The following is a 144179-nucleotide window of genomic DNA, read 5'->3' as shown; positions in this document are numbered from 1 at the left end:
ACTGCGCCCTCTGCTGCCAGGAAGTGGAAGTACACCAGTGTTGAGCAGGCGCCACATGCACGACCACACCATGTCGTTTTAACTTCCACTGGGAACATTAGTCCTCTGGACTCAAAATATACATCCTCCTTTGTTTTCTTTTTTTCTTTTTGTTGTTGTACAAAGTTATCGTTTCATATTTCTTTAAACCAAATTGTGTTTATGCATTTCCACACCACATCAGAGGCCTCATATCGTTGCATACCAGCCGTCAGAGGCCTTCGTTAACCCTTCTGCACAATCATGTGTGACTTGATGACACTGAGGGCTGTGTTCAAGCATCCAAAACAAAATACTCACCTAAGGCCGGAGAGGCCTCGCCACGACCTGAGTATCAGAACTGAAGTGTCTTATCATCCGTCCATCCTCATCCGCTAAACCCGGGGTCGGGTCTCGGGGTCGGGTCTCGGGGTCGGGCTGACCCGACTTCCCTCTCACCCGCAACACCTTCCAGCTCATTCTGGGGGTCCCGAGGCGTTCCCAGGCCAGCTGGGAGATATAATCCCTCCAGTTTCTTATCATTATTATTTATAATAGGGCAGTAGGCCCAGTTGATATTAAACTGGCTCCCAAGCCCCATCTGGCGGTTAACATCAGTACTGCAGCCACAGTCATACATATTATATATGGCTCCCAATATATCTATATATCATAATGAACATAATAGTCATATTTAACAACATTGACCAGAGACATATATATATATATATATATATATATATATATATACAGAGAGAGAGAACTATACCAGCCTTTGTATTATTATTTATTTATTTCATTATTATTTATGATTATATATTATTATAAAATGGATATACTGTATATATATGATAATGACCATAAAAGTCATGTACAATTAACTAATTATATTAAGCAGAAGCATATTTATTTTTTGTATCCCAATATATATAAATATATATAACATATTATATGGCTCCCAATATATCTATGTATCATACTGACCATAATTTGCATATTTAACTAATTAATTATATTGACCAGAGGCATATATATATATATATATATGAATACAATATCTTTATATGTAAAAAGATGCATACATTCCTTATGTATCTTGTGTATATACATATTTTGCTCATACAGATGAAGTTATAATAAGCAACGCTGTTCGACCTGACCCGAAAAACAGTACGGCACGATTCAAATATTACACATATTCAAATTTAAATATTTTTAATGTATTATATATCTCCCGCTATATATATATTGGAAGCAATATAATTTTTGTAATCTTTAAAAAAAATCTTTTTTATTAATTTTACAAACACATACAGGAATGAAGAGTAACACCACCCCCAAGAAGTTTGGCTGTGCAGAACATTAGCGTCAGTTGTTTGGAGGCTAACTGTGACACGCTGTATACAAACATACAAACAATAAACAACCACGCCTTAAAGTACATTTGAATATAGTAGGAACTAAGATGTGGAAACAGGCATACTTAACTACATACCCATTTAAAATAAAATACAAAATGAGAAAGAAGGGGTGGAGGGGGGTGGAGGAGGAGGGGGCGTCTCCTAGTTCACTATAGTTCTCTGTTGGATTGCAGCGTTGTTCAAATAGTTAATAAAAGTTTTCCAGTTCTCTTCAAAGGATTCACTGCAGTGCAAATCTGATTTATTCCCCTATTATATGATTTAGGATGCAATATCATTTTTTTATTATATTATATAATATATAATATACAAAGATATATATATATACATTATTTTGTTGTATTATTATATATGGCTCCAAATATATATATATATATTATAGTCATAAATAATAAACTAATTATCATTTTTATAGAGGCATGCTATAACACGTTTCCTTATTAAATAAATATGACTATTCTATTGCCCATGCCAGATTTGTATTTATTTATTTATTTTAAATACAGTAATGATGGATTCATCACGATTTTAAAACATGTATTCTTTCTTTTGTTCAGATGAGACATATCTATATATATAATACCTATTATGATCATTTTGTTGGTAGTCTTCACTTCACCAGTGAAGAATCACACTGAGACTTCCTCACCTCAGTTTCTCAGCAGTTACGTCACCAAAGATGTCGTAAAGCTGCACCGCTTGTCTTTGACCGCTAGATGGCGGCATTTTTTAAGTTTCATTCAGCCAAAGACCAACAGTCCTGACTTCTTCAGTCCTTTATGAATGTATTCATTGATATTGAATTACCATTGTGCATATTCTAATCATGAGTAGAATCGTGATAGCTATAGGATGACAGTATGGAAACATGCAACACATTGTTTGTCACACTCTTTCATGTGTTTATTAAAGTGTTTAACTCCTCCACACACAATGATAATAAGACAGTGATATTCACAATGTTGTACACAAATCAAAAATATCATGTTTGATATACTTAATAAAATTGAGGCTACTTTTTCATAAATTTATGAGTTACCTAATTTTTTGTATTCACAAGTTAAGTCAAACTAATTTGTGTCCAGTCAACTTAATTTTGAAAGTCAATTCAATGTAAATTTGCAATCACATATAAGTTTAATTAAATTACTAAATTAAGTTGACTTTACTTGAAAGTCAAGTCACGGAATTAGAAAAATGTAGTACAATTTACTTGCGAATATTAGTCGACTTAACCTACTAAATTAAGTTTGATATCCATCAGCATTACATCAAGTTTTCTCAATCATTAGATTTAAATATGCAAATAGCTCTTAGAGAATTGTGGAGAAATCCAGAAGTAGTCAAATAAAACCTAAATCTGTATTTTGGATATTTTCTTTGCACCAGTCTGAGCGAAGACAATATCTCTGATTGGAAGACTTTTAACTCTCTTACTGCTGTGATGTTCCAAAATGAGGTCATGAATCAAGAAATATTTTTTCACCACAGCCGGGATGTTGAACGATGAATGGCTCCATCTGTTTAGGCGGCATTGACACCTCTGACTTTTTATCTATCTTTCTTCAGCGAAATGTTACCGTCGAGGAAAGCTTTTGGCAATTTAAAAACTGTTCTGTAACAGGCAGATGCCAACCACGTCATATATTAATATTTATTTCTTTAATTACATTCAGTTAAGGTGCGTTCACACCAAAAGCGAAACTATTTTTTCACGCGACTGAATCCCATGAAAAGTCAACGTACAGACGCGTGTGGCTGCGATAGACGCGATATTTTCCCGGGCGGCGCGTTTAGGGCGTTTGTGGCGACGCGATGTGGGCGACGCGTTTCCAGCGGCGCAGTTTTCGCCCCGAGTTGAAATATTTCCACTTTGAGGCGGTCATCTCGCAACTCGGGCCAATCAGCTCTTGAGTTCCGCTCTCGCAGCTGGAAGCGGAAGTCTTTCAGACGTAACAGTAACTTCATCGGTGAAAGTGACCGAGCTGAGTGAGCCTACGGGTGATGTCATGAACCCAAACACGAGGGCGTTAGTGTGTGGGATGTCCACGACAAATATAAAGCAGAACTAGTGGTTAGTTATTCTGGTGGATGAAGGAGATGATAACGGTCTTTACGGAGACGAGACACGGAGATAAGCCCCGCCCCTCGCGGAGCGTCTCGACGCTCATGGTGAGAACACGGTGAATGGTCGAGCGAGTAAACTCACGCGTTTTGGGCGACGCGAAAAATAGTTTTGCTTTTGGTGTGAACGCACCTTTACTCTCCCAGGTTTATAGCTCGTTTCTCTACCATTCTTCAGCACCAGTGGTGAAATATGTCAATATATTTTGCCGTGGACCCCATCGTACAGTAGAATACTAACATGTGTGCAGTAGTGCGTATGGATCAGTACCAGTGGTGGATAAAGTACCCAAAAGTCATACTTGAGTAAAAGTAAAGATACTTGACGGGAAAATTACTCAAGTAAAAGTAAAAGTCACCTATGAGAATACTACTTGAGTAAAAGTATTAAAGTATCCGATTTTTTTTGTACTTAAGTATCAAAAGTAATTTTCTGATATTAAATGTACTTAAGTATTGAAAGCAAATGTAAAAGTAAATGCTGTTAATAAAAAAAACAAAGGGTAAGAATTTTGAGAATTATGAAGTTTATTTGTTTGGGTGCTGTGGCCGCCATGAACAAGGAGTATGAGCTCGGATGAACTTAGCAATATATGAATACTATGAAATTACTAAAATATAAAAACACGATTAACACAGAAAAAAGCAGAACCAAAAGTAACAACCAGAATCATCACTTTAAAGTGAAAAATGTCTTGTTCATCTTCAAAAGAAGTTGATTTTCAAAATGGACAGATTTCAGTGTCGCTCTTCTTGGACTGAAGACAGTCCTGCGATGCTGAAGAGCCGTTCACCTGGTGCAGGTAGAGTGTGTCTAGCTTCACAGGCCCTGATGCAGGTAGAGTGTGTCTAGCTTCACAGGCCCTGATGGTGCAGGTAGAGTGTGTCTAGCTTCACAGGCCCTGATGCAGGTAGAGTGTGTCTAGCTTCACAGGCCCTGATGGTGCAGGTAGAGTGTGTCTAGCTTCACAGGCCCTGATGGTGCAGGTAGAGTGTGTCTAGCTTCACAGGCCCTGATGGTGCAGGTAGAGTGTGTCTAGCTTCACAGGCCCTGGTGCAGGTAGAGGTGTCAGCTTCACAGGCCCTGATGCAGGTAGAGTGTGTCTAGCTTCACAGGCCCTGATGCAGGTAGAGTGTGTCTAGCTTCACAGGCCCTGATGGTGCAGGTAGAGTGTGTCTAGCTTCACAGGCCCTGGTGCAGGTAGAGTGTGTCTAGCTTCACAGGCCCTGGTGCAGGTAGAGTGTGTCTAGCTTCACAGGCCCTGATGCAGGTAGAGTGTGTCTAGCTTCACAGGCCCTGATGCAGGTAGAGTGTGTCTAGCTTCACAGGCCCTGGTGCAGGTAGAGTGTGTCTAGCTTCACAGGCCCTGGTGCAGGTAGAGTGTGTCTAGCTTCACAGGCCCTGATGGTGCAGGTAGAGTGTGTCTAGCTTCACAGGCCCTGATGGTGCAGGTAGAGTGTGTCTAGCTTCACAGGCCCTGATGGTGCAGGTAGAGTGTGTCTAGCTTCACAGGCCCTGGTGCAGGTAGAGTGTGTCTAGCTTCACAGGCCCTGATGGTGCAGGTAGAGTGTGTCTAGCTTCACAGGCCCTGATGGTGCAGGTAGAGTGTGTCTAGCTTCTCAGGCCCTGATGGTGCAGGTAGAGTGTGTCTAGCTTCACAGGCCCTGATGGTGCAGGTAGAGTGTGTCTTCAGCAAAATCCACAGTGTCAATTCAACACCAATAGAGTTAAATTCAACACTTTGAAAGTGTCTATATTGGTCCACCCCATTTTGAGTTAAAACTACACTTTTAAAAGTGTTAAAAGATCAACACTGTGATAGAGTTGAAGCAACTCTCTCAATAGTTGACATTTAACACCAGTCAACACAGGCCAGTGTTGAATTTACACAACACTAGTGTGCAGTGTCATAATTTAACACTATCTGTATATTGTTTTAACACCGACTAGAGTTGCTGAGCTATGTAACACTATAGGGGATTTAAAATTAAACTCTGTATTTTACTCTTGTAGTTGATTTATATATATATATTTTAACACTGTCGGGAGTTATAATCCTCAATGCTATATATGGTACAATTTTACTTTGGAATTCAGTATACTCCTAGTATTTAATTACAAAGAAGAAAATCAATACAAAAGTTTGTTCAAATAAAATTGTATTTTCAAGCCCACCACAAACATAGCATTACAATAACATTTCTTAAATGGCAGCCTCAATAGTACAGGTCACACAAAACAATAGCACGGGTCACACAACATGGCACAATGTATATTTTTCATCCATCTCATTAGATAACTGTTTATCATAGGGTCTATAATAAATCAACTCATCAATAGAAACAACATAAAATGAATCATCCTCTCCTTGATACAATAAGCACTGAAGTGACAGTGACAGTATTTGTTGAAACAGTGTCCCGTGCAAACGAATAAGGTGTTTCTTGAACCCTGAATAAGTGCAAAATAATATAAAACATTCCGCTGTCCACATTTCAAACGTAATGTCTTTCCTGGATATAAACCATGGTAAAATCTCAAATGCTTACAAAGCAACATAGAACTTCTGTGGTGTAACTTGCAGATAAAACAAATCAACATATTTGCATCCAAGGATGTCGTCACCTCAGATACTTGTGTTCAGCAGTCTTGCTCTGAGCTCCTTCACACGAGGACTTTCCTTGGTACTTCCCACATCAATGTTGAACACAGTTGTTTGGATGAATGTGTAGAAGCTGTTAAGGGATTCGTGGTAGTGAACACTGAAGATGAAGTGGGCCTTAAAGAGTTCATCGAAAGCTGCCAGGGACGTCTGAGCCTTGCAAGGGATGGCCTTGTGGTCAACGATGACATAGAATCTTTGGATGTTGTTCTTCTCTTCACCGACACACAGGAGGATGGGTTGTCCTGGTTCCAAACTCTCAAGGAAGGTCTCAACACTGGCGCCAATCTGGAAAAAACAGAAGCATGAGGAACTATTTTAATGGCCCACTACATTACTAAAAACATATGTGCCTCTTCACAAAAAGAGGCATTGAATACAACTAAATAAAGAAGCATATTAAAACATTGCATACCCTCAAATATCTCACAACAAGTTTGATTGCTTGATGCGAGCTAATTTTAGGACTCTTCTTGGGTCCTTTTGCAGTAGGGGGAAGTAGGTGAACCAGCAGTAGGATGCTTGACAGGTCACTGTCCCAGCCTAGGGGGAAACCAGAAGAAAGTAGAAGATTTAACAAAGACTTACATGTGAAAATAAATATATCCACATTATGCTCAGACAAGATTTCTGAATCAGGCAAGTAAATTAATGTTTTAAAAAGATAATGAGCGATGCTTACCAGACACATCTGAGGAGTGATGCCCAGACAACAAAAATGTATCTTGCTCTTTGGTCCAGCTTGATAGGTACAGGTGGTTGAGCATCTCCGAGATAGAACTGCAGTGTCGCGCTGGACTGTCTTTATCCTTCAGGCCAAATAACCAGATCCACTGTCAGCATCATAGAAGTGCTCCTAAAAAATTCGAGAAGAAAGAACAAAACTAAACATAACTGATGGGTCACAGCCAAACAAGGCAAATTCAGAATAACCTCCCTGCATACTTTGGAGTATAAGCCATTCATTTACAAACTTACATATCCATTTGTTGATTAAGGATCCCCCAGGTAAGGAAATAGAGTGGTAGTGCCAAGAGCGTATTTTGTTCGCACATAGGTTGGTGGGATCCTCCTTTAAAAAGTAGAAAAACATATTATTTTTCAAACTTTAAAATTGTAAAATGTCAAACTAAAATTATTATTATTATCAAGAAGAAAGCAAAAAAGACAGACATCTCTAAAGTAAACTATATTAATGCAAACAAATGATTTGTGTTATCATGATAACTATTAGTCTTTTTGTTTACAATTCCCGTGGCTTCTTTTGCACTGATCATACATTCGCCCGGTTTTCCCATTGGCTAATTAATTTGTATAACTTAATTGCTTTAATATTTTTGCTCCAGAAATGAGATTATATTTTATATATATCATTTAATAATGTGACAGGGTTCTGTAACAACTGCATCTTATGCTATGAAGAAAAAATAGATTTAAGGTGGGCACCAGTGAACATAAAATGCTTACCCATGAACTTCAATCATGTCAGCCACCAGTAGGTTTATCATATGTCGCCGGGTACCATCCGTCAATGTCTTTGTTTTGTCATATTCATGCAACACTTTTACTCCCCCTGGCTTGGACTGAAGAACATCTCTCACCATCTAAAAATAAAAAGAATCAGACAATAAGTTATCATGTTAACCTTTACGGCAACAAGAGCACTGCTCGTTTGGACAATGTCTTTGGGTTTCAGTTTTATTAACAAATGTAATGTGCTATATACCGCTTCAGCTGATTCCCTATCGTCGTGGGTCCTTTTCCTCCCACCATCGTTCTCAAGAGTTATTGTTGCATCAGATGAATCAGAAGGCACAGAGGATACAGTGTCTGACACATTCGACTCAAAAGAAATTTCTGCTTGATCTGGTTGAAGCACAACTGCAAGACAGTTCAAAGAAATACACACAAAAAATTGGTTATACTGTCACAACTCTACAATACTAGTCAGAAAAACAGCTCACAGTACATTACAGTTCATGATCCTCATTTTTCCCTAACAAAGCTAAATCTTACCTCCAGACTTTTCTGTGGACACATTGACAGTAAGGTCCCCTGCTTGTAAGAGTTCCTCAAACACATCTGCATCCACCTCTGTCCCTGATTGATCCGTCAAGTGCAAGTCTGTCTGTAGAGGAAGACCTAACTTTCCTATTACTGAGAGAATATCAGATTTAGAAAAATGGTCCTTTGTAAACTTCTATTGACACTTTTATTATTATAATGTCTGAGCAGTGTGCAGAATATGTGATATAAATTCCCCATCATACACCAATTGTCCATTTTGACTTGCTCACAAGACATAACAATTGGTCAACATAATAAAAAAACAATTGATAGGCGAGGCAACCAAACATTACTTAAATTAATATAAAAAGACACTAACATGAACTGACATTCAAGCAAATAATTTGTTTACTCCAAACAGATACAGCTGTGTAATAAACAAGTAATACCAACCTCTCAATAAATGTATTGTAGTCTTCATAGCCTGCTTCAGTTTCTGCCACCTTAACATACTTCTGACTTGAACCAAATCTCACCTTGACCAGCATATTGTCCTACAAAGAAAGAAAAAAACATTCATGAAATGTCTAAAACTCATGTTTTGTTTTCCCCTTGCCTTTTCTATGCCACCTGGCGTCGACAGTGTACAACTAAATCAAATTAATGTGCATCATACTTGTGTGACTAATAATTTTAAGTCACTTAAGTGAACGATGGGAGAGCTGGGCGCTCCATGCAGTCGCAGAAGTCAAGGCGCTGCCACTCTCCCAAAGTTTTCAATAGCGGCTCTGTTAAGCGCTTTACCCGACGAACGTGTCCCGAGGTCGGCCGCGAAACCGCCAGGTTACCCGCCCGTTATGGAGGACATTTTTTAGATTTTCAACCCGCCCAAAGTGATCGAAATTCGGACCCCAGACTTGGGCAAACCACGCCGAATCATGGAGCCACGGATAATCTTTAATTCGACTGGAGGAAGTTTTCCTTAAGCGGGTCCATAAATCGCTGAACCCGACGAAAGCGGGTCGCGCATTCTCCAGGTCAGGACATTTTTGGAGTATGAAAGGGGCTTAAAAGAGCCTGAGCCTGACCTTCTGTTTAGTTAACTATGTGTCGGCCAGAACAGCAAGCTTGCACATCTCTTTACGTCTCCATTGTGCAGACATGTTTGTCCAAAGCATGTTTTAATTACTTTACTCCTTCTGACATTTGCATTTTTCCGGTCACGCATTATATCGATACACACAAATGCTAGCACAAGTTCTTGACTGTACAGGCTAGCTTAGAACGTTAGCCACATGGCAGCCCTACCCACAGACATCGACACACGGACATACAAAATAACTTAAATTGCAAGTAGATAATGTCCACATGATAATACATTGACTTTCCATGTATTTCAAATAACTTCAGTTTAAATTTGAACCAAAACTAAGAAAGTGCAAAGAGCAGAGTGGAAACGTGGCTTACCCCGAAAAGTCCCGACACTAAGAGGAAGTAAAGCTAACGGAACAGTGAGATAAATGCAGTCAAAATAAAATGCTCTTGACATTTCACGACAACCCCCACACATTTCTCTTTATTTAAAAGTGTCTAACCTTAATATGAAGCCCAATAGACTTGTTTAAATAATTTAATTAACACATGTGGGCGAAATGGCAGTAATAAACGAAAAGAAAAGAAAATAGTGGACAACATAGGATAATTGTTAACCTGCCTTCAAAATAAATGTCTGTGCTCTACCATTACAGAATTCTTTTTAAAAATTACAATTACGGTTCATAATATAACGTGATTGCAACGTGTGTTGATTATTCTAATTTCTTAATGAGAAAAAATATCACTATTCATCCTACTTGGCTAACATCACAGTCTTTGGCTAGCTAAACATTCTTTTTTATGCTATTCGGTTAGCTAAACATGCTGAGCTGGATAGCTAGCTAATGTTAGCTAACCATCAAGGATATACCTTTTCCAACGTTAATGTTACCTGTAGAAATACACACTGAAATACACACTAGGGTAGAACATTTAATGAAGAGACATATGCGGAGACATACTTACACAGGTATCATCCTAGTCACAGTTGGAATGATGTCTGAACATGTCCAGTCCACAGAAAAGAGTCTTAAGGTGTTTGTCTGGCTGCGTCAAACAATCTCCCGCCTCTTTCAAACATGCAGCCTTCTGGGGGATGGGTAACACTAGCTGTAGTGTAAAATCAACACTGTAGAGTTGTTTGCCGATTATGCCATTTGACTCCCTGTATTAACACCAACTCATTTTGAACAATAACTCTCTTGGAGTTGATTAACACTAAACCTGAGTTGAAATAACTCTATATTTTAACACTCAACCCTAACACTGAACATCCAACACTTTCGATTTTGCTGTGTAGCTTCACAGGCCGTGGTGGTGCAGGTAGAGTGTGTCTAGCTTCACAGGCCCTGATGGTGCAGGTAGAGTGTGTCTAGCTTCACAGGCCGTGGTGGTGCAGGTAGAGTGTGTCTAGCTTCACAGGCCCTGATGGTGCAGGTAGAGTGTGTCTAGCTTCACAGGCCCTGATGGTGCAGGTAGAGTGTGTCTAGCTTCACAGGCCCTGATGCACAGGCCCTGATGCAGGTAGAGTGTGTCTAGCTTCACAGACAGCAGCACACAGTTGGGAAGCATTTCAGCAAGTCAACGTGATCCACGTCTCCATCCAGCTGTTTGCTGCTGTCATGCGCTTGAGATGACGAAGAAGAAGTCCTCTTCATCAGATGAACTGGACCTGGTGGCATCACCTAGCTGCAGGGAGGGTTCTTCCCAGTGGCGGTGCGTCCATAGAGGGCGCTAGGGCGCCTCCCCTCTTAAAATTGTGATGAAAAAAAAAAGAAGAAACAAAAAAATACATCCTGTCAAAAAACATTATATGCCTGTGGCAGCTGTGTCTGATTTGGCCTCGGCTGCTGGTGCTTGGCAATCAGTCAGCAGCCGAGGCCGCCCTTATAAAAGCTCCCACTTGAGAGTGGAGGGTGAGGTGAGCAGAGGCGCGTGTTTTGCGATCTGCTCGGTGTCATTGTGTGTGCAATAAATATGTCCGTGAACAAAACCTCTTGCTGCCTGGCGGATCCTTGGTGCTGGTGGGGGAAACCCACGGGTAGTGGCAGTAGACCTGGTACAATGCCAAATCATTTAAAGAGTAAATATACCGTGTTGACGCGCTAAATGTGTGTGGGAGACCGTCAGCCTGTCAACAACCACTTAAGTTAATGTGAAAAAATATATATCGCCATTATCACGGAGAGAAGCCCCTCCCCTTTTACGGGACACCGGCCAAACGTATGTGTGCGGCAGCGAGAAAACATTTCAGTCGTTTCGGCAAGGACGGCTTCTCATTGGCGGATGAAACGTGAATCTTGGGGCACAAAAATGTGCGCTCATTGGCCAATGACATCGTTTTATTATTTCACGTGACTGGACTATTCGGCAGATCAGAGACCGGTATCGTTCCCTCAGCCCAGAGAGCTCCACGGAGCTACGGGAGCAGGTAGCTAACGGAGCTGTCAGCTGGAGGCTCAGTGAGTAATGCACTGTTTAGTTTCTCCTGTCTGTTGTTCCAAAGTCCTGGGACTGAAACTCTCTGGACTACAACGGGGGGAGGGATCTAAAGAGCTGCAGACAAGTGTAAAGCACGAATCTTGCCGCAGTTATCTAGCTAAGAGCATGGAGCTAACTAGCTAACAGCCTGAAGCTAACCCTGTTTGTAGAGCAGCAGAAGGAGACCGAACTGGCATCGAAAACACAACGAAGAAGTTCTGAAAAACAGACACATTCCCTCCAGAATAATGAAACAGGCTCATCACAGATATGATTGACTTTAACCAGAGAGTTATGGAGAAGTTTGACCACTTTAAAGAGAGGAGGCTACTTTTCTTTACACGTAGTGGGTCTGCTCTGTCACCCAATGTAACATGTGATCTCTTTCTGACTCTATTCTGCTCTGAACCTCTTTCATGTGAGGGTGAAACTCTTTTATTTTGCAAACCTCTGAAACCCAACCCAATGTTTCTTAAAGCTGCTCTGAACCTCTCATACCCAAAGTTACAGTGTGTTGATAGTTGTTATTGGACAGTGTTGAGCACGCTGTGTTCTTGAAATAAAGCTTTGTTTTTTACAATATTCTACTCAAAACCTCTTTTCTTCTCATTGAGTGCTATTTAAACTGCGCCCCCCCCCCCCCAAAAAAATTTCACCAGCCGCCACTGGTTCTTCCATGTGCTGCTTGATTCCTGAAATAAAGTGAGAGTATTATAGACATGATAGAATTAATAACACTTCCTAACATGTCATGACCCCAACCAACAGTTTTGTACAAAATAGTTTGTTTTAATTTGAGGTTCATACATTTAGTTTCATGCGCTGTCCGTGCATCCAGAGTTGATTTGTGAATATGTACTTGTATCTCTGTAGTTAAACACAACAACAGTCCCAAATCAATATCGTCGCCATTACTGGACCGTCACTCTTATAATATTAATGCAAATAATGATAATAATGCTGTAATGATTAGCATTATATTATAGCCAAGACGACTCAAATCAACAAATTCTCACAACTGTCAACACTTCTTCAGCTCATTAACTCGCTAGAGATCCGTCTGCTGCACTCACGCTAATTGTCTCATTAATTGACGATAGCTAGCGAACGGTAGCCTAACATACAACATGCGTAGGACAATCAGACACCTGCCTCTCCTCTCCTGCCAAAGATATAACTTACTCCAATCCTGAGGACAACACTGCTAGATATCTTAACAGGTTTATGATGATTATCAAAACTAAACATTAACGTTGCGGCTCATGGGATTAATCTTAATTTACCTCAATGTGTTTCCTGAGGTTGGTGAGTTGTTGAAGGCCAGTATCTCCGTAGCTTTCGGTCGGCATGAGAGGCACTTCATCCGGTAGGAAGGAACTTTCACTCCGACAAAAGAAAAGAGTTCGCCCAAACATGGCCACGGACGTTGATCTTGGTCCCCATGGTTGCTCGAGTAGCTTCCATTGCTGCTCCACATGAAATGAGTCGTATCTGTAGCCGCTCGCTCGCTAGCATCCTGGGCATCACTGGGAAGAAAAAACACGAGGCAAGGACCACTGATCCCCAACCTGGTGTTCGTGCTGCGTTCAGGTGCGCTGCGGTGTGTTCCACAACAGTCCCCGATGTTTCTCATGATTATTTTTTTCCGTAGTAACGAGTAACGATACTGTTTCAGGGGAAATGTATAGGAGTAAAAGTACAAGTTTTCATTGCAAAATGTAGTGAAGTAAAAGTAAAAGTAAACAGAAATATAAGTTGTAAAATAAAGTACAGATACCCAAAAAAACGACTTAAGTAAAGTAACAAAGTACTTCTACTTCGTTACTATACACCACTGATCAGTACCCATAACCCTCAACCCAGGATAGAGCAGTTGGGTGAATGTGCGTCGTCAGAGAAGAATCTGTAGAACAGGGGTCCCCAACCCCCGGTCCGCGGCTTGGTTTTTTTTTTTTAATCAGTCGGAAAAATATATTATTTTGAAAAAGGACCGGATACACCCGTGTGTACGTCTGAGCCGCGTTCAGGAGTCTTAAAGTTCGGGTTTATCGCTGCAGGCGAGTCTCACGCGCCGAACCCTCTGCTGGCGGCACAGTGACAAACAGGGTGTCCGCGGGGCATTAAAAAGTCTTAAAAAGTCTTAAATTGCTTTTCCTAAAAATAAGGCCTTAAAAAGTCTTAAATTGTCTTAAATTCAGATTGGATTGGTCTTAAATTTTTTGGGTGTCATGTCATTACGAATATGAGGCAATCTGTTCCGCCAGGTCCGTATTTTGCTCTGGTTGCTCTGCGGTGTCTCTGGTGTCACCGGGGCCACGCCCCTTCTCTTAAAGGGGCCCCGCGTATTCGGTCCCATCAATCCCCTACAACGTGAAGCATCGGCTAGTTTAGAAAACATGGGGGATGCAAGTTCAACAACTGCTTGAAAAGAACGAGTGTTTCTGGTTCCGGTGGGTGAAATGCTTCTGAAGCTGCGTTATGTGTCGGGAGACTTTCCAGCGGTGGAATCTCACGAGCAGAGCAAGAAGCACAGAGACTAGCGAAGGCCCCCAGCAGCCTGCGGGGCTAGCTCCTGCTCCGCCGCCCGCAACGACGTCAACGCTACAACGCTGGAGGTCACCGGAGGAAATCCAGCGCCGTGCAACAAAGAGCTCATCACCGAAGTCCAACGCTGCAGTGCGTTCTTCATTCTGTTCCACGAGACTCTGGACCAGACCACCGCGAGCAGACAGCTGGACTTCATGTGCGCTCTTGGTGAAATGACCACGTCCCGTCAGGATCCTATGGAGCACAGCTCATGGGCCGTGAATAGTTTTCATTCATATTAATCCAGTCTGACATTAATCTGAAGTGGTGGTGTCATGAAGAGATGTGGTGACTGTTGGCTAATGTCTGCCTTTTTTTTCTTTTTTCCAGGAGAATGGACCAAATGTCAACTGGAAGTTTTTGTATTCATACAGTTTGAAAAGGATTGTTTTCCTAGTATATTCACAAAAGCTCAGGAGTAGACGTGTGAACCTGTGCACAAACATCCATCACATAGAGACATGAGAACTCACTCACTCACACACACACACACACACACACACACACATACATTCTATTATGTAAATGTTTTTGCATTTTAAAAGCAGCTGGAAATGTTATTTATGTTATTTTATAGATTTTTTTTGTTCAAAAGGAACTATGTTGCACGTATTTTAAAAATATATTTACTTGATTTTATATGGGACCTAAATGTTCTGAAAATGTTGTATTAATAAATATAATTTACAACAGCAATGACATTTGTGTTATCCTTTTGCATTACACCATACTGTTAATTTTGAACAGACATCAGTGTGTTTACTTTGAATTAATTAATTTAGATTAATGTATATTTCCTTCGTACGTTAGGTCTTAAATTTTATTTAGACGTGGTCTTAAAAAGTCTGAAAAAGTCTTAAATTTCACTGGTTTATTCCTGTAGACACCCTGGACAAAGAATCTTAAAACATATTCAACCTGCTCAATGAATTTTGTCACTTCAGGGAAATGACAACTGTTTTCAAGTTGGCCGATAAAGTCGCTGCTGTGTGGGCGAGTGAACAGCGGAATATTCTACATGTTTCAGACGTTGACCGGGTGGAAGAGGCTTTTAAAAGAGTTTGAGCGGTACTCCAACCACAAAAGACCCGACTGCAAAAGAATAGACCTGCAACCCATTCGTAAACAAACCCACCCGGTGAATCGAGCCCGTCCGAGAAGGAAGAAAATGTGTTGGAGATGCAAATGACGGTGGCCTTAAGGGACATTTCACACAATAACTCTGCCTGTTCTAATGACAGCGACCAGAACTCGGTTAGGAGCAGCGGACCAAACACACGTCTGTGTCACCGTCTCCATCAGCGGCTCTTTGCAGGTAAACAAGCGCACGGCTCACACTCATTCGGCGTAATGATGAGTTGTAGTTTTGGCACTTTATGCCCTTCGTATAATTGTATGACGTCATATTTATTACGTCATTTATATTGCCGGTCCGTGAAAATAATTTCTGACACGGAACCGGTCCGTGGCTCAAAAAAGGTTGGGCACCGCTGCTGTAGAACAACAGCGACCAGTCCAGTAACACTGCGATCCTCTGGGCGCTGTGGTACGATATTGTAGGCACTGCCCTTCCCGTTGTGCCAAGCGGTCTTCCTGTAGCTCTTCAGGCACCATGACCTGTCTGGAGAAAACTCCATAAACGTTCATTGTTATGCAGATGATACTCAATTATATCCATCAATCAAACCAGAGGAGACCAACCAGCTTGCTAAACTTCAAGCATGTCTTAATGACATACAAACATGGATGACCTGCAACTTCCTGATGTTAAAAGTTATTTCACTCAGTCCAGAACACCTCAGAGATCAATTATCTGGTGATGTGGTTTCTGTAGATGTCATTTCCCTGGCATCCAACACCACTGTAAAGAACCTCAACGTTATCTATTCTGTACACATGACATCTATGCGTCAGTCCATCCTAGAGAGGGATCCTTCTCTGTTGCTCTACTGAGGTTTCATCCCTTTTTCCCCTGTGATAGGCTATTTTTTACTTCTTGGGAGTTTTTCCTGATCCGAGGTGAGGTCCCGGGACAGGGATGTCTGTGTACAGATTGTAAAGCCCTTTGAGGCAAATTCCTAATTCGTGATATTGGGCTATATGAAATAAACTGAATTGAATGACTGGTCGTTCCAACCGAGCTGCGAGTCATCGCTTCGTCCCTGGCACTCCAAGTCCCACCAGCAGCGCCCGCTCAGACCATTCGTGCACAGGACCTGGTGCCTGTGTTCAAACCTCTCTGTGCGAACAGGGTACTGCCCTGAGAAGAGGTAGAGACAAATCTCTTGCCGATGGTTTCCGGACACGATCAAGGTAATAGGACAAGTCCGGTGAGTGACGTTTGTCAAGGGACTTCCACCCAGAGCATTAGCCTGAAGGGGGAATCCAACTCCTCCACGGGAACCGTATGTGCAGAGACAAAGGAGGAGTCCAAAAAACTCTGTTCTGCTCCGGTGGCAACGAGTGACAAAACCGAGAGCGAACCGGACGGTAGGCAGAGCTTAGCCGGAAGAGTGAGACGGGCCTCTGAGCAGGAGAGCTGGGTGGAGTTGCTCGCCATTATTCCCACTTCTACTGACGCGCCCTGTCTTTTGGGCGCACGGGACAGACAGAGATACGGTGACCCGACTCGCTGCAGTAAAGGCAGGCACCGGATCAGATTCGGTGCACTCTCTCCCTGGGACAGGTGGAAATGACCCGACTGCATGGGTTCATCCCGATCCCCGGAAGGGAAACCCGGGAAAAGGTGAGTGCTGGGGATCCGAGCTGCTGCGACATGGGGGAAATGGAGACCGGTGACTGGAAGTGGTTGAGGGCTGGCGAACCGGTGTCGAGACCCTGGCGCTCCCTTCTCTCCGACGTTCTCGCAACCGAGTATCCAGTCGTACGGAGAGAGCAATCAGGTCCTCCGGCGTCTTAGACTCCTCCAGAACGATAAGCTTGTCCTTCAGTGTGTCTGAAAGGCTGCTGAGGTAGACCGCTTTCATCGATCTCTCCAGGATCCGAAAGTCAATGGAATATTCAGCGGCGCTAGCAGAGCCCTGGCGGAGGTGTTGAACAGCTTCCTGGGAATACGAAGAATGGGCGAAAGCACACCTAAACGCGCCGAGGAACTGTTCGAAGAAAACAGTGTCCAATGGGTTCTGGGTGAACCAGGGCCCAGTCGAAAGCACGGCCATGACACAACCCAGTCAGATAGGCCATTTTAGAACTGTCCAATGCATACGTGCGGGGCTGTTGGCGGAACACAAACGCCGTCTGGAGAAGAAAACATCTACACCCCCTTGTGTCTCCATGGAAAGGTGCAGGGGGAGCGACAAAGGACAGATGGGCTGGATACTCGGCAACTGCTGTCTGATCCTGGGGGGAAGAGCAGCGTTGTGAGAGTCCTTGCACCATGCATGCCGATTTCTGACACCTCCGCTCGGAGGGATTGCTGTGAGCCCCGTAGATCGTGCAGCAGGTGGCTTTGCTGTCCTAGCCGAACTCCTTGGTTGGTGATTGCCATCCGTAGAGGCTCTGGAGGAGACGACGCTGCTGCAGCTGCTGGGTCCATATTATGGTCATTCCATTCTGTGATGACGTGGTGTGTTCACAGACCCAAATGCAACAACAGCGTTTATTTGCAGAGATGAAAACAGGAACAAACGAGAATGGGCACTCAGTAGAGCGCATACCTTCGCATATCACAAGATTGGGCATTGAATTATGAACATTTTGGCATTAGTTGCATGCCAATTGGATAAAAATTGACCATGTTATGATAAAAAAGATTTTGACCTATCCATGACCTTGACCTTGACCTTTGACCCGATTGATCCCAAAATCTAATCAAATGGTCCCCGGATAATAACCAATCATCCCACCAAATTGCATGCGATTCATGAAGATGTTGACCTTTTCATGACCTTGACCTTGACCCGATCGATCCCAAAATCTAATCAAATGGTCCCCGGATAATAACCAATCATCCCACCAAATTTCATGCGATTCGGTTTAAATCTTTTTTTGTTATGCGAATAACACACATACAAATAAATAAATGAATAAATACACAGCGATCAAAACATAACCTTCTGCATTTTCAATGCGAAGGTAACAACAAGATCCGGTTGCAGACTTCCTCATTATCACATTTTCCCTTCAATATTGAACATCTGATTTCTGCGAGTGTGTTATGATGTGGTGTGTTCACAGACCCAAATGCAGCAACAGTAGAGCAGAGTTCTTTCATTAGACCAGTGTTTATTTGCATGCGCACTCCGCTCTGGGTCGGAAGGTGGCTGTTAAATAAAAGCGTAATCCGAGTCAGAAAGTGTCTGTTTGAAGTCCGCAAACTCCTTCCTGGTCCGAGCCGGAAGGTGGCTGTAAAACATCCGCGTACTCTTCTCTGATCCGAACCGGAAAGTGGCTTTTAACGGTGGGTTGACTGGCAGGCAGGATCGACTGTGTGACGCCTGAGGCTGGACACAGGACATACAAGCCTCACCGCTGATCTCCGTGGAACGAGCAGGAGTTCCTCTTCTTGCAGGTGGAACCCGAGGCTCGACACTGGCAGGAAGGTAAAAACGGAACAGGAACATCAGACATGCAAAACTCACGGATAACTCACGGTTACTCACGGAGGAAGATGGCAAACGGACGGACTGACACCGGAGGCGAGGATGAGTATTTATCAGCAGGAGATGAGTACGGGAGATGCCAATCAGCTGTGCTCACGGAGAGAGGCCCGGCTGTGGGCGGAACTCACAGAAGACAAACGGGGTTAGACAACAATCCTCATGCTTCTTGCATGGAAACCAAAGACGTTGCAGGTAGAATCAAATATTAGCATGAACAGGGGAAGGAATACCGGGCACAAGAGTGTTTAACCACTGGTGTGTAGTACTAGTTTGCACATGCGCAGTACAGATCGGGCAGCGAGTGACGCGTGTTGTTGTTGGTGTTGTTCCTATTGGACGTAAAGGAGCCAATACATGATATAACGTGATATTGGATCAATGCGTAAGCTGGCGGAGTCTCTGAAACCAGACGGGTACCTTTTGGGTCTGAAGAGTGAAGTCAATGCGGATGTGTCTAAAAACATCAGGGGGCGACTCCTCTGGTTGTATAGAAGTCTGTGAGAAAATTACTCTAACTCTTGATTTATTCCCTCGGTAAACATTGTAAACATTAGTTGATGGTCCATTTAGAATCAAATAGACCATATAGCAGAGTATGCTTGAGGGCGGGGCTACCTTGTGATTGACAGGTCGTACCAGAGCCATCCAAATAGTGTCACTAGTTGCCAAGAGAGCAACGTCCAAAAGGCCAAACTCGAGGCTTGAAAACGGTAGTCCGCAAACCAATGGTTGACGTCACGATGACGACATCTATTATCTTAAACCAATCTTGTATTTTAGCCTGCATCTGAGACTTTTTCAGTACGGGTATCAGTATCGGAAGAACTTGGCTAAAATTTGAACCAACCACTTATTCAGAAATGCAACGAACATTATGGATTTCCGCTGTTGTTGATGGACTTCTTATTTACTGCCTTGGAGAAACTGCTGCCTGGTGTACAAGCCAAGGGCCTTACAAGTGTTCTACGATCAACATAAAACAGATCTGATTTTGTGAAAAAGAACCCACATCGTCTCCCGAGGAAAAAAGGGTTAGTATTGTGTTTGTGTTTAGAAGTACGGTCAGTTGCAGCAGACAACAATGTGTGCTTACCTTTAAGGTGAGAGTGGTAGAATGGGTACGGGTGAAAAAATACTTGCATTTCCTAGGACCAGGGACGACCCTGAAACCTCCACCAAGACCAACCCTAAAGGAGAAAAACAGGGGATATCAAGATCCATTCAGCCTGTGTTTGACAGAAACCGTTGCTTGCGCGACAGTGGACCTGCATGCGGTTCTGTTTAATAGCTGACAGACATCTTTATACATGGTTGTCGATGTGTTAAGCCAATGCACTGTATGGAGGTGATCGGCATCCAACCAAACCAGTTGTGAAACAAATAGCTACTGCTAGTAGATCAGAGAAGACGATTTTTGCTTCCCCTGCGTGTTCGAAGGGGCTGGTCCTTTGTTAAGAACAGGCTTTCAGGACCTCAATCATCTTTTTTTCAAAATATAAAAAACATGGATGAATGAAGAACTTTCAATTCAATTCAGTTTATTTGTAGAGCCCATTTTCACAAATTACAAATTTGTCTCAGAGTGCTTTACAATCTGTACACATAGACATCCCTGACCTTTGACCTCACATCGGATCAGGAACAACTCCCAAACAACACTTCAGGGGAAAAAAGAAAGAACCCTTGAGGAGAGCAACAGAGGAGGATCCCTCTCCAGGATGGACAGAACAATAGATGTCATGTGACCAGAAGGACACATTATAGTTAAAACACATTCAATGAATATGACAGAGTGTATGAGTAGTTGGTCGTAGGTATATTCCACATTCTGAGTGGTTTGAACTGCGTCAAACCACTCAGAATGAATATATTCCAAGAACCCTCGGAAAAATGTATAGAAAGAGAAAATAAAAAAATTATGTAAAACGTAACTATTTAAAAGATTTCCAGTGGAATAAAATGTCCGCACAGTGCAGACCATTGTCCTCATAAAGTAAAATCAGGACAAAATGTAGAGTCCTCACACTGTGTATTTTGAATATGTTATGTACTGAGCACTCTAAATACTTTTTCCGTCTCAGTCTCCATTCTCATGTTACCTTTTAAGGCTTATGTGAACCTGTCTGACTTGAATTGGACTCATCTAAGAGCAAACCTACAATTGGACACAGGTCTACACACCAGTCTTAATATATCAGTGAAGGCAAGCCAGTTTATCTTGCTTTACCTTAATAATCTATAGAGATACTGAGAAGGCAAAGCCAGTTCAAAGACCAAATGTTTTATATTGTAACCTGACGTCAACTTCCGGTTCTGAAAAGTGAAGCCGATAAGGAACTGCCTTAAATTTGCATTTTATTTACTGACCAGGAGGGGCGTTCTTTTCCGGTTGCAAAAAAAAGTCAGATCGTATAGTCTCAGAAAAAAATAACTCCACTTATCACTTGATTTATTATTTGATTGACGGTTGCAATAGCTAGTTTCAAGTCTTATTTAATACAGCACCCAATTATAGTCCCATTTAGAGTAAATACATCTGGGTATGCTTTTGGGCAGTGATACCTTGTGATTGATGGTCACTACCGTTCACCGGTAGCAAAAAACAAGATGGTGACGGCCAAAATGACGAAATTGAAGTTTAAAAACCGCAGTTTACACAACAATGTCTGACGCCATGACGACTACGTCCACTTCTTATAGACAGTCTATGATATAACCCTAGTTGTATAGGGCTCTAGGTCTCTTATCCTTTTACCTTGCTGCCCTAAAAGGTGCTGACTTGCAACTAGAGTGACACCTTATGTTGTGAAGGGCTGGGACATTTGAAAAAGAGAAAGTTTGTGAGTTGCCTGAGCAAGTACAGGGAAGTGCTTTATCGATCGGTCCGGCCTAGAGAGGCTGCCAGAGGGCTCCAAGTGCGCCTGTCGAACTTGGATCCCCTTTATAGTTTAACGACTTCAGCTGGCTAGCTAGTTCCTCCACTACAAAAAGTACGTAGGACAACACAACCCGGAATACACTTCATACAGTTTCTTGTAATTTTTATATATTTCTTCGGGTCAAAAGATAACAGGCCCAGTCAACACCAGCTTTTGCATGTATTCCAGACACTGTCCTTTCACTGAAAACAAGACTCAAAAGGAGTCTGGAGAGCTTGCTCTTGTAATTGTTTATAATATTACAACACAAGATAATGAATTCATAAGCTAACTAGAACGGGCACTCGGTAGAGCGCATACCTTCGCCGCAGCCACTTTTTTGGTACGTGGCATGAGAGTGTGGGGAGCTTGATGTCATGTGAACATGTTGGCATTCGTTGCATGCCAATTGGATAAAAATTGACCGCGCAATGGTAAAAATAAGATTGTTACCTTTTCATGACCTTGACCTTGACCTTTGACCCGATGGATCCCAAAATCTAATCAAAAGGTCCCCGGATAATAACCAATCATCCCACCAAATTGCATGCGATTCGGTTTAAAACTTTTTGAGTTATGCGAATAACACACAAACACACACACACACACATACAAATAAATAAATACACAGCGATCAAAACATAACCTTCCGCAGAATGCGAAGGTAATAAACACCTACTCTGATACTAAAGTTCTTCAGGTGCAGTTTCAACAAATTGAACAGGATTTCGAAAAGGCCTTTTGAAACTTTGGACCTTTTGGAAACTCATGTTTACTCTGCCTGCTCGCGGCTAACTTGTAGCCCACTGTACAAGCCTCTCTGCCTGACGGACTATTGACTCCTCACAAACACACCCCCTCCTCTTCTTTTTTTAATGCCACACCCAAGCACAGTTTGTCGCGAAAGCTCTTCCCACTGGCTCGATCTGTCACTAATCTCTCCACCAAATCCATCACACCCACTACCTACTCCACTATACTGCCTCACAGATAGAAAAACCTAGATGTAAGTTTCTTAAACTCAACAGCGCCATCTTTCATCTTTAAAAAATCTCCCGTCCACGCCTTCATCACCTCTCGACTGGACGACTGCAACAGAATCCTGTACGGCACATCCACCAACATTATTGCATGTAGCCTGTGCTACAAGTATTTATTCTCATCACTCTTGTCATCTTCCTTTTTTTGCTGCTGCTTCTATTGTTTGTCTTTACCATGTAAAGTGCCTTGAGTACCTTTTAAGGCGCTATACAAATAAAATGTATTATTATTACTATTCATGTTTACTGAGGTAATAAATCGAGTGAAAATAGGGTCATTTTCTTCTAGACTTCTATACAATCTGACTTCTTTTCGCAAATGGAGGAGTTGCCCCTCGCTGACCAGCAGGGAAACTGCGAGTTTAAGGCACTCCAACACTAGCTTCACTTTGCAGAACCTGGCATGCAGACAGGAGGTAACTCAAAGAAAACAGGAGGCGCAAAGGACAGTCAACACCAAAAGAACATGATTACAACTTCTACTAACTAAACAGTTGATCAATAACCACCGAAATGGCCACTGAGCAGTTCATAATGTTACCAGACAGAGGCAAACATACAATTTTTCAGTCTCCATTGTGGATTCTTGAGTCCAGCAGACAGCAGCTCCACCCCTGAGTCTCCTGGATGGTTGTAGCTCAGCGCCAGCTCCCTCAGATAGGAGGGGTTGAAGCTCAGAGCTGAGGCCCAAAAGGCACAGCCTGTGACCAGGCAGCCTTCAACATGCTTAGACATCCAAGGACCACTTTTATGCTGGCACGCTGGAATTAAGGCTTGATTATCTCAGAGTAAAAGCGCAAGTTCAGGATTACTGACAATTTGAACTTTCCAGTCCAAAAGTGAGCCGGTGTACTGCTGGATTTGGCAGGTCGTTGTAAAGGTGCGTTCACACCAAAAGCGAAGCGATTTTCCGCGTCGCCCAGAGCGCGTGAGTTTACTCGCTCGACCGTTCACCGTGTTCAGGCCATAAGCGTCGAGACGCTCCGCGAGGGGCGGGGCTTATCTCTGTGTCTCGTCTCCGTAAAGACCGTTATCATCTCCTTCATCCACCAGAATAACTAACCACTAGTTCTGCTTTATATTTGTTGTGGACGTCCCACACACTAACGCCCTCGTGTTTGGGTTCATGACATCACCCGTAGGCTCACTCAGCTCGGTCACTTTCACCGATGAAGTTACTGTTACGTCTGAAAGACTTCCGCTTCCAGCGCTACGAGAGCGGAACTCAAGATGATTGGCCCGAGTTGCGAGATGACCGCCTCAAAGTTGAAATATTTCAACTCGGGGCGAAAATTGTAAATGCGTCGCCCACATCGCGTCGCCCCAAACGCGCCGCCCGGGAAAATATCGTGTCTATCGCAGCCACACGCGTCTGTACGTTGACTTTTCATGGGATTCGGTCGCGTGAAAAAATAGTTTCGCTTTTGGTGTGAACGCACCTTTAGTCATGTCCAGTTTTCTCAGTTTTACTGAGAGATGAGACCTGAGGCCAGATTTATGGAGCTTCTCTTCGATAGGTTTCACCAACTGAGACTGAAGAACATTTAGTGATGCCAATTAATTTGTTTGAGAACAACATTTGTGGTGGGTTGAGATATTCTAGCAATGAAACTCCAGCACTGAATCATTGAAAAGTTGAAGCTGCTAACTTCCAAATTCAGAGCATATAATTGAGGGATTGCCTCCACACGCCTCCCTACATGACCTCACATGCACTCACATACACTGCTATAATGTCCCACATTGTGACAGCGGACCTCTTTTGGCTCAGTCTTTTGGTCTCAGAAAAAATAGCACAAAGAAAGGTCCATAGGCTGCTTGGGGACATTTCAGAATACACTGAGCACCTATCTCCTATTCTCTCTCTCCTTATGGATGAATTTATATATCGTGTACATTTTGGAAATGAACTAACCATCAACATATTGTGAAGAGGTTACAGTGTTATGTTAGTGTACAGAATGTATGTCAAAGACGTCTATGTATAGTGTTGCAGAGATATCCATTACAATTAGCTTGCTGACCAGTTAGCCTATTAAGCTGTTGTCAACAAGCAGCAACTCAATTGTGAAAATCGAAGCCAATGCAGGAGTTTCTTAAGCCTGCATTCTCGCTAATGGCCATCAGGGGGCCAATTGCCTAGAAGTCTATGAGAAAATCACTCTACTTCTCTCTTGATTGATTCCCTAAGTAAATATTGTAAGCATGAGTTTATGTTCTTGATTTATAGTTTCAAGTATTCTTTATTATAGCATTATTTTCCTTTTGTAGTTAAATCAAAGCAAGCTATGGTTTAGGGCGGGGTTTACTGGGATTGACGGGACAATGATAGTCCGTTTTGAGAGTTGTCTGTTTTCAAACAAAGTTTAATGTTATTATTATATGCATATTATTTGTTTCATTGATTATTATTGAGAAATTAAAAGTTACAAACAATCAAGGCCCCTTTATCCCAAACAAATGTGAAGCAAGAACATCAGCAAATTGAATATAACTATGACACAAATAAAGCAAAAGCAAAAATACATAAATAAATATAGTACATAGCAGAGCTTCCTGATATTAACTGTAACTGTAACAACCTCAGAGTGTGATTGTTCAGTGACTTACTAAGGAGTTTTAACTCCAATGAATCCAGCTGGGCTATCATTATGTGTATGAAAACTTCCCCAGTAACAACATAATATTGGGATCAATGTCTTAAGTTCCTGTTTACAACATATGTAACTGGACTAAATCATATTAGAAAAGCACATACTCCAAACTATTACTTTCAATTTGACAAAATACAGTTATTAAAATTGTCAAATTAAATCTTAAAATTCCTTTATTGGTAAAATCACATTCAGAATCTTCAAATTCACCAAATCAGCACGTTTCTTTATTGCCTCAAGGGGAAGAAAGACTTCAACTCCCATAGTGCATTGCGCTCCAGAGCCATCCGGTGACGTGTGTCCGGCGGTGCTGTTGGCGGGCAGAACGGGGTCGGTGCCTGGTTGTTAGCGACGCCGAGGCTATTGTGTTATCCAGCTGCCGCACACATTGGAGGGGAAGTCGACCCAACGCACTGCACTCATTCCCCGGGACGGTTGTGTGTGTGTCCCACCGGTGGTTCTTCGTCTTCGCTAACTGACGGTTGAAATCACGGTGCTTCCTCTCGGGCCTAGCGCGAGCCCGCACGACCACTTCGAAGCTTTCTCTGAAAAGGTAAGGCTCGCGGTACGTTAGCTAGCTCGTGCTGTGGGGGGAGAAACGCGCCATCCATGTTGCCCGGTGGTTGTGAGGGTGGGGGGGTGCTGGGCGGCCATGGCTCCGGCGTGTTGGTGAATTGCAATACATCGCGTTAGTATCCCGTTAAACGAGTGTCTCATTGTGTGCGTCAATTCTTTTTTCCCGCCCGTTCGTTAACTGCATTTGTTGCGCGCGCGCAAAAGCTAAAGATGTGAGAGGGAAAAAGAAAAAATCCCGCCATGTGCAGGGTGCTGCCTTCGACGCTGGTCTTGTGCAATTACCGGCCGGGTCAGACGGGCTTTGTGTGCTTTTACCCGCTTTAATTTCCCCGTGCGTGTGTGTGTGCGCGCGTGTGTGTGACATTTGCGGCTGCCGCAGTATTCCTTTTATTGTATTCTCTGGGTGAAAATCCCGGTTATTTGGTAGCCATGGAGGAGGAGGGGGGCGGTGGCTTAGCAAGTTACTAACAGTCGACCAGCACCACTCGACATTAAGGCAGGGGGAGGGGGCGCGCTCCCTCACCTCACCTGTTTCCTTGCATTCTGGTGAACGTGCACGCGCTCATTGATGCCGTTTCAATTCATAGCGGAAGTGACCTGTAGTCAATTGACATCGTGCAGCGAGTCTTTTAAAATCTGTATTTTCCAGTCGACTCGACTCCTCCGCGTTGAGTCAACTCACCCGAAGGCGGGATTTAGTCTTCCGTGTGTTTGTGTTTGGGAAATAAACTCAGTGAATGCACGTGGCCACAATTCATTTCAATGAGGCTGGATATGGAAATATTTTGGCTCCATTTTTTAAAAAACTGCACATTTAAGACAATTGTGCACTATTTTTTTTTTTTAATGCAGCTACAAATTTCTCTACGCTAAGGAATACAAATTCCGGTTTTAATATCGACTACATGATCATTGAATGGCTGATGCCCAATCCAGCTATTTATACATGAAGAAGGTGACATTTTGTCCCTAATTCATTTGGCATGCAATTCACACACCAGTCATTATTTGGTTTTCATGTAAACCTCACCACTGTTTTGGAAGATGGAAATAACAGTAGACATGAGTAAATCTGCTTTAAAGCCCCATTGTGTAGTTTTTCCCTTTTAGCGCCCCCTTCAGTTTTTGAGGTATTTAACGTTTACTTCAGTGTCGTAAATACCCAGTTACGATAGATGCAGCCCGGTAGAAGCAATCCGGCGACTGTTTCTATTTTGGATTTATACCAACGGGTGGGATCACTAATACGAAGACTGCGCAGGAACACTGAACTGGGCCCAGCACCTACCGGACCAGGGTGAAGTAGCGCGGGGATTGAACGCGGCGCCTCGCCACGTTTCCGCCTGGTCGGTCAGCTGTTTGCCGGCTTTTGGGGGGAGGGGGGGGGGGGTGCGTGTGCAGTCATTTACTTTTGTTTTGGGGGACTGCAAAGACTTTGGGGACTGTCTGGATCTGGGGATTATACTTCGTTTTGAGTGGGTTTGATTGTTTGTAGTGTATGTGTTTATTTTGGGGGCTTGCAGATGCATTGAATTTGATTTAATATAATAACATTTGGGTTTCCGCATATCGACTGTGTTTTTCTTTTACGACCATTTGAGCAGAGTTAACACCAGAATTCGCAGATCCGCCCATTCCCTTTTTTTTGCGTATTGTACCTTTTCCGCTTGATTGAGTTGCTAAGGGCGAATTGTTACAACATAACCAAAAGAATGACATTTAGTTTAGATGAAATACCGATCGCGTTTTCAGCCTATATACGTTGTTTTCTAAATGTTTGAATGTGGAGTACGTGTGATCGAATACAATATTGTTGACAACACCAAAAAGCTACATATTCATAATTTACATTGGAACGTGTAATTCATGACAAGAGACTTCGCTTGCTTCGCCCTTATACTGTAGCTGCGAGCGTGGAGTGGCACTATATGACATTGCGTAATCACTGCCAGAAAGCAGGTCGAAGTACATCCGCCCCGGATCGGGCGGCTCCAGAATCCTACATAGCGGAGTTATTTCCCCACAGACCCCCGATGGCAATGGCGGAGGCGCAAATCGCCATATTAAAAGTCATTGTAGCGGCACAATTTTTTTCAAGCTGTTATTTTCAGGTACAATTGTTACATAATGTTACTTTAAGTGACATTTCATTCTAGTTTTTTCTCTGTGGATCTAATTTAGAGCCCCATTGAAACCCGTTCTAGTTTTTCCCAAATTCAGTGTTTTTTATTTATCTTTATTACTCTTATGGTGGCTGCATGAAATCTAACAAGAGAATAATTAATAGTCAACATCGTGCAGTGTCTTTTGTCCAAAGTGCTTAAACACAACATTGCATCCTATTTTTATAAAGAACATTGCTTTACATTGAGCCGGTTCTGGATGGCATTGTTTTCATCGTCATCGGCTGTAGATTTAAACCAAACGTGGGCGATCGAGGACATTCCCTGTGATGCCGTCCGTGTAATATTCAGAGACGCCTTTTTAAATTGCTTAAGATTTGATATTGAGTTTACTGTGTTGACATGTTTATTATAAGAGCACAAAAAACTGGGCACTTGGCAGATGATGGACATCAGGCTCCGGATGCGCGTGAATTAAGTTTAACAATATTTAACGGCAAGAACTGTCGACAAACAATCGAGGCTCAGGGTCGTGGTTGCCGTGGTGATCCGGGCTCAACAGGAAGCAGCTCGAAGGACCCGGGTCAAGACCAAAGAGAACGATGTTCCCCCAGTTCAGAGTATTAGTCCCAGAATCGGCCAATCAGCTCCTCTCAAAGGTAGTTCAGCCTCTAACACCTTCCTGTGGGCTCAAAGGCCCCTATCAGAATGGAGAGGTCAAAGGTCACGACCCCCGGGTCAAAACGTCACTTCCGGTCAAGTCGCTAAACAAGTATTTTCACAATAAAAGTTCCATCTGTTATTGTCCGCATTAAAGTTACTTCACTGCTTCAACAATCTGAAATACTAACTAACATTCACTCTCATGAACATACATTACTTCTTTCCATTTGCATAGAGTAAACAGTCCCCTATGCTTCATAACACATTCATAATCATAATATTCTCCCTAATATTTCCTATTATAATATCTTTCTATATGTATTAATTTAAAGCTCAAAATAAACTATTACAACCTAACAGTATACAGAGTCTCAGCCTGCGGTCTGATCCGGGGCGCTGTAAGAGGTCCTGATTGGCGGGTGGCACCTTGCATGTAGCCCCGCCCCCTCTCCTCGGCGGGTGATCGATGACCAGTAGCGTTGAAGCGCTTGGAGAGGATGCCACCTCCTGAGCCCAGACATGGAGGAGCAACAGGAGTGTTTTAGACTCTCCGGTTACTCGACCTGCCAAAATGGCCGCTGGCGTTGAACAGACGCGCTCCAGGCGCGTTCGAGGCGCTCCGTGTTCTGTCGGAGCCGTTGAATGGAGCGGCTCCTAATCTGTCCCCCCCTCCCCTTTCTTTCCCTGCATGCTTTGGTTTCAGATGTTTTCTCTGTCTGGGCCGACATGGCGTCCCCTCAGCGTTTGGGTTGAATGGGAAGTCTGAGAGTCCAAGAGGACTCTTTACTTCTCTCCGATCAACACTTTGGAGCCGCGTCGTTAAGCTTTTATCCAAACTGCTTATCGGCTCATTTCCTTATCCAGACTCTTATAGGGCCTTTATTTATTTCATGAGAAACAAAAGAAAAATGATTTAAAATAGACAAAATTGCTTTATCTGTGTAAACACTTTTTCTTAAATGGCAACAGCAGAAATATTTATATAATTATATTTTTATTTATATTTATATATATATTATTTGTATTCAAGTCTTTAGAAGAGAGAACTATATATTATTTATTTTATCATATATTATGTCTTTTAGGTAAATAACTAGGGTTGCACGGTGTACCGATAAAAAAAAACACAGACATTAAGTAAAGACCACTGACACACAGACATGAAGGAAAGACCACTGACACACAGACATGAAGGAAAGACCACTGACACACAGACATGAAGGAAAGACCACTGACACAGACATGAAGGAAAGACCACTGACACACAGACATGAAGGAAAGACCACTGACACAAAGACATGAATTAAAGACCACTGACACAGACATGAAGGAAAGACCACTGACATACAGACATGAAGGAAAGACCACTGACATACAGACATTAAGGAAAGACCACTGACACACAGACATGAAGGAAAGACCACTGACACACAGACATGAAGGAAAGACCACTGACACACAGACATGAAGGAAAGACCACTGACATACAGACATGAAGGAAAGACCACTGACACACAGACATTAAGGAAAGACCACTGACACACAGACATGAAGGAAAGACCACTGACACACAGACATGAAGGAAAGACCACTGACATACAGACATGAAGGAAAGACCACTGACACACAGACATTAAGGAAAGACCACTGACACACAGACATGAAGGAAAGACCACTGACACACAGACATGAAGGAAAGACCACTGACACACAGACATGAAGGAAAGACCACTGACATACAGACATGAAGGAAAGACCACTGACACACAGACATTAAGGAAAGACAACTGACATACAGACACGAAGGAAAGACCACTGACATATAGACATGAAGGAAAGACCACTGACAGACATGAAGGAAAGACCACTGACACACAGACATACAGACATGAAGGAAAGACCACTGACATACAGACATGAAGGAAAGACCACTGACATACAGACATGAAGGAAAGACCACTGACATACAGACATGAAGGAAAGACCACTGACATACAGACATGTAACTAACGATTGTTTAAATAATTAACTAATCTGACGATTGTTTTTTTAAATTAATCTGATAAATAAATAAAAACCTTAATTTTTAACCTTTAATTAAAAAACATAATTAACGACGCTTTACTTGCCAGAATATTTCTGTTTTATATTCACCTTAAAGGGGGCGGAGCTTATCTCTGCTGCTTTGCTCCGTGGAAACAGTTATCATTTCCTTTATCGGCCACGGAAAAACTAACCACTAGTTCTACGTTATACTTGTTGTGGACGTCCCACAAACGTCGTAACGCCCTCGTGTTTGGGTTCAAAACATTAATATCATATCTATATATATATATTTATTTATACATTACATCACCCGTAGGTGCTCACATTTTGGTGACTTTCGCCGACTACGTCTGAATAACTGACGCTAGCGTAGCAGCAGCCAGTTAGATACTTTTTTTTAAATCACACAATGAGGACATTAAAACCCTCTTCGGCCATATTCCCTGTAAAAGCCGTTCTCATGGCCACACTGACAAAAACGGATATCGGACTGTCGCGCTCGTAGCTAGCGCTAGCTACGAGCTAGCTGAAACATGGTTATAATGGCTAATTTATTATTTGTTGGCCTACTTTCATGAATGCAAGACTTGGAATCAACGTTCCGCTACTGATCTGAGTTAAAGCTGCTCGTCTTCATCGGTCTCCACGTGTTCAGGGGGACGGCCTCCCCGTCTCTACCGCCGCTCTTTGTTTTGTTGCTCCGCGCTCAACTTAAAAAAAATATATACTCAAACTTCTCTGCGACTTATTGAGTGGCTTGATCGTGAAATTCGTTGCCAACTATTCAAATAATCAATTTTTATTGATTTGTTGTCGCAGCTCTATACAGATGTTTTGTTTATTACTATTATAGATAGATATACCAGTATCTTATTTGTTATATCGTAACGTTGTATGTCCTCGTTGTTTGTCTTTGTGCGTGCAGCAGCTCGTAGCGGCTGCTCGTTGCTGCACATGCAACTTGTGGCTCCAGTTCAAACTATAATTCACATCTCGCTAAAAAAAATCAATATTTCTAACCCATCATCTTCTTCTTCTCCGGTCCAGCAGAGGCGCCCTCAGCAGACGTCAAGCTGGCGACCGTAGCAGGAAAGAAGGGCAAGAAGGCCGAGGAGGAGGAGCCGCCTGCTGCGCCTGCAGACGCAGACGCAGCACCCTCGGCTGCGGCGGCGGCAGCAGCTCCGGCGGCGGCGGCCGCTACAGCAGCAACTCCGGCGGCGGCGGGGGTGGCAACCGCAGCCGGTGGAGCTGCCGCGCCTCCCGAGGAGGAGGAAGAGGAGGAGTATGTGGTGGAGAAGGTGCTGGACCGCCGGGTGGTGAAGGGCAGAGTGGAGTTTCTGCTGAAGTGGAAGGGCTTCTCGGAGTGAGTACACGACTAATGCGGCTCTGTGAACAATGTTCAACTGTAAAAAGTTTAGAATTGTGCCGTGAAGTCACCGCGCTGCAGATAACCGGAGAGAATACCGTTAAATAAAAAGAGGTGGAGCTAAACCTTTTTCCGTTCGTTCCCTTGACCCGCCGGTCCAGTGAGGACAACACATGGGAGCCCCAGGACAACCTGGACTGCCCCGACCTCATCGCAGAGTACATGCAGAAGCACAAGGAGAAGGAGGAGAAGAAGAAGGAGGGCAAGAGGAAAGTGGTCAACGAGGCCTCGGGAGACTCGGAGGAGCGAGGGAGCAAGAGGAAGAAAGAGGAGGCGAGTAAAAAAATATATAAAATACTAGTTATTTTCATTTTAACTAATATATATATATATTAGTATATATATATTATATTATATACACACACACGGGTGCTGTTATCCTGTCTCCTCCCTGCTCTGGTCTTGTGCTCATCAACTTCCTGTCTCCAGGGTGAGAAGGCCAGAGGTTTCGGTCGAGGTCTTCAGCCAGAGAGGATCATCGGAGCGACGGACTCCAGTGGAGAGCTGATGTTCCTCATGAAGTGGTCAGTCGCGTGTGCGTGTGCGTGCGTGTGCGTGTGCGTGTGCGTGTGCGTGTGTGTGTGTGTGTGTGTGTGCGCTCTGAGTCAAATGAGACCTTTTGAAGAACTTTGCCCTCTTGTATAGAACTTTTTAGGCTCCTCAAGTACTACACCGAAGTGCACATTTGGGGTACTTGCACTACTGATTGTGGACCTCATTGGCCCCCTGGAGCCGCCAGTCCTCTAGCGGGGCTTTGTGGCTGCCTGTTGCCGTAGACTACCGTACACGTGAATGTTCTCTTGTCTTTCGTCAAGCAAGAGAAAGTAGAGCCACTCGTTTTCTCTCCTCGTCTAACAGGCTAGCCCGTTAGCGGGGCCCAGGCTAGCCCGTTAGCGGACCTAGCGCACACACTAGCGAGTCCCTCCAGACATTGCACCGGCTTTCTTAAATGAACATATTTGCACTTCTAATAAAGCGCTGCTTTAAAGGCTCTTAAAGTAAAACCACGACGAGCCTCGGCTGCAGTATTAAAAGAGGATCTTATGGCTCCACTCGGGCCCCGGCTCCACTAGCCCTTGGGTAAGAAACCTAACTCCATAAACTAGGGATGCACCGATCTGATCGGCCGATATTCCCATTATCGGTTTTGACCGGCGTTCTCAAAACGGCCGATCAGATGACGTAACATCTGTGAGAACTATCAGACGTTTCAATCGCCGCGCACCGCAACGGAGACGATGCGCCCGGCGAGGGCCGCAGAGTGAGAGGTCAGAGGGGATCCTCACCACCGAGCGGCGTCCCCGTCCCCCGAGTTGAATCTCTGGGTCGACTCAGCCGACTCTCACATGTCTGCCCCTATAGACTGATGCTCACGGTAAACACATTCGATCCGGAGCGCGCGAGGGTTTTGATAAAGTGAGCGGAAAGAACCACGTGAAGCAACATCCGGTTTTCAAAATAAGATGTCGACAAATCAAACACTAACATATAAAAGTAAACAATGAACTGATTTTGTATCTTTATAGATCGTTTCTGAGATTTAGCTTAAATTATGCTAACAGTAAAACATTTTTACTGTACCAAGGAAGAGTTTATAAAAATAAGTCAGACTTTTGTATGTTAAGAAAAGTCCTGTATATAGATTTCCCCAAGAGTTCCAGGAAATGAATGATGCAGATGTGTTCCATACATATCTGAAATCCCCTACAATAGCAATCAATACATTTTAATGTATCAATTAGGACATTTTTCAAAGTAAAAGTCCTAAATGTTTAAGGAAATCTGTAATTTATTTAATGTTTGAGTTGCTTTATATATGTATTTCCTCATAGTCCTAGGCAATAATGCTACACAATAAATAGAATGCTTCAATCGACTCGGTGATCGGTATTATCGGATCGGCAGATACTGATTTCAGTGATCGGTGATCGGCACCAAAAACCTGATCGGTGCATCTCTACCATAAGCTGCTCCTCGCTGTGCCTCCGGTGTGATGGTTAGCCGTGATGGGCAGGTGGAGGTGTGAATGATGTCATGTCGGGTTGGGGTGCTTTAAATACAGATCATATGTTTATTGTTGAAGGAAATCATGTCTAACACTTCTCTCTCTCTTTGCTTTCCTCTGCCTCGCTTGGTTTCTCTCTTGCCTCTCAACTCGATCTTCTCTCCCTTTCTCATCCCCCTTTCATACCGTTTCTCTTCATTTGAAAAATCAACAGGAAGAACTCCGACGAGGCCGACCTGGTCCCGGCCAAGGAGGCCAACGTCAAATGTCCCCAGGTGGTCATCTCGTTCTACGAGGAGCGCCTCACCTGGCACTCTTACCCCACGGAGGAGGAGGAGAAGAAAGAGGAAGATAAAAAGGACTAGATGGGAGGAGGGGGGCCGGGGGGAATGCGGTACAACGACGGGGGGATAAAAGAAAGGAGGGGTGTAAAGTCAACAGTTGGCTGGTGATCGATTGTAGCGGCCACTGTGGCCGGGATCCAGCTGGCGGCGTGGCGTTTGTTTTCCCGCCCTGGAAGGAGGCGGGCGTACTTTCCTCTCAACCGACTCAAAATGTAATTTAAAAAAAAAAGTGTCCTCTCCGTGACGCCCGGGTTTCTCATTTATTTTCTACGTAACGGCGTTCTCCAAAAACCGAAACCTCCCCCGACGACGTGGGCGGCGGCCCGACCAGCCAGTGTTCCCCGTCCCCGCGGCATGGCCCTATGCTTCCTGTTTAACATTTTTTTATATATCAAAACCAACAAACGCGTGTATGTTGTATTGAGCGGCGTCCGAGGCTTCGTGCTCCGACCGCGGTGTTCGTGTAGTCGGCTAACGGCGTTACCCCGTGTTCCGACCTCCAGGTCGGTGGCTCCAACACATTTTTAGCAATTTTTATGGAATTACTTTTCCTTTCTATTTCTTTTTTTCACAGAGGCTTGCCACATTGGCTCTTCGTAAAGGTTTATTCAAATCTGCATCCGGCAGGTTGTGATCCCCCCCCCCCCCCCCCCTGACGGCGACGAGGTGCGTTCCTTTAACCCCGAAGATCATTAAACCGTCGGCGTGGGGATCGCCGGTGATCGCGCGGTTCTCCACTCCGGCCAGTAGGTGGCGGGTTCCCCCGGTAGAGACCTGCTCACACCATCGGGAACACGTGACATGAAGTCTTTTCCACTCTTTATGTTGTTTCTTTAAACCTTCACCCAACACACTCTGCTTGTGTGTGGACGTGATGACTCGGCACGCCGGAGCATTCCTTCAGTTTCACACGTGTGATTTCTTCTCTTTTTTTTATATTTGCATAAATCAAACCGCTTGGCTTTTTTTGTTTTTTTTTCGTCTTCGCCGCACAGCGCTCACGTGTTGACTGTTGCCCGGCGGTGCGTTCTATGTATACCGTATTAAAACTAGCATAGTAGCTTCCTCTGTTGGCAGACCCGGGGTCAGCTGGGCCAGAAGAGAGAAACTGTTGTGATGGATTTGTTTTTAACCCTTAGCAGCATTGTGAAGAAATACACATTTGAATGACCCCCTGACCCTAAAACAGTCGGGTGCAATTTTTAAAAACAGGCGGCACATCAAAACCTTCGAGGCCAGGCGATGAAGGAGAAGGACGCACACACACACTTCCACTGCGTCCTCGTCTCCTTCAGTCTGAATAGCGTGTAGGATTTTAACTGCTGTACGTAGGTATCTCTAAAACCGGGCCGACCCCTTTCTACTACAACTAGTATGTTCCGTCGGCTTCCTGGAGTTATGTTTGATTCATTCCTCGAGGACTTGTGTCCATCAGTGTTACGAGTTTGAATCCCGACTGCCTCGTGTTGAGCGTCACCGTCGACAGGGAGGCGTCCGCGCCACTGCACCCGGGTCTGCTAGATTAGCTTTTCTATATCGTCCCTGAAATGTTTCTCTGTATCTAGCGGATGAGCTCGTGTAGTCCTGTTGCATGTATATTGGTTTCACTTTTTGCGATGTCACTGTCATGGCCAATCTACTTTTACTTGTCTGTTTTGAACAATAAAGGGTTTTCGTAACAGTTTGTCTACCGGCGTCTCAATTCGGTCCCGCCCTGTTTTCAATCTCGCAGAATAGGACGTAGAGCACATCTAGTTGCTTCTGGACTGGATTACTGCAACTCCGTATTATCAGGCTGCTCTAATAAGTCTCTTAGGTCCCTCCAGTTGATCCAGAATGCTGCAGCTCGTGTTCTCACTAAAACTAAGAAAAGAGATCACATCACTCCTGCACTAGCTGCTCTGCACTGGCTCCCCGTAAAATCAAGAATCATTTTTAAAATTCTTCTCAGCATTTTTGAAATTTCCCCACTGGGATGAATAAAGGTATATATCATATCATAAAGCCTTGATTGGTGATGCTCCATCATATCTAAAAGAGCCTGTAGTACCGTATTACCCCACTAGAGAGCTTGTAGTACCATATTGCTCCACTAGAGAGCTTGTAGTACCATATTGCCCCACTAGAGAGCTTGTAGTACCATATTGCACCACTAGAGAGCTTGTAGTACCATATTACCCCACTAGAGAGCTTGTAGTACCATATTGCACCACTAGAGAGCTTGTAGTACCATATTGCACCACTAGAGAGCTTGTAGTACCATATTGCACCACTAGAGCTTGTAGTATCATATTGCACCACTAGAGAGCTTGTAGTACCATATTGCACCACTAGAGAGCTTGTAGTACCATATTGCTCCACTAGAGATATTGTAGTACCATATTACCCCACTAGAGAGCTTGTAGTACCATATTACCCCACTAGAGAGCTTGTAGTACCATATTACCCCACTAGAGAGCTTGTAGTACCATATTGCACCACTAGAGAGCTTGTAGTACCATATTGCTACTTAAAAAGTAGGAGGAGCCAGAGCCTTCAGGTATCAAGCTCCTCCTCTTTTATGGAACCAGCTCCACCTTCAGTCCTGGAGGCAGACTCCGCCCCCTCATGTAGACTGAAGACTTTCCTCTTGATGGTCTTATAGTTACACCTGAACCAGGTTCACCTGGTCCAGACCTAGAGATGCTGCTATAGGCTGACAGGCTGCTGGGGGACGTCTAGGATACACTGAGCACCTCTCTCCTCTTCTCTCTCCTTATGGATGAATTTGCATCTTTCTATCACACATGCCCTTCTATTAAACCAAGAAATGGTCTATGGTCACTGAAATAACTTGAAACTGAGAAAAGTAAATGAGCTGAAAATCATCCATTTCTTTTGAATGTTTAACAGAATCATACAATAAGATAAACTAATGAAAATGGCCTGGACCAAAGGGAATATTTAGTTCTGCCACCTTTTGAGGCGATCCCTGCAACCAACAGACTTCTGTAACTGACTCCTTCACCTGGCAACAGGTATGTTTCCCCCACGTAGATCGGGGCTCATAGAAGGCCACTCCAGGACCGTGACCCGGGACCGACCCGAGTTCTCCGGGCAGCACATTTAGCTCCAGAATGCTTCGATGGTCTTGATATTTGATTCGAGACTCACTGTTCCAGAACATAACCGAGCCTCCTCCTCCTTTGCACTCTTCACTCATCCCCCACTTCACCAGAGGAAGTTCAACTCTCAAACGTATGAATTTCTTTGTTTTTGTGCAGAACGCTTGTGTTAAAATGCTTTAAATTATTATTATTTGAACATATACAAGGTAGTACTGCACAATCAACGAGTATAAATTCTGACTTCAAAGTATATTTACATTAATCCAAGTCATGTGTTGACTTCCATGTACACGGCCACGCAGTCGTACCCCGACTTTCCAGGTGGTCAATCAAATCCTCGGCTCACGGCCACATGTTGGTCTCGCTCCTATCTGACTCCACACACCAATCGACTCCAAAGAAATGCAATTCATTGTTTTTATTTTGATCCATTGCAGAGGACAAGAGTTCAACATCTTCAGTTCTTCCTGAGAAATATAATTATTATATTTATTAGCATCAAAGTCATCAGAAACTCTGGAGTTCCCGTCTCAGTCGGCCATGTTCTTAGCCACCCGAGGGTGACGTCTCTTTTTTTTCTCTCCAGCGTTAGCTGAAGGTACATTCATATGGATTTGGGGTAATTCAACATCCATTTTGAACTACCACTCTTAAAGCTGTGAGGCCTGGGTTAACTTTGAAACCGGATTAAAAATCATGCAGCACCAAAAGTTTTTTAACTAGTTTAAAGATTTTTAAATCTCCTTTTTTTTCTTCTCTAAACCTCGATGATTCAGTTGAATTCTGTTGCACCGGCCCTTTAAACTCCACATTTTAAATGTGATCAAGTACTAGCTAGGAGCACACTTGAGGAGTTTGAGCTTTTCACAAAAAAGAAACTGAGCTCTGTTAAGAAAATTCCAGTTTTAGACGCTTGCTTAAATGAAAATATCTAAATAAATACATGTGTGTGTGCAGTCGGGGCCTAGTGACGAGGCTACACTCTGTAGTCCCTCAATAAATAGATTGTTCGCTAGTTCTAATTCTCCGTTGAGCAAAAATGTGTGGGCCAAATTAATAGAGCAATATGACCAAATCAGAAGATAACAAACCGACAACAGTAAAGAAATACCTTTCTCCATAGAAAGGAAAAAGAGAGACTGTTGGTTTGGTTGACCCATGAATTTAAGATTTGACAATCCCGTGTTTTGCATTTGGCTGGCTTTCCCTTGGAATACAGATTTCCAACATCTTATTTTCAAGTAGACGATATGATTTCTACAGCTTCACAGGTGTGTTGAAAATACATAAAAAAATTTAAAAACATAGAAAGAAAAAAAAGGCACAGGTCAAACCCATCGCTATCACGCTTTCAGAATGTGAAAATGAATGCAGGCCCCCGTACTCCTCAGTCGGGATGGGTATCGTTTGGGTTTTTTACGATACCGGTGCTAAACCGGTAGCTCGCGCCAGCTACTCGCTAGCGAGAGCTACGAGCTAGCTTAAACATGGTTATAATGGCTAGTTTATTATTTGTTGGCCTATTTTTATGAATGCAAGACTTGCAATCATATATTGGCACCGGTTTTCGGGACCCAACCCTGCTCCTCAGTCAGTGAATCATATTCAGAACAGACGGACGTGCCAACGTAGAGCTTATATAGACAAAAAAGGTTTCGCCGTTTGTGAATTGGCTTTGATGCCGCCAAAGTCGGTCAAGGGACAGTTTCCATGTCGTGATTCATCGGCGCTAATCCACGACTTCCAGGTCAAATTGCCACGGTGGCATATTTCCTCTCTAAGTCCTTCGCTGTCGATGACTGGAGAAGCTTTGGCGAATAGCATGGTTCATTTTTGGAAACTCTACATGCGCAGGGTTGACCCCGTAATGTCTTTAGCCTGCCGAAGTGCTTTTGAGTGCCAGCGCAAGGGGGCACGATCACAAGTTCCCTCTTTCTGTTCCAGCAACCCTTCCCTAAAGGCCCATCAGCAGATAGCCAGACGGCCAGGAACCAGCCCGCCGTCGGCCGGCTGTCTTGTTCAGCTCGGTATGTTCAAGCAGCATTGTTCATCGGCATTGAACTTGTATTTTAAAGTGCTGGTCCCTGGTCATCTGTCAGTTTGATGTTTCCAATAGGTGGTGGTACAGGTGTACCTCAGAGTTGTACAATCGTTGAACCCAAGTCCCTTTCCAGTGTAGAAATGATTTAGAATGAAGAATGGATCTCCGTCAAACCCCTTATGGTGATCACCACCCTTTTTCTGTTCATCCGGCCACCCGCTATATCTTCAAATAATAAAACATCACTATTGGGGATATCCGTTTGGGCGTGTGAGGGTCTCATGGCACCTTCCGCTGACACCAGATCAAGAATTCCCGTGTTCCTTCATTTACCACCGCATCCGTATTTTCTGCTTCTCCCGTGTGGTTAGACCACGATCCTGTTCATGACCATATGGATGGCGTGTCCGCCTCCTCACTTCTTCTTGTCCCTCTGTTTCCTGCTGGTTTTCGTCAGCGGCAGCGCCTCCCTTTGTTGGTGGCGTGAAGCTACCGAGACGGTGCCATCGGACTCAAAGTCAAGCAGGTACTCCGTGGCGTTCAGCGGCATCCCCTCCTCGTCCCGCAGCCTGGAAAACACATCCTGGTACAACGTGCCCAGTTGGCGCTTCATTTCCTGCAAGTTCCTCAGGGCTTCCTGTTTCTCTCGGAGCAGCCGCGAATGGTGGCGTCTCAAACCCGTCACATCGTCTTCCATCTCGTACAGCACGTCCAGTTTCCTCTTCCTGCAGTTCTGCGCTGCAATTTTGTTCTTACCGCGGCGTCTGATGTCCCTGATGAGCACGAGCTGTTCCTCACTGAGCTGGTAATCGCCCAGTAGTTCATTAAACTCCTCCACTGGCAGATCTACAATCCCCTCAATGGAGAAAGGGATCTTGCGGGATCTTGCACGCCGTTCATCCCGGCTCCACATTTTGGTCTCGGAGATGTGTCTGGAGGGAGAGCGGTGGTAAGGCTTGGCATCGTCATGTCGCAAGGAGGATTTGGTTGACATCTTGCCATGGGATGGAGAGGAGGACCAGGGCTGGTCGTACGTGTGATCGTGGCCGATATGCTCCAGCCCAGAAACGCCATTATACAGCTTGTGATCCCCATCGTTGGGAGGGAAGGGTTTCTTTACATCTTCAGGGTACCCTCCTCCGACTGCCCCCATCTCCTCCTCTTCCAGCGCCTCCTGCTTTATGGTCACCTCCATATCCGAGCCGAGTAACCCTTCCTCGGTGTCTTCGTCCTCGTCTTCAGTGAAGGGACTTCCCACAGCCGACGTACAAGATGAAGAGGAGGTTGAGGAAGAGGAATATGAGAAGGCCTCAGAAGCACAGGGAGAAGCAGGACTGCGGCTGAAGTCCAGAGAAAGACCAGAGTCCGAATCTGCCTCACCTGGGCCGTCTAGGAGGAGGAGACAAGGAAAGGTCGAGGTACAGTCAAGAGTTGTATATTACATAATTGAATTCAGCATTAGTATGCTCCTATAAGAAAGATAATTGCATATTTTATCAGAAATAGTTCGACTGACTACCAATTTAATTACCTTGCTGATGTCTTCTTGGTTGATCTTCCGTGATCGCGACATCGGAGCCCGAGTGGTCAACATCTCTCCCGGTTTCTTGTCGGCCGGTTTCACGCCTAAGGAAACCTTCCTCCTCCAGCCTGGCTGCCATTTCAGGGCTGAATCCTTCATCCAGAGCCAGGTCCAACAATCTCATTTCATCCAAGATGACATCATCCTCTAGGAGGTCACAAAGTGGACTAGGGAGACCGACTTCATCATTGACACCCTCCTCTTCGTCCACCAGAAGGAAACCGGGGAGAGATGTCAGAGGGTCTCGAGTCATACCATTCCACTCAGGAGACGGGGTGAAACTGGAAGGTGTCAAGTCACGTGGACGGAAGTTAGCATCAAAGCTAGGAAGGTTGTTGGGATGTGGCGCATACCGTGAACACGGACTGCCTTCCATGGTATCCACAAGACCATGTGTGAGCAGATTCATGTTGAGGGTACTAGAGTGGTCATCTGCATTTATTCCCACGTAGAAATCTTCTGAAGGATCTTGGGCGAGCAGGTGCGTGTGGTCTGGAAGACTCTGCGAGGGATTCACGTGAGAGCTTTTCAAAGTGTCCCTCGCTGAAATGTGGTCATCCAACTCTGCACTGGGTGTGAGGGGAAGCAGGGCTGGCTCTCGCTCCGACGGCCTTGGAGGCCCCAACAAGCCTGGAGACAAAGAATAGGCATGTTTGCAACTGAGCCTTTGGTAAAGTCAAATATGGAACATTCGAGAACACAAGATTTTTCTGGTTTTATGACGAATTCTGCCAGACGGCATCGTCTGGCAAGCGTAGTACCCTCCCTCCGGCTCCCCCTCAGGTAAACACTGTAACCTCTGTCAGCACTATCACTTGTTGTTTGCCCGAGGTCAACTTAGCAATGTTAAGAGCCGTTGGGGCAATCGAAATGCTCCCATTCTTGTATCTTGCACTTTTAAGGAGCAATAGTAAATTCTGCCAGATGTGAGAGCCATGTGCAAGACTCTGAATGTTGTATAAAGCTCCTTTGAATTCTCAACTAATGGTCCAACCTACTGTTTTCCAAAGCTTTCAACCACATCAGCAGATGGAGTTAATCAATTGATGGTTTTTAGTGCTTGCCTTAACAATTGATCAACTCAACCCGCTGAAGAAGAAAAAATGACCATGTCCAGCTGGTGTCTCCAAGGCCAAGAATCAAATGTCAAGCTCCATTTTTGAGGACTGAATTATCGAGATACTGTCCATGAAACCTTACGACAAACATCCACTCCAAAAATGAATTACCGTGCTCCGTTAAATCGACCTCCAGCTCCGCCTCTGTTACGCTGTCGTCATGGCGTGGAACTTCAGACCCAACACCCTGAAGGGTCTCAGTTGATCTTGAATTTTGGATCTCGTCAAATGAAGCCAACATGTCAACATTCGTGTTCTGGAGAAGAAAGATACGAACAATTCTCAATTTTGTTGCATCTCGGCTTCCTCACACTATTGAACCTGAATCTATTTGACCAAATGTAAAGGTATCTTCCTTAACGCTCACCTCAGGGTCCAGGATCGCCAACAGGTCCTGCCAGTGGAGCTCCAGCTCCAAGGAAGGGTTACCAGTGGGGGTGATATGGGCCGAGAGGGGCTCCCTGCCTGGTGGCTGACACCCCAGATCTCCCCTTATCCCACCAACATCATGTAACTGAGGGACAAGTAAAGGCCTTTACACACCAACAAAAACACAAAAATCAAATATTTATATTGCATGCGAGTATTTCCCATCCAAACCATTCATACCGGCGGTTGTGATGCGAATTTGAGACAGTTGCAACACTTGTTCAATGAAAGGGTTTGAGAAATATACTGACATGTAAAATAATCACACACAAAAACCGCTGTGGTGTGTTAAGGCCTTGAGCGGGTCGCATTGTGTGTACTGTTCAAGGCCAAGAAGGACACAACCGAACGGCCTGAAGAGAAGAGAAAAGGCTGTACCTGTGGTTCTTCTGTCACGTCGTAGGTTTCCTCCAACAGCCTGAAACACTCCTGAAGGGAGAACAAAGTCTGGAGAGAGAGAGAGAGAGAGGAAGCGTTGAGTTGCATGCCAGTTCTGACCAGCTGGTTGACTTCCTTAGCGACACCCATATGCAGTGGCGATTTTAGCCTGAAATTTCTGGTGGGGCAATTTTGTATGACATCATGTCACCGCCCCAAAAATAGGGGTAGCTGATTATTATTATAACAGTAGGCCTATACAGACCAGTCCGATATACTATGGGCTGCAAAAACTCTTCTGAAGTTGTTCGAAATCCAGCGATAGCTAACTAACCCGTAACCGGCCTCGATCTGACTGTATGTTCTTTTTCCTTAGTCACGGGGTACAGGTCTCGTGGTTTTTGCATTATTCCAGTCTAGTTGCCAGGCAGATTTCGTGGGGCAGATCTGAAAGTGCCCCACCGCTCAATGTTAACTTTGGCCAGTGTGGTTCACGCTTATTGGTGTTTCCATGGTAACGGTGGGGCAGCGTGGGCCGTTGCCCCGTCGGAAAGGGGAGGGACAGCGGAGAGCAGCGTTTAACAGAGCAAGCACACATAAGCACATTTTCTTAACTTTAAGTTTTCTCTTTCTCTTACACACACACACACACACACACACACACACGTTATGCTGAAGCTCAGTGTCATTTTACAACACGCACACATCACTTGTATTAGCTTGTGACTGACTGGCTTGTTTTGAAACCTGAACGCTGGCCAGACACACATTCTCACTTCCCGTCAGTTTTCAATCCCTCCTGTTTAACACACACACACAATAACTCTATAACCTCTTGAATGTACTAAATGCACAAAACACAACTTTTCTGGTTATTGAAGCGCAAATGCAATCAGCAGAACGTGAAGCTATAAATAAATGCAAGCGGCCGCATTAGCGCGAGCACACACACACACACAACGAGGCCGTGTAGGCGGACGAGTCGGCCTCTAAATTCACAAGAGGTACACTACCGTTCAAAAGTTTGGGGTCACTTAGAAATGTCTTTATTTTTCAAAGAAAAGCACTGTTTTTTCAATAAAGATAACATTAATCAAAAATACACTCTATACATTGTTAACCCTTGTGTTGCCTTCGGGTCAATTTGACCCGATTCAATGTTTCACCCTCCTGTCGCCTTCGGGTCAATATGACCCGATTCAATGTTTAACCCTCCTGTTACCTTTATATTTACTAACATATTTTACCCTTGAGGCTAATATGACCCCAGCTATTAAAATCTCCAGAAAATTATTAGAATTAATATTGTTTTCCAAGTTTAAGTGTGAGGTACTTTATGTTTGTTTGTTGACTCCCGAAAGAACACCGACATTAAACATTGAATCGGGTCAAATTGACCCGAAGGCGACAGGAGGGTTAAATATTGAATCGGGTCAAAATGACCCGAAGGCAACACAAGGGTTAATGTGGTAAATGACTATTCTAGGTGAAATGTCTGGTTTCTAATGAAATATCTCCAGAGGTGTATAGAGGCCCATTTCCATCAACGATCACTCCAGTGTTCTAATGGTACATTGTGTTTGATCATCGCCTTAGAAGACTAATGTCTGATTAGAAAACCCGTGTGCAATTATGTTAGCACAGCTGAAAACAGTTATGCTGGCGATATAAGCTATACAACTGGCCTTCCTTTGAGCTTGAAGTTTGAAGAACAAAATTAATACTTCAAATATGAATCATTATTTCTAACCTTGTCAATGTCTTGACTACATTTTCTATTCAATTTTCAATTCATTTGATAAATAAAAGTGAGTTTTCATGGAAGACACGAAATTGTCTGGATGACCCCAAACTTTTGAACGGTAGTGTATATTTACTTGTTTTATATATATCGTACAACATAACTTTAAGGTCTCTTAAGATTGTGGTAAATCACAGAGGTTTTAGGACTCATTCCTGCAGCAGCATTTGTGTGTAATCCATGACTAAGACACACACACACACACAGCGTTAGAAAGCTGCGTGTAACAGGACACTGTGTGTGTGTGTGTGTGTGTGCGTGTGTGTGTGTCCAATGCTTTGCAAATTCTGCTGAAGCATCCAGCTCAGATTCCAAGCATGACTGGTGCAGCTGCAGGAGACAGACCATCAGATAGAGGTCCTACTGGGGGGGCCGTACCGCCCGCCCCCCCAGTATCACAATTTGGATTCAATTTCATAACCAAATTCTCAAAACGCACACTGATGTACTGATGTTGTATGAACAAGCCTTACTTCCTCGTCCTGCCATGTTGGATTCTCGAGGCACAAGTAATATTACAAGACAGGACGGATACATATCTCCTTTGACTGAACAGCATCGCTGTTACTTTAGTGTTGGTTCATTTTGTCAATGTCAAAAATGTTAAAGGCCAATATTGCTCCCGAGGAATTTGGGTTGAGAGACGCAGTCGGTCACTTTTAAAGCTCTCTCTATTTTATTCTTCACAAAATAACTGCCATCCGCACTTTCACACAGACAGCAAGCGAGGCCACGTCATACAAACCTTCCTTTAAAAAAAGGTGCTACATCCGAGTGTTGCCGCATTTCTTTTGTCTCTTAACGTCGGCTGAGCTGGAGGCTCGCAGCTAACAACGCTAACACTGCAAACAGAGCATTCTGTGCAAACAGCGCTAACGGTGCTAACTGTGCAAATAGCGCTAATGGTGCAAACAGCACAATCAGTGTAAACAGCGCCAACGGTTCAAACAATGCATATTGTGCAAACAGCGCAAACTGTTCTAACGGCGCAAACTGTGCAAACAGCGCTAACTGTGCATACAGCACTAACTGGGCATACAGTACTAATGGTGCGACATCTCTAACAATGCTAATGGTGCAAACAGGGCGAATGATGCGAACAGTACTAACGGTGGGAACGGCGCTAACAATGCGTAAGTGCTGAATTGAATGTTGAATTTGGCGCCATTAAAGAGTTTTGAGCCGTTGGAAATCTTGAGAAATAAAAAAATTCAAATGCTAATTAGGGAGCTTTAAATGTGTTTCTCTTTACTCTTTTAAGAAGAGCTAAATCTGCTTTCACCTGTTTTAATGCCTAATGCTAAGCTAATTGGCTGCTAGCTTCATCGAAAAAATCGAATAAATCAGAGTCTCACTACGACTTACCTGGTCTCCTTCATTCGGAGTTAGCTCTTCAATGTTATCACAGTTGAAGGAACCTCCTCCTCTTCCCTCTGTCCTGCAACCCAGGTGTTCCTCCTCCTCCTCCTCCTCTCCGGGCTCCTCCAGAGCGCCACTGTGATGACATTCATGATGCGTTTCCTCCTGGTTGCAGAGACAAAAAGGAAGAGCGAACGAGTCAGAGCTGGATTCTGAAAACTCCCCCAAGGGCCTTTAACCCTTGTGTTGCCTTAGGGTCATTTTGACCCGAATCAATATTACACCCTCCCCCCGCCTTAGGATTAATTTGACCCCATTCAATGTTTAATGTCGGTGTTCTTTCGGTAGTCAACAAACAAACATAAAGTGCCTCACACTTAAACTTGGAAAACAATATTAATTCTAATAATTTTCTGGAGGTTTTAATTGCTGGCGTCAAATTGAACCCAACGGGTAAAATATGTTAGTAAATATAAAGGTAACAGGAGGGTGAAACATTGAATCGGGTCAAAATGACCCAAAGGCGGGGGGAGGGTGTACTATTGATTCGGGTCAAAATGACCCTAAGGCAACACAAGGGTTAAACCACATCATGTTGAGTATCGTGTCTATATTAAAGCTCGCTGGCCTAACGCAATGGCTGCACTGGGTTCTGATCCAAGGACCTACTGGGTAACAGATGTAATAACCACTACACACCTCAGTTTTATGATACGTTACTTTTAATGGAGCAATTCATAGATTGTTTCAGCCACTTTGGGCCAACCGAACTTCCTGCAGTACCTGCCGGTTGCCTGGCAACTAATCCTGGCGAAGAAATAATCCAGTACATTGTCATAAGTGGTCATAATTGGGTTGAGCTCTGCACCATCATGATTTTGTCATAGATATTTAGCCATATTGTACAATAATATATGATATTTATTAGTATTCAACAACTACGGTTCCCGTGAGGCGTTGACAACGTGCCAGTAGCTCGATATGTTGTGTTGGAGTTGACTGAGACTGAAGATCACAATCATCAAACATCACATTTTAGTGGGATGTATTTTTCATCTCAGCCCTTGACATAAAAATATGTTAAATTGGTCTTTGCTTTTAACTAGTAATGAAAAACGCCACCTCACCACTGGAGGAGTGTGATACTGCTGTCCGTTACAGGGTTCTTACACATTTTGACTAGGGCTGCAACTAACGATTATTTTGATAATCGATTAATCGGTTGATTATTTTATCGATTAACCGATTAATCGGATAAAAAAACAAAAAACTTACATTTTCAACCCTTTATTCAAAACAGTACGGTCATGGAAAACCTGGAAAAGTCATGGAATTATTAAATGGCTATTTAGCAGGCCTAGAAAAGTAATAGAAAAAAATAAAATCCAAAAATATTTGGAAAAGTAATGCAAATTTGTTTTATTCAAATGTTAATTTACATGGTATATATACGGTATGCTTTGGAATTCTCATTGTTATTTTAAATACTACATCTTCTCACTTTGTCACGTATAGACAGAGTTTTCACAAAATGGTTAATCATGGAAATTTGGTTTAAAGTCATGGAAAGGTCCTGGAGACCCACTGGTCAGCATGTGGATGAACCTGTTCACTGGTCACCATGGTGATGAACCGTCACAAACAGACTGACAGCTTTCCTCTCCTGAGCAGTGGTCCCCATGTGGACCGGCCCCCTGAACAATATCAGAGACGCTGTCGTTGTTGCAGCCCTAATTTTGACCAATGGATTTTAATGACTTTTCCAGGACTTTAAACCAAATTTCCATGACCAAACTAAAATCTCGGTATAAACATGAACAATTTAGAAAATGTTGCGTATTGAGAGCGTACGCCGGCTTATATTTTAAGCGTCTTTCTTTAAAAAACATATTGATTATTTCAAACTCGGCGTAAATGAACATGGGATTATAACAAATTTCCATGACTTTTCCAAAACTTCTAAAAATTAAGTTTTTTCCATGACTTTTCCAGGCCTGGAAATGACCATTTTAAAATTCCATGACTTTTCCAGGTTTTCATGACCGTACGAACCCTGTGTTAGCCTGTACAGAGCGTAAAGTCTCCCGTTTGACCCAGAGACCGGCAGCCGGGCTCAGAATAGCTTCAACCTTCTCCTGGCTGGGGGCTTACAGACGGACCCGGAGACCTGTGCACACGTCCCTCACACTGGGGTGGTCCAATCAATTACATTTAGTTTAGTACGGCCCACAACTAGGGTGACCAGATTTGAGTTTGTGAGAAAAAAACCCCCACTATTCTCATTAAAATAAATTGGCTAGTCCAACACTGCAACATCAACATGAACATCTTAAATCATTTGACTGTGTCGAGACCTTTTTTATATGGAACAATTTCTTCGTGACTCGGTATTAACAAAACTACATTCCTCTGCTTTCTTTAGCTTAATTCTGTGGCTGACACAGTTTATCATTGTAAACTCTCATTCATGGATCTATGAAAGCACAACTTCAATATAGGAGGGATATTTGGGGTTAGGGTGTGATTAATGCCTCAATAATACCACACAAGGTATGTGGTATTAGCATTAGCATTAGCTGCAACTCACATTGATCTTCAGGTTCCCAACTTTTTAGACCATGTATCTAAATGTGGTGCGTAATGTTGACCCCTGTTGACCCCATTTAAACATGTGCACACTGGACTGCACCACTTAGTCAGTATGTCCCAGTTGGCACCTCATGCATTTGTTTACATGCATGCCTGGGTGTGCGTGTGTGCGTGTGTGTGTGTGTGCTTGTGTGTTTGGATGGAGTAAACAGGAGGGATTGCAAAACTGATGCGATGTGAGAGTGTGTGTCTGGTCGCCAACGTTCATGTTTCAAAACAAGCCAGTCAAGCTCATAAAAGTGCTGTGTATGTGCGTGTGTGTGTGCATTTGTGTGTGTGTATATGTGTGTGTGTGTTGTAAAATGACACTGAGCATCAGCTGTAGATCCCAATAACAAACTGAAACCCCAGAACGATCAGCGTATTTTTTTCCTCATTCACCTCCCTGCTCTCAACACAACGTTATCTTAATTTGTCTTCATAAAAAAGTATTCTAAAATACAAATAAAATACAAATACTTTCAGGTAAGCTGATTCTCAGCTCTTCCTCTGGGTTAATAATGTGATTCCCAGTATGTCGGAGCAGATTTACACAAAGCAGCAAAGTCTGTGCAAAATGGTTTTTTGGGGGGGAAACAGAAACACGAAAAAAGAAAATAAATAAAAAATAAAGCGTTAAGTATTTCTCTCTCCATCTCAAACTGAATTTATGGAATCTCTCCCCTTTAAAGCACGGTGACTTCTACTAAAGCAGCTGCAACTGTTGTCAAGCAAAATACATACTGATATCAAAATATTATCAGATATGACTTATTATTGCCAGTCTGTCAATAATAAAATAACTGGACACATTTGAAGATATTATCAATACATTATTAGTAGGGATGCACCGATCTGATCGGCGCCGATCCATATCGGCCGATATTCCCATTATCGGTTTTGATCGGCGTTCTCAAAACGGCCGATCAGATGACGTAACATCTGCAAGAACTATCAGACGTTTCAATCGCTGCGCACCGCAACGGAGACGATGCGCCCGGCGAGGGCCGCAGAGTGAGAGGTCCACGAGGGGATCCTCACCACCGAGCGGCGTCCCCGTCCCCCGAGTTGAATCTCTGGGTCGACTCAGCCGACTCTCACATGTCTGCCCCTATAGACTGATGCTCACGGTAAACACATTCGATCCGGAGCGCGCGAGGGTTTTGATAAAGTTAGCGGAAGGATTTAAGTGACAACATCCGGTTTTGCAAAGTTAGCGGAAAGAACCACGTGAAACAACATCCGTTTTTCAAAATAAGATGTCGACAAATAAGTAAACAATGAACTGATTTTGTATCTTTATAGATCTTTTCTGATATTTAGCTTAAATTATGCTAACATTAAAACATTTTTACTGTACCAAGGAAGTTTATAAAAATAAGTCAGACTTTTGTATGTTAAAAAAAGTCCTGTAAATAGATTTCCCCAAGAGTTCCAGGAAATGAATAATGCAGATGTGTTCCATACATAATCTGAAATCCCCTACAATAGCAATCAAACAATTTTAATGTATCAATTAGGACATTTTTCAAAGTAAAAGTCCTAAATGTTTAAAGAAATCGGTAATTTCTTTAATGTTTGAGTTGCTTTATATATGTATTTCCTCATAGTCCTAGGCAATAATGATACACAATAAATAGAATGCTTCAATCGACACCGTGATCGGTTATCGGTATTATCGGATCGGCAGATACTGATTTCAGTGATCGGTATTATCGGTGATCGGCAGATACTGATTTCAGTGATCGGTATTATCGGATCGGCAGATACTGATTTCAGTGATCGGTATTATCGGTGATCGGCAGATACTGATTTCAGTGATCGGTATTATCGGATCGGCAGATACTGATTTCAGTGATCGGTATTATCGGTGATCGGCAGATACTGATTTCAGTGATGGGTGATCGGCACCAAAAACCTGATCGGTGCATCTCTAATTATTAGTAATAACTAACCTATAACCGCTTTAAAAACCCAAATTTACTGAATGCACAAAACACAATTTGTATGGTTTTTGAAGCGCAAATGCAATCAACACACACAGTGAAAGCTAAGAATAACAGTCTAGGGAAAAGAAGAAGAAAAATACCACACACACACACACAGTGAATGTAACCCTGATTAACTGCTGCACATGAGCATGTGACACACAGCATGTGTGTACATGTTCAGGCCAATCTGGGGGCTATTTATATGTGTGTGTTTGTTATGGAGTCTTTGGGAGAGTTTCGTGTCCTCCTAAATAAATAACGGTGATGAAACTTCGTGGTAATGACACCACCCGCAGAGACTCGCTAAAGAGGCACAACATTCACAACATTCACATAATAATAAGCGTTTATTGACGCACGTCCAAAGCTGAAGCCATCGGGGTACCGAGAGACCCGTAGTTTGAAGCTCGGGTTCACCGGCCGAGCCTCTTTTGGGGGGTTGTGGGTGAGAATCCGTTGGCCAGAGCGGCCCCTTCCCCTATTTCAGACGCCTCCGGGAGCACGATGTGCAGTACAGATCATTTTCTGTTTCAACATGTTTGTGTCTGAGGTGGCAGGTCTGACCGCCAGGTAATGCAAGTCCGTCTCGTGGGTAAGCTTGACCCATCACATCTGAGGTGTTGCCATTAAGAATTATTATTAGAAAATAATATTTATTTTGCAACAGCTTCTTCCCTGCCTGTCAGAGTGATGGCAAAACACAACTATTGAAATATGTGTAATAACCCAACACTGTAATTACCCTAACCCTAACACTACACCTACCATGTGCAATATGTGACATAGTATGACTATCTGTATCCACAACTGTACATGCTAGCACCTTTTCTTGTTCTTGGACATATTTTGGATAGTGTTTTCAATTTTAAATTTGTTCTAAAGTGTTATTTCAAACCTGTTACATTTCCTATGTGTCTGGGCTGTTGGTCTCGACAAAAATGGCAAATAAAACCTTGAATACTTAAATGGAGCTCACGGAGTAACACAAAAGTCAGGTGAGCGGATTCCCCTTTTTCTACGTTGACTGACTTAAAGAAACAGTTTTAGAGAACACATGTTCTCCCATTTGTTTATGAGAGTGAGACGAGACTCTTGTGTCTCCGTGTTACATACAATCCCGAAGCCGGGATCTGATCAGCCGACTAGCGGGAAGCGTTAGAAAACAACCACGTCCTTCCTACCGACACCTTTAAAGCTCATTAACATTCTGACATGAAGGGATACTTCAGGTGCCTTTAAAAAGCAGTGGGAATAGTGTATTTTGGGCCTCTTCAGGCCCGGTAGTCACTCTTGTTTAGCTCTGTTTTGTTCTCCACCATCTATTGAGAAACAGCTTCCTATTGCACCATTCAGAACTTTAGGCTGTATAACTGTCTCACTGCAAGGTAACATTCTAAATATAGTACACAATTAATGGACTGATAACTATCCCTTTAGGTCTGAAGGAAGTTACTGAGGTAACACACAAGGACCAACGTAGAGGTCTGAGACTCGATGTGTATTCTCTCCAGCAGGGTGTTGCTCCTGTATTTCAACTGTGTGCCTTGTGTTGCTTCATCTTCCTGGCTGTGGTTTGGTGAGCTTTCTGCTGACTCATCGAGTGCTGACTCACCATCTTACATGGCATTACACTCACGGCACTGTCGTCCCACAACACTGATTTAAATGATTTTAAAATACACATATTAGAACTTCTACTTCTGTGGCATGTGGGGGGGGGGGGGGGTCAGTGGTCCTTTAACGGACTTTGGGAGGGTCTACAATTTGGCTGTGGGAGAAACTATTCTGATTCTATCTAATCAGTTTGGGTCTGAATCGGACTGCTCGTGAGCTCTCATTAAAAAGACTAACTTGTAGTAACTCGTTTGTTTCCAGCAGATCATTAAAACAAACTTTTGTCCTCACGGTATCTTGTGAAACCCGTCAATCGGTGCATGAACAAGGGTCAACAGAGATTGCTGATATGCGGTCTATATAACCATGGCGACCCCACCTGAACTGAGCTCTGAAGACTCCTATGACTGGTGACATCATTACATAACCATGTGTTCTTCTTTACAGTCAAATCCTAAATGTTGCTAAGCCGTGTAAATGAACTGCTTTACCTCTTTATCCTCTTCCTCTTCGTCTACCCGCAAGGTACCAAGTCCAGCTCTGGGTTCCACAGGTGGGGCAGTGCGGCCTCTTTCTACCTCAGCGGGGGCTCTTTCCAGTAGGTCTGGACAAACTATGGGAAGAGGATCCGGCTCCCGCTGGACCAGCCATGTCTCCAGTTCTGCTTGAGGGACCTGTGGAAAAGGTATGACGAGATAGAGGATTGGTAAGAGCCTCTGGTAAATAAAGACTCGGACCATCGCATTCTGATTCCATCAGACCGGTGTTCCCCCACCTGTAGTCTGTCCAGAGAGTGGACCCAGCCCAGCAGCCTTCGCGTGGTAAAGAAGTCGTCCAGGTCCACGCTCTTGGGGTGCAGTTCTTGGCCGTCCCCCAGGCGGTTGCGGCGGTTGTGGAACTGCGTCTGGGTCAGCACGGAGGTCGGACCCAAGATCATCTGGTGCAACGAGGGAGGCAGATAGGGATCCATTCCCACGTCGATCCTCAGGCTGAGCAGGATGGCCATCTGGATGAGGCCCTCCGTTAAGTATTTCTTCAGCTGCAGCATGGTCTTTGGTTCGTCAGGAGACGGACAAAAGGGTCCGGAGCTCAGCTCAGTCACCACTGCAAAGGGGGGTAGTCGCTAAGATGTGTCAGGCAGCGCTGACCCCCCTGAGGAAGGAGGAGGTTCGAAGGAATAAGACCTCTGGGTTCAAAGACAAAATATCCTTGGTACCCTTGGAAAGTCTTTACTCCCCCTCTCAGGTTGGGATACTTGGTTGTGTACCTGGAGACGAGACGGTTTCAGCCAACTGCTCCGCGTAGAAGACGGAACTCTTCTCTCACTACGACTGATTGGGATCCAAAGAGAAAACCAAAGATTCACTGTGAAACTTTTCCAGGTTCGTCTGAAAAGTCGTCGTTGCTCTTCAATGTTTTTTTATCCTGATGATGAAAGAGAACATTACTTCAGAACAGAGGATGGACGGCACCGGACAAACATTGCACAAGTATCATTCGTCGTGTGAATTATTTGAAATGGGGTTGTATGTCAGACTCCTGTGTTCTGTGGCCTACAAATCACAATGGATGTAAGTTTGAAGAAGGCAATATAACAACTATAGTTCCCCCGGCTAGAACTGTCTACTAAGATTATCAATATCAGTTGGAGCTATATTCAGAATAGTTCCTCCACTTCCCTTTGCAGCCCTTTCCGATGGGGGAACTTAAAACTCGTGAAAAAACAACGTTAATTTAACCTCGCAGAACACGGGACTTGCTGGTCTACCGCTCCATCGATCGGTTAGTCATCTCCACCAGGAGGATGGGGAAGGAGTGAGTGAGTGAGCATCTCGGTGTCTGTCCGTGGCTAATCTGCTGCAGCTGGGTCACATGGACGTATTGGGCATCGGCCCGCAGACAATTCGGCGAGTGTGCGATTTTTTTCTTCCGGACTTTGGCAGCAGCTTTGAGCCGATCGCCTCGCCGCTGGGTTCCGAGTTGGAGCGGGTAGCGTTCCAGCCCATTGGTGTCCCATTGGTTCTCATTCAGCCACACAGCAGACTTCTGCTACCCCCCCCCACACACACACACACACACACACACACACAGACATCCCAGTTGCTAACAGGATACAGCACAATAAGGGCCGCCGCCACAGTGCCAGTGATAATAGGTTCTCAGGAGGTAATCTCCCGTTGTCAGTGTGGCCCTGGCCGGCGGTTAAGAGGTCTGACAGTTTGTGAGAGGAGATAAGGCAAACAGACGGGGAAGTATCACCACTCTCTCTCTCTCTCTCTGAGTAACTTCTAGAAAGGGTTTGGTAATCACCTGCCTGAGTTTACCCACTGCAGCCGCATGATGTCATTGCCAGCGTTTGCCTGGGAAACCCCCTCTATCCCCGTCTCCTCCCTTCACGCTAGTGACCTGTTGACAGAGGCTGCAGTGGAACAGCTGACTGCAACTCTTCAATACCACCTTAAGAAAAAAATAACTAACACTCATATCTGGGTTTTTTTTAATGTTGTTTTTGTCTGCTCACATTGTGTGCATTGTGGTTTTTATTCCTCGTGGACTAATGAACGAGGGCAATATTCCATCTTGGGAAACAATGAAGTGTTATTCAATTATACGTTCTATGAATGTGAAAGTGTCAGCGTACATACATGATGGTATAATCTTGCTTTAGTTTGACTATGCTATGCTTGGGGGGATCTGCTGTTATCCCAATATATGGTGCAGTGATTCGAATCATTGGTTGCAAGCATGTCATATCCGATACGATAGGTGTGGCTTGTTTTCATTACAACTCGTGGTGATACCATTTTTTCGCTGACCTTCACCACCCTTTATACATTAAGCATAAATTCTGTCGGCTCTAATGTCAGAGGTGTTGTGTTCTCCAGAGCGTTGTTTGCAGCGCCGCCGCCGCCGCCGCTATTGGACGCCATTGAGCTGCCAGGCCAAGGGTGCTGAGTGCTTGGCAAAAAAAAAATAGGCTTCATTAATATTATAAATAAATAATTATTATAGTATATATATTATTTCTAGAAATATTATTAGGCTTTTATATATGTATATCACACAAAGACATAGAGACAGAGAGGCATATCGTCAGCACCCCTCAAACACTTCTCGGGTCGCACTTCGGCCGTGATGCGCGCACACCCGCGCCAGCACAGACCCGATCTCAGGGGGCAGGAGGAGGAAATGGAGTTAAGCACCAATAGTTATAGCGGGACTGGGGACTGGTTATTTTTCTGTGTTCCAGTTGCCCGAGTGCCCGCTGCAACAATCTTTTTCTGGTCACGTCGGGTCAGGGCGGAGGGAGGGAGGGAGGAGGAGCGCGGCGCATCGACGCGCAAACGGTTCCAGTTCCCGAAATTCAGAGTGAGCAAAGAGCGAGTCGAAGATCAACTGGGGATCGGCGAGCTATCCAGGGTGTTAATCGGATGAAGGACCCGGACATCACATCCGACTCAATGTGTTACATGAAACGGATAACATTGATTTCCCGACACTAAAATACCGATTGATGGTAAAAAAAAGGCAGTTGCGATATGATGTTAATTCAATCTTTTTTTTTCGGACTATGCTATCTTTTGGGATCTACTGCTTATAATATAATAATATAGTGAGTGCAATAATAATTGAATCATTGGAAGTCATATCCGATATCCGATTTATTGTTATTATTGTTTATTACAAGATACAGCCACAGCCATTTCCTTTTTGACTCTTCTACCACCACCAACAACAACATTTGAAGATGGCGGCCAGAGAGCAAGCGCGGCTACATCCCTCTTTCCTGGGTCTTGACCTTTGTTAAGTCAGTCCACGCTGAAATATAAACTATAGCACGCCATGTGATGGTGCAGCCGATCGCGTCGCTTCATTAGCAGCTTATTGCATGTGGTGGAGCAGTGACGGATGTGGAAATATTAGTATTAGGAGCTAAATGTATTTCAAGCTTCAAAGTAAAAGTACTAATAATAAACAAAAATGGCCCCTGTGCGTTGTTGTACAGTTGTAGATTATTATTATTATTGTTATTGTTATTATTATTATTATTGTTATTATTATTATTAGTAGTAGTAGTCTTATTACAGCTGTATTAATGTGTCAGTCACATGTTATGGTTATAGTTGGAGGTTGTGAAGTTAACATTAACTTAAGTTAGACTAATCAGGAACAATACATCATATTTTATGAGCTCACAGTGTTGTATGTAACATATTAAGTTTTAAAGGTGATTCATCATCGGAGCTCCCAGACAAGTGAAAGTACAATAGTCTCTATTGTTTTTGCAGTGGAGTATAAACAGCAGAACATGTAAGAGAGCACGAGTATTACATATTAATACTGTGATGTAATGACACTGTTATATAGTTGTGGTACCACGTCCCTTGAAGGAGATCAACAGGTTACACAATGTTGTTCATCCCTGATCCTCATGATTCACGACAAAGAAGCTTCAGAAATAACACCCAACGTTTTGGACAACATATGAAAACAACAACAACAACAACAACAACAACACAAAACGCACTGCTGATAGTAAACACACGTGGTCACGAGACTATAGCGGAGACTAAAGTTATAATATTATAATAATACTCTGAATGCGTCTTACCAGCTCGGAGTGCTCAGCTGCGCGTGTCCTGGTTCTAGTGTGTTCTCCGGTCCTGCCGGGGGAGGCGGGGCTATAAAGCGACACCCGGTGATGACGTTGTGGCTCCGCCCTGGAAACAAAAAAACAAAACACACACACACACACACAAAAGAAAAGCGCTGGCGTTTTGTTTGTGCGCGTGAGGCGTAGTCCGTGGGAGTGTTTGGATAATAAATAGTGTGCTGTGATCTATTTATTACTCTATTACATAACACACACAGTTTGGCTTTCCAAATCATATTAAAAGAGGAAATACAAAAGTATCAATCGGAAATAATTGCAGAGTAAAATAATAAGAAAAAGGAATGAGGACGATAATAATGATATTATTATCGTTTTGGACTGTCTGTTTATTCAAAATAATACTAATAATTGTTTTGAACAGTGTTTTTAAAATTATTATTATTAATAATACTAATAATTGTTTTGAACAGTGTTTTTTAAATTATTATTATTAATAATACTAATAATTTTCATCTTCCTATCTTTGTATAAAAATTTTTTTTTAAATTATTGCTCAAATAAGTCTCTTAGGTCCCTCCAGTTGATCCAGAATGCTGCAGCTCGTGTTCTCACTAAAACTAAGAAAAGAGATCACATCACTCTCCTGCACTAGCTGCTCTGCACTGGCTCCCTGTAAAATCAAGAATCACTTTTAAAATTCTTCTCCTGACCTACAAAGCCTTGATTGGTGATGCACCGTCATATCTTAAGGAGCTAGTACCATATTGCCCCACTAGAGAGCTTGGAGTACCATATTGCCCCACTAGAGAGCTTATAGTACCATATTGCCCCACTAGAGAGCTTATAGTACCATATTGACTCATTAGAGAGCTTGTAGTACCATATTGCCCCACTAGAGCGCTTGTAGTACCATATTGTACCACTAGAGAGATTGTAGTACCATATTGCCCCACTAGAGAGCTTGTAGTACCATAGTACCCCACTAGAGAGCTTGTAGTACCATATTGCCCCACTAGAGAGCTTGTAGTACCATATTGCCCTACTAGAGAGATTGTAGTACCATATTGCTCCACTAGAGAGCTTGTAGTACCATATTGCTCCACTAGAGTGATTGTAGTACCATATTGCCCCACTAGAGAGATTGTAGTACTATATTGCCCCACTAGAGAGCTGCCTCACTAAATGCAGGGCTACTTGTGGTTCCTAGAGTATTAAAAAGTAGGATGGGAGCTAGAGCCTTCAGGTATCAAGCTCCTCCTCTTTTATGGAACCTCCCCCTCTTTCTTTCCTTTTACAAGCTAGGTACAGCACTAGCCTACCTACCTACTTACTACTGTTAATACTGTAAATATTGCATACACTTTACCACACTATGTACAGTGTGTTTTTTGTACAGTGTTTAAAAAAAAAAATCATATTTCTATTATTATTACGGTTACTATTATTATTATTATAGTGTGTTTGTTTTGTACCTGTTGACTCGGAGAACCCTGCAAAAATAATTCCGATGTGTCTGGACTGCTGGTCTAGGCACAGATGGCAAATAAAAAACCTTGAACCTTGAACCAGCTCCACCTTCAGTCCTGGAGGCAGACACAGTCCCCTCATGGAGACTGAAGACTTTCCTCTTGATGGTCTTATAGTTAGACCTGAATCGGGTTCACCTGGTCCAGACCTAGAGATGCTGCTAGAGGCTGAGAGGCTGCTGGGGGACGTCTAGGATATACTGAGCACCTCTCTCCTCTTCTCTCTCTCCTTATGGATGAATTCTCATCTCTCCATCACACATTACTAACTCTGCTTCCTCTCCAGAGTCCTTGTGACTCCACATCTCATCGGGTCCATTAGACCTGGCTGTGCCTGGAGCTGGTCCTGACCCCTGACCCCTGCTTCCTGCATCCAGACCTGGCCTCCTTCCCAATGGCCCCGCCTCCTTCTCTGTGCCTCCTGCCTCAAGGGCCTGGCCTCATTGATCCGGCCTCTTTCGCGATGCCTCCTGCCTCCATGGCCCTGCTGATGCCCTCCTCCTCTCTACCTCCATGTGGCTGATGGATCATGGAGGTCTGGATCGTGGTCCATGCCTATCACCAACTATTCATACACTCTGTCATATTCATTGAATGTGTTGTAACTCTGTAATGATGAGGAGAAGAAGAAGAAGAACTCACGCTCACTGCAGCGTGAGTGATGCTGCTCGAGGGCTCAGAGAAGCTAATCGTGGACCTTCAGAGAAATATTAAATAAATCCAAGACAACCCTTTTGTGTCTTTTTCAGAAAATAAAATTTGATTTGGATTTTTTTGTCCACTCATTGTTTATAGGAATTACATGTATTTCTGCACCATCCACTATTGAGGTTTATTTTGACATTAATATAATAAACGATACATAAATTCCATTTACTCCAGCACACATCTCAAGTAAAGTATCAAGTAATCTACAAGGTCTAAATCCTCTTGACTTGAGTCAAACACCTTTAATTGTTTAGTTTACGGAAATTGGTTTGCATGGTTTAAAAGAAAAAGCTAAATATGAACGTGTCATTTTCTTTCGAAGTTCAAAATATTGGAAAGTAACATAAATATATAACTGGTTTATCAGCTAACACTGCTACTCGGCTAATACGCTAGTCTTTAGCGCTAGATTTTTTTTTTTTTAACTCCATCCTTTTTTGTATTTAGCAACCATCTCATAAAGTAATGTGGAATAGCAAACACAAATTTAAACAGGGTGTCTACAGGAATAAACCAGTGAAATGTAAGACTTTTTAAGACCACGTCTAAATAAAATTTAAGACCTAATTTACGATGGAAATATACATTAATCTATATTAATTAATTCAAAGTAAACACACTGATGTCTGTTCAAAATTAACAGTATGGTGTAATGCAAAAGGATAACACAAATGTCATTGCTGTTGTAAATTATATTTATTAATAAATTTTCAGAACATTTAAGTCCCATGAACAAATGTCTCTAAAATTAAGTAAATATATTTAAAAAATACATGCAACAAAGTTCCTTTTGAACAAAAAAAATCCATAAAATAACAAATAACATTTCCAGCTGCTTTTAAAATGCAAATTCATTTACATAATAGAATGTATGTGTGTGGGTGAGTGAGTGTGAGTTCTCATGTCTCTATGTGATGGATGTTTGTGCACAGGTTCATGTCTACTCCTGAGCTTTTTTGAATATACTAGGAAAACAATCCTTTTCAAACTGTATTAATATAAAAACTTCCAGTTGACATTTGGTCCATTCTCCTGGAAAAAAGAAAGAAAAGGCAGACATTAGCCAAACAACAGTCACCACATCTCTTATGACACCACCACTTCAGATTAATGTCAGACTGGATAAATAGGAATGAATACTATTTTTACAAATTAAGCAACGTGAGCCATCTCTTGAGCCTAGTGAACACTATGTAGACATATTGACAGGTAAACACCACTCTACTTACTACCATTCTAAAACTATTTTTAATTAGTCTAATTAATGTGTAGTTCGCCTATGCATAGCTGTTATTAACTTGACACATGAGTAAAGCTTAACTATATGAAACACATACACATATACAAGAGGATAGTTAATACATATATTTATGTTAGACTTACTTTGAGGTGCTGAAGTAGGTCCTGGGCGGTGTCATGGCCCATGAGCTCCACAGGATCCTGACTGGACGTGGTCATTTCACCAAGAGCACATGAAGTCCAGCTGTCTGCTCGCGGTGGTCTGGTCCAGAGTCTCGTGGAACAGAATGAAGAACGCGCCGCAGCGTTGGTCTTCGGTGATGAGCTCTTTGTTGCAAGGCGCTGGATTTCCTCCGGTGACCTCCAGCGTTGTAGCGTTGACGTGCTATGGGCGGCGGAGCAGGAGCTAGCGGCGGAGCAGGAGCTAGCGCGAGCAGGAGCTAGCGGCGAGCAGGAGCTCGCAGAGCAGCAGCTAGCGCGGAGCAGCAGCTCGGCGAGCAGCAGCTAGCCCGCGCGCTGCTGGCGGCTCGCTAGTCTCTGTGCTTCTTGCTCTGCACGTGAGATTCCACCGCTGGAAAGTCTCGCGACACATAACGCAGCTTCAGAAGCATTTCACCGACCGTGACCAGAAACACTCGTTCTTTTCAAGCCGTTGTTGAACTTGCATCCTGCCATGTTTTCTAAAGTAGCCGATGCTTCACGTTGTAGGGGATAGGACCGAATACGCGGTGCTCACCCGTGTGCGCGCATCACGGCAGAGCTTCGATGCCGGCGCGCACATCGCTCTGTCGCGCGAGCCGAGAATTGTTTGCGGGGGGGGGGATTTCACCCTGTTATAGGGGAAACACTGGAGTTGATAAGCGTGTCTTCTTGTCTGATCAATACGCAACTGTGAGGTGCGCGAATGGACCGAGCGGACAGCTGCTGATCACTCAACAGCCCGACCTGCATAAATAGACGGTGCGCGCGCAGCGCGCCAACATATTTTTTGGGAGCACCGAAGACCCATTTTGACCCAGGAAAACCCCTGGACATGACTCCCAAAAAATTTAAGACCAATCCAATCTGAATTTAAGACAATTTAAGACTTTTTAAGGCTTTTTAAGGACCCGCGGACACCCTGTTTAAAGATATTCAATTAATTTAATATACTTTATACGTACGTCAACAGAGAAAAATGTATGACAATTTAGCTTTAGCAAACGCTAGCTGTGTCAATCTCCCCTACAGCTTTCCCTTTGATGGCGTCCTTGTTTTAGCATTCTGTAAGAGACAGTTATGGCACATTCTACGTGCTGTTTTCATGTATATTACTTATTTTATATATATACACTACCGTTCAAAAGTTTGGGGTCATCCAGACAATTTCGTGTCTTCCATGAAAACTCACTTTTATTTATCAAATGAATTGAAAATTGAATAGAAAATATAATCAAGACATTGACAAGGTTAGAAATAATAATTAATATTTGAAGTATTAATTTTGTTCTTCAAACTTCAAGCTCAAAGGAAGGCCAGTTGTATAGCTTATATCACCAGCATAACTGTTTTCAGCTGTGCTAACATAATTGCACAAGGGTTTTCTAATCATCCATTAGTCTTCTAAGGCGATTAGCAAACACAATGTACCATTAGAACACTGGAGTGATCGTTGATGGAAATGGGCCTCTATACACCTCTGGAGATATTTCATTAGAAACCAGACGTTTCACCTAGAATAGTCATTTACTACATTAACAATGTATAGTGTATATTTTTGATTAATGTTATCTTTATTGAAAAAATAGTGCTTTTCTTTGAAAAAATAAAGACATTTCTAAGTGACCCCAAACTTTTGAACGGTAGTGTATATATATATATATTTTTATTTATTTATTAGGAGATTTGAGTGAGTGTAAGTTCTTGCGTTTGGCCAGCTAGCTGCTAGATACAGAGGTAGTCCAGATACACTACTGTACGGCATACTTGTTTTATTTAGAAAGAAAAGAAGGTTGAAATGCATGTAATCATCAGCTTTTGGCAAAACAGTCAAAAACATGGTATTGGAGGTTGAAAATTCAAACATTTATCTGAATGGAAGGCAAGACGGAACATTTAGAATCATTAGCTGCATGAATCGAGTTACGGACCTCCTTACGTTTACATTCTACTCATTTACAAATCCTTCAAGTAGACCAGAGAGCATTAGTTTCTGCTCAGAGTCAAATACAACTACAGGACAAATATAAACACTTCAATGGCACATATGAGGAAAACCAAAACACATTTTTTGGATTCATTCGATTAATAATGAAATAGTCACACGTGAAAGCAAAAGCCGGCATCCTCTGCATCTCAATAAATGCTTTGCCCGTAATACGGTAGAAAGAAAAAGAAACACTTGGATTAAACAGAAAATAATCTGTATGTGAAACAAATAATAATACTGAAGGAATACAGGAATGCAGAGAAAAGTTATCGCCTACCGGTGGATAGAACATGTCATACGTTGGGTTCAACACAATGCAGCGTCCCCACAACAGCTTTCCATCTCGGCTACACAATCATGAGCCATAAACCTTCATAAATAATACTTTTTTAAATGTGCATTAGCTTAAAAACAACACTAGGGGGTTAAACGAATAAATAAAATACAGCTGTCCTACATGTCTACAAAGCAAGGAACCAAGCATTGGGATGCTTATTGGTGGTCATTGTGGACTCCTCAGTCACTCTTCATGATGAATAAATATTCATCAATAAATAACAAGATTAAAAGACTTCCGCAATGCTGTGAGGTTGCATTTCAGCCCGGTCGCAGAGAAATGACCTTTCCATTCAACGAAGCTGCATTGTCAATAAATGTTGGGCTGTCTGGCGGGTCGAACACGGGGCTGTCACACAGGAGGCCGGCGTTCATGTCTCAAGTGAAAACCAGAACTAAAGGTCTTCTACTGAGCCTTCATTAAGAATGCAGCTTCAGAAGTCTCGTTGACATACAGATATGCCGAAATATTAATATGAAGCACATTTTTGTTGGTCAGGAACATCAACGTTCAACGTATTCGTGGTTTGCAGAAGACCTACAACAACATTTTATTCTAGCTAATGTCGGAACATTAACATGCGCGCAATGACAATGCTAACATACTGAAACTCATTGTTCAGCATGTTCACCGTATTTTGCATGTTAGTATTCATAAACCACGGACTGATGAGCATGTAAACTTTTTTCTTTTTGTTTAAATATTTAATTGGACTATTGGATTATTTTAAATGCTTTTGGGTGATTGTTGTGACATAATCCCGAAACATTTGCAATGAGGAGGGCATGAAAAAGCGGGAAGCAGGAAGTACACGAGGAAGAGGAAATCAGGCCGCTGTGTATTCGGGCCACAGTGGGAAGAGGTGGGGGAGGGGCGGGATTTAATAACAATAAAATATAGTCAATTTTTATTTTTTTAAAAGGTGCTGTTAAATTATGAAAAAAAAGTCCAAAATTATGGGAGAAAGAAATATTACGAAATAATATTATATATCGCAAGTCATACTGCTCACAGGTGTAGAGAGAAAGTTGAATTATTTAAAGATTTTATACATTAAAAAAAGGAACAACAGAATCAGATGTCGAGGAAAATACTTCTGAAATAATATAATAATATTCATGTAACAATATTTCAAAAGCATTGGCGCTGATCACATTAAGGCGAGTTTTTAAGGCAGAAATCATAAAAGATTAAAGACAACAATTTAAGAGACTAAAATGCAATGTGTTCAGTACACAGAGGTGCACATCGGCAGTGATGACTTCATCCTTTTGTTTCCAACCTCTTCATCAGTCGGCTCCCCAGGTTGTTCCGGTTAGTTCATGTGTTCCTTCCTACCTCCTTCGCAGTAAGGATCTCTTCCTCTGCTCTTCCAGACATCTCTTCTTCACCCCCCCCCTAGGATCCGGCCTCCTGCTCCTGTCCCAGGGCCTCCAGCAGGAGTCCCATGGGGGTCCTCTTCAGGCCGATGCTCTCCAGCTTGTTCTCCAGCTTGTTCTTCAGGCTGCGCAGCCTCACCGACGCGTGGACCAGAACCACTGAGAAGACAAAGAAGAGAAGAACATGAACTCTGAAGTGGCGTTTCGGCCGGGACACGTTCGGCGTCGCATGCGATGCGTTCGGGTCTCACTCAGGACGGGGAAGGCGATCCCGAACAGGAACACGGCCACGCCGCCCAGCACCGACACAAAGAGGTAGCTGGCCGAGAGGATGGCGAGGACGGAGACCGTGGGGTGGTTTCTGCGGAAGCGGCGAACGGGAGCTCGGTTCTCGGCGACCCAGACGAAGCCCAGGAACAGCAGGGTGACCACCGTCGCCCCCACCAGCAGCTGGAGGGGCCGGAAATACCTGAGGGACAATGGAAAAGACACGTTGAGCGAGCGTCACGTGACGAACGCAAACAACGCGAAGAAACTCCGCTCTCCTTAAATCGAGGAATCAAACTAAATCACAGGGATCTAAACCGGAACCAACACTGGGGAATGAGAAAAAACAGGGTTTATAGACACAGGTGGAAACAATCAGGGACAGGAAGTGAAGGGAAACATGAGAGACGGGGACTTCAATATATAACAGGACACGAGACACAAAAAGTCCAGATCCTGACACCAACACGCGGAAGCTTTGGAGATACCGGGTGACATTGTGGCGTTTGTTGTCGTCAACAAATGCCACATGAAAAGTTAAAAAAGAATCCCACGTGAACTCGTCCTGAAGCTAGTAAAATCACCGAGTCACACGGTGGAATTAAAGTACATTTTATTCCAGATTATAGACATAAACTCATGTTTACAATGTTTACTGAGGGAGTAAACCAAGAGAGAAGAAGAGTCATTAAATAGACTTCTATACAACCAGAAGTCGTCCACTAGTGGTCAGAAGAGAGAATGCAGCGTTAACACATGAAGCATATACTTCTATATAACCAGAGGAGTCGCCCCCTGGTGTTCAGGAGAGAGAATGCAGCTTTAACACATGAAGCATATACTTCTATACAACCAGAGGAGTCGCTCCCTGGTGTTCAGGAGAGAGAATGCAGCTTTAACACATGAAGCATATACTTCTATACAACCAGGAGTCGCCCCCTGGTGGTCAGGAGAGAGAATGCAGTGTTAACACATGAAGCATATACTTCTATACAACCAGAGGAGTCGCCCCCTGGTGGTCAGTAGAGAGAATGAAGCAAATATTGAAGTGTTGTCTGCACTACATGTGTTTGATAACCCCGGTTACTAGTTACTTTGCAGGTTTGGATACATAATTCAACACATATCCGATGGCACGTCATTATTGATAACAATAAATCATGACTGAGCCTGACCATGCAGTAGACACACAGTACAGCTGGCAGGGAAGAACACGTGAAGGCATCACTACTTAGAACAACAATGTCCTTCTGGAAAAAGGGACATTCTGCATAATTTTATTCTAACTTTACTTTAGGTTCTTTCAGTATATTTACACGTTAATACTGGTATTACGGTACTTTTACTGTCGTTAAATCTACTGTTTAACACTGATATGCTATAAGAACAAAGGCTAGCCGCCGCCAGCCTGTTCTCTTCTCCGGTAAACGGTGCGTTCACGTGTCATGTCGGAAGAGGACGTCCCACTGTTTACTAGACGACCCGGTCCGGTCTGTTCCTTACGAGAGATACGGAGAGGGTACGGGGGGGCGGGCGGGTTGGGTGACCACGTCAGGGAATGGAACTCACCCCACCAGCAGCAGGAGGCCCAGCGCCGACACCAGGTAGTTGCTCTGGTAGTACAGCAGGTTGTTCACGATGCGGTTGTTCCAGCGGTCCAGGTCGCGCACGTCGGGCGCGGCGAACCGGGCCGAGCCCAGGAGGAAATCGTCCAGGCTGCGGAGGGGTGGCGGCTGCACGCCTGCCATCTTTCCTAGGCGGTGGGGAACTCGGTTACCCAGAATGCGCCGCGGGGAAAAGGGGGCGTGAGCGAACGAGGGAGGGAGTGGGGGACTCGTATTTAATTATTTAATTATCTTATTATAACTCCTCGTCTCATCAGTCTGACACGTACATACAAGCCTAAAATAAGTGAATTCAACTTAGATAAATACATAGATTAATTAATTAATAAATGAAGAGGAAAATACCTAATAATAAGAATAACAAAATACAACCAAGAATAATGAATAAATACAAAAATGAAACAAAATAAAAATGAATGACACATGTAATTAAAGATACAATTAAATACCAAGAAATTCAGGGAAATTATATTTTAATTGTCTGAATAATTCGTCAAACTTAATTATAAACGATACATAAATAAACAAATGAAACAAAATAACAGTGAATAACACATATAATTAAAGATACAATCATATTTTTCAATAAATAATTATAATAAATACCACCATGTATTTCAGGAAATTCAGGGAAATTATATTTCAATTGTCTGAATAATTCGTCAAACTTAATTTTAAACAATACATTAGGGATTGAGAACTCCTCAGAGTGAAACCCAGGCAGCATCAAGGCAAATATTGTTTTCATCCTATTGTCTTCCTAAAGGATGGGGAGCAAATCCAACTACTGTCAAGGAGAAATTCTCAGCAACGCACGTCATCCTCTGTAGTCTCAAGTTAGGTGACTGTGTTGAACTGACCAGAACTTAACATTTGTAATATATTTTATCTCTTCATCAAAAAGTAATGTAGTTGCTTTGTTAGTTGACGATTCTAATTTCACATATTTCACATATCTTTACTGAGGATACTGAACTCTTGAACTTCGGTTTCTAACATCTTTAATTGAACTGACTTTAAATTCAGCCCTGATCTCCTGGTTTTGAATCCCAGGGAGCGAGGCGTGAGATAAAGCTTTGGAGAGTGGTGGACACCTCAGAGATCACAGGGGTTTTCTTTCTGATCCCGGCACACCTTGGTCAGAAAGCCCGCCAATCCCACTGATCCAGGTACTGATTGACCCCAAACGTCCCTCCTGGTTATAGCTCAAAAAGCCCTCCTGTTGTGACCTGGAGGTAACTTGAGGTTGTTCCTCAGCACCCCCTCTTTCCAATGAATGTAAGTATTTTTATTGCTAAACAATAACAACAACACAGTTATTAGAGGAGACTAAAACATGCTATTATTACCATGTTGTATTGGGAATTGTATTTTATTTTTTAATTAAACTATAAGGGTTTTTTGTTCTTCAATATTCTCCTCGGTATCAACAAATCCCACGACAAGACCAACACCAACAGTCTGTGAGTGGGCCTCCACCTCTGACCTCACTACAGCCTGTGTTCCTCAGACCAGAAAACTAACTCCTCTCAAATATATTGATTTAAAAAAAACCACACAACCTTGTTGCATTATCGCATTTGTTCTTGACTATGTTTTGAGGCGGATTAATATACAACAATGAGCATTGATTGTGTTGTTACTGTGTTTTAATTTGTGTATATTGATTCCTTCTGGTCACATGACATCTATTACATCTGTCCATCCTGGAGAGGGATCCTCCTCTGTTCTCTCCTGAAGGTTTCTTCCCTTTTTCCCCCCTGAAGGGTTGTTTGGGAGTTTTTCCTGATCCGATGTGAGGTCAAAGGTCAGGGATGTCGTATGTGTACAGATTGTAAAGCACTCTGAGGCAAATTTCTAATTTGTGAAAATGGGCTATACAAAATGAACTGAATTGGATTGAATTTGTGTGTAGGTGGGATTGAATACAAAATAAACAGTGCCCAGGTCGAGGTCACTCAATGTGTTTTTGGTTTGCTGATACATTTTTGTAATCGGAAAATAAAGGTGATAATAATGATAACAATGCTAATATTGTTAATAATATTAATAATAACGTTAACTGTTTGTCTACAAATACAGATGTTGAGTCTCAACCGCTTTAATCTGAACACCACGGCGAGCTGTGGACGTCACGGCGGCTTCCGGAAAAGGGAGCAGCGCAAAGACTCTTATTGTGAAAAGCCAGAGAGCGAAGGAAGGAAAACCCGGAAGTAGCAATCGGCTTCTCGGGGGCGCGCGTTGCGTTGAGGCTCCGCCGTGTGGACTCGTGCTCCTGTGGCTGTTATCCGGTTGGCTGCTGCGGGTGGCGGGAGCGCGCGCGGGCGGCTCCTCGGCAGGAAGAAGGAAAAAAAAGAAAAAGCCGACGGTAAGCGACGCTCCTGGTGTGACAGCGCAGCGCTGTCCACGTCAACACAGCGAGCGGCTCGGCGGCGGCGATGGACGACGCGACTCTGGTGAGCCGTTGCGCCCTCGCGCCTTCTAGCTTCGTGGTGTCGGTTCAGGTCCCCTCGGACAAACGTGTGCGTGTTATTCATTAGGTTTTTTTTCGGTGTTTGCGCTCTCTTTTATTTGCGCACGGGACCATTTGTTGCACTATATGGCAGTTTCGGAGGTGCGAGATACTGGAGAGGGGGGGGGGAGGAGGAGTGATCGAGACAGGTCGTTCATAAATCAGGGAGCCGGGGTTTGAGTCATTTTTTAAATGCATCGTGTCACGCGATGACGGACGCGCGCGCGCGCACATGCCCGATATGTACTCGCGGCAGCGGGACTAAAAGACATTAGTTTTATTATTTCTTCTTCTTCTTCTCAACAACCAGTCGGCTCCGGGGGGGGGGGGGGGGGGAGGGTAACTTAACTCTGTTTGAGCCCGCCAGCTGTCACACACTTCTCGGAGTGTGTGCGTGTGTGTGTGCGTGCGTGGTGTGTTTAAATGTCCGCTCCAGAATGGTTGACGTGTAACTCAGAGTAGGTGCCACGTCCACTGTTCTCCCCCCCCCCCCCCCCTTGCCTTGCGCACTATTTACTCTCCCTCGCTCTCTCTCTCTCTCTGCCCCCGCGTGTCAACCTCCCATCAGTGCTGTAAAGTAAATTGAAAAGTATTTTCTAAAGTACCTCCATTGTACTTGTGTATTTACCTTGTACTCTACATCCATGATAATACTCCTAGTTCACAGTGACAACTATACCGATATGTAACTTATCATCCTCTCACAGATATGATCCGTGGTGAAACTCTACTTCAAAACACCCAGTAATGTTACAAACACACAGTGTTTATGGTTTCCAATGCTGCGTTCAGGTTAAAGTTGGAGATCGGGATTTCCTCATTTGTGTTCCTAACTCCAAGTGTTCCAGGAGTCCGAGCCTAACTGATGTGTACAGAGTCTTTGCATATATACTCATTTAAATTTAAATGCAGAACAGGTTTCACGACGGTATGTATTGTTTGAATTAAATGCAGGAAAACGTACTATACGTTTCTTTTTTTTAGTTGATAGTTTACCGTTTCACAGCCTGCGTTCCGAGTTCCGAGTTGTCTGTAAACGCAGCATTAGTGATGCGTTGGTGCAGACAAATATTAGTAAACAATTGAAAGAAATCCTGAACACATGTTATTTGCCCAGATCACAGGTTAGTATTGTCCATTTAAAAATATGTGCCAATACTAACGAAAAACAATGTCGTAATACGTTAAAAAACATAAAAATAAATATAAAATAAAAGGAAAGTGACCCATAAAAAGCTTGGAGGATGAATGAATAAGAGACATAAAATATGACATGCAGTTTTTTTGAGGCAAGCACAATGATGTAAAATGAAAATCATTAAGATCCTCGACCATGTTCATTTGAATGATCTTTATATCCTCATGAATCACTTGCATCATGTGCACCGACAGCACATCGTCAAATTGAATTCATTTTGGAGTTTATCCATATTTTTTATTTTTTTTTACATCCGTTAGCAACAACAATGCTGCATTCATGGGCTGGTGAGAAAAATAGCAATCGGTGTTATCCAAGTACATCTGGTACAAAGCGTTGTATTCATTTGCAGTTATTCTGAGAAAATACACAAACTGTTGGGTCATCGAATTAATCACCTACAGTATTGTATTTTCCATATATATATATATATATGTATATATATATATGAATGATAGTTTAAAAACTTTCTTAAGTTGCTTCCTTGCAAAGAGTTGGACAAGAAGGTTGACACCACTTATGTCTGCCCGGTATATTTATATCTAGCTCGTAGTTGCTTAGCTTAGCACAAAGACTGTTAATGTTAGCCTAGCGCTGTCCGAAGGTAAGTGAATCTCCCGGATGCATGTCTAAAGCTCATCTGATGTTGTTTGCTTAATCTGTCCTGGTTTCGAGTTTTAACAAATCTAATTGGCTGCTGGCTCAAGCTACACATTTAATATTTAAGCAGAAGCGTAATCTCTACAAACGGACGTCTATATATGAAATGCACAATCTGCGTGCAGCGGGACTAGCTTCAGGTATCTGAAGCGTTCTGGTCTTCATTTGTAGTCTGAGTAATTTTGACCAATCGCGTTGGACTTAACATTTTCTTCTTCTCTACAAAACGGACGACCGCATACGAATGCAGTGAAACTCGATTATTTCACTTATGTCAGACCCTACAATGAGGGAAGACTAGAGAGGCCATCTTCTCATAAAACTCATCGAAAATAAGTGGGAATAAGTGTATTCTCTCTCTCTCCATTCACTTTGGAAGAATAAGGCGTCTTCCAGTTTTGTGTCGTTTGGCAACCAGATGGAAGAACGAAATGTCCGTCTGAAAGTCTTTTCATTGCATCGTGTAATAACACGCTTCCTCTGAAACGTGAAACAGGTTGCGGCCACTGTCTACGAAACTGGATCACGGTGTCGGCTGAATCTGTAGAAGATGTCCGGCTCGTACGTCGCGTCCAAAAGCAAATCCGATTTTGCAGTCGACACAACTGCCAAGTCCAAATTTGCCAGAAGTTTGATGTTTATCGTTGTCTCCAGACGTCTAGATTGGTCGTCTGGTTTTGTCTGAATCCGTGACCCACTTTACAAATGGCCCAGCCCAGAGAAAATCATTTTGTCTGACCCAAACGGACACTTTCCTTCGACGTGCTCGGCATGTAGCTCGCCATGTTGAGCGAGAGTCTTGCAGTTTGTCAAATAAGCTTCCCGGAGTCTTCTCGGAGGACTCGTCCCTCCTGCAATAGAAAGTCCCACAGGCTATTCCCAACTATGTGACTTTTACAATATGCCGTTAGTGGGGAGGCGTGTCATCCCATGTGAAGAGACGCTCCCCCGAGGACAGGGCAGGACGTGGGATCAGCAGCCGGTTGCACCGGTGGTTTGGAAGTTTAAACGTTGCCTAGGTATAAAGTACAGACGTGTAAATTATAAATGTTAACCCGTTAGTACTTACTGCTGAAGTGCGACTGACAAAACTAGCGTGCTGTTATACGGACTATATGCTCGACCTCACATTTGATCAAAAGAATACTGAATACAATTCGTGGTTACTCGGGGTTCTAGGAGGTAAAATGAATAAATATGTTAGCACATAAGTGAGAATAATTTACATTTTAATAATCCATTCAAGAGCAACGTGTCCTCTATTCAAACAAGGACTCCCTTTTGAAAAAAGTCTGTTTGGTGCGACAATTTAAGAGTTGAAACTATGAAATGCAAAACATGTTTTCAGCACGACATCAAGTTGCAAAACTAAAGTTTGGTTTAGGCATCAGACCCTAATCGAACACATTACCAACGCCTTACTTGCGTTTTTAAAGTCCTAATCTAACTAGATTCTGTAGGCCTCAGTGTAATAATGTCTTTGTCAAAGCTCAGAAGACATTGGACCAAAGTCTGAAATACAGAGTTACTTTATAAATGAAGATCATAAAATGTCTTTTTCTCTATTGCCAAACGCAATTGTACACCCACCTCGACCCAGTGCTGCCATCATCTGACCGGTGTGCTGCCTGAAACGAAAGGTGGTTGATACAAATGCAGCTTTGTCCTCTTCGGCGTCTTCATCCTCCCCTGCAAACCACGGTAATGCGAGCTCGGAAGATTGTACGGCGGATGTTGTGCGAGTTCCTGGTCTAAGTTCTGTGATACACTCTGACTGTGAATCTATGCTAGTCAGTGCATAACAGAACTTTGTCTCGGGGCTGTAAACACTACGGACGGACGAGTGAGCGATCCGGATACTGGACAACGTCTTTTAGCATTTCCACGGCTGGTAAATAAAACCAAGCGACCGGTGACCAAACAAAAGCACAAAGGTCTGCAGGTTGTCGGACTGGGCGGCTCCTGTGTGTACAGGGTGTTTCTGGAAAAAGGCTTAACCCTAAGGCAGGGGTCGGGAACCTATGGCTCTTCCGGTGACGGCATATGGCTCTTTTGAGTTTGAGTTAAAAAAAAAAAATTCTCCGCCCGCCCCCCTGTAATTTTCTCTATCGCGCCAGATTACAGCAGAAGTAATTTAAGGTCCCTTTCTTAAAGACGTCTTTGTTCCTTTATTAAACTAAACGTCTGTTATTTATCATCTCTACAGCAGCATGTCATTCTGTCTCATGCAGCACAAGAAGTCTCATTAACAGCAAGACATATTTAATTTATTATACGTTAAAAATACTATATGGCTCTCAATGAAATATATTTAGAAAAATGTGGCTTTTATGGCTCTCCCAGTCAAAAAGGTTCCTGACCCCTGCCCTAAGGCGACACACTGGTCCGATGCGTTCTCCGTTTGCTAAGGCGAGACCTCTCCCGGCCTTCCTGAGGTGACTCGGCAACGCTGACATATTGAAGATGTTCTCTCTGTGTGTTGCTGCAGGAACCCTCCCTGTACACGGTGAAAGCTCTTTTCATTCTTGACAATGATGGCAACAGACTTCTATCAAAGGTAAGTGGAAAGCTCACCTTAACCCTGATCACGCACTGCGGACCATCCCAACAAGCACTTCAAGTATCTCATCCACTGTGGAAACCCCCCCTGCTGTGGCTTGTTTATTCCAAAACGTCCACAGAAAGACTCTTTAAAGCCCCATTAGAGTTTCGAATGGTAGAACCCGGATGAAATGGGGAGTTATAACTTATCTTAAAGGAATGGCTCCGTTTCAATTTGCTTAGTACTGAAGTTCCTTTCTGTGGTTCAACCAGGCAGCAACCTCCGGTTCTGCACAGTGAACTAATGTCGAAGCATCTTTAAACTCTCATTCTCTCTACTGACCACTAGGGGGCGACTCATCTGGTTATATAGAAGTCTATGCTTCATGTGTTAAAGCTGCATTCTCTCTACTGACCACCAGGGGGTGACTCCTCTGGTTATATAGAAGTCTATGCTTCATGTGTTAAAGCTGCATTCTCGTTCCTGACCACCAGGGGGCGACTCCTCTGGTTGTATAGAAGTCTATGCTTCATGTGTTAAAGCTGCATTCTCTCTACTGACCACCAGGGGGTGACTCCTCTGGTTGTATAGAAGTATATGCTTCATTTGTTAAAGCTGCATTCTCTTTACTGACCACCAGGGGGTGACTCCTCTGGTTGTATAGAAGTCTATATAGTGACTCTACTTCTTTCGATGTATTCCCTCAGTAAACATTGTAAACATGAGTTTATGTCTCAGTCTCTAGTTTCAAGTCTTCTTCTATACAGCATGATGTCATCATTTAGTACTTTATGGTAATTTACAGTCACACAGACCATAAAGCAGAGGACGCTTTAGGGGCGGGGCTACAGGGTGATTGACGGGTCTCTATCAGTCATATACGGTGTCTCTACTAATTCCAAATATGGTAACTTTCCTTCATCTTCTTGTATCCTGTGTGTTCGACATCACAAGAGTTAATAATGGAAATGTACGCTGTTGGATGTTTGAAGAATTTTTTTTATGACTATGTTTAATAAATTAGAATTTTAGTCATTATGGTGATTATCATAGTCCATACTAACCCTGTCCAGTATCCACGCACAATGAAACCCATTCCTGTGTGTGTGTGTGTGTGTTTCAGTACTACGACCGCGAGCTCTACCCCTCCATAAAGGAACAGAAGAACTTTGAGAGGAACGTCTTCAACAAGACGCACAAGGCCGACAGTACGTTTCCTCTGATTCCAGAACGGAGACTTTTTAATTCCCCGTTCACTTTTTAAAATGTGTGTGTGTTCGTGTGTGTGTGTTTACTTTTTTTCTTTCTGCACTCATTCCTTCCAAGTTTCACACAGCTGATACCTGAGTCTCTGCCCCAGGCCTCCTCCTCCTCCTTTTGTTCACAGACTCCTCCCTCATTCCTCCTTTTCTCTTCTCCTCTCCCCTCTTTCTTCTCTTCTCCCGAGTCATGCTATATCCCTACTCCTTCCCTCCCGCCTCATCCTCCCTTTGTCCTGCTCCCCCCTTTCCTTAAAGCATCCCTTCTCTCCCTCCATCTCAGCTTCTACTTGCGTTTCCTTTCCTTCTTTTCCCCCCATCCTTTCCTTCCTCCCTCTCTCAACTGCTGTAGACTCCTTCCTTCTCCTCCCTCCTTGCCCTTCTCAGATTCCTGCCTTTGCCTTCTCTGCCCCCTCTCTTTGTTGTCTCCTCTCATCCTTCCTTTTTCCCCTTTCTCCTTCCCTCCTTGTGACTATCATCCTGTCGCTTATCGCTTTTTTCTTTTTTTGGAATAGAATTAAGTCTTTGTGTGAATTAAAAGGAGAGGTGTTCCTGTCCTCCTTTCTCATCCCTCTCTCCATCCTCTCTCCGTAGACGAGATAGCGTTCGTGGAGGGGATGACCGTGGTCTACAAGAGCAGCATCGATCTCTTCTTCTATGTGGTGGGAAGCGCTCAGGAGAACGAGGTAGGGACCTTTTTAACTTGCTTTTCAAAATAAAGGCTCAGTCACTTAATCTGGAGGAAAGCTCTGGCATGGGAAAGGGTGTGCGTCCATTTGCCTGATCTAATATCTATTATAATCTATTAATTATCATCCAGTGCTGCCGTCTTTCCTTTAGAAGACAGTTGGCAACACTGGGCTAGTTAAAAAAAAAAAAAGTTGTGTATTCTATAGTCTAGTTTCTCAAGATACTATAGCTTTCAATATATGAAGATATATTTTAATTGATTAATTAACTTGCCACAAATACGTCAGTATTCTACAAACCAAAAACTAATTTGATGCTGACTGTACAGATCAAATGTGTCCTTTTTGAGCTTGTTCTTCAATTTGTGACCACAACCCCCCCCCCCCCCCTCATTAATGAATCCATCTCTCTCCCCCCCTCCCTCTCTAGCTGATGCTGGTGTCGGTGCTGAGCTGCCTGTTTGAGTCCCTCAGTCAGATCCTCAGGTATGTACTGTTAAATAAATAAAAGAGTTGCATGATTTGAAAGAGAATTATTGTCATAAAGGGCTTTTTACATCTAACAACAACAACAAAATAACATTGACAAGAAATGCAATCACGTCGCTGTGATGGCGGACGCCTTCAGCGTGTGAGCATTCTCCTCGTGTAGCCTCATCATCATCGCGAATCGTGATTTATTTTGAAAAATGTAAATCGAAGCTGACTGACGATCCAATGACACCCCATCCCTTATTTTTAGATATTTATTACACACGTGTGTGTGTGACCAGGATCCCTCATTGTCAACTGCAGTTGCTATGGCAACCGATGCTGTGTGTGTGTGACGGGGACGTTTGAGAGCTCATATTATGAAACGGTATGAAAGATAATAGGCTTAGCAAAATGTAAATGTCCAGATCGGAGTGTTGACGCCGCTGAATGGTCAATGCTCTCGATTATTGATCAGGAGACACGATGCATGGGCCTGTGATATATTTAAAGGAACAGTACACAATTTGGGACGAGTGACATTTAGAAGATTGACGTTCCTCTCTGCATTAGGCGTCAGAAGGCGATTAGCCTAGCTTAGCATAAAGACTGGTAGCATCTCCTCGTTTCATTTGTACATAAACAGAAATGTTTGTTCCCCGAGGGAAAGATCTGTAAAACCCAGGAAGTGGACGGAGTCATCAAATGTCACCCATTGGTTTTTGAAGCCTTGAGTTTGGGGATTTTTGCCGTCGCCATCTTGTTTTTGTCCCCATTCAAGTTTACCATCTTTGGAATGCATAGTAGAGACGGCGTGTACGCCTCTAAGCGTCAGACACCTCTCAATCCCCTCGTAGCCCCGCCCTAAAGCGTGCCCTGCTTTATGGTGGACCCTCATTTACTAAATGAACACCATGCTGTACTGAAGAAGACGTTGTTGTCCCGTGGTCTTCGGAGGCGCGTCTAGGACGTCGAGTCGGGTCCTAACCCCTTCCTCCGGCGTCGATCTGACGAGAGAGAGAACCACCCTCACTCCCCTAAAAATGTCAAACCGTTCCTTTTTTAACGACCTAATTACCTTCGTATTGATAATGCGGAAGGTTATGTTTTAATCGCCGTGTATTTATTTATTTATTTGTATGCGTATTACTCTAATAACTCAAAAAGTATTAAACCGAATCGCATGAAGTTTGGTGGGATGATTGGCTATTATCCGGGGACCATTTGATTAGATTTTGGGACTGATCGGGCCAAAGGCCAAGGTCATGAAAAGGTCATAGCGCGGTCAATTTGTATCCAATTAGCATGCAACTAATGCCAAAATGTTCAGAATTCAATGCCCAATCTTGTGATATGCGAAGGTTTGCGCTCTACCGAGTGCTCGTTCTAGTTACATTTGACTTTGTTATATTTTTGGGCAGATCCAGAGTATCCGACGGGATTGTTTTTGTTTTTTTCTCCACAGGAAGAATGTGGAGCGGCGGTGTTTACTGGACAACATGGAAGGCGTGTTCCTGATTGTGGATGAAATCATCGATGGAGGGTAAGAGACCAATCATGTGCACAATTCCGACTAGTTTACATATTAACAATACTTTTTTCCTTTAAAAAAAAAATAACTGGACCATGTAATAACACTTTCTTTCATCCTGTTGCAAGGGTGATTCTGGAGAGTGACCCCCAGCAGGTTCTACAGAAGGTCAACTACAGGGTAAGATGACCTGTCCGTCACTCCTCACCAACCAATTGCAACAATTTGTTTTCTGGGTTTGAATCGTTGGAAAGTCAAATGGAAAATTTGTTTTGAACCAGTGTCTCGCTCTCTCTCACACAAGATACAACCATAATATTTGAATATATAACTCTGACTTGTACAGTTGGCTGGTAAACGTTACAGCCCATTACTTTCACTTCCCTTATTAGTTTGCCAATGTTGTCTAGATATGCTAATGTTGTTAACAAGCTAACGTTAATTTAAATGATTATGCTGAACTTTTTTTGTTTCTTTCTCGTTTTGCTAACGTTAGTTTGCTACCAACCGTATCACAGCTAGCTAACGTTACTCATAAAGTTAGTACGAGCTATTTGCTGCTCAAAGTTACTTATTCTAATCTTGTTAACAAGCTAACATTAATTTAAATGGTTATGGTGATTTATTTTGTTTTCTAGCTGTTTTGCTAACGTTAGTTTGCTACCAACCTTACCGCAGCTAGCTAACATTACTCATAAAGTTAGAACGAGTTATTTGCTGCACAGTTACGTATTCTAATGTTGTTAACAAGCTAACGTTAATTTAAATGATTATGCTGATTATTTATTTTTTATTTTTCGCTGTTTTGCTAACGTTAGTTTGCTACCAACCTTACCACAGCGAGCTAACGTTACTCATAAAGTTAGTATGAGCTATTTGCTGCACAGAGTTGCGTAGTCTAATGTTGTTAACAAGCTAACGTTAATTTAAATGATTATGCTGATTTTTTTCTTTTTTCTTTCTCGCTGTTTTGCTAACGTTAGTTTGCTACCAACCTTACCACAGCTAGCTAACGTTACTCATAAAGTTAGTACGAGCTATTTGCTGCTCAAAGTTACGTATGCTAGCACAGCTAGCTAGCAGTAGCATACTCACAGAGTTAGTACTATTTGTCGCTTAAAGTTGCGTTATAGCCGAAAGGTATTTGACGTATTCCGGTAGCATTGTTTACCTTGTTGTTATCGGTGCAGTTGGTGTGGGTGGGACAAAACACAAGATGAACGGTACGCTCAGAAGGCTATTTTATAGATTAACAATAAGTGCAACAAAACACGGGTGATCTTCCACTCTGCTGCTCGACGCCATAGAGCCACGTCCATCAACCCGTATACGAGTTGTGATTGGCTAAGCTTTGAATGTCACTTACCTACGGTTTGTGTGTGTGTGTGTGTCTTTTGTATCGTATGAATACACTGATGTCGTCTTGTTTTACAGGTGGATGACAGCTCATTGTCTGAACAAAGCGTGGCCCAGGTAACACACACGCACATGCATTTCACAAACACACACACACACACACACACACAAGCTCATGCAGACACACACATTCAGAGACACACGTAGTGTAGACGGATACTTTAGGCTTTTGCTTTTGTTTCCCGGCCGTTAATTGTCCGATGCCGGAGGTGGGAATGTGTCGCGTTGGCATTTAAGCAAATATTTGCTAAAGATAACATTTTAATATGTACTTTCTGTACATTTATGCTACAGCATAAAGTAAGCTAGCTGGAAATAGAGGGTCGCTTTGAGCCGTTTCTTCAGATTCTCTCTAAGAGATGGATTAGAAGATTGATCCCACCTTTTAATGTTTGTAGGTTAAATATGAAGCTACAGCCAGCCGTTAGCATAGCTTAGCGCTAACACTGGGAACAGGTGGGACAAGCTGCTCAGTAATATAACAAACTTCACACGACTTTGAGCCATTTGTTTAACGGCGCCCACGGCAGGAAGCTGAGGGTTCTCTGACTGACGGCAGTTTGACGTCCTTTTCGGAAAATTCCCCGCATGGTCACGCTTTTAGCTCACCGCGCGCCGGGCGCAGCAGCAGCAGCTAGCTTAGCTCCTGCTCCAAAGCAGCGGACAGCACTAACAGGCTCTACTGGGAATGAATGAATGGGTTGATGGGTGTTTACATGGGTCAACAATAACTTCTTGAAAATTCTGGACGAATGTGGAACTGCATCTCCGATCAGAGAACCCTCGCGCCACGTTTAATTCTACCGCATGCTCTAAGCGTTTCTCTCTCTCTCTCTCTTTGGCTTTTAACCCTGACAGCAAATAACAGAGAAACTGGCGCTGACCACTAACGTAAGTCTCTACTAACCGCACAGCCGCTCCACACGGTGCACACTACACATTGTGTATGTCGTCCATACCGGAGCGCTCCACCGCCTGGTTACAAATGCCGTTCTGTCACATCTCTGGGCACATGACACACACATTCTCATATATAAGCTTTAATAAAATGAATGCTTGCTCCTCTGGTGTTGCAAATACAAACTGTATTCAAAACGCGGCTCTTCTTTTGGGATCTGGAATAAAAAATACTTCACGCAAGTGTCATTTTTTTTTTTCATTTGCAAGAAATATGTTGAATATGTAAAAAAAAAAAAGTTAAATGTAATTACAAAGTACACAAAAATTTAATAAAAGGCTACATGCAGAAAGAAAGGATACTTCTATATTATATACAGTGTACAACACTGTGTCTGTTAGGAGATGCAAGCGGCAGTAGAACTAATGTGACTGCATTTCCCAGGATCCAACACTATGATATCTGAGCTCCATGTGCCCCCTGCTGTTCAAAGGAGGAACTGCAACCTCAGTGCTCACTTTGAAAAAAATAAAACATACAAGCAACAGAGGGCTCTTTCTATAATGCGATAGTATTGTAGTTCCCTTAAATAATAAAATTGTTATAATTTTTCATTTAAAAATATTGTAATGGTTTGTGTAACCAGTATTGTTCTAGTCACTGTTGTATACTTTCAACATGGAGGCATTGAACGCCACACGGTGGGCCCAGTTCTCTGAACGTGTGCTTAGTCTGCCCTCTAGTGGGTGAACTGTGGCACTGCAGCACCAAACAAGTTCCTAAAAGATATAAACGAACATCTCAATCACATTTGTGTTATTCACAATTTGTACTAAGTTTCATATTTCATGAGTTTTAAGTTTTATGGGGTATTCTTTTTCCACATATACTTTATTTTCCGTGTCATCGTGCTGCCGTGTATCTTATTTCTCCGTGCTTCTTCTTCTTCTGCTCCCGACAGGTTCTGCAGTCGGCCAAGGAGCAGATCAAATGGTCCATACTGAAATGACCCGGATATCGTCAAGGAACATCTTTAGTCCCAAAGCTTATTTAATTTATATTTTTTAAAAGGAGAAGGCTTCAGGGAAGGGTCGTTACACGTCTGACCTTTATGGAGCAGTGATAGGATTGTTATTATTATTGTGTGATGGCATTTTGTTACATTGTGTGTGCGACATGTAATGGACTCATTTAGGCTCAAATATTCATACGCGTGTGACGATTATCAGGCCAAATGACATCGGGGGAACCGAAGGGGGATGTGGAGAACTTGGGTTTCAAGTTAATCAGCACCAGGATCATGAATCTATCACCTTTTATTTTGGCGGGGCAGGATCTTCCTCTCCCGTTTACTCAAAACTGAATTTCATGGATGTATTTCAGCTTCTTTTTTTTGGACATTTAAATTACATCAAATGTCACATGTGCTACTCATTTTGTAATAAACTTTAATGACAATCTGGAAACCAAGAATAGGCACAAAAAAAATATTATCTGCAAATGCAAGTTAAAAATCTGAATATCCCTTACAATAAAATTAAAATAAAAACCATGTCCTGAGACAGGACTGGTGATAAGTACACACAGACACACAACGATGTATGCACTGAATTTCTCAATTTAATAAATGTAACGACATAAAGCTAATTTAAAAAGAATGTAATGACACTAAATAAATGTTAGCTCCTTGTATGAAGGGAATATGTTACTGTAAAAAAAGGCGTGCTTCTCATGAAGTTAAATGAATAGTTGTACATATAATTGATCTTAAAGGGACCGTAAAGATTAGAAAGGAAGAAAAAAAAATGATTATACAGAATAATGTCTATTTTCTTAGACTTAAAGATGTTCATAGATATTATTTCATAAGAAGAAGAAAACGCCAAAGACATTTTGTTACATTTGGATGTTGGAACATGTTGTCGTAGTTTTGTCTGTCCACTATTTGTGAGATTGATAATACCTTTAATAAAGAATAAAACAATAATGTATTCTTTATGAATTTTCTTGTTGGTTTTGTTCATATGTTTTAATTTATTAATCAAATAATGTCAAAAGTACAATTTTATTTCCCCCATGTGCGCCCATGAGCCAATCAGGAGTCAGATCTACGACCCTAATGAATACTCATGAACCCTGTCAACGCAGCTCAATGTCGTGGGCGTGGTCAGGGATGTTATTGGTCGACTCAACAACATCAGGAAAGCACGTGCCTGTACTCCCTCAGCCAATGGTTCGTTCTGGTTTTCCTCCAGAGGAATGTGATTGCTTGGCTGCAAATATAGGATCTATTTGTTCATTTATATATGTTTTAAATGTTCAGAAATTATCATTAAATACCCCACTACTGATACATACATTAATGTGACTGAATCAGTAATTAAATAAAAGTGAGGCTCAAAATAATTACTAATGATCACTTTACATTTTATTTTATTCTGATGATAAAAGAAACGGTAATTCACATTAAAATAAAGAAAATTAATAATTCCAATAAACCCATCATCACGTGAGCAGATCAACATAATAGATGATATCCTGCAGTAAGTTGATGCATGAGGCCTGTGTGATGACGTTGATTTGTTATTACATGTTTATTCCATGTTCAGTACACATGTGTGGTAGAAACGAACTGCATTGTCAAGAGGAGGCCAAGAAACTGGAAGAAAAAGTGAGTTGAGAATAAATGAATAATAATAATAAACAAACATTTTACATATATAAATAAAAAAACTGTCATTTTGACGACTGCTGACGGTCCAGATCACGTGACCCGTTGCTGATGTTTGTTCATGTGCATGCCCTGACCTCTGGTGGTTGTCTGGTAGTATTACATCTCAATCCTGATTATTTATCATACACTTCTGTTTGTATTGACCCACAAAACATGAAACTGTATGAATTGTTATTATGCAATTAAATCAATTTACATGATATTGAAGATTTATTTTCTCCAATTTCAAGATGCCGGAGGTCTCATGGGGCTGCTTCAATATTTAAATCTCCCACCGGCTTTGAACTACCGTCGCCTGGCTAGCTCAGTCGGTAGAGCATGAGACTCTTAATCTCAGGGTCGTGGGTTCGAGCCCCACGTTGGGCTACAACTTTTGTCCATAGAAAGATTCATATATTAATATTCACATTGAACATCAACACACGATGGATATATCATTCTTTTCTTTACATGAGCTTTTTAGCACATGTCATAGAAATTGAGCAGTAGTGTTTCACAGCTATATATAATAATTTATGATATTGAAGATTTATCTTCTCCAACATCAAAATGCCGGAGGTCTCATGTCGCTGCTTCAATATTTAAATCTGCCACCGGGTTCATACTATCGTCGCCTGGCTAGCTCAGTCGGTAGAGCATGAGACTCTTAATCTCAGGGTCGTGGGTTCGAGCCCCACGTTGGGCTACAGCTTTTGTCCATAGAAAGATTCATATATTAATATTCACATTGAACATCAACACACGATGGATATATCATTCTTTTCTTTACAGGAGCTTTTTAGCACATGTCATAGAAATTGAGCAGCAGTGTTTCACAGCTATATATAAGAATTTATAGTTATATATTTACAAAAGAATTCTGTAAAAATGCGAGTGCAACAAAACTTGCAAAAAGATCTGAAATAGCTTTCATGGTTTCCTCCAGAGTCTGTTGAACAGCAGAGTGGAAGAAAAGTGTCAAATTCCACCACCAGTTGTCTGACATCATAGCCTGGCTATCTCAGTCGGTAGAGCATGAGACTCTTAATCTCAGGGTCGTGGGTTCGAGCCCCACGTTGGGCTACAACTTTTTGACAGGGGAAAGAACACCCGACAGGAATTCCCCAATGCCAGAAGTAAAGCAGTGACCCAATGTCTGCTGCATGAAACGATTCATATTACAGATGCTGAAGATCGTTTTTCATTACAGGAGCTTTTAACTAAAAAATTACTAACGTATAAATAAATCCATGAATAAATACAGCAATACAAAAATAAATGCTTAAATAAATGTATAAATAAATAAATATAAGTTATACCTAAACAGGACATCATTAAATAAATCTATTTCTACATTTCTGTATTTATTCAATTTATTATATATGCCTTTTTTTATGTGTCCACACGTATTTCTTCATTTATTTATGCGTGTATTTATGTATCATTGTATGCAAAAGAGCTGCACGGTGGTGTAGTGGCTAGCACTGTCGCCTCACAGCAAGAGGGCCGTGGGTTCAATTCCCGGTCGAGGCGGTCCTTCTGTGTGGAGTTTGCATGTTCTCCCTGTGGCAGCGTGGGTTCCCTCCGGGTTCTCCGGCTTCCTCCCACAGTCCAAAGACATGCCGTCAGGTTAATTGATCTCTAAATTGCCCATAGGTGTGAATGTGAGAGTGAATGGTTGTCAGTCTCTATATGTGCCCTCGATGGACTGGCGGCCTGTCCAGGGTGTCCCCTGCCTTCGCCCGATGTCAGCTGGGATCGGCTCCAGCGCCCCCGCGACCATAATGAGGATAAGCGGTATTGATAATGGATGTATGCAAATGAGCTGGGGAGCAGTGTTTATCACTATGCGTTCTTATCTGTACTTCTCTATACATTCTAAATACTACTGTTGTTGAGTCACAGAATGTAACATTCAACAGTGAATACCGTAACACATTCTACTTCGTAAGCTCCCGGTCAGAGACTCGCTTCACACACAAGTAACACACAACAACAACATCCCACTTCACTCCCATAAGTCGCTCAGGTGAGTGACAGCTTCCACAGCTACACAGAGGTCATGAGACTTTCACTGACCTCCTGAACTCAGTAATACTCACAATAACACTTATAACAGGTTAGGCGTACATGTCCCTCAGTCCGTCACAATATTTAAATAAAACTTTAACGTTGAACTAAAGCAGTGTCTTTTTACTTTTGACAGAATTGTTTGCAATTACATGTGTAATATGACTATATATATATTTATATGTATATACAAAAAAAAATATATATACATATACACAAATATATATACAAATATATATGTATGTACATATAACATATTTACTATATATATACATATTTATATAGAAACTATATATTGCTAAACTATATATATAAACACAATATATATATGTTTACATTTTTTACACGATAGAAATACAATTATATTTGTATTATTATTTTATTTTGAATTGTGTGTATATAAATAAATAAATATATATATTTAATATAATATATTTAAAATATACATACATAAATAGACACATAAATAAATGAAGAAATACTAGTGCTGTGAAAAATAACGCGTTAACTCAGTTAATTAAATTACAGGTTTAACTAGTTTTTGTTTTTTACCGCATTTAACGCATGCGCAGAATGAGCTTCCAATCCGTCTGTTGTTGGTCGTCTCTCCAGCAGCATGTCATTCTGTCTCTAGTGTCGCGTTAACACGACTCCGATCGCCGTCTCGCGCGCCGCAGAGCTCCGATGCCGGCGCAGCGCAACATCGACGAAAAAAGTCACTTGCAAAATGAGCTTCCAATCCACCACTTCAATCTGAACTCTGTCCGCTCTCATGCAGACGGTCTGTTCATCGGTAATGATCCTTCCGCAGGTTCACCTCCGGAAACCTTGTTACGACTTCTACTTCCTGTAGATCAGGGGTCTCAACACGTCGATCGCGACCTGCCAGTCGATCGCGGCGTAGTGTTGACATTAAAAAGATTGGCCCGCCCCCTGACATGTTCTCTATAGCACGTCTTTGTTCTTTTATTAAACTAAACGTCTGTTGTTGATCGTATCTCCACAGCAGCATGTCATTTCTGTCTCTTCGCGTTGCGTTAACACTTATCGATCTCCGTCTCGCGCGCCACAGAGCTCCGTGCGCGCGCATCGAGACCGAGCAAAAAAAAAGTCACTTGTCAATCTGTCCACCTGTCCGGGCCGGTGAGGTTTCAGCTTTGCAGCGGTGTCCCCGCCGTCCCTTTCATCACGGCCCAGTTCATGAAGAAAACCCACACAGTCAGTTTGCCTCAGCAGCTGCTAGAGGAAGACTAGAGGCCTTTAGATTGTATCATGGTGGAGTTAATGGTTGACAAACAAGAGACAAATGTTCTGTTTAACCCTCCTGTTACCTTTACATTTACTAACATATTTTACCCTCGGGGTCAATTTGACCCCAGCAATTAAAACCTCCAGAAAATTATTAGAATTAATATTGCTTCCCAAGTTTAAGTGTGAGGTACTTTATGTTTGTTTGTTGACTACCTAAATAGCCCTTTAAATAAATAAAAAAGTTGATATTTCTTATATGTTTGACACAGTGAAAAACAGCCTGGGGTCAAATTGACCCCAAAGAACACCGACATTAAACATTGAATGGGGTCAAATTGACCCGAAAGGTAACAGGAGGGTTAAACATTCTGTTTAGGATGAAGATGTATTAATGTTCCATATGGAAGAAAACTGCTAAATAACTGCTGAGTTGCAGCACCATTGTATAGAAGAATGTATAAATGTATATATCCGTCTTTTGTCATAAATCTCTATGTTCTCACAAAATATACCGAGAATATCGGTAATATGTGATTAATCATGATTAATCCACAGAAACCTGTGATTAACCCGATTAAAACTTTTAATCGTTTCACAGCCCTAAGAAATACGTGTGGACACATAAATACAGACATAAATAAATATTCAATTCAGTTCATTTTGTACAGCCCAACACCACAAATTACAAATTTGCCTCAGAGGGCTTTACAATCTGTATACATACGACACCCCTGACCTTTGACCTCACATCGGATGAGGAACAACTCCGAAGAAACAGGAAAAAAAGTTAAGAACCCTTCAGGAGAGCAACAGAGGAGGCTCCCTCTCCAGGATGGATAGAAAAATAGATGTCAGCTTTCATGAATACGAAGTTTCAGTCTATTGTCTAAAGATTCTGTCTTTGCCTGGCTAGCTCAGTCGGTAGAGCATGAGACTCGTAATCTCAGGGTCGTGGTTTCGAGTCCCATGTTGGGCTTCAATGTTTTGACATAGAATCAGACTGGTTGAATAGAGGAATGAAAAGCACTTCATAGAGAGTTCAGCTGACAGATGGTTTGATATATTAATTAAGATAGATTTGGTAAAATATCCGCAGTAGAGCAGTGGTTTTTAAGATAGCTTTATTTAATATATTTAGTCTTTCATTCATGTATTTAGTGTGATTTGGGGTCAGAAAGGGGTCTTGAGAGTAAAGAAGATCCATTGCTTTTGCAGTTGAAAACAAACATACATTTTACATTCACTTTAGATTCAGTGTTGTAAAAACAATAAAGAAAACCCTTTTAAAATAATTTCTATGGAGGCCCGCTGAATAGCAGTCAGAACACTCTATGGTTTCTCCATGTGGTTTGGGACCACGGTGGCCAACACGAAAACTCAAAACTCTGAAGCCAGTGTTTGGTTTGTCCATCCTGGGCCACCGTAGGGACTCGTCCTCAAAGCAGACCGGGTCCCTTGGCCCTTTGACCGGGGGTCGTCTCACTTGTTGCACTGCCCTGCTCTGTAGAGGCATGTCTAGTCACTGAACTATTGAAAAGATATGGGGGGAAATTAATTCAATTGGTGCTAACTCAACAAAAATAAATAGGTTATCATCGTCATCGTCATCGTCATCGTCATCATCATCATCATCATCATCATCATCATCATCATCATCATCTCCGACCTAGATGATCTGGCTTTCATCAGATCAGGAGTATGAGCACAGATTTCTGGGGTCAGCTGGCGTGTCGTGTTTAACATGACTCACCCTGTTTGATTTGGTGTCCGATGGCGTGTGTGTGTGCGTGTGTGTGTGCGTGTGTGTGTGCGTGTGTGTGTGTGTGAGGTTCTCTCAGTGAGGAGTCATTCCCACTGTAGACAGAAGTCTTTTTCCTTTCTCTCTCTCTGTGCCTCGACCTCCTCATCTTCCTCTCGCCCTGTCAATCAAACATCATGGGCGGGCATCATAGTGTCTCCTGTTTCACTTCCTAGACACACACACACACACACACACACACACACACAGTGCCATTGGCTGAGGGGGTTGATTAGCATACAGCAGGCGATTGCTGATTGGCCAAGCCGTTGACAGTGATAAATTGTCCTCCACGGTGATTGGCCGACCCAGTCGTGATGACACCGAATGTGGGCTGGGCTGAGAGATGGATAGAGAGAGGTCGACGGCGATAGAGAGAGAGAGAGGAGTGGGTGGGGATGAAATTGGTAAAGAGACCTGGCACTTGTGTGAGAGAGAGAGAGAGAGAGAGAGAGAGAGAGAGAGAGAGAGAGAGAGAGAGAGAGGGAGGGAGGGAGAGAGAGAGAGAGAGAGAGAGACTTGCCAGTCATCTGCAGTGCAAAGAGAGTCATTGTTTTCCTAAATGAAGTGATGGAATGACCTCCCTGTCTACGGGCTGCACTTTGGTTTGAAGTGACCGATGGTGGTAAACTATGAAGAAGAAACACACCTCAACTACCAAATGTTTTTTAAAATGTTAATACATATTAATTTAGCCGATATATATATTCCCCTGTAAACCACACGCTATTCTTTTATTCTAGGGCCTAAAATAACTACGAACAAAACCATGGACGATTAGGTTAAAGCAACAACACACACACATTTAGGTTTAGACAACAACAACACACACACACATTTAGGTTTAGACAACAACAACACACACACATTTAGGTTTAGACAACAACAACACACACACACATTTAGGTTTAGACAACAACACCACACACAGTTGGTGGGTTAGGAGTTAGGAGTTAGGGGTCAGGAGTTAGGGGTTAGGTGTTAGGAGTTAGGTGTTAGGGGTTAGGAGTTAGGAGTTAGGGGTTAGGAGTTAGGAGTTAGGGGTTAGGAGTTAGGAGTTAGGAGTTAGGGGTTAGGAGTTAGGAGTTAGGAGTTAGGGGTTAGGAGTTAGGGGTTAGGAGTTAGGGTTAAGACCATCCACCTCCCCTCACACACACCAGGAGCTCTCTGTGGCCCCCGTGGTTCAGGTGTTCACCGTGACTCCGGCTCCTGGACTCTCAGGCGTCTCTGGGCCTGAATCAGTTCTGTAAGTGTTCTGGTCCGAGAGCCTTTAGGGCCGGTTGAGCGTCAGCGACTCCTGCGTGATTCTTCCCTCTCTGTTCCCGTGACGTTGTCTCGCCTCGCAGCGTGAGCGTTGTTCCTGACGTCACGGCTCTCCATCGGGGCGCAGCTGTGCGGCTGCACGCCGTCGCCTTTAATGTGAGCTGGAAATGTAATTGTGTTAATTTTCTCCGGCGGGCTCCAGCTGGACGCCTGGCTGTAGAAATGAATTAGCACCTTCAACCCCCCCCCCGACACCGCGCGCGGAGTCAAGCGACAGCAGGAGAGTCGCCGCCGCCGCCGACAGCCGGCGACTGCAGGCGACTGCCGGCCCTCGGCGACCTCCAGAGATCTCCAGGGAGACTCAGAAACCCGGGAAACCCAGAGAGACCACCACAGCACACATACTCACGGCTTATTTCCTTTTTTTTACGGAGAGTCAGAGGAGAAGGTTGATGCCACATGGATGTTTGTTTGTTAAATATGTAGCCGGAGCCAAAGACTGGAGACAAGAGGAACCGGCTCGTCTGGATCTGGCCCACCAGAACCAACACAAACACACCATCCTGCCTGTCTCTACAGAACCCTGTCACATGTGAGATTTGAGGGTTTTATTCTTCACTGATACGGTTCAGACTACGGGAAAAGCAACACACACAAAATCGGCAAAAGTTACCATTAGATAATGCCGAATTAGCATATTTGAACATAACCTCAGCAAAACTTGAATGCACGTATGTAATCGACCGGCTGGTTTATTTGAGCCCTATTCACCTGTGTTGTCTTAAGTTTACAATATAGACGTTCTGGTTTGTTGTGGCTGTATTCGAGCAGTGTTCCTGATGTATGGAGACAAGGAGATAACAGAAACCTTTGACCTCGACTCTCAAAAATCAACGAAATGAAACAAGAATTTTGACCCCGCTTCATCAAATGTTCAGATTTATATTTATGAGAGCACATATTTGAAAAGAGAATACCCCAAATGCAGATTTAAACAACATTAAAATCTCCATAAAGCATCCGTAATTCTCTGAGAACAAACCGAACAGTGACCTCCAGTGACCTCCAGTGACCTCCAGGGACCTCCAGGACGGGTTTCACAGATGGAGTGTATACAATTTTCTAAAAACCTTCGTGGGTTTGACTCGTCGGATCAGATCCGGCCCAGACCGGATTCTACCCGGAGCTCGAATGCGTGATCTTCGGACTTGTGCCGCCTCGCCGCCGGACTCCGTGCCGCTCCTCACACAACACAAAACACACACACAACACACCCATGGGCCTCTGACGTCTGCTGGGCCTCATCGCCTCTTTCTCAAATAAATATAAGAACTAAATAAATATGACCCGGGTCTGCCGGAGCGAGCCGAGGGGCCTCTCATGCCACCATCTGGCCATCTGTGTTGGACAAGATGAATCACTCTGTATTAAAACGCCATCCCACCTTGCACAGACACACACACACACACACACACACACACGTTGGCTTCAAGCCATTACAAACGGTACACACACTTCAAGACGTTGAGCCGGATCTCACTGGATAACGCCTTCAACCTGGACCGGTTCTGTCATAATTCTTTAGGATGTGCTGTACTTGGTGGGACCCATGAGGGGTCTCACACACGCTTTATAAATGATGCCCTTTGTGCGCCTGAAAAAACAAACGGGGTTCCATGCAGGGTCTCACACTCTGATTGGAGAAACTCAAAACCGGCCAGCTGAAGTAGAAAAAAAAGGAAAATGGCGCAATTATAGCGACAGGAAAGCCATTTGTCCCGGCGTGGAGGTAAACACACGGAGACATGGGGGGGGGGGGGGGGGGGGGGGCAGACAGACGCTGTTAATAAAAAAAACAAAGGGTCAGAATTTTGAAAATTATGAAGTTTATTTGTTTGGGTGCTGTGGCCGCCATGAACAAGGAGTATGAGCTCGGATGAACTTAGCAATATATGAATACTATGAAATTACTGAAAATATAAAAACACGATTAACACAGAAAAAAGCAGAACCAAAAGTAACAACCAGAATCATCACTTTAAAGTGAAAAATGTATTGTTCATCTTCAAAAGAAGTTGATTTTCAAAATGGACAGATTTCAGTGTCGCTCTTCTGGGGCTGAAGACGAGTCCTGCGATGCAGACAGACGACCAGATCCCCACAGCTCCACCTGATAACCCCCCCCCCCCGCCCTCTTCCCCTACATTCAAAGAATCATGGTCAGTGTTTAGTACCGATGATAGTTTTTTGGTATGTTTTTATATATGTATATATATATATATATATATAAATATAAAATGTATATATATGTATATATAATATACACATATACATATATATATAATATACAAATATATACATGTATATATACAATACAAATATATATAATATACAAATATACATATATATAATATACAAATATATACATGTATATATACAATACAAATATATATAATATACAAAAAACTAAAACTAAAATATAATATAAAATGATGAAATAATATGTATATGTATACTTAATGTATAAATACATATATATATATATATATATATATATATGTATTTGTCTGCTTGCAAGTCAAAGTCACAGTTTTTACTATTGAAATTAATTTTGTTCAGTTCCTGTATGGTTGAATTGATTTATTTAACCACTTCATCGCAAGCAAAAATGATCTTAATATTTAATAAATAATACAGTTGATACAATGCTCTCATTGATACATACAAAAAAGAAACAAACATAACAGGTAAATGTCTTTAACGTGTCTGTAACACACTTCGTTTGTCATGTTACATAACATATAGCACCGTTACATTTCTGAACTACAGTTTTTCAGGTAGGTGCCATTCATGCACCTCCTCCTTTTCACCACTGGGTGGCGGAGAAAGCCAGTCTACAGCCGAGCCATCACTCTTTGTCTCAGCTGCAGGGTATATATATATATGTAAATATATATGTAAATATATATTTACATATATATTTATATAGATATAGATATATCTATATCTATATAAATATATCGTTTTACTGTGGTCCTGTACATGCCATATTTATATGTGTGTATATATATATATATATATATATATATATATATATCGTTTTACTGTGGTCCTGTGCTGTATCATGTATAGGTCATATAACAGAAACCCTAAATAAATAAATATGGCATGTACGATATTATATATATATATGTATATATATATTGTACATATATATATATACATATATATATGTATATATATGTACATATATATGTATATATGTATATATATATGTATATATATGTATATATATATATATATATATATGTATATATATACACACATATATATATACATATATATATACATATAAATATGGCATGTACGATATTATATATATATGTATATATATATGTACATATATATATATATATACAATATGTACAATATTATATATATATGTATATATATATAATATCGTTTAACTGTCCAACATTTCCTCAATAAAAACCTTTATTCTATTATATAAAAAAAGAAATAAAACTGGAGCATGAATTTGCATCCAATGTTCAGTCTTCTGTGTGTATGCCCTTTGGCACGTATATATTGATAATATATCAATATAACGTTTCAGAAAACTTGCAATACTAATTGTTTGAATGCAGGTAATCAAGTTTGAAGATTCATTTGTTGGTTAAAAAATGTTTTCCCTCTTGGGAACACCAAGAAGCATATTATGGTGGCATTATTTAATGAGGAGAGAGCAGTCTGCACAATATCTATCGTGCTAGAGCAAATATTAATTATATTAATAAAAGATAGGCTGTTTTAGTCTATTTTTGGGGTGCAGACCGTAGTGAAAAGGGTCCGTTACCTTCTCAGACATGGAGGCGTGTCCACTGTCTAATCTATGTGTAAAGCCAGTAAGATACGCTGTGTGTGTGTGTGTGTACGTTAACGTAGCGGGCGTGGTTTATGGAAAACCGGTAAAATTAATCATTGCAATGGTGTTACCACAATGTTGCTGCTCTGTGTTGTCGAGACAACCGCGGCCCTTTGATCCAATGGTGACCACTCTGTGTCACACACACACACACACACACACACAAACACACACACACACACACAGCCGTCTGAATGGCTGTCAGTTCTGCTTGTCTAAAGTGACCAAAGGGCGTCCAGGACAAAAGGGGGGAGGGGTGTGTGTGTGTGTGTATGTGTGGGTGGGGGGGGGGGCGGGGGGGTGACAGGCCTCTGTGATTGGTCATGGCAGACTTTGACTGACATGTGATGGCAGCTGGGTGGAGTGTGTGGGAGCCTGTACCGCCTCACAGTTGATTCCGGTGTGTGTGTATGTGTGCGTACAGCACAGACAAGCAGAGAGAAAAATGTGACATCAAATGTTTTCCTTAATTGTATTTCACCCCAATATACAATTTTAATTCAATTCAGTTCATTTTATAGCCCAATATCCCAAATCACCAACTCTCCTCAGAGGGCTTAACAATCTGTCCACATACGACATCCCTGACCTTTGACCTTTGACCTCACATCGGATCAGGAACAACACCCAAGAAATATTTAAAAAACCTTGTCCATCCTGGAGGATCCCAGATGAACAATAGATGTCATGTGACCAGATGAACAATAGATGTCATGTGACTAGATGAACAATAGATGTCATGTGACCAGATGAACACTATATGTCATGTGACCAGATGAACAATAGATGTCATGTGACCAGAGGAACAATAGATGTCATGTGACCAGATGAACAATAGATGTCATGTGACTGGATGAACAATAGATGTCATGTGACCAGATGAACAATAGATGTCATGTGACCAGATGAACAATAGACGTCATGTGACCAGAGGAACAATAGATGTCATGTGACCAGAGGAACAATAGATGTCATGAGACCAGATGAACAATAGATGTCATGTGACCAGATGAACAATAGATGTCATGTGACCAGAGGAACAATAGATGTCATGTGACCAGATGAACAATAGATGTCATGTGACCAGAGGAACAATAGATGTCATGTGACCAGATGAACAATAGATGTCATGTGACCGGATGAACAATAGACGTCATGTGACCAGAGGAACAATAGATGTCATGTGACCAGATGAACAATAGATGTCACGTGACCAGATGAACAATAGATGTCATGTGACCAGATGAACAATAGATGTCATGTGACCAGATGAACAATAGATGTCACGTGACCAGATGAACAATAGATGTCATGTGACCAGATGAACAATAGATGTCATGTGACCAGATGAACAATAGATGTCATGTGACCAGAGGAACAATAGATGTCATGTGACCAGATGATCAATAGATGTCATGTGACCAGATGAACAATATATGTCACGTGACCAGATGAACACTATATGTCATGTGACCAGATGAACAATAGATGTCATGTGACCAGATGAACAATATATGTCATGTGACCAGATGAACAATAGATGTCATGTGACTAGATGAACAATAGATGTCATGTGACCAGATGAACAATAGATGTCATGTGACCAGATGAACAATATATGTCATGTGACCAGATGAACAATAGACGTCACGTGACCAGATGAACAATAGATGTCATGTGACCAGATGAACAATAGATGTCATGTAACCAGATGAACAATAGATGTCATGTGACCAGATGAACAATAGATGTCATGTAACCAGGTGAACAATAGATGTCATGTGACCAGATGAACAATAGATGTCATGTGACCAGATGAACAATAGATGTCATATGACCAGATGAACAATAGACGTCACATGACCAGATGAACAATAGATGTCATGTGACCAGATGAACAATAGATGCCATGTGACCAGATGAACAATAGATGTCATGTGACCAGGTGAACAATATATGTCATGTGACCAGATGAACAATAGATGTCATGTGACCAGATGAACAATAGACATCACATGACCAGATGAACAATAGATGTCATGTGACCAGATGAACAATAGACATCACATGACCAGATGAACAATAGATGTCATGTGACCAGATGAACAATAGATGTCATGTGACTAGATGAACAATAGATGTCATGTGACTAGATGAACAATAGATGTCATGTGACCAGATGAACAATAGATGTCATGTGACCAGATGAACAATAGATGTCATGTGACCAGATGAACAATAGACGTCACGTGACCAGATGAACAATAGACGTCATGTGACCAGATGAACAATAGATGTCATGTGACCAGATGAACAATAGATGTCATGTGACTAGATGAACAATAGATGTCATGTGACCAGATGAACAATAGATGTCATGTGACTAGATGAACAATAGATGTCATTGGACCACATGAACAATAGATGTCATGTGACCAGATGAACAATAGATGTCATGTGACCAGATGAACAATATATGTCATGTGACCAGATGAACAATAGATGTCATGTGACCAGATGAACAATAGATGTCATGTGACTAGATGAACAATAGATGTCATTGGACCACATGAACAATAGATGTCATGTGACCAGATGAACAATAGATGTCATGTGACCAGATGAACAATATATGTCATGTGACCAGATGAACAATATATGTCATGTGACTAGATGGACAATAGATGTCATGTGACCAGAGGAACAATAGATGTCATGTGACTAGATGGACAATAGATGTCATGTGACCAGTGGTGTATAAAGTACCCAAAAGTCATACTTGAGTAAAAGTAAAGATACTTGACTGGAAAATTACTCAAGTAAAAGTAAAAGTCACCTATGAGAATACTACTTGAGTAAAAGTATTAAAGTATCTGATTTTTTTTGTACTTAAGTATCAAAAGTAATTTTCTGATATTAAATGTACTTAAATATTGAAAGTAAAAGTAAAAGTAAATGCTGTTAATAAAAAAAAACAAAGGGTCAGAATTTTGAGAATTATGAAGTTTATTTGTTTGGGTGCTGTGGCCGCCATGAACAAGGAGTATGAGCTCGGATGAACTTAGCAATATATGAATACTATGAAATTACTAAAATATAAAAACACGATTAACACAGAAAAAAGCAGAACCAAAAGTAACAACCAGAATCATCACTTTAAAGTGAAAAATGTATTGTTCATCTTCAAAAGAAGTTGATTTTCAAAATGGACAGATTTCAGTGTCGCTCTTCTTGGACTGAAGACGAGTCCTGCGATGCTGAAGAGCCGTTCACATGGTGCAGGTAGAGTGTGTCTAGCTTCACAGGCCCTGATGGTGCAGGTAGAGTGTGTCTAGCTTCACAGGCCCTGATGGTGCAGGTAGAGTGTGTCTAGCTTCACAGGCCCTGATGGTGCAGGTAGAGTGTGTCTAGCTTCACAGGCCCTGATGCAGGTAGAGTGTGTCTAGCTTCACAGGCCCTGATGGTGCAGGTAGAGTGTGTCTAGCTTCACAGGCCCTGATGCAGGTAGAGTGTGTCTAGCTTCACAGGCCCTGATGCAGGTAGAGTGTGTCTAGCTTCACAGGCCCTGATGCAGGTAGAGTTTGTCTAGCTTCACAGGCCCTGATGGTGCAGGTAGAGTGTGTCTAGCTTCACAGACAGCAGCACACAGTTGGGAAGCATTTCAGCAAGTCAACGTGATCCACGTCTCCATCCAGCTGTTTGCTGCTGTCATGCGCTTGAGATGAAGAAGAAGTCCTCTTCATCAGATGAACTGGACCTGGTGGCATCACCTAGCTGCAGGGAGGGTTCTTCCATGTGCTGCTTGATGTAGTTCATTCCTGAAATAAAGTGAGAGTATTACAGACATGATAGAATTAATAACACTTCCTAACGTGTCATGACCCCAACCTAAAGTTTTGTACAAAATAGTTTGTTTTAATTTGAAGTTTATACATTTAGTTTCATGCACTGTCCGTGCATCCAGAGTTGATTTGTGAATATGTACTTGTATCTCTGTAGTTAAACACAACAACAGTCCCAAATCAATATCGTCGCCATTACTGGACCGTCACTCTTATAATATTAATGAAAATAATTATAATAATGCTGTAATGATTAGCATTATATTATAGCTAAGACGACTCAAATCAACAAATTCTCACAACTGTCAACACTTCTTCAGCTCATTAACTCGCTAGAGATCCGTCTGCTGCACTCACGCTAATTGTCTCATTAATTGACGATAGCTAGCGAACGTTAGCCTAACGTACAACATGCGTAGGACAAGCAGACACCTGCCTCCCCCTCTCCTGCCAAAGATATATCGTACTCCAATCCCGATCTTTGATCGGTACTTGTCCTTTAACTCCCACGTAAAGCAAATCTCAAGGACTGCATTCTATCATCTACGTAATATTTCAAAAATCAGGCACATCTTGTCTCAAAAAGTTGCAGAAAAATTGGTTCACGCGTTCGTTACTTCGCGACTGGATTACTGCAACTCCTTATTATCAGGCTGCTCTAATAAATCTCTTAGGTCCCTCCAGTTGATCCAGAATGCTGCAGCTCGTGTTCTCACTAAAACTAAGAAAAGAGATCACATCACTCCTGCACTAGCTGCTCTGCACTGGCTCCCAGTAAAATCAAGAATCACTTTTAAAATTCTTCTCTTAACGTACAAAGCATTAATTGGTGATGCACCATCATATCTTAAGGAGCTTGTCGTACCATATTGCCCCACTAGAGAGCTACGCTCACTAAATGCGGGACTACTTGTAGTTCCTAGAGTCTTAAAAAGTAGAATGGGAGCCAGAGCCTTTAGTTATCAAGCTCCTCTTTTATGGAACCAGCTTCACCTTCAGTCCGGGAGGCAGACACAGTCACCTCGTTTAAGAGTAGACTGAAGACTTTCCTCTTTGACAGAGCTTATAGTTAGGGCTGAATCAGGTTCACCTGGTCCAGCCCCTTGATATGCTGCTATAGGCTTATAGCTGCTGGGGGACGTTTAGGATGCACTGAGTACCTATCTCCTCTTTTTTCTCTCCTTAAGGATGAATTTTCATCTCTCAATCACATGTTACTAACTCTGCTTTCTCCCCGGAGTCCTTTTGACTTCACGTCTCATGGGGTCATCGGACCCTATGAGACGGCATAGATCCTATCTGCTGATGGATCATCGAGGTCTGGGTCGTGGAATTCCTGCTCTTGACTACGCCACTGTCCTGTTGAGACTCCGCCCACTGTTGAGACTCCGCCCACTCCTCCTCCCCACCGCCCTCTGCCTGATGGATCGTGGAGGTCTCCATCTCGTGGAATATGCCTACTATGAACTATTCATACACTCTGTCATATTCATTGAATGTATTTTAACTCTAAATCTGTCCTTCTGGTCACATGACATCTATTGCATCTGTCCATCCTGGAGAGGGATCCTCCTCTGTTGCTCTCCTGAAGGTTTCTTCCCTTTTTTTCCCCCTGAAGGGTTATTTGGGAGTTTTTCCTGGTCCGATGTGAGGTTTTGGGGCAGGGATGTCTATGTGTACAGATTGTAAAGCACTCCGAGACAAATTTGTAATTTGTGAAATTGGGCTATACAAATAAACTGAATTGAATTGAATTGAGGACAACGCTGCTAGATATCTTAACAGGTTTATGATGACTAAACATTAACGTTGCGGCTCATGGGATTAATCTTAATTTACCTCAATGTGTTTCCTGAGGTTGGTGAGTTGTTGAAGGCCAGTATCTCCGTAGCTTTCGGTCGGCATGAGAGGCACTTCATCCGGTAGGAAGGAACTTTCACTCCGACAAAAGAAAAGAGTTCGCCCAAATATGGCCACGGACGTTGATCTTGGTCCCCGTGGTTGTTCGAGTCGCTTCCATTGCTGCTCCACATGAAATGAGTCGTATCTGTAGCCGCTCGCTAGCATCCTGAACATCACTGGGAAGAGAAAACACGAGGCAAGGACCACTGATGGCGCGGCTGTGTCCAGACGCCGTCGAGGTAGCTCCGCGGAGATTGTGCGCTCTTTTAGTTTTTGTGTTTATTTTTAATGTTTTCTTTGCCACAAACACATCGGCACTAACAGCATACGACCACAGCACACTTTTGGACATAAACTTTTGCGCAAAACAAGGGTTTTTGTCCACTTTTTCCATCGATCCAGCGTGGCCGGCAGAGATCGCACGAACCACATCAACAACAGTGGAGCCGCTACTACGGGGGGACGACGAAAACATCGAGGGAAACGGAGCGGAATTCGGAACAGACTGAGAGTTCAAGCCCACCGTCCACCTCTGCCCAGCATCCTTCTTGCTAACGTCCAGTCTCTGGAAAATAAGATGGATGATGTTAGGGCAAGGATCAGATTCCAACGGGACATGAGGACTGTAATATCTTTTGTCTGGCGGAAACATGGCTGACCCGCTGGTGCCGGATCGAGTCATATGCCCAACCGAGTCCTTCTCTGTTTTCCGTGCAGACAGAACGGAAGAGTCTGGTAAATCTAAGGGTGGAGGGGTTTGCTTCATGACGAACAACATGTGGTGTGACCCCAAGAACATTAAGACTCTTTCTCGTTCCTGCTCGCCGAACCTGGAACATCTGACGATCTCATGCCGTCCATTCTACCTTCCCGGAGTTCAGCTCGGTCATCACCACAGCCGTCTACATACCACCACAAGCGGACACCGACGTAGCACTATCGGACCTACATGATGTGTTATGTCGGCATCAGAACAAGTATCCCGACGCGGCTGTGGTGGTGGCTGGGGACTTTAATAGGGCTAACCTAAAAAAAGTCATGCCGAACTTTCACCAGCACATTACGTGTGCTACCAGAGGGGAAAGAACGTTGGACCACTGCTATACGCCATTCAAGAGAGGCTACAAGGCTGTCTCTCTCCCTCCGTTCGGAAAATCAGACCATGCCGCCATTTTTCTGCTTCCGGGATACCGGCAAAAGATCGCGCGGGAAGCGGTAGTGACGAGGAACGTGAAGCGGTGGTCTGACCAATCAGAGGCTGAGCTACAGGACGCTCTGCGCATCGTCGACTGGGACATGATCCAATCCAGTTCCAGTGACGTCAGCGAGTTTGCGGAAGTAGCAATGAGCCTCATAGCAACGCTAACGGACACCATCGTCCCCACGGTAAAAGTTAGGGTCTTTCCTAACCAAAAGCCGTGGGTTGATAGATCCATCCGTGAAGCTGTGAACGCCCGTACTGCTGCCTATAACTCCGGTCTTGTATCCGGCAACATGGACGAGTACAAGGCAGCGGTCTATGGACTGAGGAGGGCGGTGAAGGAAGCCAAAAGGAGGTACCGAGACAGAGTGGAATCACAGATGGAGCAGCGCGACACCAGGCGCCTATGGCAGGGGCTACGGACTATCACAGACTACCAGAGCAGACCCCGCTATGGTGAGTGCCGACGCATCCTAGCGGACGACCTGAACTCATTTTATGCACGGTTTGAGGCTAGCAACAACAGCGCTAGCTCGCCGCTGACAACAACACCGTTAAGCGTAGCCGAGGTGAGTTCTACCGCTGGGATGAACACACACTCTCTGTGACCGAGCACAGTGTGAGGAGGGCTCTGTTGAGGGTGAACACCAGGAAAGCTGCAGGTCCAGATGGCATATCTGGGCGAGTACTGAAGACCTGTGCTAACCAGCTAGCTCCAGTGTTCACCACAATATTCAACCTCTCCTGGCTGAGTCCGTGGTCCCCGCCTGCTTCAAGAGATCCACTATTGTCCCTGTGCCCAAGAATGCTTCTCCAGCATGTATGAATGACTACCGACCGTGGCCCTCACCTCGGTGGTCATGAAATGCTGAGAGGCTGATAAAGGACTACATCTGCGCCTTCCTCCTTCCTCCATGGACCCGCTGCAGTTTGCTTATCGCCCAAACAGATCCACGGATGATGCTGTCTCCCAGGTACTGCACACCACACTCTCTCATCTGGACAGCCAGAGGGGGCTATGTGAGACTGCTGTTCATTGATTATAGTTCAGCTTTCAACACCATAGTCCCTCCAGACTGGCCGGCAAGCTGATTGAGCTGGGACTGAACACCCCTGTGTGCTTGGATCCTGGACTTCCTGACCGCCAGGCCACAGGTGGTCAGGGTGGGCAGACACACCTCCAAATCCCTCACCCTGAACACAGGATCCCCAGGGTTGCGTCCTCAGCCCCTACTGTACTCCCTGTACACACATGACTGTGTGGCCAGGTTCAGCTCAACACCATCATCAAGTTTGCGGATGACACAGTGGTGGTGGGCCTGATCTCCGACAACGACGAGAAGGCCTACCTGGAGGAAGTTGCTGATCTGTCACTCTGGTGCCAGGACAACAGCCTCATCATGAATGTCACCAAAACTAAGGAGCTGATTGTGGACTTTAGGAGGGTACAACAACAGAGGACGTACTCACCACTGGGGATTAACGGGACTACTGTGGAGAGGGTGAGCGGTATAAATACCTGGGAGTCCACATCACCGAGGATCTGACATGGTCAACAAACACAGACACTCTGGTGAGAAAGGCAAGGCAGCGCCTCTACCACCTCAGGCAGCTGAGGAAATTTAAAGTTTCCCAGAGGATCCTTCAGTCCTTCTACTCTGGAGCTGTAGAGAGCGTCCTGACAGGAAGCATCACAGCCTGGTTTGGCAACTGCTCCGCTCAGGACAGGAAGGCTCTGCAGAGAGTAGTGCGTTCGGCTGAACGCACTATTGGAACTACACTCCCACCCTGCAGGACTTGTACACCAGGAGGTGCAGAACCAGAGCCGGCAGGATCATGAAGGATCCTCACCACCCCAACAACAGACTGTTTCAGCTGCTGCGGTCAGGCAGGCGCCTCCGTAGTCACGCTGCAAGAACAGAGAGACTGAGACGGAGTTTCTTTCCTCAGGCCATCAGGACTGTGAACTCCGACCTCACCAGGACCCCCACATAGACCCACACAACTGCCCCTCTTAGGCACACACACACACACACACACACACACACACACACACACACTTACTGTAAATATTGTGTTGTTTTTTATTGTAAATAGTGTGTACTTGTTGCCCTTGCACATTCCTGCTGAGCATTGCCACTTTCATTTCACTGCACACCCTGTGTGTGTATGTGACAAATAAAACATCTTGAATCTTGAATCTTGAATCTTGATCCCCAACCTGGTGTTCGTGCTGCGTTCAGGTGCGCTGCGGTGTGTTCCACAACAGTCCCCGATGTTCGTCTCATGATTATTTTTTCCCATAGTAACGAGTAACGATACTGTTTCAGGGGAAATGTATGGGAGTAAAAGTACAAGTTTTCATTGCAAAATGTAATGAAGTAAAAGTAAATGTAAACAGAAATATAAGTAGTAAAATAAAGTACAGATACCCAAAAAAACGACTTAAGTAAAATAACAAAGTACTTCTACTTCGTTACTATGCACCACTGCATGTGACCATATGAACAATAGATGTCATGTGACCAGATGAACAATAGATGTCATGTGACTAGATGAACAATAGATGTCATGTGACCAGATGAACAATAGATGTAATGTGATCAGATGAACAATAGATGTCATGTGACCAGATGAACAATAGACGTCATGTGACCAGATGAACAATAGATGTCATGTGACTAGATGAACAATAGATGTCATGTGACCAGATGAACAATATATGTCATGTGACCAGATGAACTATAGATGTCATGTGACCAGATGAACAATAGATGTCATGTGACCAGATGAACAATAGATGTCATGTGACTAGATGAACAATAGATGTCATGTGACCAGATGAACAATAGATGTCATGTGACTAGATGAACAATAGATGTCATGTGACCAGATGAACAATAGAGGTCATGTGACCAGATGAACAATAGATGTCATGTGACCAGATGATCAATAGATGTCATGTGACCAGATGAACAATAGAGGTCATGTGACCAGATGAACAATAGATGTCATGTGACCAGATGATCAATAGATGTCATGTGACCAGATGAACAATAGATGTCATGTGACCAGATGAACAATAGATGTCATGTCACCAGATGAACAATAGATGTCATGTGACCAGATGAACACTACGGCAACAATATTCATCCAACTGTATTTAGTGTGCAACATGTAATCCTGAGGAAACGAGAGGATGATGATGATGATGATGAAGACGATGATTATGTGTACCGAAGACAACTTTATTTACACACGGCCTTTACTAACAAAGTTTACAAATGATTTACCTATTTAAAAAAATATTCTTATGCATTAAAAAACAACGGCACAGAAACAAACATTAACCTGAGCAGGTACAAATGATGATGATGATGATGATGATGATGATGACTGGACTGAGGATAGCAGCTTATGACTGTGGACAAATATGCATGTGTGTCTGTGTGTGTGTGTGTGTGTGCTGGACAACTGATTGACTTCTACCATTTGTGCACTTGTAAGTGTGTGTGTGTGTGGAATTTATGAGCAAAACACAGCTAATTGCAACCACTTGTTAAAGGCTGAGGTCTGCATCTCTTCTTGTGTCATATTGCACACACACACACACACACACACACACACACACACACACACACACACACACACACACAGTGAGTCATTATTCCCAGCATAAATGTATAGCCCATCATTAATGTACAACTCTTTGAGAGGCATATAACACACACACACACACACACACACTCTCACACACAGACACACACACACACACACACACAGACACACACACATACCATCATGTTCAAGCTAATCATGAGCCAGTGTTCATTTATAATCAATCTCAAACGCTTGACACTTGCTGTAAATAAACAGACCTGTGTGTGTCTGTGTGTGTGTGTGTGTGCATGCGTGTGTGTGTGTGTGTGTGAAATTTCCATATGCCTGCTGTGGAATGGGAAGCAGGGAAGTAGTCCCGGCATCTATCCATCACTTTGACCGTGCCGCAATCCACGTGCTGTGATTTGCCCACTCAATCTGTGTGTGTGTGTGTGTGTGTGTGTATCATCTCTGATTGGTTGTAATGTTTAACACATGGCTGTACGGTGAAACTAACTTTCCCACTAACACACACACACACACACACACACACACACACACACACACACACACACACACACACACACACACACACACACACACACACACACACACACACACACACACACTCACAAGGTGTTGTTTGTCATAGCTTCACATTCAACACTTACCTGAGTTTGTTCAGGCGTCCGTAACCGGTTTCTGTGGAGCGTCAAATACCAGAACTATGTTTCAGTGATGGTCACCAGAAGAGCTGAAGGTCACAAGCAGAGCTGAATGTCACAAGAAGGTCTTAAGGTCACAAGAAGGGCTGATGGTCACAAGAAGGTCTTAAGGTCACCAGAAGGGCTGAAGGTCACAAGAAGGTCTTAAGGTCACAAGAAGAGCTGAATGTCACAAGAAGGTCTTAAGGTCACAAGAAGGGCTGAAGGTCACAAGAAGGTCTTAAGGTCACAAGAAGAGCTGATTGTCACAAGAAGGTCTTAAGGTCACAAGAAGGTCTTAAGGTCACAAGAAGAGCTGATTGTCACAAGAAGGTCTTAAGGTCACTAGAAGGGCTGAAGGTCACAAGAAGAGCTGCATGTCACAAGAAGGTCTGAAGGTCACAAGAAGAGCTGAATGTCACAAGAAGGTCTGAAGGTCACAAGAAGAGCTGAATGTCACAAGAAGGTCTGAAGGTCACAAGAAGAGCTGAATGTCACAAGAAGGTCTGAAGGTCACAAGAAGAGCTGAATGTCACAAGAAGGTCTGAAGGTCACAAGAAGAGCTGAAGGTCACAAGAAGGTCTTAAGGTCACAAGAAGGGCTGATGGTCACCAGAAGGTCTTAAGGTCACAAGAAGGTCTTAAGGCCACAAGAAGGGCTGATGGTCACCAGAAGGTCACAAGAAGAGCTGAAGGTCACAAGAAGGTCTTAAGGTCACAAGAAGGTCTTACGGTCACAAGAAGGTCTGATGGTCACAAGAAGGTCTGATGGTCACAAGAAGGTCTGAAGGTCACAAGAAGGTCTTAAGGTCACAAGAAGGTCTGAAGGTCACAAGAAGAGCTGAATGTCACAAGAAGGTCTTAAGGTCACAAGAAGGGCTGAAGGTCACAAGAAGGTCTTAAGGTCACAAGAAGGTCTTAAGGTCACCAGAAGGTCACAAGAAGGTCTTACAGTCACAAGAAGGTCTGATGGTCACAAGAAGGTCTGAAGGTCAATCTGAAGGTCTGAAGGTCACCAACCAGACAGCTGCTTGAGTGTCTAAACCTGTGGTCTCTTTACCACTAGTCTTACAGTAATAATACGACGTCCTTCATCCGATGCCCACCCTGTGGAATCCAGTACAAATACCAAGCTCACTCATCAGCAGTCGAAGGTTTTAAACATGTGACGTTCCAGTCAGATGAAGTCTCTACCAAATGCTTGTTTGCAGATGCATGCGTCATTCAATTCCATATGTTTTAATTACTTTTACGCTTTTCCAACACGTTCTTTTTGCTCTTTGAGTTCAGGGAAGAAGATCCGGTTTGAGTTGAAGTCAATCGCTCCTCCCCCTGAACGTCCACGGTCAGCGTTTCTGATGGCCTAGAAGCCAGAGCTTGTAACCATCAAGTCAATCTCTGGCCTTATGTCATATTGACGTATGAAAGTTGACCTGAAGAACATGTTGATGAAGCAGCAGACGCCCGGAGGCGGCCGGCAGCGCTGCACGGACGGAGCGGCAGAGGTTCCCTCTCTCCAGTCACTCCCAGATGAACGGATCGCCTTGTCGCTTGCCCTCCGGTCACATTTGACCTGGAAGTGCTGGCTAAGGATAAGCGGAGATACAGTCAGATTGTAATACACGCCGGTGGTAATGACGCCCGAGCCCGCCGCTCGGAACTCACTAAAATTAATGTGGAATCGGTGTGTGCTTATGCCAAGACGTTGTCGGACACCGTAATTTTCTCTGGCCCTCTCCCAAATTTGCAGACAGACGAATTGTATAGCCGAATGTCGTCTTTCAACCGCTGGCTGTCGAGGTGGTGCCCAGCGAATAATGTGGGCTACGTAGACAACTGGAAGACTTTCTGGGGAAAACCTGATCTGATGAGGAGAGACGGCATTCATCCCACGTTGGACGGGGCGCGTCTCATTTCTGCGAATATGACCAAGTTGATCACCGGACTTAATCTATGACAACCCAGGGTTCAGATCAGGAACCGGGAGCAGAGTTGTAGTTTAACACCCTTCTCTGCTCTTCCATTCGAGCAGTTACCCACCCTTGACTTTAGAGTAGAGACTGTGTCTGTCCCACGGCCACTTCAATTAAATAAATCAAAAGTAAGCAGAAGAGGAGTCGTACACAATAACCTTATACAAGTTAACACAATTATTTCAGCAGTGCAACAAAATAGGTCTATTAAATGTGGTCTCCTAAATATTCGATCTCTGTCATCTAAAGCTGTGTTACTGAATGATTTAATATCAGATAATCACATTGATTTATGTTGCCTAACTGAAACCTGGCTGAGCCATGAAGAATATGTCTGCCTGAATGAATCGACTCCTCCAAGTCATATTAATACTCACATTCCTCGAGGCACCGGTCGAGGAGGTGGAGTAGCAGCCATCTTTGAATCGAGCCTATTAATTAATCCTCAACCAAAATTACACTACACCTCATTTGAAAGCCTTGTTCTTAGTCTTTCACATCCAACCTGGAAAACACTACAGCCAATTCAATTTGTGATTCTGTACCGCCACCAGGTCCATATTCAGAGTTTATATCTGAATTCTCAGAATTTATATCAAGTTTGGTTCTTAAAACCGATAAAGTTATTATTGTTGGAGATTTTAATATCCATGTGGATGTTGATAATGATTGCCTTAGTGCTGCATTCATCTCCTTGTTGGACTCGATTGGCTTCTGTCAGAGAGTACAGAAACCCACTCACAGCTTTGGCCACACGCTTGATCTTGTTCTTACTTATGGCGTTGACATTGAGCATTTGAACGCCTTCCCACAGAATCCTCTTCTGTCAGACCACAACCTCATAACTTTTGAATTTATACTACCGGGTGTACTCCGTTAGTCAAAAGTTTCTACACTAGATGTCTAACTGATAGTGCTGTAGCTAAATTTAAAAAGCGATTCCTTCTGTATTTGATTCGATACCACGTCTCAATATAACAGAGGACTCCTGGTCTAACTTTAGTCCGTCCCAGATTGATCATCTTGTTGACAGTGCCATAGGCTCTCTGAGAATGACACTGGACTCGATAGCCCTCTGAAGAAGAAGACAGTGAGGAAGAGGAGGTTTGCTCCTGGTATAACCCTCAGACCCGCAAACTGAAGCAAGCGTCACGAAAGCTTGAGCATATGGCGTTCAACTAATCTCGAAGAATCCCGCTTAGTTTGGCGAGATAGTCTTAAAACATATAAGAAGGCCCTCCGTAATGCCAGAGCAGCCTATTACTCATCAATAATAGAAAAAAGTAAACACAACCCCAGGTTTCTCTTCAGCACTGTAGCCAGGCTGACAGAGAGTCACAGCTCTGTGGAGCCGAGCATTCCTATAAACCTTAGTGGTAATGACTTTATGAACTTCTTTAATGAAAGATTTTAACTATTAGGGACAAGATTAATAATCTCTTGCCCATAACCAGTGCCAATCTGTCCTTAAGTGGAATGGCCTTGGAAACCGCTGTATGCCCTGGTGTATATTTGAGGGGTTTTCTCCTATCAACCGTGACCAATTATTTTCAACGGTTTCTACTTGAACACGTCTACCTGTCTCTTGGACCCCATCCCGACGAGGCTGCTTAAAGACGTTTTGCCTTTAATTGGCGGCTCTCTATTAGATATTATCAATGTGTCTCTGCTAACAGGCCACGTACCACACTCCTTCAAGGTGGCTGTTATTAAACCTCTCCTGAAGAAGCCCACTCTGGATCCAGAGGTATTGGCTAACTACAGACCGATCTCTAACCTCCCTTCCTCTCCAAGATCCTTGAGAAAGTGGTCGCAAATCAGTTGTGCGACTTTCTACATCATAATAGTTTATTTGAGAAATTTCAATCAGGATTTAGAAAACACCACAGCACCGAGACGGCACTGGTGAAAATTACAAATGACCTCTTAATGGCAGCAGATAAAGGACTCCTCTCTGTCCTGGTCTTGTTAGACCTTAGTGCTGCATTCGACACCATTGACCATGACATCCTGTTACAGAGACTGGAGCAGTCGATTGGCATTTCAGGCACGGCACTAATTTGGTTTAAATCCTATTTATCAGATCGATCTCAGTTTGTATTTGTAAACGATGACGCCTCGATAACCACTAACGTTAATCACGGAGTTCCACAAGGTTCTGTGCTTGGACCAATTTTATTTACCTTATACATGCTTCCTTTGGGCAATATTATCAGGAAACACTCCATAAACTTTCATTGTTATGCAGATGACACTCAACTATATTTATCGATAAAACCAGAGGAGAGCAACCAACTCTGTAAAATTCAAGCATGTCTTAAAGACATAAAAACATGGATGACCTGCAACTTCTTGATGTTAAACTCAGACAAAACCGAAGTAATTTTAATCGGCCCTGAGCACCTCAGAGATCAATTATCTGGTGATGTGGATTCTGTAGACGGCATTGCCCTGGCATCCAACACCACTGTAAAGAATCTTGGCGTTATCTTTGATCGACTTGTCCTTTAACTCCCACGTAAAGCAAATCTCAAGGACTGCATTCTTTCATCTACGTAATATTTCAAAAATCAGGCACATCTTGTCTCAAAAAGATGCAGAAAAATTGGTTCACGCGTTCGTTACTTCGAGACTGGATTACTGTAACTCCTTATTAGCAGGCTGCTCTAATAAATCTCTTAGGTCCCTCCAGTTGATCCAGAATGCTGCAGCTCGTGTTCTCACTAAAACTAAGAAAAGAGATCACATCACTCCTGCACTAGCTGCTCTGCACTGGCTCCCAGTAAAATCAAGAATCACTTTTAAAATTCTTCTTAACCTACAAAGCCTTGATTGGTGATGCTCCATCATATCTTAAGGAGCTTGTCGTACCATATTGCCCCACTAGAGAGCTACGCTCACTAAATGCGGGACTACTTGTAGTTCCTAGAGTCTTAAAAAGTAGAATGGGAGCCAGAGCCTTTAGTTATCAAGCTCCTCTTTATGGAACCAGCTTCCAATTTCAGTCCGGGAGGCAGACACAGTCACCTCGTTTAAGAGTAGACTTAAGACCTTCCTCTTGACAGAGTTTATAGTTAGGGCTGAATCAGGTTTGCCCTGGTCCAGCCCCTTGATATGCTGCTATAGGCTTATAGCTGCCGGGGACGTTTTAGGATGCACTGAGTACCTATCTCCTCTTTTTCTCTCCTTAAGGATGAATTTTCATCTCTCAATCACACGTTACTAACTCTGCTTTCTCCCGGAAGTCCTTTTGACTTTACGTCTCATGGGGTCATCGGACCCTATGAGACGGCATAGATCCTATCTGCCTGATGGATCGTCTGGGTCGTGGAATTCCTGCTCATGACTACGCCACTGTCCTGTTGAGACTCCGCCTCCTCCTCCCCACCGCCATCTGCCTGATGGATCGTGGAGGTCTCCATCGTGGAATATGCCTACTATGAACTATTCATACACTCTGTCATATTCATTGAATGTATTTTAACTCTAAATCTGTCCTTCTGTACACATTACATCTATTGCATCTGTCCATCCTAGGAGAGGGATCCTCCTCTGTTGCTCTCCTCCAGGTTTCTTCCCTTTTTTTCCCCCTGAAGGGTTATTTGGGAGTTTTTCCTGGTCCGATGTGAGGTTTTGGGGCAGGGATGTCTATGTGTACAGATTGTAAAGCACTCCGAGACAAATTTGTAATTTGTGAAATTGGGCTATACAAATAAACTGAATTGAATTGAATTGATTGGTCCAAAGGTTACGCGGCCAGCTTCTGATTGGCTGAGAGGTCATTCCACCGGCCCCCGTACCTCCGACCCCCATCGGCTCCTGTTGACAGCATAATAGAAAGCCACTGCGTCTGAATTCTTGCCTGAATGTCTCAATAGAAACTTTTATTTTTAATTGCAGTCGACTGCGTCACTGTTGTTGTTGTTGTGCATTTAAAAAATAAACAGGGGAAACGTGGGGTAAACTTTTTAACATTTTTGTAAACACAGTGGAAACAATTTTGTTAAACTTCAATACGCAAATCAAAATTTTCCTCAAGCGTGATTCAGAAAGATGAAACTTTACTCTCACATACGTGTTTTTTTTTATGCTTTCGGAAAGCAGCCGCAGTATGATCATCAGGCTTTTAACTCACTCTGATATATTCCCGTCATTGGACGGTCCGAGCGACTGATGTGGTATGAAAAGCAAGACCGTCCAATGAGGGCAGAGGGGAGGCGGGGTTGTATAGAAGCATGGGACGCTGACCCAGGAGACCCCAGTTTGTGGTAATGTTAAACCAAGACAACAATGACTTATTTTCCCATTGTTTTGTAATGCAACTTAACTTATTTTATGTCATAAAAAGTGTCAACTGAAGAGTGAAGCCGATGCGGAAGTGTTCTAAAACCTGCATTCTCTCTACTGACCACCAGGGGGCGACTTCTCCTATAGAAGTCTATATAAAATGACTTTACTTCTCTTTTGATTTATTCCCTCAGTAAACATTGTAAACACGAGTTTATGGTCTCAGTCTCTAGTTTTACGTCTTCTTCTATACAGCATGATGTCCATTTAGTAGATTATGGTCATTTAGAGCCACACAGACCATAAAGCAGGGGATGATTTAGGGCGGGGCTACTAGGTGATTGACAGGTTGTTTCTGCTATACGAGACACACACACAGCATCTTTACGTCACTCCTCAGTCTAAATATGGTCTTCTGTTCATCGGCTGCAGACAAAAAAGGGATGGCGATGGCCCTAATCCAAGATGGCGAACTCGAGGCTTCAAAATCATCAGTCCACAAACTAATGGGTGAAGCCGCAATCACTCCGTCCACTTATTATATCGAGTGTATGCTTTTTTTTCAACCCAACTCCCAAATGTTTTCTGAACTTAGTAAACCTATCTTTGGATACCATGCGTGCACAAAGTCTTTCTCTTACATGTAAAAAACTAGAACGGGCACTCGGTAGAGCGCATACCTTCGCATATCACATGATTGGGCATTGAATTATGAACATGTTGGCATTAGTTGCATGCTAATTGGATAAAAATTGTATGGTAAAAAGAATGTTTTGACCTTTTCATGACCTTGACCTTGTCCTTTGACCCGATCAATCCCAAAATCTAATCAAATGGTCCCCGGATAATAAACAATCATCCCACCAAATTTAATGCGATTCGGTTTAATACTTTTTGAGTTATGCGAATAACACGCAAACACGCACGCACGCATACAAATAAATGTCGGCCGAGCAGTCGCACCGCTGAGGGAGCGCAGGATGTTTTTTCTGCATCCAGGGGAGATTACGAGGTAATTAAACTGGCGTCCTTGTGTCTGTGTTTGTGTGTATGCAATCGTTTTTGTACGTGGGTGTGTCCGCATACATGAATGACTGTACGCCCTCATATCCTGTCAGTGTGTGTGTTTGTCTGCTGTTGTTTGTGTTTTTGGCAACTCTTACATAAACCACGAGGCGGGGCCCTCCAGAGTCACAAGATATACTCGAAACACGAGCGTCGCGCCTTCACCTTCAATTGTGTGTTTGAAGGAATCGCAGCAAAATATAAGGAGGACAGTTGACTTTGTAGACCAGTCACTGTTCTCTAAAAGCAAGGGACTCAACTCATCCGGAAGAGGAACAGATGACGTGCACATTTACAAGCTGGACATTGAGAAGGACGAAGAAGAGGAAGGTGAAAAAGAAGAAGAAGAAGACGAAGCAGCATCAACCGCTCTGCTCTAGATAGACGAGACTTCGAAGACTTTAGGATTTGAAGTTTTAGACAGCCAGCTTACATTAAATCATGCATTTAAATGGATATTTTTGGATATACGCTCTCTTAAAATACCCGACCTGAACTAAACCCACGAGCAGTAATTAAGGTCCAGACGCACCGAAACTCTCTCTCTGTGCCTTATTCACAAGTTTCTTGGCTTAGTTGCTGCCCTCTGCATTACCGTCAATTTCCGTTTTACTGAACCGACCACGGCAGAATGTCTTCGAACAACTATCCGTACGATTTCTTATGGAAAGGTTTGTCCTCGTTTTTTCCTGCGATTTTCTACGAAAGTCCAGCAACACGTTACTTTCGTACGGTCTTTTAAAAATAAACTTCCAAGGCTACACAGATCGTGAAATACGTGGTTAGGTTTCGGCAACGAAACTAGATAGTTTGGATCCTTTAGGAGATAGGAGGTAGGAAACAAGAAGTGAACGTTGACCTTTTGTCTCGTAACTTCTGTACTGAAGTGGAAAAACTTCTTTAACCCAAACCATTATATTTTACTAAACCTAACTATCTAGTGTTCTTCTAATGGTACAAATGGCACAAATTAAATAATAAATAAAAGGTTGTGTAAGATTGTGGGAGGATACTTTGATACACAGACACAAGGAAACCAGATAATAACAATCTTGGAAAGAACTTGTAGGTTTTACCAAAAGATGCCTATCCAAAGGAAGATAGGTAATATATCGTATATTTTGTTTTAAAGTTTGGATTACTTGCTAATTCATTATTGCATCACAATAAGTACTGAAGTACATCTCATAGGCCTCTGGCCAACATGGTACTCTGTCATTTAAATTAGGCCTACCTTTGGGATGTCAAGATTTCAAGATTTCAAGATGTTTTATTTGTCACATACACACACAGGGTGTGCAGTGAAATGAAAGTGGCAATGCTCAGCAGGAATGTGCAAGGGCAACAAGTACACACTATTTACAATAAAAAACAACAACACAATATTTACAGTAAGTGTGTGTGTGTGTGTGTGTGCCTAAGAGGGGCAGTTGTGTGGGTCTATGTGGGGGTCCTGGTGAGGTCGGAGTTCACAGTCCTGATGGCCTGAGGAAAGAAACTCCGTCTCAGTCTCTCTGTTCTTGCAGCGTGACTACGGAGGCGCCTGCCTGACCGCAGCAGCTGAAACAGTCTGTTGTTGGGGTGGTGAGGATCCTTCATGATCCTGCCGGCTCTGGTTCTGCACCTCCTGGTGTACAAGTCCTGCAGGGTGGGAGTGTAGTTCCAATAGTGCGCTCAGCCGAACGCACTACTCTCTGCAGAGCCTTCCTGTCCTGAGCGGAGCAGTTGCCAAACCAGGCTGTGATGCTTCCTGTCAGGACGCTCTCTACAGCTCCAGAGTAGAAGGACTGAAGGATCCTCTGGGAAACTTTAAATTTCCTCAGCTGCCTGAGGTGGTAGAGGCGCTGCCTTGCCTTTCTCACCAGAGTGTCTGTGTTCGTTGACCATGTCAGATCCTCGGTGATGTGGACTCCCAGGTATTTATACCGCTCACCCTCTCCACAGTAGTCCCGTTAATCCCCAGTGGTGAGTACGTCCTCTGTTGTTGTACCCTCCTAAAGTCCACAATCAGCTCCTTAGTTTTGGTGACATTCATGAGGAGGCTGTTGTCCTGGCACCAGAGTGACAGATCAGCAACTTCCTCCAGGTAGGCCTTCTCGCGTTGTCGGAGATCAGGCCCACCACCACTGTGTCATCCGCAAACTTGATGATGGTGTTGAGCTGAACTTGGCCACACAGTCATGTGTGTACAGGGAGTACAGTAGGGGCTGAGGACGCAACCCTGGGGGGATCCTGTGTTCAGGGTGAGGGATTTGGAGGTGTGTCTGCCCACCCTGACCACCTGTGGCCTGGCGGTCAGGAAGTCCAGGATCCAAGCACACAGGGGGTGTTCAGTCCCAGCTCAATCAGCTTGCCGGCCAGTCTGGCGGGGACTATCGTGTAGAAAGGTGAACTATAATCAATGGACAGCAGTCTCACATAGAATCCACTCTGGCTGTCCAGATGAGAGAGTGTGGTGTGCAGTACCTGGGAGACAGCATCATCCGTGGATCTGTTTGGGCGATAAGCAAACTGCAGCGGGTCCATGGAGGAAGGGAGGAAGGCGCAGATGTAGTCCTTTATCAGCCACTCAAAGCATTTCATGACCACCGAGGTGAGGGCCACCGGTCGGTAGTCATTCATACATGCTGGAGAAGCATTCTTGGGCACAGGGACAATAGTGGATCTCTTGAAGCAGGCGGGGACCACGGACTCAGCCAGGGAGAGGTTGAATATTGTGGTGAACACTGGAGCTAGCTGGTTAGCACAGGTCTTCAGTACTCGCCCAGATATGCCATCTGGACCTGCAGCTTTCCTGGTGTTCACCCTCAACAGAGCCCTCCTCACACTGTGCTCGGTCACAGAGAGTGTGTGTTCATCCCCAGCGGTAGAACTCACCTCGGCTATGCTAACGGTGTTGTTGTTAGCCGGCGAGCTAGCGCTGTTGTTGCTAGCCTCAAACCGTGCATAAAATGAGTTCAGGTCGTCCGCTAGGGATGCGTCGGCACTCACTATTGCGCGGGGTCTGCTCCGGTAGTCTGTGATAGTCCGTAGCCCCTGCCATAGGCGCCTGGTGTCGCGCTGCTCCATCTGTGATTCCACTCTGTCTCGGTACCTCCTTTTGGCTTCCTTCACCGCCCTCCTCAGTCCATAGACCGCTGCCTTGTACTCGTCCATGTTGCCGGATACAAGACCGGAGTTATAGGCAGCAGTACGGGCGTTCACAGCTTCACGGATGGATCTATCAACCCACGGCTTTTGGTTAGGAAAGACCCTAACTTTTACCGTGGGGACGATGGTGTCCGCTAGCGTTCCTATGAGGCTCATTGCTACTTCCAAAACTCGCTGACGTCACTGGAACTGGATTGGATCATGTCCCAGTCGACGACGCGCAGAGCGTCCTGTAGCTCAGCCTCTGATTGGTCAGACCACCGCTGTACGTTCCTCGTCACTACCGCTTCCCGCGATCTTTTCGGTACTCCGGAAGCAGAAAAATGGCGGCATGGTCCGATTTGCGAACGGAGGAGAGAGACAGCCTTGTAGCCTCTCTTGAATGGCGTATAGCAGTGGTCCAACGTTCTTTCCTCTGGTAGCACACGTAATGTGCTGGTGAAAGTTCGGCATGACTTTTTAGGTTCGCCTATTAAAGTCCCCAGCCACCACCACAGCCGTCGGGATACTTGTTCTGATGCCGACATAACACATCATGTAGGTCCGATAGTGCTACGTCGGTGTCCGCTTGTGGTGGTATGTAGACGGCTGTGGTGATGACCGAGCTGAACTCCCGGGAAGGTAGAATGGACGGCATGAGATCGTCAGATGTTCCAGGTTCGGCGAGCAGGAACGAGAAAGAGTCTTAATGTTCTTGGGGTCGCACCATTTGTTGTTAGTCATGAAGCAAACCCTCCACCCTTAGATTTACCAGACTCTTCCGTTCTGTCTGCACGGAAAACAGAGAAGGACTCGGTTGGGCATATGACTCGATCCGCACCAGCGGGTCAGCCATGTTTCCGCCAGACAAAAGATGTTACAGTCCCTCATGTCCCGTTGGAATCTGATCCTTGCCCTAACATCATCCATCTTATTTTCCAGAGACTGGACGTTAGCAAGAAGGATGCTGGGCAGAGGTGGGCGGTGGGCTTGAACTCTCAGTCTGTTCCGAATTCCGCTCCGTTTCCCTCGATGTTTTCGTCGTCCCCCCGTAGTAGCGGCTCCACTGTTGTTGTTGTGGTTCGCTCGTACAATCTCTGCCGGCCACGCTGGATCGATGGAAAAAGTGGACAAAAACCCTTGTTTTGCGCAAAAGTTTATGTCCAAAAGTGTGCTGCGGTCGTATGCTGTTAGTGCCGATGTGTTTGTGGCAAAGAAAACATTAAAAATAAACACAAAAACTAAAAGAGCGCACAATCTCCGCGGAGCTACCTCGACGGCGTCTGGACACAGCCGCGCCATCTTCATGATGTGACATTGCACGAAAGCATTATTGCTCTTTCTTCAGTAGAGGACTGTTAAAAGTGAACAGAAATGTGCTGCTGAGCCACAGAATCGGTGGAGGATGACCTTCTTCATTGGTCGAAAAAAGTTTCACTTTCACTTTTCTCTTGGCAAAATTACACGCTCACATTTTGGTTAGAATGAGGCAAAATCAACCCAAGTGTTTGTCTCATTCCTTCAATTCTGCAGCTACGTATATCTCTTAAGCGACGACAGCATTGGAAACGCATTGATTTAAAAGGCTAAGAAAAGTTATTTAATTAAAAGAATGAACACGATCCATCTGTTCAGTTGAATATCACACACACACACACACACACACACACACACACACACACACACACACACACACACACACACACACACACACATGTAACAGCACAAGGATCAAATGGATGATGGGACGGTTGTATAGCGGGAGAGAATCAATACGTCCTTTTGAATCTGCTTATCACACACACACACACACCCACACACATACACAAATCCAGTCTGTCTAATACACACCCATGCCACCCTATCATTGTAAGCGTAACATGAAGCTAATCCATTAACATGTCACTATCCGGGCTGATACGATTGTGTGTGTGTGTGTGTGTGTGTGTGTGTGTGTGGGTGGGTGTCTGCGACCGGATGTGTTCCCTGTGTATTTCTTATTTCTATTTCCTCTCCTCTTAAGAGAGTTTGTTATTTTTTATTCAGTCACCAGCAGCAGTATGTAGTTGCTATGAGCGGGAAATCGTAAACCTAAACACAACCAGGAAGTAGTACGTCATCAGAAACCAGACACCAGTCTGTCCAACCCAACAACCCGAACCCTGACCCTTGACTTCCACATTGTTATGGCCTGGTGTACGACAACTTCTGTTCCGTTAGCTAGCTCACCGGTGGACAGCTGGCTGGTCCGTTAGCTAGGTTGCTAATTCCACCCTGCTGTGGAATAGCATGCAGCAGCGCTGGGTTTTACACATACAATATGTAAGCTAGCTATCTGTACATATGTAAGCTAGCTATCTCTACATATTGTATGTGTAAAATCCAGCGCTGCTGCAAGCGATTCCATTAACTATCTAACTATTGTTGTGTGTAATTTATATTTGAATCCACAGCATTAATTTGTGAATCATCCTGTGTACATTCATTAATATTGAGACCTCCCTTTGCTCCTCCTCTCTTCTCGCGAGCTGCGACGAAAACTACGCGCGACGTCGCCTTAGCAGCTAACAACAACTGCAAAGATTAATTTTCTGCTCGACAAATGTCCGTTCTACCGCTCTTCTGTTTTCATGGTTCATAGGCTACAGTTCCGTGGAAGGAGGTGAGGTCGTTTCATCCGAAGCCCGTTGGCTTCATGCAACGGACAAAACAATGCATGCTCCAATTTTAGCTTCAGTCCTTGAACGGGAATTCCTTTTTTCAAAATAAGATCAAATCTCAGTTCGTTTGTTCTCTGTCATTTGATCAAATTGCATGTTTTTCTGGCACATGCATGTTGAATGTATTTTTAAAATGTTTTATTTGGCATCATTTGTTGGAGATCAGTCTGAGTATCTGCTGTCAGCCAACGGTTGTGAATGAACACAGACTCAACAACAACAACCTCCTCAAACTGACCTCAAGGGCACAGAACACGTCTCCACACCGACATTTAATGCTATACCAGACATGTTCATACTCTTATTAGCATATAACCCCACACACACCACTAATGAGTCCCGTTTGAAGCCAACAATCAACCGTTTGCAGCCATTGTTTCTCAAAAAGCAGAAGACCTCCAAAATGGCTACCAGATGGCGCGATGTCACCTGAAAGCTCCTCCGCCGTGTTCATTCACTCCAGTTGTTTTATTACACTTCTCTTTTTCTCTCTCTCTCTTCTTTCTCATCCTCTCTCCTTTTATTTTCTCCTCCTCTCTCAACCCCCCCCCCCCCCCCCCACACCTCATATCGCCAACTTTCCCACAATGCCGAGCGCAGCAGGGAAGCGCGACACCCGCTGCTGAATCGCTTTCACGGCTCCACGCGTCATGTTAGTGTCACATTTATCTACGTGTGTGTGTGTGTCAGGTGATACCTAGCCAGACCAGATCTATGCCCTCACACACACACACACACACACGAACAGAGAGAGAGAGAGCTCTGCCAGCTGCCATCTTCTTCTACAGGGAATTGAATATCTTTCTACCACCAGCTGAGCTCAGAGAGCGAGAGAGAGCGAGAGAGAGAGAGAGAGAGAGAGAGAGCATCTGTCCATGAAGTGGATGTGCATGTGTGCGTGCGTGTGGTCACCTCCATGTGTAGGAGCGTATACTTGTGAACTCCCACGTGTGTTTGTGTGTGTGTGTGTGTGTGTGTGTGTGTGTGTGAAAGGCGTTCCAGGGGGTTAGTTTGATTAATGCCCACCCCGCCATCACTCCACCTTCTCTCTGAACAGAAAAAGAGAGAGAGTGAGAGAGAGCGAGAGAGAGAGAGAGAGAGAGAGAGAGGTTAACAGCTGCTGATGCTTCTCCCTTGCTCGCTCCTCTTTTCATCTGGGCCCCACATTCTGTCAGAGCTGATTGATAGCCGAGACAATGATTGGACAGAAATATAGAGCGAGAGAGAGAGAGAGAAAGAGAGAGAGTGAAAGGAAAAGGGGTGGACCAGGAGAGGAGGGGGTGGGGGGGTGAGAAAGAACGAGGGACAGGAAAAGAGAGAGAGGTCCAGCTAACCAATCAAGTGGCGGAAAAGGGGTTGATTAACCAATGGCTTGTGGAGAGAGAATGGTCGAGCGAGAGAGGGTGGGGCTTGTTTCCTCCCCCCCCCTGTAGTACAAAGAGACAGAGGGAAGGTTGAGAGAGGGGGGCTCAATCAGTAAATCTCTCTCTCTATCTGATTATGTGTGTGCGTGTGTGTGTGTGTGTGTGTGTGTGTTGTTGTTGTTGTTGTTGTTGTTGCGGTTACAATGCTGTCATGTAACTGAAACACCACAGGTTTGATTCCCAACCCGCTCACAGACAAATTAATTATGTCGAAAATATAATAAAAAATGAGTGACAATGTAAAATAATAAGAAACGATTGTGATATCCTATAATAATAGATAATTAGTTGAAATAAATAAAATGATTTCCACTCATTATGAATTAAATTAGATAGAATTAAAATTTTAATGAAAGCAAATAGTGACATAGAAAAGAGGTCATGGAAATAAAATATTAGTGATTATTTAAATATGGAATAATAATAAATTGTAATTTAACAGAATATAAAGTTCCTTAACTTCTATAAACGCAGTGGATTACAAATTTGCAAAAAATTATTATTGTATTATGCCATAATGTTCTATAATTATTGCGTATCAAGGTAATTAAATAGTAATTAAATACGTGAACGAAGTCTATTTAGTCTGTTTAACTTTATTTTTTAAATATCTTTGTGAGCATAAAAGTGTATTCTAGAATTTAGAAATGTAGCTTAAAATATAATATATATATATAAGAAAATAATATTTAAAGAAAAAAGATTCATTCTGAACAGAGCTATAAGTGGACCTTGTTTTTTCGACAGAAAATATTAGATTTTTATTGATTATATAATAATAATAATTATTAGTGTTATTATTATTATCATAATAAAAATGATAGTTATGAACTACATTAGCAAGGGTCCATCCAGAGTGAGACATAGATATATATTTAATGATGAGATGAATAAAAGCAGCAGCTTTAAAGAGGGCCAGTAAAAACTGTCATAAAAACTGAGAAGAAATGATGATGGACTGAAGCCAAATATGAGATATGCAGTTATAGTTCTCTCAGAACCATTTAGATGTTACTCGAAATAATAAATGTGTATTTAAATATATTTATAATAGGTGTGTTTAGAGTATGGAAATGAATGATGACATATGTGGAAGTGACTTTTTAAATTAATTTTGCATTGAAACTGTTGTTTATGTTTGTTGTATTTTGGCCTCCATAAAGATGGGGTCCTGGCTTTATAAATGTCGAATTAAATAAATAAATAATAATAATTGTGATTGTAATAAGATTTGACATAGGGACATCACAATTATCCCGACATGAATATTGTGGCCAAAATAATTTACCCTAACGACATTATTGTGATATAGAATATATATATATATATATATATTTAATGGTCCCAGTCAAATTGCATTTAATTCTGGGTATTTCTAAAATGTATTTGCAAACATATTAGTAAATGTTTATACATATCTCTTTTTTTTAATGTTACGGTTATCATCAACTCTACATTTCAATATTGACAGCTCTTACAAATAAAATAAAAAATATTCCATTGGACTCGTTTTGGAGAAAATCAAATTTCTCTATGCCCTCAGATCAAGGCTACGCTAGCACATACACAAACACATACACGCACACATAATGTGCCATCCTTATTGAGTTAGATAGCAGGAACACATGAAACGGGGCCTCGCTGATGGGGGGGGGGGGGGGGCTGGGGGAGGGGGGGCATTGTCATGGTGGCGCCGTGCTGCCTGTCTCCCTCCCCCTCCTCTCTCTCTCACACACACAAACACACACTCACAAACTTAACAAAAATAATAATTAAAAAAGCTTTATTGGCATGAGCATAATGAAATACAGTATTGACAATAATGACAAATAAAATCTACATTTATGTACCTATAAATATTGATTATGAAACTCCAACATCACAGTTAGCAATTCTTCCCTAAAACCAAGGAACTTTAAACAAATTTGAATACACAAACGTAAGACAATCAATCCCTCCTCTCCCCTCAAAGTAAGAATAATAATCACATAGGAAAAATATTGATTATTTTTTACGCATGCTGATATATTGATTATTATTATTATCGCGTCTGTGCAGGATAGAATACAAAAAAAGGGAAGCCATGTTTTCTTACATCTGCATGTCCCCATGGCCGGGCTGTGAGCACTGGTAACATGGGTCTAATATAATATATATTGTGTGTGTGTGTGTGTGTGTGTGTGTGGTGTGTGTGTGTGATTTTGTGCTTCAATGTAAGTGAGGTAGTTTGGTTTCCGTGGTTTATAATTTGATTGACAGGTTCTGGCCCCAGGCTGGGCCTTGAGGCAGAACACGGATCGATCTGGGCCGGGAACCGCGAGAATCTCTCGCCCCTGCAGAGCTTTGTGGCGGTCGGGGTGAGGGAGGGTCACTTTGTCATATTAAATGGATCGATTTGTGGTTTTTCATTTATAGTAAAAAGGTTAAATCGGTGTCACTCAGATCTGCAGGCGTTGATTGTTGAGTGCTTTTACAGAAATCGGTCTGTGAGTAAAGTTTAGTTCTGTTCGAGGACCCCCACTCTTTCCTTCCATAGAGCAGAAACACACACACACACACAGCAGCTGCTTCTCTCATGTAGATTTATGAAGGTGTCCGAACTTAAACATAAAACCAACACACCGCTGTCGACACGCCCACGGCTGGAAGAACTCCACGGGACGTCGTTGTTGTCGCAGGCCCGTCAATGTGTTTTTTGGGAGCGCCCGGTCTGTGTGCAGAGCAGGAGGTTAAGCGCTTCCTGTAATATGTTCAAACAGTGTGAAGAAAGTCCAGCAACAACTCCCTGAATGTAATGCAGAGCCTTGAGGCGAGCTGAAAAAGAACGGGTTCGTACGAGGTTTCGCAAAAAATTCGCAAAAGTGTGAAAATCTGAGCAGGATTCACAGTGTTGACTGATTTGTGAGAAGTGAAGTAAATAATTAAGACGGACGGAGCTTGAGTCCAGGTCTGACCCGGGGGTCCACCAGCTCTAAAACCCATGGAGTGTCTGTGACTGGGGGCCGATGTCTTCAACTCAATTATATGTTTCTATACTCTTTACATTTCTTACTGGAATCTTTCTTTCTGACCCATTTGTTGCCAAGTGAAGATTTCTTACAAACGTGCATGGTGTACAGTTTGTTATCTGTATAATAAACAACAGGTCACTAAATTGATATCCAAGTGTTTATTTGTTACACTTTGTAAAGTGTTTGAGTCACGCCCTACAGGTACGAGAATGATTGACGGGTATGGGACTGGTGTTCGGTATCGGCCGATACCCCGAAGTCCTGGTATCGGTGTTGGGACTGGAAAAGTCGTACCGCTGCATCCCTTTTCTGAACACCCGGTAATAGAGAGGTACCAAAGTTTGAGAATATTTGCTTCTCTCCGGGGGTCCAGAACCTGGACCATCAGATGGATCCTGACCGGTTGAGACACACCAGCATCTTAAAACCAGAGCTTCGCCATCAGTTTACCATCAAGACACTCCTTAGAACAGACGTGTCGATGTAGACTCGAGTCACGACTGTCATCATTCTTGATTCAACAAAATAAAATAAAAAAGACTTTAATACTAAAGACCCACACCTCGGAACTAGCTAGCTAGCTGTTCCTGCTAGCTGGTAACTGTTGTAATTAAACAGTTTTTGACTGTAACCAAATACCTTCAGGTGCCATATCACAACGTATCCTCATCCTCATTAATGTCATCAAGTAAGATACCTTTAATCCAGTCTTTTAAAAATAAACTTGTTCTTACAGGAAACAATCAGTTAGGGTTAGGCCACAAAACTAGTTGGTCATTTTTGGGCGGTAAAATCGTGAAATGCTAAGTTCGTTAGTCGGTAACAAAACGACTGAGTTAGTTTTAGGATAACGCTGTGAAATACTTAGTTATGTTCCGTAAAACATTATGACTGAGTTAGTTTTAGGATAACGCTGTGAAATACTTAGTTATGTTCCGTAAAACATTGTTTAAGTTGAAGCGACAGAAGCTGAGTTACTGAAGCCCGCAAAGTATACGTGACAAATAAATCAACGTTGCCTCTTGGCTGAAGGAACGCTTTTTGTTTGGACCCATCCACCTCGACTGCCTTGTGTGGGCTTTTGCAGTCTTTTTAAATTCCTCGGTCATGACTACGAGATGATTGCAGCGCATTATAATGTCATATTCATCGAATGTGTTTATGTTACTCTGTAACTCTGTTCTTCTGGTCACATGACATCTATTCTTCTGTCCATCCTGGAGAGGGATCCTCCTCTGTTGCTCTCCTGAAGATTTCTTACCTTTTTTCCCTCATGAAAGTTTTTTTTTGCAATACTTGGGAGTTTTTCCTGATCCGATGTCAAAGGTCAAAGGTCAGGGATATCGTATGTGTACAGATTGTAAAGCCCTCTGAGGCAAATTCGTAATTTGTGATATCGGGCTCTATAAAATAAACTGAAATGAATTGAATTTATGTTGGAAGCGACCTCTTGGCTGAAAGAGCCTCTAGCCTCTAGGAACGCTTTTTGTTGAACCCCTCCACCTCGACTGCCTTGTGTGGTCTTTTGCGGCCCTTCTAAATTCCTCGCTCACGACCACGTGATAATTACAGCGCATTATATTTCTTAAAGTCTCGGTACGAATGCTTAATAATACCAGTCTGAATTTCACCACATTACATACCACCCCCAACGTAATGAGGTGTTAAGAGTTTGTGGTCATTTTCACAGATTTCTGAATATAACGGTTAGTTTTAAATGTAAACTTTTCCATGCAGTGTGTCGTGCCATGGAGGGTTTTATGTGCGTCGGCCTAGTTTTGTTGGGGAAACTCCGACCTGTAAACCTCGTGGGACCGTTCAAAGGTGAACAGCATCCATCCTCTAAATGAAGCGTGAGAAAATAATTCCAAACCGCAATAGCATGTTATTTCACTTTTTCAGGAGTGTCAGGCCCGAGTGCTGAAGTGTTTCTTTCTCACACCATTCATCGCGTTGCTGTGTTTTCGTTCCACTCAGACACCGCAGGGCCTCGGAATGGAAAGTCACACTTTACGTTTCGTCATTTCTCTCACTTATCCACAGAGACTAAACTGAGGTCCACACGAGAAACAGATCAATCGCCACGAATATAAGAAAACAATCAGAGGAGGTCAGAGGTCATTGAAGCATGAAGGAAAATAGAAGAGATATATTTTTTTGGGCCACTGCCAATATCATGTGTTTCAGAGGTACAATTTATAAAAAGAACACACAAACTTCCTCCAAGCCCGAGTAATAAAAGTAACAAGCCGATAATCAATTATTCCCAAATTAATGAATATCCTGTCTTTTTGGAACACACCCTCTCGCCCAATACACACACACAAACACACACACAGACACAAGCATACAGAGTGTGTTTCAGTGCTGTCTGTTTGACTTATTTTTCCTGGTTTAATGAGAAATATCACATTACCACATGTGAAGGCTAGATGGAATCCAGACTGAAGAACGCCTGAGAGACTGAACCCAGGGCTGCACCAACTTTCACAGGTATGAGCAGCAGTTCAAGGATATTCATGACTCTGTATGGATTAGTTCATAAGCGCCAACCAACCAGGGTCAGGCAAAACATATCTGGTAAATATCTAGTATAATCTTTGTTGAACAAACATCGGATATATTTTCTGGGAGAAAACCCTGAAAGACATTTTCATGAACAAGCCTTTTTGAGAGAGACTTGGGTATTTCCCATAGACGGCTGATGTCGATCTCAAGTATAGCTTGTGCTAGGGAAGGCTGGGAGCCACGGGGAGTAGGACTCAAAAGCAGACCTCAAGAAGCGGTAGACGAATTAGAAAAACAAGATCTTTACTCGGTAAACATTTCGAGGGTTGCTGGTCGAATACTAAGGAGCACTGCATAAGAAAAGACCAGCATGTTCCCAGATCTCAAGCATAGCGCTCCGGAGCAGGGACGTGTGAATCCCGGGAGCCAACGGCGGGCTGGGTAGGGGGCAGAGGGGGAGCCGGGGCAGAGGGGGCAGAAGGGGCCGCCGTGTGGAAATCTGGTGGGGCTGCTGTCCAAGCTGGTTGATGTTAGCAAAGAGGGACGCTAGCAGAGATGTCCTTGAGAAGTTGTTTGTGGCGACCAGTGAGAGCGCCTTGAGAGTCTCGATGCCTTAATCGCCCTTGCTGTAAGAGCCGTCTTGGGGAGCTTAGGAGAGAGAGACCTAGCCGCTCTTTTAGCCTCTCCTTTTCCCCTCGAGAGACCCGGTCCAAGCCTTGACCGGAGCCCATTTCGCAGCCTCTCTACCGGCCCAGCCCGGAGGTTTCCTGCTCCTCTTGGCGCCTCCCCTCCCCACCTCTCCACCGAGGAACCCATTTAGATTGGGAGGACCAGCTTGACTCCCGAGGAACGGCAGCGTCGCCTTCGGGAGGCCAGGTGCATCTATTGCGGCCAGAAGGGCCCCCTTATTGCCTCCTGTCCAGTAAAACACCAGGTTCATCAGGGAAAGGGACAACCCTTTTGAGCCGTACCACCATGTCCGTAGGCCCCCCTCGTTGGCTCCCCAGGGTTTCTATCTCTTCTCCAATCGCCTCAGTCGGGAGGTGTTGGTGGATTCTGGTTCTGACGCTTACCTAGTGGAGAGTGGATCGGCTCGCAAGCAAGGGTTGGAGAACCGCCTCCTCTCCAAACCCCTCGACGCTAGTGCCCTCGATTGGCGCCTCCTCTTCCGGGTAACTCACCGCTCGTCTCCTGTGCAGCTAAACTTTCCAGACCATCACACAGAGACTACCTGTTTGCACTTGTTCCAGTCCCTGCAACACCCCCTCATTTTGGGCCACCCCTTGCTGACCCAACACAATTGCCAAATGGACTGTGCTTCAGGGACGGTGATTGCATGTAGGAGGGAGTGTTCTGAGAGATGCTTCCCCACAAGAACATCTCTGACCTTACCTCCACCGACGCTTCAGTCAGCGCTAATGCTGGATCCCGACTATACGGACCTTTCCATGGTGCCGGCATGCTACCTTGACCTTAAGGAGGTATTTAATAAGGCCCAAGCCATCTCATTGGAGCGATACTTTCCAAAAGGTCCGTGATGGATAACAAGCTGCACCCCTGTGCCTTCCTCTCTCGGAAACCTTCACCTGCGCAGAGGAATTACGATATAGGAGACCGGGAAATTCTCGCCAATCAAAGTGGCTCTGAAGGAATGGCGGCACTGGCTTGAGGGGGCGGAGCACCCATTCCTGGTCTGGAGGGATCATAAAAACCTTGAGTATCTGCGAACAGCTAAAAGTAGTGTTGTTACGAGATGTGCCGACGCTTCGAAGCGTGTGTCGAGTAATGGAGGGGGCATTTCCTCGAAGCGCATATCGAGGTTTGCTTCATTTAGGGGAGGAGCCAAAAATGATGACGTCCGAAGCCTCGCTGCCCGGCTGTACCACGTGACTGCTTCGGGAAGTGGTTCAGATTTTGCCGGGAGGTTTGACAGCAATATAAACCCCTCAGGCTCCATTCAACATGTGGGTTGTTGGTTGAGAGTTTGGAGAGTTTAGAGAGAGAGAGATAGTTTGGAGAATTAGGAGAGTGAGGAGAGAAGGAAAGGTGATAAGAGGAAGCCAGCTAGGAAGAGGAGGATTTCCCCTGTGTGAGAGCACTTTGATTTGATAACTCCTAATAAGGTAAGCTAAATCTAACTCTATTCTGGAGTACTGGGAGAGGCAAAAATTCCTGTATCAAAATGAGAAAACAATGAGGGCGGGGTCTGCAATCACAAAGGAGGGCAGCACATGAGGAGGGAGGAGTCTGAAACGAGAGACGAGGTGAGTGACAGACAACACAACAGAAACAGCTTGGAGCTATTTTAAATCCACTTTCTTGGCTATAAGTGGTCATCCTCTAATCCGAAGTTCGGTGGCTCGATGCCAGTCCCCTGCAGTCTGTACGTTGAAGTGTCCTTTGGATACTGAGTCCCGGTGCCATGTGTGTGTGTGTGTGTGTGTGTGTGTGTGTGTGTGTGAATGCCTCCTAATGTGGTAGCCTCTGCCTCGAGTGTCTCCATGTGCTTATGTTGTAAAGCGTTTTGAGCGAATGTTATTGCAGATCCTATTGCTTCTGTTTTTTTTAATTAAAGCTTATTCTCCAACCTCATACCCAGTACTGGGACAATCTGCTTTGTTCCTCCCTCTCCTCTGACTTGAAACATGTCTGTTCTAGACAAAGTATTTAAATATTGTGTAAATTGCCCAATTAAAACCGATTTTATCCGATAATAATATTCTCAGTGAATTTCAATCAGGTGCGATATCAGGCTGAAGCACTACAACAGTGGTTATGCTAGTTACTAATGACATCATCAAATCGTTAGACAATCAGCAGCACTGTGCAGTCCTTAGTTGATTTATCTAAGCCTTCGTGAAATGGCTCTGAATTGGTTTGAGAACAATCATTCTGAAATAACTGTGTGTGTCAGTAGAACACTGTATATCAGCCTCATTTACAGTAAACCAGGGGTTCTCAAAGTTTTCTCTTCTCCCTGGGATAGCGACACAATCACAGACTGAATATTAGCAGTGGACATAGTCATCGTGACATGGTTTGTGGACTGACAGTTAGGCGCCATCTTGGATTATGGCCGTTGACATGTCGTCGTCGTTTTTTTATCAATCGATAAACAGACATTACCATAATTGGAATCCAGAGGAGTGATGACGAGACGCTGTTTACGGATAAAGCTTATTCTGCTTTATGGTTGGTTTGACTCAAAATGGATCATCGTTTACTTAATGAACATCATGCTGTATTGAAGAAGACTTAAAAATTGAGATTGAGACATAAACTCATGTTTACAATGTTTACTGAGGGAATACATCAAGAGAGAAGTCATTTATATAGACTTCTATACAACCAGAGGAGTCGTCCCCTGGTGGTCAGGAGAAATAATGCAGCTTTAACACATGAAGCATATACTTCTATACAACCAAAAGGAGTCGCCCCCTTGTGGTCAGAAGAAATAATGCAGCTTTAACACATGAAGCATATACTTCTATACAACCAAAAGGAGTCGCCCCCTTGTGTTCAGAAGAAATAATGCAGCTTTAACACATGAAGCATATACTTCTATACAACCAAAAGGAGTCGCCCCCTTGTGGTCAGGAGAGATAATGCAGCTTTAACACATGAAACATATACTTCTATACAACCAAAAGGAGTCGCCCCCCCTGGTGGTCAGAAGAGATAATGCAGCATTAACACATGAAACATATACTTCTATACAACCAGATTAGTCACCCCTTGTTGGTCAGTAGAGATAATGCAGCTTTAACACATGCAACATATACTTCTATACAACCAGATTAGTCGCCCCCTGTTGGTCAGTAGAGATAATGCTCTTCCGCGTTGATCTCACTTGGAGCACCCTGCAGCCACGGCCAAAGTGCAGGCTGCAGAGCATCATCCGCTCAGCCGAGAGGGTTATTGGCTGCAATCTGCCTTCCCTCCAGGTCCTGTTCACTTCCAGGTCACTGAAGCGGGCCAGAAGGATTGTCACTGACCCCTCCCACCCTGGACACTCCCTGTTGGAGTCCCTCCCCTCTGGTAGGAGGCTGCGGGCCATCAGGACAAAGACCTCCCGCCACCAAAAGCTTTTTCCCGTCGGCAGTCGGGCTCATCAATGGAGCCCGGGTCCCCCACTGACTGACTCTGTCACCCCCAGGACTACCTCCTCTTCTTCCTCCTCCTTCTTCTTCTTCTTCTTCTTCTTCTTCTTCTTCTTCTTCTTCTTCTTCTTCTTCTTCCCTCCTGGAGGCCTCCTCCACACACATGCCACTTTAACATGCACTTTAACGAAAACACACATGTCTCTTGAAACACACACCTAAACACTTTAACGTTATTTGTTGTCCGAGCACTTTATCTTATCTTATACTTAAGTTAATACACACTTTGCACTGTTGCTGTCGCGTTGATTGTTGTTTGTCATGTCTAATGTTGCACCTTCCGCCAAAAAAAAATTCCTCGTTTGTGTAAACATTCCTGGCAATAAACGGTTTCTGATTCTGAGGTTGCCACCTGGTCACAATCCCTGCAAGATACAGTCACCATGCAAGTGTGTGGTTGAATAAAAAATGCAAGTCGAGTTTGAAGATGGGCGTGGTCTGCTCGCCCCCTGGCGCCCACCCCGGCCAGAACGGGCATCACAAAACTTTACGGGTGCGTAGTTGCAACACAGTCATAGTGATATGTGAACCAATTCACCATTTGTCTCTTGTCAACTTTAAAAGTAAATCATTTTAATTTAATGTACTTTTTGGGCCTGCAACACATTTCTTTTGGCAAAATGAACGTTCGGTTTAGGCAGCAAAACACACCAACCTCAGTTGGGTTTAGGAAAATCCTAAAGGAGCTTCGGTTCCAGCAGTAACTAACATCCACACACCGAAGACACAGCTACGGGAGAACCTTCTGGGGTTGAGTGCCTTGCCCGAGGACACATCGACAATGGGACAGCGTTGCTGGGAATCGAATCGCCGATCCTTTGATTGAAGGACGACCCTGAGCCCCAGCCACAGTCGCCCAGAGGTCGTGCTGTAGGGTCCACTGGGCCTCCTCATAGTAGCTGGTGTGATCCCATCGCAAGACGGTCTCTTGCTTCTATCGCTATCAGACTGTGGCGATGTGCTTTATATGAATACAACTTCATCCCCACTTCCAAAAATTGGTATTTTAAACACCCCGCATTACGTTTGGTTGAAAATGCACCCTCACGCACTGATTATGCATCTTATATGAATCTTTAGAAACGGACCTCTCCGAACCAGTGGAGAAAAAATGCAACTGTTGCTATGCCTTGAAAAAGAAAGTGTTAGGCAAAGTACCTACTTATCCCCCCAACCTTTGTATCCTCTCACGCCAGCACCGGATAGATATACAAATCAGATTCTTTCAAATGTCCCCCGGGGGCACTCAGGGCTTCGTAAAACCGTGTTCTCTTGTTATGCACCCTGTTCATGCAGTGAGCTGCATACGATCATTGCCTTGGAAAGTACTCCCTTATTTTGAATACCTTTGAATGTCTTTTTCAAACTGCCCTGCAGGAAACGTGTTGCCGCTTTACATCATACTTGACTCGAGATGTAATGCGTTATGGATATCGCCGGTATGGCCTGATGCCTCTCTTCTTTTACCGTGTCTGTTGCTTTGCCTTTATGTTTTTTTTAAATTGTGAAACTGCATATGCTCCATGGACTCCATGGAAGAAAGATCTTGGGACTTTCTTTGCGAAATAATGGATAAATACATGCAAAGCAGTCTCAGTGGTTATAATTGTCGGCTGGTGGTAGGAGTGATAATATTACCATGGGACACGGAGAAGGGCCAGAACCCTAGGGGCCCTCAAAAGATTCAATACAGCAACAGTTTTTTGACAATGCAATTATAAGTTTGCTTGGAATTTTGCAGGAATAAAGTGTAACAATCGAAAGGCGCCTTATAAAAATGTATTATTATTATTATTAACATCAACTGATAAGATAAGCATCTTCTAGTGGGCCCTAATATTCTTTGAGCCCTGTTTTTGAAGAGGGTCTCTGTATCTAAATGTAGTTTCGGAGGACGTCTAGGATACACTGAGCACCTCTCTCCTCTTCTCTCTCTCCTTATGGATGAATTCTCATCTCTCCATCACACATGACTAACTCTGCTTCCTCCTCGGAGTCTTTGTGACTTCACGTCTCATAGGGTCCATCGGACCTGGCTGTCTGATGTCTCCTGCCATGGCCCTGCTGATGCCTGCATGATGCCTATTAGAAATCACATTTTGGTTTAACACTTCTTCAAACATTATATTTTAGCAAAGGAACAGGAAGGGTATGTTGGCTTGGGGTGCCCCAGAGTGTCGTAGTCAACTCACAACTCGTCAGATACAGACAAGTGGATCCATGCTTCAAGCTATGAGGCTCGAGGTTTCTCTCTCAGTTTTGGACGTCTGAAGGACGTCTCAGTGTTTTTTTAAAGTTACTGCTCGTTCCATGCATCGTCTTTTCTTTAAGGAGTCAACTTACTTTTTTGATTTACGTATGCAACAAAACACCTCAGATAGATTTCGGAAATGATGCCTGGGTTCAAATGTTTATATTTCTTGGATTACGCTTGTTACGTAACCGCAGTTCGTAAACTTCGTGCGGTTACGAGGAGTCGGTAAAATAACTCATCGTGCCTGGTTTCACGTGGGACGTGATCAGCAGTCTTCCAGGTGTTTGTTTGACCTGTCTCTCCTCGACCTTCAGAGATTGGGGCTATAATGTTCGTGTGAAATACAAACGTGAAAGAATTCGCATTAAACATGAATAAAAGACGGGCACCGACATTAAATGATTTGAAGGGGAGTTTTTTGTCCTCAGCTTTGCAGAAAGGTCCCATCTGGTTGGACAATGCAATACTGTGTACGGCATAAACATTTCATGTTGGACCAACCAATAAGTTTGCTTGACATGCAACCTGCAGCTACCCATAACACCCCTGGAGCATGACTCCTGGTTCAATCCGGACCTCAGTCAACCAACAGTACCAGCAGCAGTAGCACGAGTAACAATGAGCTCTGTTTGTGTGTGTGTGTTGAGCAAGCAACAAACATAAATACACACACACACACACACACACACACACACACACACATGCCCCCGGTGCTTGCGTTACTCGAGGTCCCCTCTGGTGCCGTTAAGTGAGTCCTGAGTGAGACTGATGGGGGTCAGGACCCTCGTACACACACACTCGCACATAGATGGGCATGCTCACAATACTGTGTTAGGCATTTCAAATGCGAACAGAGACACACACACACACACACACACACACACACACACACACACACAGCGCTGGAGTCCCTACCCTGAGGCAGTGCAGTCTCAGACAACCCCCCCCCCCCACCCAGGGCTGCAGCTGTGTCGACTCGACACACACACACTCATATACACACTCTCCTCTTCTGAGTGCATGCTGAGTCTGTGTGTGTATCTCATACCTGCTAGTGTGTGTGTGTGTGTGTGTGCACACATTATATTGAGCAAGCGTGTGTATGCAAATACAATTGTGTCATGTTTCTGTGTGTCCTTTTGTGTGTGTGTGTGTGTAAACGGCCGTGAACTCGTCAGGCAGGAGAAACCTCGTGTGTCATTTCCGCCTCCAGCGCTCTCCTCCCTCCTGCTTTTTGCCGTCGTGTTATTCATCTCTTTTATTGTGTCTTTTATTCTTCGTCCCCATCTCGTCCGTTTCATCTTCTTCAGCCTTCAATCGGGCCGAGCCAGAGATGGATCACTGGAGGTCATCGCAGCGCACTTTTGTTCACGCTTCAAGTGAACGCACCTTAACTTAAAAGACATACATGTTTATTCTTTTAATCAAACTATTGTCTATCATTCATTTGTGTCATTTAATGTATTTTCTCCTTTTTTTTAATGTATAAACCAAGATTTCACAAAATGTTTGGTCATGGAAATTTAAAGTCCTGGAAAAGTCCTGGAAATCCATGAGTATGAACCCTGTTATAATATTGTCCTCCCAGAGCTGCTCAGGGTCACAGCCACAGTTGAATAACACAAATATAAAATGCAAATATGAAATACCGATTGTTCCCTCTCAATTTCTTTCTTTCTTATTTTTCCAGGCTTCCAAATTCGTCTCTATTACATTGATGCCATATGTTGAGGTGTTGCTCTTTACCTTCTGTGGCTGTTCTACCTGTTTCCTTCTTTCCATCTTCCACTCTCTGATGGCCAATATGTGTAGATACAGCATCTGACTTGTTTGGCACCAAACAATGGCATTTTAGACAATATAGCCATTTGTTATCCCGTCTCACTCCCAAGTCTTTAAATTCAATTAAATTCGGTTTATTTTGTATAGCCCATTCTCACAAATTACAAATTTGCCTCAGAGTGCTTTACAATCTGTACATATAGACATCCCTGACCTTTGACCTCACATCGGATCAGGAACAACTCCCAAACAACCCTTCACGGGGAAAAAAGGGAAGAAACCTTCAGGAGAGAACAGAGGAGGATCCCTCTCCAGGATGGACAGAACAATAGATGTCATGTGACCAGAAGTACACAAGAGTTAAAATACATTCAATGAATATGACAGAGTGTATGAATAGTTGGTAGTCGGCATATTCCACGATCCAGACCTCCACGATCCATCAGGCAGATGGAGGTAGAGAAGAGGAGTGGGCGGAGTCTCAACAGGGCCATGGCATCGTTGGTAGTCGTCATATTCCACGATCCAGACCTCAAGATCCAAATATCTCGAAGACGCTCGGTTAGTGGCCATCGGCGTCTGATGCCGACGCACGAGGCGCCCGAAAGCGTCTGCACGAGATGAACCGCGAACTCCGATGTGAAACCCATGAGCGTCATTATTGGATTCTCTGAGCAACTTAAAAGAAAGTCCCCTTTGGGACACTGGCAGATTTCCCCAGGATGCAGACTTGAAGCCTGGAGAAGCTGTTTGCATCACTCACAACTTGTTTGACCTTACTTATGTGAAATAACGTACGTGCTTGATTAACGCCAGATGCCGTCTCACAGCAGTACGTGACATAGTCCCAAAAGGTTTAACCACTTTGTTAGGTTTTTGAAAAAAACATCATGGTTGGGTTTAAAATGACTCAGTAAAGTTAGGTTTAGTCAACAAAACCATGTAGTTGGGTTTAGGAAGACTGTCATGGACGTTAGGTTTAGGCAACATACCAGAACCACTAAACCACAACCTTCTGTTAAAAGTGCTGGATCTGCTGGTCACGACCTGCCATAATACTGGGCTGTAACGTTTTAGGATACACTGAGCACCTTTCTCCTCTCCTCTCTCTCCTTATGGATGACTTTCCATCTCTCCATCACACATTATTAACTCTGCTTCCTCCCTGGAGTCTTTGTGACTTCACGTCTCGTAGGGTCCATTGGACCTGGCCGGGTCTGATGCCTCCTGCCTGGTGGGCCGGCCTCCTGCCGTGGCCCTGCCCACATACTTTTGGATATGTCATTTACTGTTACATTTATGGCTTTTCAGTTGTCAGTTCTCTCCCCACCTCCTTTGTTTTTCAAAAACAGTCACTGATACATGTATGCTCGTCAGACGTCTACCTACCTTTGGGTTTCCTCCCATGTGACCCTCCTCTCTCTCTCTCTCTCTCTGTGCAGTATCTAATTTACTTAAAACACATTAATGCCATCTCCTTTGGCAGGCGTCCATTGTCTTTGCCCAATTGTTGATTTCCATCCCATTTCTCAGGACGTACTCTGATTTTAAATATCAGTACTAATACATTTACGTCACAAGCCCTCCACCTACATGTCAATGTATCCTCTCCACTTGGAGGATTTTGAGGGAGAGATCATCGATTGAGCTCAGATGTCGATGCAGATCAATAGTTGACTTATGGACGGCTTCGGGTCGTATCGGGCAAAGGCCAGACTGGGAGGCCTTTATAATCCAAACGGGAGTTGAAAACACGTCAATGTCCGTCATCGTTGTCTTAATTGTACCAATTTCTTGAGTCTTACCGCTAATTATGGGCCCAACGTAGATCATGTAGGGGTCACGCACAGCTGCTCCTACTGCTGTGAGACGATGCTCTTCGTCATGAGAGTAAACACCCTAACTCATCATTAGGCTATGCAGTATAAATATGGAGAGTGCAGACGATAAACATGAAGTGTATTATTTCCCGTCCTGGATTAGTTATTTAACCCTCCGGTTACCTTCAAATTTATGAACATATTTTACCCTCGGGGTCAATTTGAACACAGCAATTAAAACCTCCAGAAAATTATTCAAATTAATATTGTTTCCCAAGTTTAAGTGTGAGGTACTTTATGTTTGTTTGTTGACTACCTAAATAGCCATTTAAATAAATAAAAAAGTTGATATTTCTTATGTGTTTTACACAGTGAAAAACAGCCTGGGGTCAAATTTACAAATTTATAAGTTGTGTTCAGGACATTGAAAACATATCATCGTGTGAATTTTATGTTTTCTCAGTTGTCCCCAAAATTGGAAAAGTCGTGAAATATGAAGCAAAAAAAAAAAGATGTCAATCATTTTTTTAGAGCCGTTAAACATTGAATGAGGTCAAATTGACCCCAAAGGTAATAGGAGGGTTAAGTTGGTGTAAAGTGATTTGAGTATTTGGGATGACGTGTTCTTGAAGGCCAACCAGGAAGTACCCTGGGATGTTATATTACCGCAGTAAATGAGCTCTGTAACAAATAAAACCTTATGATATTTACACATTTTGTTCAGCAAGACAATATTCACAAAGCAACAGCATTTTTTTTCATGATTTGTAAAGCGTGAATAAAAAAGCTCAAGTTTGGTGATGAATGAACCGCACCGCGGTCATGAGACTTCATGCCAACACCACTTAGCTAAAGGTGTAGTCGTGGTTTAATGTCCCCAAAAAACTCATTAGTATTTACTTCATGTGTATTTACACGATAAAATGTTCTACGTTTTCATAATATAATAATAATATGAATAATAATGTATAAATTAGAACCCAAAACACATTTTAAATAACCCACTGACTTCCAGATGAGGGGACCTAAAGTGCAGATATGGTGACTCCTTTCCAGGTTTGATGCTCTGAATAACAATAATCATCTGCAGCCATGGACGGCTGCATTATTTGTTCTTTATTTATTGCGATAGAAACTGAACAAACTGTGAGACGGATAAAAGTTGAGCACATGATTCTGAGCAGTTGTGAAATGGCTTTAAAACCTTTAAAAGTTGACGGTTGGCTCGCTCACGGCGACGGCGCTGACACGGTGCCCCCGCTGTCCCCCGTGTCATCTGTAATACTTTGGATTAATAATAAATACATGTCAAACAAATGGCATCCCAGCAGCCGCAGCTGTGCTCACGGACCAGTGGAGTCACATATTGAACGTGGTAAACATTATACAGAACGGACATATTATGGACTGCACTTGATTACTATTACTTACTATTAATATTACTGCGAATCATATTTGTCACTGCATGCCGAACTATTCTCTCTCTCTCTCTCTCTAGAAAGCAGAGGGTGTGTTAGCTAATGGCTGGAGGCTTTTTATTCCTCCCAGCCTCTAATGTAGTGCACACACACACACACGGACACCTACACACCTAAATCCCGCTGTGACATCATGATGGAGTGTCAGGTGCTGCCGGCTAATTTGTGCCTCGGCGTGAGTGTGCAGGAGAGGTAGAGTGGATGGGCATGAATACTAAACAGCCAGCTAATGATATCTATCTTGTGTGTGTGTGCGCGTGTGTGTGTGTTTGTGCACACGTGTGTGCAGCAGCTAGCTAATGATATCTATTTTCTTAGTGAACAAGCCCACTGTGTATCTCGGTTCTCCGCAGAGGCAACTGCTGTTTTTCATCTCTCCTGCTGACTGCACACACACACACACACACGCACACACACACACGCAAAAAAGACACGTATCCCCGTAAACATTCATCCTGCTCACACAATGCATTTAGGCAGCCTGACATACAAAATGGCCGTGGCTGTAAATGAGTGATGGTGAGACTCCAGTTGGCACGAGTGTGTGAGGTGGTTTCACTGAGCAGGATGGGTGTGTGTTCTTTTCTTCTTCTTTTGTTGTGGGTTTTTGCTCATGTGTTGTCGCTACACAACTAGAGGGCAGACATATCCGCAGCACACACATCCGTGTGGAGCGAACGTGGGAAAATGTGCAAGCCGAAGAAAAAACGATGAAAAAAATACGTCTTTTTTATTAACGCTGATCATGAAAAAAGATCAAAGGTAACTTTCCAAAGAAAGCTACTAGTTTTTTTTAGGTTTACTTTGTTAGGTTTAGGCATAGACCACAAAACTACTTGATTAGGTTCAGGAAAAGATCTTAGTTTGGGTTAGAAGAACTACGTTTGTTACCGAACTGACGTTAGCTAAGTATGTAAGTTGCGTAACAAAATGGAGATCTCCTGGGTGAAAGTCTGTTTGTTTGCTCTGACCGTCTAATATGGACGAATGGATGTTGCATTGTGGGTAAGAGGCGCTCTAAAGCGTTCAGCAACAGATTACTTTCAATGGAATCGAGTGACATGGAGCTAAAAACTGACGCGAGACAATTTGTCGCTTTGCGTCACTCGGAGCTGAAAGAAGCTCGGACGTTTCTCCGCATTATGTTTTTTTGGGGATCTCACCGTGTTCCGTTTCATCTCAAACAAAAACGCCATTAGCCCGTTCCCAGGATGAGAGGATGTCGGACTTACATTTGCCAGGAACTCAACTCAAAATAAACGCTATTGCTAATGCTAATGCTAAAGCTCCGTATCATGACAAATAGAAGTAAATTTAGCTTTTGGTTTCACACCCGATTGAAAGTCCTGTGTTTCTTGACCCATCAGTCAAAACTGCCTCCAGTCGGGGGGGGGGGGGGTGTACTTTGGAGTTAGTTAAAATCCGTTTTTTTGTTTGTTTCCCGTGGAGACAGAAGTTTACTGCATGTAGCGAATATTAACACATGTTGGCGTCTTTTCTTTGGTAAACGCGTGAAACATTCTGTGTATTCGTGCGATGACGTCCATTACGATAACCGCCGCACGTCGGTTTGTTGAATCCGCCCACCGGTCAGCGGCCCGTGGTCGTAGCTCCCGGCGGCTCCTGAAGACGTTGGCGTGCAATAGCGTCGGTTGTATTTTCGTCGGAAGAAGAGCGAGAGAACAACACAGGGATATTAACTTGGTGGAAGGGATGTTTGATTGACATACGGTTTCATCCAATCAGCTGGCAGGTCATTCTTTTTTTTTAAATAACGGCATCTTCTGTGTCGTTTTTCTAAAATATAAAACCAACTGTACTGCTGGACAATAATGTGAATAAAGATATTTTCTTTTTTTATTAAAAAAACCCCAGAGGATATTTGTTCTACTAAGGCAGGAACTCTCCTGTCTCTCTCACTCTGTTCGACACGCATTACTCCCCTCACCGTGTCATGACCTTTGACCTTTCCTCGTGATGTCAGTCCTGTGGCCTGAGGCAAATGGACTCTCTGGAGACGTGGACACATGCAGGGACCCTCTGGCCGGGCCTGCATGTGGGTTTAGTGGATAAGTCCCCGCTCTGTGTGTGGCCCTGTGTTTGCTCCTTTTACACTACACACACACACACACACACACACACACACACACACACACACACACACACACACACAGGGCCTGCTGCTGTCCCATAATCAGATTGTATTATTCCTAATGCAATTATCACAATTCTCTTCCAGATGATGGAGAACAAAGTCCGTCTGTCCGTCACACACACACACACACACACACCTAGACACACACGCACACACACACATTCTGTATCGCTCATCATCTCTCTCTTTTAAATGTATGTAGTGTCAAAGCTCACAAAATGCACAGAGGTTCTGGCCGACGCATAAGCAATCGCTCCTCTTTGCCTCACACACACACAGATACACACACAAATACACACACGCACATGCACACACACACACACACACACACACATTCAATGTAGTGTCAAGTTGACAAAATGCACAGAGGTTCTGGCCGATGCATAAACAATCTCTCCTCTTTGCCTCACACACACACACACCAATACACAAACACACACACAGAGACACACACACAGACACACATGTCACAGGATGCCGTTCATCACTGTGGCAACAGCAGCAGGCTGGGAGGCTGACCTTTGACCCCTCGGTAGGGTCAGGTCCCAGGGGTCGGCATGGCAGCGATCCCTGTTGTTAGGAAGAGGACGCGAGGCATCTGGCCTGGAGCCAGGAATGTGTGTGTGCATCGTGTGTGTGTGCATCGTGTGTGTGTGTGTGTGTGTGCATCGTGTGTGTGTGTGCATCGTGTGTTCGTCCATCGTGTGTGTGTGTGCATCGCATGTGTGTGCATCGTGTGTGTGTGTGTGCATCGTGTGTATGCATCGTGTGTGTGTGTGTGTGTGTACCTTTCATCTCCTGTTATTCTGTATATGAATACAATGGATACTCCTCTAAATTATTGATCAACATCTTTTATATTACAATAGATAACATCTTATAGATATAGTTTTTCCGAGAGCTAATTAAGAGTTAATTATTTAAAATCTTCATGTGACAAAATAATCTTTTCTGTGTTCAGGGCCAAACTCTAAAAACAATAAATAGATGGTAACTATGTCTTGGTCCTCATTTAAAAACTTCTCACGCCGAGGTGATGATGTCATCGACGTTATAATTAGATTAACTCCTTCCAGATTATCCTCCCACTTTATTTATTTATTCCTGTTTCACATGAGCAACGATATCCGTTCTTCATTCTTTTTATTGTGTGTCTGTACATTTCCGCTGTTTCCATCACAAAATAAAAGCCCTCTTGCCCTTCACAATAAAAGCCCTCTAGCCTCCACAATAAAAGCCCTCTTGCCTCCACAATAAAAGCCCTCTTGCATCCACAATAAAAGCCATCCTGCCTCCACAATAAAAGCCATCTTGCCTCCACAATAAAAGCCCTCTTGCCTCCACAATAAAAGCCCTCTTGCCTCCACAATAATAGCCCTCTTGCCTCCACAATAAAAGCCCTCTTGCCTCCACAATAAAAGCCCTCTTGCCTCCACAATAAAAGCCATCTTGCCTCCACAATAAAAGCCCTCTTGCCTCCACAATAAAAGCCCTCTTGCCTCCACAATAATAGCCCTCTTGCCTCCACAATAAAAGCCATCTTGCCTCCACAATAAAAGCCCTCTTGCCTACACAATAATAGCCCTCTTGCCTCCACAATAAAAGCCCTCTTGCCTCCACAAAATAAAAGCCATCTTGCCTCCACAATAAAAGCCCTCTTGCCTCCACAATAAAAGCCATCTTGCCTCCACAATAAAAGCCCTCTTGCCTCCACAATAAAAGCCCTCTTGCCTCCACAATAAAAGCCTCGGCCTCTCCTCATGTGGACTTGGGGGGTTGACAGCTCTGCTTCGCCCCTCACGGCTCCAGCGTCCTATGTGTCCTGCCAGCTGTCCGTCACATCGGCTCCCACCGATGACCCTTTCCCATAACCCCTTCCTCCCACACACACACACACACACACACACACACACACACACACACACACACACACACACACACACACACACACACACACACACACACGCACACACACACAGACACACACAGACACACACATAGCGAGAGAGAGAGAGAGAGAGATTAACTGAAATGGTGTCAGTGTTGGACATATCAATCAAAATGACAGAAAGACAGACAGGAATTACATAACGCACACACACACACACACACACACACACACGCGCACACACACACATACACAGATACACACACAAACATATACACACACATACACAGATACACACACACATACACATACACACACAGTCAGTCTCTCTGTCATGCACCCATGCAGACATATAATCACTCCCACTACCCCAAATACACACAAAAAACACACACACACCGCACACACTCTCTCTTTCTGTCTCTCTCTCACACACAGACACACACTCTGTTCCACACACACATACACACACACACAAACTCTCTCATACATACACACACACACACACACTCATTTTCGGTCTCTCTCAAACACACATACACACACACACACACACACACACACTTTTCTGTCTTTTTCACACGGACACACACACTTTCTCACACACACTCTCTCACACACACACAGATACACAGGCACCCTTTCTGTCTCTCTCTCACACACACAGACACACTCTTTCGGTCTCGCTATCACACACACACTCTCCCTTTCTGTATCTCTCTCACACACACACACACACACACACATGCTATCTTTCTCTCTCTTTCTCTCTCTCACACACACACACACACACACACTCAGACACACACACTCTCCCTTTCTGTCTCTCACAGACTCTCTCTCTCACAGATGCACACACACACACTACCTTGTCTTTTCACACATACACGCACTACCTTTCTCTCTCTCTCTCACTCACACACACACACACACACACATATATATATATATATATATATATACACACCACACACACACTCCCTTTATCTCTCTCTCTCTCACACACACACACACACACACACACACACACACACACACACACACACACACACAGTGAGTATGAGTGATGGCTGCAGCTCGTGTCTATCCATTACGCGGTGCGGCTGCAGACAGGTGAGCAGGCTGATACATGAGCAGAGCTTTATCTGCACTCACCGACTCCCCCCACCGCTTCATTCAGCCCCCCCCCCACACACACACACCAACACAACCTTCATCTTCACAAAGGAGAGATTGTAGAAAGAAAAAAAATATTATTTTGCTTCCAGAACTTCATATTAATGGCGCTGAGGGAGAAACATACGAGTTATCTGAGTTCTACGGCGCTTTAATTGGTGATCATACGCACGCTAAAAGAAGAAAAGAATTTCCTCAAGTTCATAATTTAAGTTAAAGTATATATATATATATATATATATATATATATATATATATATATATATACAGGACTGTCTCAGAAAATTAGAATATTGTGATAAAGTTCTTTATTTTCTGTAATGCAATTAAAAAAACAAAAATGTCATGCATTCTGGATTCATTACAAATCAACTGAAATATTGCAAGCCTTTTATTCTTTTAATATTGCTGATTATGGCTTACAGCTTAAGAAAACTCTAAAATCCTATCTCATAAAATTTTAATATTTCCTCAGACCAAGTAAAAAAGATTTATAAGAGCTGAGTGTTTGTCAAGGCTCAGGAAACCCTTGCAGGTGTTTCGAGTTAATTAGACAATTCAAGTGATTTGTTTAATACCCTACTAGTATACTTTTTCATGATATTCTAATATTTAGAGATAGGATATTTGAGTTTTCTTAAGCTGTAAGCCATAATCAGCAATATTAAAAGAATAAAAGGCTTGCAATATTTCAGTTGATTTGTAATGAATCCAGAATGCATGACATTTTTGTTTTTTTAATTGCATTGCAGAAAATAAAGAACTTCATCACAATATTCTAATTTTCTGAGACAGTCCTGTATATATGTCACACTTAAACCAGAATTAATCCGTCACCTTTAATAAACTAGCTTCAAAAGAATGTGAAAGGCAAGACACTGAACTGAATTAAATTTAAAAAATGTTTGTTTAACACATTTTCTGAAATGTGATGTTGAAATATGCAAATCTGTTATTATATTATCAAATAAGTTTTCCAGATTTCTGGTTCTGCCGAGTGAGAAGAATGTGTGAGTGTGTCAATCAGGGGGCGACTCCTCTGGTTGTATAGAAGTCTACGCTTCATGTGTTAAAGCTGCATTCTCTTTACTGACCACCAGGGAGTGACTCCTCTGGTTGTATAGAAGTCTATGCTTCATGTGTTAAAGCTGCATTCTCTCTACTGACCACCAGGGGGCGACTCCTCTGGTTGTATAGAAGTATATGCTTCATGTGTTAAAGCTGCATTCTCTTTACTGACCACCAGGGAGTGACTCCTCTGGTTGTATAGAAGTCTATGCTTCATGTGTGAAAGCTGCATTCTCTCTCCTGACCACCAGGGGACTCCTCTGGTTGTATAGAAGTCTATGCTTCATGTGTTAAAGCTGCATTCTCTCTCCTGACCACCAGGGGTCTCCTCTGGTTGTATAGAAGTCTATGCTTCATGTGTTAAAGCTGCATTCTCTTTACTGACCACCAGGGGGCGACTCCTCTGGTTGTATAGAAGTCTATGCTTCATGTGTTAAAGCTGCATTCTCTCTCCTGACCACTAGGGGGCTCCTCTGTCTTGATGTATTCCCTCAGTAAACATTGTAAACATGAGTTTATGTCTCAGTCTCTAGTTTCAAGTCTTCTTCTATACAGCATGATGTCATCATTCAGTACTTTATGGTCTGTAGAGTCACATAAAATTAGCATCCATTCAAAAATCTTTTAAAATACTGATTTAATAAATATTCAAGAGCATATAAGTGTCAGTTCAGAAACTGAATTCTGTTTATTAAATCAGACACGGATTGCAAAGTGCTGCGTATTACAACTTATTACATCTTTTTACATCTTTTTACAAGTAGTCCATGAAGCAGGGGATGCTTTGGGGCTACACGTGGTTCTGGTTTCTTGTCGGCTCAATCAAAATAGAAAATGTTTTACGATCTGAGTGAGAAGAAACTCGGACAGGAGAGAATCAATAACCCAGGAATAGACGGAGGAGTGTGACGGAGCGGAGCCGAGGACCAGAAAGAGGAAGGTGGAGTAGGAGTGAGGTGGGGAGCAAGTAAAGTGAATCATCAAAAGATTCAATACACGTATGACACACACACACACACACACACACACACACACACACACACACACACACACACACACACACACACACACGCACTCGGAGGGTCTTTGCAGTGTCAGATTTTGGCAACCACACACTGTTTTAGTGTAATGGATGGATGTGTCACACACTAAGCACTGTTTAACTTCAACCCCTGTGCTGTGTGTGTGTGCGTGTGTGTGTCTTTAATGTGCTCTGCAGTTGTGTGTGTGTTTGAAGGTTTATAAAAAACTGACGAAGCTTCGCGCGTGTGTGTGTGTGTGTGTACGTGTGTGTCGTATCCATCCATCACACCTGAATGGCGCTGATTGCTGACAGGAAGTGCCCGTGGCCCTCCTGCATCCTGGCCGGTCCCTGTAGGCGAGCAGCATGCAGCGGGGTTAAATGGTTAAATGGTGAGGGGTGGTGGTGGGGGGGGGGGGTTGATACAAAAATAAATCGCAAAGCAGACCTAATTTAACACAACTTATGAAAACTGTATTAAAAACTGCAAGAGCGGCATCGGTTTTTGGGGGGGGGGGGGGGCAATCGAGACAGTTACCACCTTTCGCCACCGGGAAATATCGACGTGTGAGAAGATGTTTGTGGATTTTTCGGGTTTCTCTCCCACACAACAAGCCGTGTGTGTGTTCTCTCTCTCGGTGCATCCGGTCCGTCCCCCGGTGACGTCCGGCATTTACGGAGTCCAAGATGGACGCCTGATCGTAACCTTTGACCTCTGACCGTGAGAAGACTTCCGTGAGGAGGAGGCGACCCCCTCCTGAGAGGAGCTTTGAACCCATCTGTGAAACCTCACTCAGAGTTGTTTTTCTCCTCCCAATTAAGAGTTATTTTTATATTTATTTGCGTTTTATTTCGTGTTCTGTTATGTTTTAAACATAAAATGTACAGTTTTTTACCAAAGCAATTAAACGATTAAAATGGGAGTATGATTTAATGATTAATATTTGTTTGTTGGTGGTTGAGTTAGATTGAGATGAATTATTGGATTAACAGGACACGCCTTTAGTGTGTGAAGTGTTCGCAGCCTGAGTGGTATCGACCAATCACGTTCGAGCGTCGGTTGTGTGCAGAT

General features: G+C 43.3%; 4 protein-coding genes, 2 long non-coding RNA genes and 3 other non-coding genes across 13 annotated transcripts in view; 5 read left to right on the top strand and 4 right to left on the bottom strand.

The window, feature by feature from the left end:
* The window catches only part of LOC130189268 (uncharacterized), a 130445-nt gene extending 121656 nt beyond the window's left edge, over positions 1-8789 (bottom strand). The window contains exons 1-8 of one of the 2 annotated variants that reach the window (XR_008830736.1): positions 8687-8789; positions 8243-8383; positions 7953-8107; positions 7694-7830; positions 7205-7298; positions 6909-7082; positions 6642-6769; positions 6190-6514 (exon numbers count right to left, since the gene is read on the bottom strand). This is a non-coding gene — a long non-coding RNA (uncharacterized LOC130189268). The other variant, XR_008830735.1, reaches the window with a different exon arrangement.
* Positions 8790-29717: 20928 nt separating this feature from the next.
* Positions 29718-34858, top strand: LOC130188622 (chromobox protein homolog 1-like). The gene is made up of 5 exons (XM_056407027.1): positions 29718-29733; positions 32085-32400; positions 32565-32736; positions 32893-32987; positions 34683-34858. The coding sequence occupies exons 1-5, from the start codon at positions 29718-29720 to the stop codon at positions 34831-34833; spliced, it is 750 nt and encodes a 249-aa protein (XP_056263002.1). The 3' UTR covers positions 34834-34858.
* A 3464-nt stretch (positions 34859-38322) lies between these two features.
* On the bottom strand, positions 38323-57494 carry LOC130189028 (endoplasmic reticulum membrane sensor NFE2L1-like). 3 transcript variants are annotated; one of them, XM_056407635.1, is made up of 10 exons: positions 57473-57494; positions 54128-54285; positions 53636-54012; positions 53352-53534; positions 46634-46792; positions 43468-43536; positions 43028-43174; positions 42772-42916; positions 41492-42172; positions 38323-41349 (listed from the first exon to the last, which is right to left on the bottom strand). In XM_056407635.1, the coding sequence occupies exons 3-10, from the start codon at positions 53906-53908 to the stop codon at positions 40376-40378; spliced, it is 2631 nt and encodes an 876-aa protein (XP_056263610.1). In that variant the 5' UTR covers positions 53909-54012; positions 54128-54285; positions 57473-57494; the 3' UTR covers positions 38323-40375. The 3 variants fall into 3 exon arrangements, with proteins under 3 accessions (XP_056263610.1, XP_056263608.1, XP_056263609.1); XM_056407633.1 differs by having other exon boundaries at positions 53636-54285; XM_056407634.1 differs by lacking the exon at positions 57473-57494 and having other exon boundaries at positions 53636-54834.
* A 5409-nt stretch (positions 57495-62903) lies between these two features.
* praf2 (PRA1 domain family, member 2) lies at positions 62904-66884 on the bottom strand. Its single transcript, XM_056406993.1, has 3 exons — positions 66689-66884; positions 65104-65321; positions 62904-65011 (listed from the first exon to the last, which is right to left on the bottom strand). The coding sequence occupies exons 1-3, from the start codon at positions 66865-66867 to the stop codon at positions 64872-64874; spliced, it is 537 nt and encodes a 178-aa protein (XP_056262968.1). The 5' UTR covers positions 66868-66884; the 3' UTR covers positions 62904-64871.
* A 2199-nt stretch (positions 66885-69083) lies between these two features.
* copz2 (COPI coat complex subunit zeta 2) lies at positions 69084-81907 on the top strand. Of its 2 annotated transcripts, XM_056407201.1 has the most exons (10): positions 69084-69200; positions 73603-73671; positions 74780-74864; positions 75510-75601; positions 76035-76090; positions 77541-77618; positions 77735-77786; positions 79041-79079; positions 79881-79913; positions 80882-81907. In XM_056407201.1, the coding sequence occupies exons 1-10, from the start codon at positions 69183-69185 to the stop codon at positions 80927-80929; spliced, it is 570 nt and encodes a 189-aa protein (XP_056263176.1). In that variant the 5' UTR covers positions 69084-69182; the 3' UTR covers positions 80930-81907. The 2 variants fall into 2 exon arrangements, with proteins under 2 accessions (XP_056263176.1, XP_056263177.1); XM_056407202.1 differs by lacking the exon at positions 79881-79913 and having other exon boundaries at positions 69092-69200.
* LOC130188734 (uncharacterized) lies at positions 70339-73594 on the bottom strand. Its single transcript, XR_008830639.1, has 2 exons — positions 72705-73594; positions 70339-72129 (listed from the first exon to the last, which is right to left on the bottom strand). It is a non-coding gene; the product is annotated as an uncharacterized LOC130188734 (long non-coding RNA).
* Positions 81908-82947: 1040 nt separating the features above from the next.
* On the top strand, positions 82948-83020 carry trnak-cuu (transfer RNA lysine (anticodon CUU)). The gene has a single exon. It is a non-coding gene; the product is annotated as a tRNA-Lys (tRNA).
* Positions 83021-83266: 246 nt separating this feature from the next.
* Positions 83267-83339, top strand: trnak-cuu (transfer RNA lysine (anticodon CUU)). Its single transcript has one exon. It is a non-coding gene; the product is annotated as a tRNA-Lys (tRNA).
* Positions 83340-86857: 3518 nt separating this feature from the next.
* trnat-cgu (transfer RNA threonine (anticodon CGU)) lies at positions 86858-86930 on the top strand. The gene has a single exon. It is a non-coding gene; the product is annotated as a tRNA-Thr (tRNA).
* Positions 86931-144179: the final 57249 nt, after the last annotated feature.

Source organism: Pseudoliparis swirei, chromosome 23, assembly GCF_029220125.1.
Source record: "Pseudoliparis swirei isolate HS2019 ecotype Mariana Trench chromosome 23, NWPU_hadal_v1, whole genome shotgun sequence".
Lineage (NCBI taxonomy): Eukaryota > Metazoa > Chordata > Actinopteri > Perciformes > Liparidae > Pseudoliparis > Pseudoliparis swirei.
Note: the sequence above shows the minus strand (reverse complement) of the source record. Positions and strands in the feature narration are given on the sequence as shown.

Excerpts from the sequence above, each read along its gene's own strand:
- LOC130189028 (XM_056407633.1), bottom strand. The coding sequence starts at position 53,908 with ATGCTGCAGCTGAAGAAATACTTAACGGAGGGCCTCATCCAGATGGCC. Across the intron at positions 43,537-46,633 it reads CTCCGAATGAAGGAGACCAG|ACTTTGTTCTCCCTTCAGGA; the intron begins GTAAGTCGTAGT and ends CTCTCTCTCCAG. Across the intron at positions 41,350-41,491 it reads ACCAAGAAGACATCAGCAAG|ACGGCCCAGGTGAGGCAGAT; the intron begins GTAATTAAATTG and ends TCCTCCTCCTAG.
- copz2 (XM_056407201.1), top strand. Across the intron at positions 74,865-75,509 it reads CAAGACGCACAAGGCCGACA|ACGAGATAGCGTTCGTGGAG; the intron begins GTACGTTTCCTC and ends CTCTCTCCGTAG. Across the intron at positions 77,787-79,040 it reads TACAGAAGGTCAACTACAGG|GTGGATGACAGCTCATTGTC; the intron begins GTAAGATGACCT and ends CTTGTTTTACAG.
- praf2 (XM_056406993.1), bottom strand. The coding sequence starts at position 66,867 with ATGGCAGGCGTGCAGCCGCCACCCCTCCGCAGCCTGGACGATTTCCTC. Across the intron at positions 65,322-66,688 it reads GGCCTCCTGCTGCTGGTGGG|GTATTTCCGGCCCCTCCAGC; the intron begins GTGAGTTCCATT and ends ATTGTCCCTCAG. Across the intron at positions 65,012-65,103 it reads GATCGCCTTCCCCGTCCTGA|TGGTTCTGGTCCACGCGTCG; the intron begins GTGAGACCCGAA and ends TTGTCTTCTCAG.
- LOC130188622 (XM_056407027.1), top strand. Across the intron at positions 32,737-32,892 it reads GCAAGAGGAAGAAAGAGGAG|GGTGAGAAGGCCAGAGGTTT; the intron begins GCGAGTAAAAAA and ends TCCTGTCTCCAG. Across the intron at positions 32,988-34,682 it reads CTGATGTTCCTCATGAAGTG|GAAGAACTCCGACGAGGCCG; the intron begins GTCAGTCGCGTG and ends AAAAATCAACAG.